Raw genomic sequence first — 119,151 nt, forward strand, 5'->3', positions numbered from 1 at the left:
TTGCTGGGAGAAATATCAACAACCTCAGATATGTGAATGATACCGCTCTAATGGCAGACAGCGAAGGGGAACTAAACAGCCTCTGATGAAGGTGAAAGAAGAGAGTGAAACAGCTGGCTTAAAACTCAAGATCAAAAAAGCTAAGTCATGGCATGTGATCCCATCATTGACATGGCTTATAGAAGGGGAAAAGGTGGAATCAGTGACAGATTTCCTCTTCTTGGGCTCTAAAATCACTGTGCATGGTGACTGCAGACATGAAATTACAAGACAGTTGCTTCTTGGCAGGAAAGTCATGGCAAACCTAGACAGTGTGTTAAAAGCAAAAACATCACTTTGCCAACAGAGGTCTGTATAGTCAAGGCTATGCTCTTTCCAGTAGTCATGTATGCATGTAAGAGCTGGACAGACAGTAAAGAAGGCAGAGTGCTATAGAACTGATGTTTTCAAACTGTGGTGCTGTAGAAGACTCTTGAGAGTCCCTTAGGCACCAAGGAGATCAAACCAGTCAACCTTAAAGGAAATCAACCCCATATACACTTTGGAAGGACTGATGCTGAAGCTGAAGCTCCAATACTTTGGCCACCTAATGTGAATAGCTGACTCATTGGAAAAGACCCTGATGCTGGGAAAGATTGAAGGCAGAAGAAAAAGAGGGTGACAGAGGATGAGATGGTTGGATGGCATCACCGATTCAAAGGGCATGAACTTGGGCAAATTCTAGGAGATGGTAAGGAACAGGGAAGGCGGGCATGGTGCAGTCTATGCAGTCAGTAAGAGTCAGACGTGACCTGACAACTGAATAACAACAAGAGTTTTATACGAGTTGTAGAATTTTTTTTTTTCTGTTTTGTGAAACACGCCTTGGAATTTTGAAAGAGACTGCATGTTTGGAGAAGGAAGTGGCACCCCAATCCAGTACTCTTGCCCGGAAAACCCCATGGACGGAGGAGCCTGGTAGGCTGCAATCCATGAGGTCGTGAACAGTCGGATACGACTGAGGGACTTCACTTTCACTTTTCACTTTCCTGCATTGGAGAAGGAAATGGCAACCCACTCCAGTGTTCTTGCCTGGAGAGTCCCAGGGACGGCAGAGCCTGGTGGGCTGCGGTCTATGGGGTCGTACAGAGTCAGACACGACTGAAGCGACTTAGCAGCAGTAGCATCAGCAGCACTGAATATGTAGATAGCTGTGGCTAGTATGGATGTATTAACAATATTAATTCTTCCAGTCAATAAATATGAAATATGTTCCATTTGTGTGTTTGAAACATTACCTTCATGAGTGTCTTGAATGGTTTCATACATATATCTTTCATCACCTTGCTTAAATTTGTCTCTAAGTATATTATTTTTTTGATGCAATGGTAAATGGGATAATTTGTATTTCTGTAACGTGTTTTGGTGTATGGATAGGTAACTGAGTTTTATATATTCAAATACTGTATACAAAATGCATGCTATTTTTTTACAGAATAGATAATTTTTCCCCCAAAAAACACAATTTTTTTATCTTGGAGCTTTTTAACTTTATGTTTCAAAACTGTGCAATCCCCAAGGTATATACCAGGAGAAATCCATAATTCCTTAGTCCTTGGCTTCGTATCAGCACCACAGAGCGTTCAGTATGGATGAGGCTTTGGGTTACCTTAGCCACGAGAGTCTCCTCATTGGGTGCCATGGTCTAATGCTTGTGTTCTCCCGAAGTCATATGTTGAAAACCTAATCCCCAAAGTGACGATTTTAGATGGTGGGACCATTTGAAAATAATTAGGTCATGAGTTCAGAACCCGCATGAGGGCAGAGCCCACATGAATGGGATTAGGGCCCTTGTGAAAGAGGCCTGAAATACTTGCTCATCCCTTCTATTTAGGGATATATCCAGGAAGAGGTCCTCACTCACTCAACCATGCTGGGATCCTGATCTTGAACTTCGAGCCTTCAGAACTGTGATAAATAACATGGTTTATAAACCACCCAACCTCTGGCATTTTGTAATAGCAGCCCACATGCACTAAAACACTGGACATAATTAACTGGGAAAAAATGTCAATCTTGTTTTCCCTTCCTAGATCATGAATGTGGAACAAGTAACATAGATAATCAATTCCAGTGGCACATGATAACATACTGCATAGAACTGTAAATTTCTTTCAAATTATAGTTCTTTGACATGCTCACATAGGAAGATATTTTCTTAGACGTAATTAAATTTTAAACCAATAAATTTTGGATTTTATAGAATCAGTTGAGGGTGTGAAGAGCAAAGATAGAGGTTTCCCAAAGTAAGAGCAATTTGGCTTGAAGAGGGCACCATTACAGGTACCCCAATCTACAGCCCGTTGTCCTAAACATGAAGCAACTGGCCCCTAAGGCCTGTCACAGAGCTCTCAACAGAATCCTCACATAACTGCTCTTTGACTTAGAAAACTTATCTTCACTTCTCTAGGCCTTGGTTTTCTCAACTAAACGAGGAAATTATTTTTATATTTCCAAAGAGTATGCAAATCTCTCTAGAATACATGATCCCAAACTGAGGTTTTATTCTTTTTCCTGAAAAGAAAATTATCGATTGTTCATGAGGCTTCCCTGTTTGGATCTCTTCTACTTTGCATTTTCTGCTCTATCTCACGGTGTATTTCTCTGGCTTAGCTTTAAGAACAATTCCTTGATAGAAATAATTACTTGATTGTTATGGAATACTACTTTTATCTTTGGTCTTTCAGTGAAAAGCAGAAGTTGTAGTTAAGCACACTAGTGAGAGAAATTGTTTCTAAATGTCAGTATGTCACCTTGAGGAAATTTTTTATACGTAGTTGCTGAGTCAGGTCCAACAATTTATGACTCCATGGTCTGATGACCCACCAGGCTCCTCAGTCCATGGGAATTCTCTAGGCAAGAATACTAGAGTGGTTTGACATGCCCTCTTCCAGGGATCTTCCTGACTAGGGATGGAATGCAGGTCTCCTGTACTGCAGGAGGACTCTTTACTGTCTGAGCCAACAGCTCCCGATAAAATGATTCTTGATGTATACAGAAGATGCGTGAATTGTCTACTTTTGTTTACTGCCACAGTGGTTTTATTCCCATTAATGTATCAGTCCTGTTTCTATTCACCTGAAAGCACTCTAGAATGCAAGTTCTTTCTAAAAGAAAAAAAAAAAAACACACACACACAGAAGGAACATTTACCTGGAATAGCAGTTAAGATTCTGTCCTATTCAGCCTTTTTGTCAGTGACTTGATTATCACATTATCTTAGGACATGAAACTGTGAGGGCTAGTGTAGGTGGAATAAAAAACCGAACAGGTTTTAGTTCACTGTAGGCTGTAGGAACAGCATCAAAAATTCATTGAAATTTTATTCTGCACGAATACAAGTGTTTCGTTGAACAAACACCTAATGAAGTCCTCTTGGATGCAAAGAATGGACAGTAGTAAGAGCACACATGTGGACTTTGTGAATTAGGACTTAAATTTTAATAGAAAATCAAAAATGAGGTGAATTTCAGAGTTAAATGTTGCGCCACAATTGGGATACCTGTCGAGAGGGAGAAGCACAGAATGCCATATTTCCACATAACAAGGAGACCTGAGCTGTGCCAGAGTCAGGAAACGCTGTTTGCAGGAAGTGGTTTTTACTGAGTTCTGAAAGATGTCGAGGAGGTAATCTTGTAAGAGAGAGAGAGGGTGTTCCAGGGAGAAGAAGGCATTTGTAAAGAGTTAGTCACATGTGAGAATATAGAGTGAGAAGATCAGACATGCCAGGATTGAACCTTCAGGGAATTCAATTTATGTGGTAAAACTTATGCTAACTGGACAGTGAATACAATGTGGAATATGATCAGCTGTGAAAGAGATAAGAATCAAGTTTTCAAGAGCATAGGAGATATTTCAATTTGCCGGGTAATTTGGTAAAGATTCACCTAAACCTAGGAAATCTGGTTTCTATTGCTACTTTTGCATCAAGTTTTATAAGTTTAGATAAGTGACATAATTATTCTTGGATTTACTTATATATCCTTAATATGAGAGGATTGCCTAGATAATTTCCAAATTCTGACTTTTCTGAATATCCAATGAATCCCTATTATTTGGAGTTAAAAAAAAAAAAAAAACCTTTACATACCAAGTGTAATGTCTGAAATACCTACATAATTATATAAAAAACATTTAAATTCTTGCTATTTTTCTTTTTTAAGTTTTTTAAAAATTTATTTTCCAAATAAAATGGCAAGTTATTTAAAGAATACCTTACAATTTAATAGGTATACATTATTAATGGATTCCTTATTGATTTAATTAACATATCTATTAATATCATCTCACATATTTACCTTTCAAGATCTTTTTGGTGAGGACTTTAAGTTTTACTGCTTTACATGTGTGCTAAGTGATTTTAGTCATGTCCAACTCTTTGTGACCCCATGGACTATATAGTCTGCCAGGCTCCTCTGTCCATGGGGATTCTCCAGGGAAGAAAGTTAATGTGGGTTCCCATGCCCTCTTCCAGGGGATCTTCCTAACCTAGGGATTCAACTCTTTATTCTTTATGTAATGTTCTTGTATTCCTTTGTCCTTAGATATTTTCTTTGCTCTAAAGTCTACTTTATCTAATATTAACAAATGTTTTATCCTTTTATATTCCAAATATCCATGTGATTATTGAGTTTCTTGGGCTTTCCTGGTGGCTCAGACAGTAAGGAATCCACTTGTCTTGTGAAAACCTGGATTCAACCCCTGGGTTGGGAAGATCCCCTGGAGGAGGACATGAGAATCCATATTCTTGCCTGGAGAATTCCATGGGCAGAGGAACCTGGTGGGCTACAGTCCATAGGGTCACAAAGAGTCAGGCACAACTTAACTTAACCACCGCCTGGGGATCCTTCACATTTGTTCCTTGGGAGGAACAGCCCTACTCAGGCTGCCTTCTGATCTAGGTTGGAGGTCAGGAATGCTGGGCCTGGCTTGTCTTCTTTTAGGTGCTCCTGTGTTACTCTTCCGTTTTTCAGGCCTTAAACTAGTTCACCTTCCTCTTGCCAAATATACAAAGTCCCCTTTAGTGGTCTCTTCTTTTTTCCAGAACAGAGGTGTAGGCATAAAGAGAACAAGCCCATCTTGTTTGAACCAGAAGCCCAAGGTGTGTTTTAGAACCTAGGGAAGAGATTTCATGGAGGGAAGTTGAGGAGGAAAGTGGAAAAGAGTCCACAGTAGGCTGGAGATGAAAGTTGTGGAGTCCCTTTCATTAGAAGTCATCAGAAGCTGAGAAAGTATTTTTCCTAGGTGATATGTATATTCAGCTCTTAGTGAGTACACCTTCTGTTTCTGCAAACTGTAACTCTGTATTTCTTCATTAATTTTCTTTACAAATGCATATATATGATGATATCCATATGACATTTTATTCATTCTTCTTGGCCATTGCTCCACTTTTATTATGACTTGAGATTTAAACCCTGAAAAAAGATATCTGTGGTAGAGTTTGGATTATTTTCCAGTAGATGAATTGATGGAATGACAAAAGAACTAAAGATGATTACTTATTTGAGCTCGCAAAATTATACATATGCATATGAAGAGAGTTACTTTACTAGCATGTGAGATGAGTGCAATTGTACGGTAGTTTGAGCATTCTTTGGCATTGCCTTTCTTTGGGATTTGAATGAAAACTGACTTTTCCAGTTCTGTGGCCACTGCTGAGTTTTCCAAATTTGCTGGCATATTGAGTGCAACACTTTCACAGTGTCATCATTCAGGATTTGAAATAGCTCAATTGGAATTCCATCACCTCCACTAGCTTTGTTAAGGTCATGGCATCTGGTCCCATCACTTCATGGGAAATAGTTGGGGAAACTGTGGAAACAGTGTCAGACTCTATTTTTGGGGCTCCAAAATCACTGCAGATGATGACAGCAGCCATGAAATTAAAAGACGCTTACTCCTTGGAAGAAAAGTTATGACTAACCTAGATAGCATATTGAAAACCAGAGACATTACTTTGTCACCAAAGTTCATCTAGTAAAGGTTATGGTTTTTCCTGTGGTCATGTATGGATGTGAGAGTTGGACTATGAAGAAGGCTGAGCGCCGAAGAATTGATGCTTTTGAAATGTGGTGTTGGAGAAGACTCCTGAGATTCCCTTGGACTGCAAGGAGATCCAACCCGTCCATTCTGAAGGAGATCAGCCCTGGTTGTTCTTTGGAAGGAATGATGCTAAAGCTGAAACTCCGGTACTTTGGCCACCTCATGTGAAGAGTTGACTCATTGGAAAAGACTCTGATGCTGGGAGGGATTGGGGGCAGGAGGAGAAGGAGATGACAGAGGAAGAGGTTGCTGGATGGCATCACCAACTCAATGGACGTGAGTTTGAGTGAACTCCGGGAGTTGGTGATGGACAAGGAGGCCTGGTGTGCACGATTCATGGGGTCACAAAGAGCTGGACATGACTGAGCCAATGATCTGAACTGAAGTGGTGAAGAGAGTTATTCATATATAATTGTATTCTTGTCCCCTTATGGTATTCTGGAACTTTGACTGAAACTATATGTAAAATAAATTACTTTATTATGATAGTTAAATAACTGGTCTAATTATATTTGCACATTCAGAATCCATTAGTCCAGTGGCCATAAAAATGAGTGTCCTCATCCTCTGGGGAAGAAAATGTTACTATTTCCATTTCTATTTATTTTTCTCTCAATGTCATTTAGTTTATATTTTGTGTATAGTTTTAAATGTCATAATACAGTAAAATAGCAATGCATATATGATACTTTTACATAATGTAATTAGGTTACTGATAGTGTGTTGAAAAATGGAAAATACTTTGGAGATTAGTTCTTCAGAAATCAGGAAACTATCAAAATTTGCTGCAGAAAATGTTACTTAAGTTGGTGGAGTTTGCCAAAAATTTTTCATGAAACCAACTCAACTGAAGAGGCAGAATGTTCAGAACATCCATGTTTGCATAAGTTTCCATAGAGCCTCAGAGACGGAAACATTTTTGAAGTTGGATAGAAGACCAAGAGTCCTGCCTGGACAGGGGAAAATGTGAATCTTGAATGCAAGAGAGCATGTTTGCTCCCCTCAGTGTGGTCTAAGTTGTTTTTCTTTGAATCACCTCCCTTTCTTCACCTTTATTTCCTAAACCCCATCCTCTGCTTTACTAGTTCTTTTTCCCTAGTACAGATCACCTGTTAACATACCACATAATGTTCTTGGATTCATGTTTATTGCAGATTATCTGTCTTCCTCCAGCTAGAACATCAGTTCCATGAGGATAAGTGTCTGCCTGCTTTGTTTCTTGATGTAAACAAAACACCTATAAGACTTTCTGACTCAGGGAGCAATTAAGTTAATGATCAATTGGTTAAATGACCAATAGCAAAGTACTGGGCCGACCTATAGGTTTCAAAATTTTGGGATTTTCATTAGCTATTGTAAATAAGCTGTTCTGCAGTTAATGTTACAAGGTTAAGACACATTTTTGTATCTATTATCAGCGTAAACATAAACTACATTTGAAGAAATTGTTTTAAACCCAACATGATAGCCAAAATGCACATTTGAAAACAGTTATGCTAGTTTACGTGTTTTTTTAATCCAAAATATAATTATATTCCTTTTCAAAATCTTTCCCTTACAAAGGTGTGTGTTCACATATGTTTAAATATATAAATAAAATTCCATCTAGTCAAAGTTATGGTTTTCCCAATAGTCAGTATGGATATGAGAGCTGGACCATAAGGAAACTGAAACCCCAGGAACTGATACTTTTGAACTGCGGTATTGGAGAAGACTCTTGAGGGTCCCTTGGACTGCAACGAGATCAAACTGGTCCATACTAAAGGAAATCAGCCTTGAATATTCATTGAAAAGACTGATAGTGAAGCTGAAGCTCCAATACTTCGGCCACCTGATGCAAAGAATTGACTCATTGGAAAAGACCCTGATGCTGGGAAAGATTAATGGCAGGAGGAGAAGGAGAAGGCAGAGGATGAGATGGTTGGATGGCATCGCCGACTCAATGGACATGAGTTTGAGCAAGCTCCAGGAGATGGTGGAGGACAGAGGAGCCTGATGTGCTACAGTCGGTGGGGTCTCAAACAATTGGATATGACTGAGTGACTGAAGTTAATTGAAGGTATGATGTGTTATGTACATAACATAATGATTATATGATTATTATACATAAGTCACATTGACAAATATCCTATTTTAGTTTCAGGTATCATTATACATAAATAATATTGAGGTATAATGTTATTTTGGTTTCAGGTATACAACATAATTATTTGATATATATTGCAAAATGATCACCACATTAAGTCTGGTGAACATCCCTCATTAGAAAGAGTTACAATTTTCTCCTTGTGATGAAAACTTTTACAATCTCTTGGCAGTGTGCAAATAGGCCATAAGTATATTCCCTTTTTGACTTAGTGCAGTTAAATGAGACAAGTGGCTTTGAGTCTTAGAATCAAAGAATCGAGTTGAATCAAACTTCTCAGTGCCAACTCAGAGAGAGCTTTCTTGAAAAAATCCATCCCTCGTTAGGCCCACCTGGCTGCCATCACACATGGTATGGTGTGCAGGCATAGATCAGTGTCTAAGGCTATGGTATCTTTTTCACGTGTCCATGCATGTCTTTCTCGACATGATTCAGTGCTTCAACCATCTCCTGTCTTCACTATCCAAACAGGTTATAATTATGGCAGAAGACGTCTAAGTAGCTAGACTCGCAGTTGCTGCCCACTGGGCATTTTGGAAAGAGGCTGGGAAGGAGTCCTTCCAATATTAGCGTTTTACTTTCAGGGGATTAGAAAGCTTTTCAGTTTGAAGAGTCAATCAATGCAAATATGTCTCAGGAGTGAACATTGTTTAATTATTTATTTGATTGGTGATTAGATGACCGTCTGCTGACAGTAAGGCAAAGAAGGGTGAGTAAACAAGGGAGAATTCAGGAAAAAGGATGAGAACTTCTTGGAGAAAGTGGACACATGATTAAGGAGACCATGACCTCTTGGTTTAGGTTTTAGGTTTTGTCTAGGCTGGCTCTGTAAAGGTATTGGTTGTTTCCATTTGATTTCCATTCATCCTCTATGCTTTACAATGTATGTCTTACTTAAGTGTTGAAAGTGACTAGTTACTTACTGCTTGTTATCACTGGGTAGCCCCGCTTTGGTTCTGGTATTCCATAGCGTCTAGCAGAGATACCTTAGAGTACCTATTTCTATCATTTGCTGCAGAACCTTAACATTTTTTGGTGATTTCTGCTACTAAGATGATGAAATACAAGAACCTAGAGCTCAGGTGCTTTTGGATAAAACCTTAATTTATCTCCCCCCTTCTCTCTGACTTTTCAGTACTTTATTGACTCAGCTAGTCCCATATTGTTCAATGTTTTTTTTTTTCTTTGATTTTCTTTTTTTTAAATTATCATTTATTTTACTTTACAATACTGTATTTGTTATGTCTGCCTCATTCCTTGCATGTGGTCAAGGTCTATTTCATTTCCTGTATCCCTCACATGCTTTGCTTCTCTTCACTTGGCAGAGCCTTCTTTGATTTTCAGTGTCATAATGTTCCCAGCTCTTTCTGGTCTCTTTCTTTTCCTCTACCAGCCCCAACAGCCACGACTCCTCAATCTACATTAGAGTTTCTCTTTTCTAATTCTGAACATTCTGCTCTCTTGGACTGAATATTCTTGGCTTTCTGTTGCATTGAAGAATAAAGAAAAACTCTATTTTGCCAAAATGATTCTCCCTAATGCATAAAAATCCATACAAGTATTTCTCCATTCTAACCCTACAATAATATATACAGTATATCATGGGGGCATAATCATGAGAGGTACAACATGAATGGTAAAAAATGAACATATCTCGTGTTTTTGTCAGACTTGATTTTCCACTGATACCTTATAATGCTATCTGTATTAATATCTCAGTTTCCTTGATCTGGGATGTCAGAGATCCTTACTTCATAGGATGATCCTAAATGAATTGATAGATATACTTTTTTCCTATTTTTGCACATCAAGGTCTGATCAACGTTTCAAAACTCCATCATAAAGTATCCCATTTGCATCACTCTTATGACACACTCAGATGGCTCCTAGCTGTACTTCAATCCACCGTAGCCCCGTGGTGGCATCACATCTTATTCTTCTTCACGCTACCATGCAATATAGCAGTTGGTGTGTTTATATCACCCTCTCCTTCTCTACAACTTGTGGGCCTGCCTCTGGAAAATAGAGATTTTTAAAATCTCAGTTTAAATCTTCATTGTAGCCACGACATTTGATTTACTAATCTATAATGTCAGTGAACTTCAAAGGTTCTTCATTTGTTTGTTTCCTTTCGGGAACCGTTGTTACTAGTCTTGATATAATAGGGCCATTTCTTTAAATGTAATCTTACATGGAAATCTGTAAAAGAGGGTAAAATCAACACTTTCTGGATGGCAATGGAGTGATTGTTAAATGCTGTCCAAGTATCCCCGCTTTGGCTTTTTCTGACTGACTCTATAGTATATCCATGGCTCTGTTCAATATTGTCTGAAATCTACAGTATTCACTTTTTATGTCATAGTCAAGCAAGGAGAGAGCTCTCAATGTCACCACCTCTGTTGTTGATCTAAAGTCCTAAATTTGTGCTTGAAGAGACAATACATGAAGATGTGTGTGGTCTACTGGTGTGTGTATGTTTCCTCCAATTGCATTGTCCCCCTTATAGCCAGACATTCCCTCTAATAAATGCCATCCTCTCTTCTGGAAATATCTGAACGAAAAAAAGTTAGGCAAGTAACAAAATAGAATTAGATGTTTTGGGCAGAAAATTACTTAGAAGTGCTTATAGGTTTTTTTCATGGAAAGGGAATATGAGATGTTTGCTCTTAGGATATTAAAAAAAGCATAGATATTTGAGTCCTTAAAAATAAAGCATTCTAACAGCATTTTGTCCTTCACTACCCACATCCTAGACTCACTTTCCCTTTGCTGTTTTTCCTTCCTTCTGTCTTTCTCTTCCTTCTCTTATATCCATCTGCCTTTCGCTTCTACCTTTTGATTTCCCATTTTCTTTATCAGGAATTACTACTAAAGCCCTAAAGATGCTGTAAAACCATCCCAGCCACATCACTGACTTCTTAGGAGAGCCAGTCAAGAGATTGGCCCTCATCCCAGGTTGTTTGGAAGCTGTTAAACAAGCTGAGCATACCTAATAGAGTCACATTGCTCGAGTCTCAGTAGAGACTCAGTCTATTTGGAGGATTTTATAATTCTGGGACCTACTAGGGCATGTTTGTAAGGCCAAATAATTAATGACAAGGATAGTTAATCTAAAAGGAAGAGAGAATGGTATCTCACTTCTCAGATAATGTGGTTTTCAATCCAGCTTTCTGATCTACTCAGTTCTTATGTGACCACTTGGACAATTGTCCCAAATCTACAGTGATGGACAGATGCACACCAGCATTTCTGCCATTCAATCATTCAGAGTTTGTATGATACATGGGTTTCCTGTGGGTGAGCTAGTAGGCAGCTTGGTGTGGGCTGCTTAATATTCTCCAGATGGTACTTGCAGAGTGAGGGGAACAGAGAGGCTCTGGTGCCTACTGCAGGTGGGGAGCTTTGGGTTCCAGAACATTTCCCCTGATTAAAAAGGAAACTATGAATTTGGGGATCCCCAACTTGTGAATGTCCTGGAAAATCACCAGGATAACCACTCAAGAGAAACACTTGTCAGTAAGGACGAATTTCAGATCAGTCCATCTGGACCAAGAGAAGGTTACTACAGCACCATGTGAGTCAGTGATGTCAGAACTTTCCCATCTCGTTACCATCTACCCTGTTCCATCGTGGCCTGAGGAATGAAGATCCAGAGAGGGAGACAGAAGGAACTTTGCAGAAATAGACACATCTGCATTTCCTCATAGGTCCCCTGGGCCTCAGCAGGGGAGAGGGAAACATTGAATAGGCTGAATATGAGATGGAGCTGACACTTGACTGACCTGGACTTGGGAAACCCAGAGTGATAGAATGTGTGGAATGGCTGCAAGGTGATGCAGGAGATGAGGATGCAGTGGAGTGTGGGTGACGACAGCCCCTGGAGGGGGATGAGCCAGATCACCTTTGTATCTGCTATGGTCTCAGCCTTTGTGTCCCCCAGAAATTTCATATGATGAAATACTGATTCCCATGGAAATGGCATCCATAGGTGGGGCCTTTGTGAGGTGATGGAGCTATGAGGATGGAGCCTCCTCAATGAGTTGATTGTTTTTATATACAAGAGACACACAGAGCTCCCGAGCCCTCCCCCCGTGTGAGGATACAGGAAGAAGTGTGTGACCAGAAAGACTCTGCATGACCACGCTGTGGAAATCCATTTCCATTCTTTTTAAGCCTGTGTTATAGCAACCCAGAAGGACTAAGACAGCATCCTAAAAATGTTTAGACAGTTCAGTAAACCTCATGCTATTTACACAAAAGTGCAAAGCACTTATCTTGTCTGGTGTAACACTGTGATAGTTGGCTGACAGTTTGCGGCTGGCTTTCATAAAGAATCCTGAGAATTCAGTCTTCTTGGTAGCATGACCAGAACCATGAAGAATTGTCTAATTCGTTGCTCTAATAACTTGACCCAGAATAATTGGCTGTGATTCTTACATAATCTCTTAATGGTTTTCTTAGTAATGCCAGGTTCCGCTATTTGTGACTAATTGTAATAGGCGCTTCATTCTCTCAATTGTAGGGGTGGATTTTCTTTTGATTTACTTTTAAAGGAAGATAAGAAATGTTAAGAAATTGCCCTCTTAGATTTTGACATCTCTAAAGAGTTTGTATTTATTTTTTTAAGAGGAGACCCATGACAGAGCATGCATTAAAAAGCTATAAATTTCAAAATAGCTTGCTATGGGATAGATCATCACGACCACCTCAGAGCTGGATGGGATGGATGAGGATTTAGCACATTTTGCGGGCTCGGCACCCCAGGAACTTGATGTACATGTCAACTTTATGTAAATCCCTGTGCAGGCAGTAGAACAGGTTATACAATTCAGAATGACGCCTATCTTCATCGCTGGACGTCAGGGATGGGAGTCCTGACCAGGTACTGGAAGCATTGTGCATCATATTCAGGACTGGAAGAACAATCTAAATACCCAAATGATAATGACTTCTTATGCATTTTATTAGTATCTGCTTATCTTTTTCTCTTCTAATTATCAAATAAAGATTTGGGGAAGACATCTGAATATAAAACTCTCTATATATGGATTTTGGAGCCAGCTTATGAGAAAACTATTAGAAATCTGAAAAGTAGATACTTAATTCCAGTTTAGTTTTAAATTTCTCTATTTTTCCTTTCCACTCACATCCATTGATTTGAGGAGAACAGAGAAAGAAGACAAGTGGAACTTCAATAGCATATGTCCTGGGTTACTTTAAAGAAAAATGCTGATCTTGGAAATTCAGTTCTCTAGTGCTATTACTCTTGAAAATATTTCAACCACCTGTGCCCAGAAAGAGGCAAGATTTTGGTGGAATTGTGTGCAATGCAGGGAAGGCTGCACATGTCAAAAATTGCAGTGAAATTCTGATTCCTTTACAGTAGAATCTATCACTATGAGTAACTAGGCTCCTGTTTTATGTAGTACCAGTCTAGCATATAGAAGTCATGAATCTTTTTCTTACAAAATGAGATATTTCCAAACTCCTTACGCATTACAGAGGTCACCTCTTCCATTCATGAACAAAGCAAGAAAGCCCTCTGCAGGATGCTCACCTTGCTGAAGTGACTCTCTATTAAGGCTTGAAGTTTCTCTGACATGCTCTCAATCTTCATGGTGGTTGATAGGAAATCCTCTAACAATTCTTTCATACTCTTCAGCTCTGTGACTAGATGATACAGAGGATTATTCCAGGAGTACAGTAGCACGAGTGTCCACTTAGTAATGTTTTCATTCTAAGCAACCATAAGAAACAGTTTCGTTAAAATAATCATAATTCAGTGGTTTTGGTAACATGTGATCTTTGCTCAGAGCAGCTAACCTAAACAACTTTTGGTTATTCCTATGTGCATGCAAAGATTTTTGAAGGCAGTAAATGTTGCAAAAGTATAAAAAATTAGCTGTTCGTTCACAGTTTGCTGAAATATAAAAATCTAGGTTATTTTAGAAACTAATTCTTCTGATGAGTTCTATATAACATGAAGATTTTTCAATTTCCTCTGAAATTCTACCACCACTCAGTGAGTTCTTCTGTGTTTGTATATTTGCGTGAGAGAATCTAAGTATTTATGGCAAGTCAGTACGTGCCTGCAGTGCCTGACCCAGGAAAGAGGGATTCCACCTGTGCCCATGTCATTGTCACCCAGTGATTCATTTGTATTAATGAATCAGATGAGTCCTTCGTATTGATGTTTGATCGGTAATTGTTTTATGATATTACAACAAAGAGACAAGGAAGAAGACATGGCATTCCTAAACAGACTTCTCTCCTCAGCTGATCCCGACACCAGCCCCCTGCTGACATCAGAAGAGTCTGTTTTGTTGACATGTTTCCGGGCAGAAAATGGCACAGCATTGTCTTTAGTAATAGCATCAGTGGGATTCACAATGGAGGGTTTTCCCCCTAGTTCACTACTACTAGCAGAATTCAGCATGAAAATCCTGGGGCTGAAGAACGCTAGTTAATATGCTTGATTTCTTTACAGCCATGAACTGTCTTACTGGTAAAGAACAGAAAACTGAATATGATTAAATATAGTAATGCACATAAAGTGCTTAGTAAAATGTGAGGCCAGGTAGTAACTCTCAATAAACTTTAAATTTAAGCTTATTGAACAATCCCTCCTCTTCTTCCTCTTTGTCCTTTTTCCTTTACTTTTTCACCCTCATTATTAATGAGCTTAACAGAGGAAAAGAATGCTGGTATCGTTAAGAGGGTTGTAGAGAGAGAAGATTGAATTATAAGGGGGGATGCATGTGAAAATATTTTAAATAATGTTAGGAGGAACGATAATTCAGGAAATCAGAAAGGAGAGATTATAACTGTGAAAATTTGGAGCTGCAATAAATGATTGAGTCTTGATATGTAAACTGTGTTGTCCTCAGAACAGAGGCAATTTTTGCTGCCATGAGAAGCAAGTTCGGTTCAGTTGCTCAGTCGTGTCCGACTCTTTGCGAGCCGATGAATTGCAGCACGCAAGGCCTCCCTGTCCATCACCGTCTCCCGGAGTTCACTCAGACTCACGTCCATCGAGTCCGTGATGCCATCCAGCCATCTCATCCTCTGTCGTCCCCTTCTCTTCCTGCTTCCAATCCCTCCCAGCATCAGAGTCTTTTCCGATGAGTCAAATCTTCATATGATGAGGTGGCCAAAGTACTGGAGTTTCAGCTTTAGCATCATTCCTTCCAAAGAAATCCCAGGGTTGATCTCCTTCAGAATGGACTGGTTGGATCTCCTTGTAGTCCAAGGGAGTCTCAAGAGTCTTCTCCAACACCACAGTTCAAAAACATCAATTCTTTGCTGCTCAGCCTTTTTCACAGTCCAACTCTCACATCCATACCTGACTACTAGAAAAACCATAGCCTTGACTAGATGGACCTTAGTTGGCAAAGTAATGTCTCTGCTTTTGAATATATTATCTAGGTTGGTCATAACTTTTCTTCCAAGGAGTAAGCCTCTTTTAATTTCATGGCTGCAATCACCATCTGCAGTGATGTTTTATAGACCATTGTGGGGGAGACGTACAAATTAAGGATAAAAGGTGACAGAGGAGTCATTGAGAATGACAAATGAAGGAGGTGTCAGAGAAGTACAAGCAGAATCAGGAGAGCCTTGAAAGGCAGATGCAAGGGCTTGGGTGGTGCAGTATAGGATTCCGAAGTAGGAGTCATTAGTAACAGGGAGTACTCAAAACTGGCGTGTGTTTCTTTCATATTCATGAATTTTGCAATCTTATATTTTACACATGGAAGTTCCCATTCATTTCCTGTTTCCATCCAGAATAATAGCTGCAGTCCTGTGTCTAACGCATTGGTTGAACTAAAGTTGTCTGCATGGACAATTTATAGATCTGTTATCTATCTTGCTACTACAAATCTTTAGTCATTCCTTGATTTTGCTCATGCTTAATGAACTGCTTAATATAATTTCTCTTCAATTGCTTATGGTTCCTCCACCGTTTTCTGCATGTACAGTTACCATAACCTCTAATGATCTGACGTCTGGTAATCTACATACTGTCTCATCTGAAACGGTGAAAAACCCAGGTGAAAGACTCACGTTTTCCTGGTTGACTTTATCTCTTTCTTCCGGAAAATGGAAGGAATTGGTGTGGCAGGTGTTGGTGACATTGATATAGTACAGTTTGCCCTGGGCATATTTTTCATCCTGAAAATGATCAGGCAATTAGTTAGTGTTGTTGGGCATTCAGTAGATGAACCCATTAACAGAACATTAACATCTTTGATAGATGTGAATTTTTTTAACGGGGGGGGGGGTCATCACAAAATTTGAAAGTCATGCTTGTCTACTTTTCTATACATTGTCTCTATAAAAATGATTTTACATATAACTTTTCTAAGTTTAACCTTTTCCATTCTCTGTTTTATAATTGTCTTCTTCTTTTTTTTTTTTTTTTTTTACTATTTGAACCAAATATTGTACATATGTAGCAATATTTGGTGCTTCCTAGGGGACAGCAGTGGTAAAGAATATTCCTGCCAATGCAAGAGATATAACAAGACTCAGGTTTGATCCCTAGGTGAGGAGCATCACTGACAAGAGGGTACAGCAGCGTACTCCAGGATTCTTGCCTGGCCAGCCCTATGGACAGAGGAGCCTGTTGGGCTACAGTTAGTAGGATTGCAAGGATTGGACACAACTGAAGTGACTTAGAATGCATGCATGCACCTATATTTAACCATTTAAATTCTTGTTTACCTGGAAGAGTTGGAAAAAAAAAATGGGCAGTGAAATGGAGGATGAAAAAAAATCTAGTGAGTAAAAAGAACTACGTGAATTGAATAGAAACCTTTAGCACCGCCTTTTATTAGCTGTCTGCTCTACTGTGTGCTCCTTGACTGACCTAAAAGAATTAACATACAACTTTCAAATAAATTCCTCAGAAAACAAATAATTGTTTCCAATTGTAAACACCCCCTCTATAGTAGCTGGGAACCTATTCACTGCAAATCTTAAAACAATAATTTGTAGCTTTAAAAAACTACAAGTATTCATTTTTGTGACTGGGATTCAGCTTTGTTTAACTTGTTCCATCCACCTAGTTCACTGCAGAGCTGCTGCTGCTGCTATTAAGTCACTTCAATCGTGTCCAACTCTGTACAACCCCATAGACGGCAGCCAACAAGCTCCCCCGTCCCTGGCATTCTCCAGGCAAGAGCACTGGAGTGGGTTTCCATTTCTTTCTCCAATGCCTGAAAGAGAAAAGTGGAAATGAAGTTCCTCAGTCATGTCCGACTCTTAGCGACTCCATATACCGCACCTACCAGGCTCCTCAATACATGGGATTTTCCAGGCAAGAGTATTGGAGTTGGTTGCCATTGCCTTCTCACTGCAGAGCAGTTCTCATTTATTGACTATTACTCTGAGCCTGGAGAAGAAAGCCCACGGAGACCTTGAAGGACCAGAAAATCGATATGCTTCCTTTCCCCAGTCCCACCTAAAAGTGCTTTGTGTCAGGTAGTATTGTGGACTGAATGTGTGTTCTTCAGATTCCTGTGTTAGAGACCTAACTGCCAAAATACTGTGTTTCAAAAAGGATTCTGACTTTTTGGGATCCCATGGTCTATAGCCCACCAGATTCGTCTGTCCATGGGATTTATCAGGCAAGAATACTGGAGTGGCTTGCCATTCCCTTCTCCAGGGAATCTTCCAGACCCAGGGATAGAACCCAAGTCTCTCACATTGCAGGAAGATTCTTTACCATCTGAGCCACCAGTGAAGCCCATTAAGGTTACATGAGCTCTTAGGGTGGAACACTCATCCAATAGGTTTAGTGTCTTCATGAAGCGAAACACCAGAGAATTCTCTCTGTGTATCTGTGTCTTTTTCTCTATCTCTCTTCCCCACCTCCCACCCTGTGTGGGGACTCATGGAGAAGCCAGCCTGGGAAGAAAGAGTCCTTACCAGAACCTCACCTTGCTGGCACCCTGATCTTGGACTTCTAGCCCCCAGACTGTGAGGAAATAAATTTCTGTAGTTTATTCCTCAGAGTCTATTGTATTCTTTTATGGCATTCCTAGCTGACAAATGCAAAATCATTTATTTTGCTTATTTAAAAAAGAAAATGAACGAAGGGAAACTGAAAAATTTATTGCACTTCTTAGGAAACTGAGATTTCACAAAACTGATCCTTTCTTCAATTTCCACATCTTATGAACTGACAGCTTCTTTGGCTGAGAGTGTGTGCTTTTGCAGCCCTCTTGTTTAAAGGATAGTATAGCCCCATCACTTAGGTGAAGTTTCCTTCTGGGAACCTGGAGGGCTACAGCCCAAGGGATAGCAAGAGTTGGACACGATTTAGCCACTAAAGCACCACTATCATAGTACTTACAAACTTGTTGATCATTACTAAGGAAAAGTTATGGAAGTCGTGGGACAGCTGGACAGCATCGATAAACAAGTCTGTAAGGGATCTCAGGGAGATGGCAAACACGTCAGGGCCGCAGGACGGGCATGGGTTGCCTTGGCACAGGAGCAGATTTGCCATGACCAGAAGCAGCAGAAGGCAGGACCCTGTTTAAATAAAACCATGAGCCATTCTGAGATGATCTAGATACTCAGGTGACTAGATTATCAAATCCATGACTAGGTTATCCAATCCATCCTGTGGAAGGAAGCCATGTCTTTCCCTGTTGCTGTGAGCAGGACTTGTTGCTGTAGAAGCTGGGGTGGGATAGAAGGAGCGCCTTCTGTGTAAATTTACATGGATGATGATATTTGCACAGATAGATAGTTGGAGAAGTAGGTTACTCCCTGTATTTTTGAATTGCTCCCAGAGGTACTTCTGTGCTCTGCAAACATTTGGAACTAAATCTGAGCCAGAGTGTTTGGGCTATTCTTTTAAGACAGTTTAATGTTGGGACTCTCCAGACTCTGAGCAGTGAGGCCCTCTAGGAGTTTGAAATTTTTTTACTCTACATTGACTAATACTTGAATTTTAGACACTGAAATGACAAGAAAAGTACAGTTTATCTGTGTGGTATACCATCACATTGGGGTAAGAGTAAACATGTGACTGATTGATGACTATTATTGAGTACAGAGAGAATACTAAGAGAAAAAGGATACTGTACCTTGGATCTGCTCACTCACCTTTGTAACCCCATGCATGTCTTTGATACTTTCCCAAAAGCTTTAAAACATCTTAAAATTTGTGTTTCACAGGAACCCTGTGAGATAGCCTTAATCTTCACTATGATCATCAAGTTATGCTAATGAAGATGTGATGAATTAGAGAGGGCAAGTAGTTTTCCCCAGGTCCCATTATTAGCAGATGCAGGTGACTGGGCACCAATACACTCATCTGTTTACTTCCTGATGTCACATCACACATGCTTGTGGGCTCTCAGTCAGCATGTGTGTAACCAGGACCACATCAGGAGCTGTGATGACTCTCCTTAAAGAGGAAAATATTTTGTCTTTGACTGTGAAACAGCAGTGACCCTAGAACATTGGTTTATCCACTTGTTCTGCTCTGTCTATAAAACACTCACTGTTACAGTCTCTGACAATTATCAGTGTGGGGGCCTGGTTCTGCTCGCTAGCCTTTCTTCTAGGCACCTTGACAGCTCTTCTACTTTTATGCATCTTTAATCCTCTCATTACTTTTGTTTCTTTGAGTAAACAGCAAATAAATCTCCAAATGGTAATACAAGAATATTACCCGGTCAGCACCCAAGACAATGTCATTGGCTTTGCAAACAAGGCCTGCAACTTCCTGACTTTGACTTTTTAGGGACAAAATTTACCTGACTGGTCGGGAGTATATCCTGACAACCCACGGAGCTTAGGTTTAGAACCGTCTCCAAGCATCTCCTCTTTGACATTAGAACTAGACCTTCATGCTTCCGTGATGTATTGTAATATTTCAGAAATTATTCATGGCCCTACCTTTGGCCAACAGAAGCATAAAATCATAGACTCTTGCATGCATGATTTTAATATTACTTTTCATGTCTGTCCTTTGTAAGTAAGCAGAATTTAAGACTGAAGTGAGCAACAATTTAGTTTCTACATGAGAACTGATAATATAGAGATTTTATCCTCCTGAGTAAGATCTGAACATCATTCTTTTTCCAATTTACAGGAAGAGTGGTAATTTAATTAAGGATAAGATATCAGCATTTATAAGGTTTTCTCTGCCTTTAGTTATTTTAAAGGGGAATGGTATCTAAGAATAAAATGGTTATTTAAAATTAGGTGATGAATTCTGGTTTCCTCGGTGTGTATGCCCAGCAGTGGGATTGAAAGAGACACATGTACCCCAATGTTCATCGCAGCACTGTTTTTTAATAGCCAGGACATGGAAACAACCTAGATGTCCATCAGCAGATGAATGGATAAGAAACCTGTGGTACCTATACACAATGGAGTATAACTCAGCCATTAAAAAGAATACATTTGAATCAGTTCTGATGAGATGGATGAAACTGGAGCTGATTATACAGAGTGAAGTAAGCCAGAAAGAAAAACACCAATATAGTATACTAACACATATATATGGAATTTCGAAAGATGGCAGTGATGACCCTGTATCTGTGTCAAAAAAGACACAGATGTGTATAGTGGACTTTTGGACTCAGTGGGAGAGGGAGAGGGTGGGATGATTTGGGAGAATGGCATTGAAACATGTATACTATCATGTAAGAATCGAATCACCAGTCTATGTCCGATGCAGGATACAGCAAGCTTGGGGCTGGTGCATGGGGATGACCCAGAGGGATGTTGTGGGGAGGGAAGTGGGAGGGGCATTCATGTTTGGGATCGCATGTACACCCATGGTGGATTCATGTCAATGCATGGCAAAACAAATATAGTATTATAAAGTAAAAATAAAAAGTTAAAAAAAAAAGAATAAATGTAAAAAAAAAATAATAATAGGTTTTAAAATTTAAAAATTAAAATTTAAAAAAAAAGCAAAGGAAAAAAAAAAGGAAAACTCCACAGAATTGCAAAAGTCCAACGTAGAGGCAGATGTTTATAACAACAATAAAAAATGCGACTGAGGGGGAAAAAAAGCTCAAAAATTTAATTAGATTTCATAATAGCAATAAAATAGACAACTAACAGGAGGGGTGGGGAATCCAAACGAATCTCCAGAAGAAGTCAAAACATAAGAATAATAAATGCTTTGAATCAAAAAAAAAAAACTAGGTGATGAAAATAAAAGAAGTGGTTCTCAAAAAGAAGACATATAAATTGGGAAAATCTGGGACTATCTCTCTCATCAACTAAAGAGCTTATTATGACAGGCAAGGACGATAATTGCTTATATAACATAAACATATTTGTGTGCATGTTTTTCTGTGCATGTATACATGTGCTATGCATAAATATATGCTTAATTCCTTCATGAAACTTTGGACCTTATAAATTCAATTTTATAAGAGGCAGTAAATATAGCAGAATACCCTAATTTCTAATGTAATTGATAATTTATTGGTAAATGACTAACTATATGACTTTTTTGGTTAAATTTTTTTAAATATTTTATCTCAAATATTTATTTTCTAATTTAAATTTATTTATTTTAATTGGAGGCTAATTACTTTACAATATTGTATTGGTTCTGCCACACATCACTATGAATCTGCCATGGGTGCACACAGATACCCCATCCTGAACTCCCCTCCCACCTCCCTCCCCATAACATCCCTCCGGGTCATCCCAGTGCACCAGCTTAAGGATCCTGTATCGAACCTGGACTGGTGATTTGTTTCTTATATGATATTATACATGTTTCCATGACATTCCCCGAATTCTTATTCATGCGTTTGCCTTGGTAGCACATATATTTAAAAATTGGAATAATACTGAGAAGATTAGCATGGCCCCTGCCCAAGGATGACACACAAATTTGTGAAGCCTTCCATATTTTTCTGTAACAGCTTCGAGGGTTGAGATGGAGAGGAAAGTGGCAAAGAAGTTCAAGACCAAGGGACATAGGTATACCTATGGCTGATTCATGCTGAAGTTTGGCACAAGTCTTTATATTTTGGTTTTCTAATTTGATTCTCTTATTCTTTTGATCAGACTACCAAGTCCCTTTACGATTTATTTTTCAGACCTTTTTGTGCTTTGATTTTTCTGATGCTCATTAGTGTATTTGCTTCCATGTCTAACTCTCTGAGTATTTTCAGCATCTACATAAACCCTACCCTGTTCTCTTACTGTCTGGATTTTGGTGTATAGCATCAGCACATTTCTATGAACTTCATTTTCCTTCTGGTGCAGTTTCTGATACACAGTTTAAGCTGGTTGGCTCACATCTTGCTTGCTCGTGTTGTCTCCAAAAATTAGAGAACTCTGCTTTTTCTAGGCAGTACTTGCCCTTATTTTGTTACTGTTCATAATTTTCTGTGATTTCACTTCCTGCCTCATAGCTTTGTCTTTCTCAATCTACTGTAACGTGAGTACTATGTACCTCTATATTGGTATTACTATTTTATTTTTATTTATTTATTTTTTTATTTTTTTATTTTAGTTTTTTATTTTTTAAATTTTAAAATCTTTAATTCTTACATGCATTCCCAAACATGAACCCCCCTCCCACCTCCCTCCCCATAACATCTTTCTGGGTCATCCCCATGCACCAGCCCCAAGCATGCTGCATCCTGCATCAGACATAGACTGGCGATTCAATTCACATGATAGTATACATGTTAGAATGTCATTCTCCCAAATCATCCCACCCTCTCCCTCTCCCTCTGAGTCCAAAAGTCCGTTATACATATCTGTGTCTCTTTCCCTGTCTTGCATACAGGGTCGTCATTGCCATCTTCCTAAATTCCATATATATGTGTTAGTATACTGTATTGGTGTTTTTCTTTCTGGCTTACTTCACTCTGTATAATCGGCTCCAGTTTCATCCATCTCATCAGAACTGATTCAAATGAATTCTTTTTAACTGCTGAGTAATACTCCATTGTGTATATGTACCACAGCTTTCTTATCCATTCATCTGCTGATGGACATCTAGGTTGTTTCCATGTCCTGGCTATTATAAACAGTGCTGCGATGAACATTGGGGTACATGTGTCTCTTTCAATTCTGGTTTCCTCGGTGTGTATGCCCAGCAGTGGGATTGCTGGGTCATAAGGTAGTTCTATTTGCAATTTTTTAAGGAATCTCCACACTGTTCTCCATAGTGGCTGTACTAGTTTGCATTCCCACCAACAGTGTAGGAGGGTTCCCTTTTCTCCACACCCCCTCCAGCATTTATTGCTTGCAGATTTTTGGATCGCAGCCATTCTGACTGGTGTGAAGTGGTACCTCATTGTGGTTTTGATTTGCATTTCTCTAATAATGAGTGATGTTGAGCATCTTTTCATGTGTTTGTTAGAAAATAGAAAATAGAAAGCCCAGAGATAAATCCACACACATATGGACACCTTATCTTTGACAAAGGAGGCAAGAATATACAATGGAGTAAAGACAACCTCTTTAACAAGTGGTGCTGGGAAAACTGGTCAACCACTTGTAAAAGAATGAAACTAGATCACTTTCTAACACCGTACACAAAAATAAACTCAAAATGGATTAAAGATCTAAATGTAAGATCAGAAACTATAAAACTCCTAGAGGAGAACATAGGCAAAACACTCTCAGACATAAATCACAGCAGGATCCTCTGTGATCCACCTCCCAGAATTCTGGAAATAAAAGCAAAAATAAACAAATGGGATCTAATTAAAATTAAAAGCTTCTGCACAACAAAGGAAAATATAAGCAAGGTGAAAAGACAGCCTTCTGAATGGGAGAAAATAATAGCAAATGAAGCAACTGACAAACAACTAATCTCAAAAATATACAAGCAACTTATGCAGCTCAATTCCAGAAAAATAAACGACCCAATCAAAAAATGGGCCAAAGAACTAAATAGACATTTCTCCAAAGAAGACATACGGATGGCTAACAAACACATGAAAAGGTATTACTATTTTAAATAAATATCCACTAGTATAGCAGAGAATTAAAGGGAATAAAATTGTAATAGTATTAGCAATAATACATTCCCCCCAAATATAAACTGATAATGCTCCCAGTTTTAACTGACTTTCTATCCATGTATTACTGAGGTCCCCTACTCATTTTCCCGTACAAGATTAAGTATGTAATTATTAGTTTGTTATAGTTAATAAGGCTATTCTGAGCACATATAGCTCACTGTGGAGTGATAGCTATTGAATGAAGGATGTATACTATGAACTCCAATCACCAAACAGGTGATTGGAGATGAAGAAAGCAATGCCAGGAAGACACAGGCTTCTGTTCTGGAAGGAAAAACTTACAGTGTCTCTCATCTATAGTGTGCTCTTCAGATTTTTCAAAACACTTGCTCTTTCTCTGTTCCTTTAATAATTTTGGTTGTTTGATTTCTTTCAATTAGGATTTGCATGAGTTTCTTATATATACTTGGATATGAAGCCCTTACCAAATATGTGATTTGCAAATATATTTTTTTTCATTCCATAGGTTGTCATTTCATTTTATGGATGGCTTCTTTTACTATGCAGAAGGTTTTGAGTTTGATGTGGTCTCACTAGTTTATTTTTGTAGTTCTTGCCTTTGCTTTTGATGACTGAGTTGTTTGAGATGCTTGTATTTTGGTAAGTAATCCTTTATCAGTTGTTTTATTTGCTATTATCTTCTTCAATTCTTACCAAAGGCACAGACTGGCTGAATGAATACAAAAACAAGACCCATATATATGCTGTCTACAATAGATCCACTTCAGTCCTAGAGACACATACAGACCGAAAGTGAGAGGATGGAAAAAGATATTCCATGCAAATGGAAATTGAAAGTTTGCCAGATTGGCAGTTCTAGTATCAGCAAAAATAGACCTCAAAATTAAAACTATTATAAGAGATTAAGAAGGACACTGCCAAATGATCAAGGGAGCAGTCCAAGAAAAAGGCATAACAATATTAACTATTTATGGACCCTACATAAGAGCACCTCAATACATAAGGTAAACACTAACTGACAAAAAAGGAGAAATTGACAGTAACACAATAATAGTAGGGCATGTTAACACCACATCTATACCAATGGACAGATCAACAAAACAGAAAATTAATAAAGACATATAAGCCCAGAAGGAAATATTAGAGCAAACAGACCTAATTGATATCTTTACACATTCCATCCAAATGTAGAAGAATACATTATTTTCTCAAGTACACACAGAACATTCTACTCATCTTGGGTCACAAATCAAACCTCAGTACATTTAAGGAAATTGAAATTATATCAAGAATTTTCTCTGACCACAACACTATGATACTGCTACTGCTGCTAAGTTGCTTCAGTCGTGTTCGACTCTCTGTGGCCCCACAGGTGGCAGCCCACCAGGCTCCTCTGTCCCTGGGATTCTCCAGGCAAGGACACTGGAGTGGGTTGCGACTGCCTTCTCCAATGCATGAAAGTGAAAGTGAAAGTGAAGTTGCTCAGTTGTGTCCGACTCTTGGCAACCCCATGGACTGCAGCCTACCAGGCTCCTACATCCAAGGGATTTTCCAGGCAAGAGTACTATCATACTAGATATCGATTATAGGGAAAAAAAAAAACAAACTATAAAGAACACAAACACATGTAGATTAAAAAACACATTTCTAAATAATGAACAGATTACTATAGAAATAAGGGAAATCAAAACAGTCCTAGAAACAAAGAACAATGAAAACATGATGATCTAAAACCTAGAGGATGCAACAAAAGCAGTTCTAAGAGGGAAGTTTATAGAAATGCAAATCCTACCTCAAGAAACACATTGAATAGGCAACCTAACTTTACATATCTTTAACTCTTTTAAAATTTGTCTTATCAATGTCTTAAAGGTTTTGCATCAAATCTTTCAACACCTTCCTAAGTTTGTTTCTAAGTGTTTTATCTTTTTGTGATGCAATAGTAAATGGAATTGTTTTTTTTACTCCACTTTCTGATAGTTTGTTGTTGATATACAGCTAGGCAACTGAGTTTCACATATTGGAATATAGTAAACATAATGTATGCTACATTTTTAAAGAATAGACATTTTCCCACAAATAAGCCATATAGACGATCAATAGGTATATGAAAAGATGCTCAGTATCACTAATAATCAAAGGAAATGCAGATCAAAAGCACAAGAGATATCATGTCTTACTTGTTTGAATGTCTAGTACTAAAAATGTAAGAAATGACAAATGTTATTGAGGATGAGGAGAAAAAGGAGTGCTTATGCACTTTTGGTAGGTATGTATACTGGTGCAACTCCCATGGAAACACACTGTAGAGGTTATTCAAGAAATTTAAAAGAGAACGTTTATGTGATCCATTATCCCACTTCTGGATATATAGTCAAAGGAAATGAAATCATTGTCTCAAAGAGAGACCTATATTCCCATGTTCATTGCAGCATTATTCACAGTAGCCTTGGTACAGAAACAACCTGAGTATCTATCAACATCAAGGGGAATGGATTAAAACAATGTGACGTGACATATATAGGTAAATATTATTTAGCCATTAGAAAAAGAAAGAAATCCTTCCATTTGTGGCAACATGAATGAAAACGGAGGGTATTATGCTAAGTAAACTAACTCAAAGAAAGACAAATGCCATATGATCTGAACTATAAAGAGTTCAAAAAAAAAAAAAAAAAAGGAAGTCAGAGTAGAAAAATGATTGCCAAAGCCTGGAAGGTAGGACAAATAGGGAGAGATTTTTAGAGATTACATATTTTCCTGTATAAAAAATTAATAAGGTGAGGATCTAAGTTTGAGCTTCATGATCTAATCATGAGATTGAACAAGCTCTGGAAGTCGGGGATGTACAGGGAAGCCTGGCGTGCTGAAATCCTGGTGTCACACAGAGTGGGACACGACTGAATGACTGACTGAACTGAAGAGAGTGGAACTTAACCTGTGTTCTCCTCAAAAAGCAAAAGTTAAACTTGTGGTGATGGCATTGTTACCTAATAGAAGGGAAACTCATTTCTAATATGTGCACAAATGAGGGTGGACAAGATGCAGGAGTGGTGGGTGGAAGTGGGGTTCACCTCTCTCCACGGTGCGTCAGGAACGTCTAGAGATGCAGCAGTTCCCACAGAGACCAGGTGAGCACGGGAGGGACTCCCTGAGCACTGAGAAGGAATATCCGGATCCATACAGAGCTCGGTAGGACAAAGGAAAGAAGGGACAAGGAGGAAGGGGAAAGAAGGAGGAGACCAAGGCGACCAGCCTGCACCAGGGGGTGAGGGAGCTGAAGCTCAGGGGAGAGATCCCCACGTCCATGGCCGTCCACTGGGACGGGGGAGACATTTGAAGCAGTTGGGGAGTGAAGTCACTAATCTGGGACAGTCTGAACGGAGTGAGAACCGCATAGACAAGCCATGCTGCAGCCTTTCATACCTCGGACAGGGTTGTAAGTCCACTGGTATCTCCGGAAGCTGGGAGCTGGAGCCATGGGGATTGCAGAATAATCCCAGGGTCAGGACTCCTGTTGACCGTGGGGAGTCAGCCTGATGGGATGGGATGGGGGAAATCTGCTGCATGGGATGCTTCTTAAGGAAAGCCAGGGGGCCATAAAAGTAGGGTTCAACTGCCTGTGGAGTAGCTGTCTCTTTTTCCATGCTGGTACCTGCAGGTTGAGCAATCGAGAAAGTCTTCAGTGAGGGCGGACCTTGAGTGCCTGATGCACTCAGCAATGGAGAATTTTGAACGTCTATAAACCCAACCCTACCCTATTCTCTGTCTACATTTTGGGTTTTAGCATCATAATGTTTTTATGAACTTAAATTTCTTCTGGTAGAGTTTCTGGTTTACAAAGTAAGCTAATTCCTCACATCTGGCTCGATTTTTGTGTTTCAAGAAACTTTGAGAACTTTCCTTCCTCTCAAGGCAATACTGCCCTTTACCTTACTACCATTGCTGACTTCCCATACTTTCACTTCTTGCCTAACATATTCTATGTCTTTCGCTATTCACTATAACCTAGTAGGCAATGGCAACCCACTGTTCCTGAAAAATCCCATGGGTTCAGGAGCCTGATAGGCTGTAGTCCATGCGGTCCCTGAGGGTCAGACACAACTGAGCGACTTGACTTTCACTTTCCACTGTCATGCATTGGAGAAGGAAATGGCAACCCACTCCAGTGTTCTTGCCTGGAGAATCCCAGGGACAGAGGAGCCTGGTGGGCTGCCATCCATGCAGTTGCACAGAGATGGACACGACTGAAGTGATGCAGCAGTAGCAGCAGCAGTAGCAGTCCCTGTGTTGATATTAATATTTATAATAAATTATTAATGGATGCAGTAGAGAACCAAAAGGACTATAGTTGCAACAGTAGTAATAAATTACTCCCAAGTTATAATCCATTAATTCTCCCATTTAAAATCATTTCTATCTATATGTTATTGAGGTCTCTTAACTCATTTTCCTTACTAGGTAGCTCAATTTTGAAATGAAATATACAAAACAATGGCATGGTAAACTCTGGAAATGATCTTCCTTTGATTATGCCTCATTAGTAAATATGCAAATATTAGGATATTTTTTCCCTCAATGGGGATATTCTTAGTACGTATTATAGCTCACTGTGGGGTGATTGCTATTGACTGAAGAACGTACACATTGAACTGTAATTGTCAAACAAGTGAGTGGAGATGAAGAAAGTAATGCCAGGAAGGCACAGGCTTTTATTGTTCTAGGAGGAAAACCTTGCTGTGTCTCTCATCTACAGTCTAATATTGAGATTTATTGAGACTCTTACTTTTCTTACACTCCATTAAAATTTGAATTATTTGGTTTTTTTTGCCCTTGAGTTGTATGTCTCATGTATTTTTGGATATTAAGCCCTTATCAAATATATGATTTGGAAATGTCTTCTGTCAATCTGTAAATTGCTGTGTGATTTTCTTGATGTTCCTTTCTTTGGAGTTTGATTGGATTTTACTTGTTTGTTTTGGCAATTGTTGCCTTTGCTTTTGGTGTGAAATCCAAAGCCTCCTTGCAAAGACTGATGGCAAGAAGAATACCTCAATGTCTTCTTCTAGTCTTATGTTCAACTTTTTAATCCCTTTTTAGTTGATTTTTGTGTAGGCTAAAGACAGGGGTACAGTTTCATTTTTTCATAGGACTCTCCAGTTTTCCCAGGGCCATTTTGAAAAGTTTGTCCTTTCCCCACTGGATATTCTTGGCTCCTTTTTCACAAGCTAACCAACAATATATCGATGTACATTTCTTTCTGGCTACGTTACTGTACTATATTGATCTATGTGTCTGTTTTCGAGCCAGAAGCAAATCATTCTGTTTTGATTACTATAGCTTTCTAATATATTTGAAATCAGCAACCATGGTCTCAAACTTTGTTCTTCTTTCTCAAGACCACTTTGACTCTTTGGTATTTGGAGACTTAATAAAGCAGAATAGACCAAGAAGAGATGGGAAAAGTACACAGAAGAACTATACAAAGAACTATACAAAGAAATCTTAATGACCCAGATAATCACAATGGTGTAGTTTCTAACTCTGAGGCAGATATCTAGAATGTGAAGTCAAGTGGGTCTTAAGAAGGACTGCTGCCCATAAAGCTAGTAGAGGTGATAGAATGCCAGCTAAGCTATTTAAAAACCTCAAAGATGATGCTATTGAAGTGTTCCACTCAATGTGTCAGAAAATTTGGAAAAGGCAGCAGTGGCCAGAGGACAGGCCTCATCCCAATTATGAAGAAGGGCAGTACTAAAGAATGTTCAAGAAACAGAACAGTTGCAGTCATTTCCCATGCTAGTAAGGTTATGCTCAAAATCCTCCAGGCTAGGCTTCAGCATTATGTAAACCTCGAACTTCCAGGTGTTCAACCTGGGTTTAGAAAAAGCAGATGAACCAGAGATCAAATTGGCAACATTTGCTGGAACACAGAGAAGGTAAGGCAATTCCAGAAAAGCATCTGTTTCATTGACCTCAGCAAAATGTGTGGATCACAACAAAGTGGACAATTCTTAAGGAGATGGGAATACCAGACAAACATTACCCATCTTATGAGAAACATGTATGCAGTTCAAAAATCTCAGCACGCCAGGCCTCTCTGTCCATCACCAACTCCTGGAGTCACTCAGACTAATATCCATCAAGTCGGTGATGCCATCCAGCCATCTCATCCTCTGTCGTCCCCTTCTCCTCCTGAACCCAATCCCTCACAGCATCAGGGTCTTTTCCAATGAGTCAACTCTTCTTATGTGGTAGCCAAAGTATTGGAGTTTCAGCATTAGCATCAGTTCTTCCAAAGAACACCCAGGACTGATCTCCTTTAGAATAGACTCACTGGATCTCCTTGCAGTCCCAGGGACTCTCAAGAGTCTTCCCCAGCACCACAGTTCAAAAGCATCAATTCTTCTGCACTCAGCTTTCTTCACAGGTCAACTCTCACATCCATACATGACCACTGCAAAAATGATAGCCTTGACTAGACAGACTTTTGTTGGCAAAGTAATGTCTCTGCTTTTTAATATGACATCTAGCTTGGTCATAACTTTCCTTCTAAGGAGTAACAGCCAAAAAAGATGTGCTTTTCATTATAGGGGACTGGAATGCAAAAGTAGGAAATCAAGAAACACCTGGAGTAACAGGCAAATTTGACCTTGAAATGCAGAATGAAGCAGGACAAAGACTAATAGACTTTTACCAAGAAAATGCACTGGTCATAACAAACATCCTCTTCCAACAGCACAAGAAAGACTCTACACATGGACATCACTGGATGGTCAACACTGAAATCAGATTGATTATATTCTTTGCAGCCAAAGATGGAGAAGCTCTATACAGTCAACAAAAACAAGACCAGGAGCTGACTGTGGCTCAGATCATGAACTCCATATTGCCAGATTCAGACTCAAATTGAAGAAAGTAGGGAATACTGCTAGACCATTCAGGTATGACCTAAATCAAACCCCTTATGATTATACCATGGAAGTAAGAAGTAGATTGAAGGCCTAGACCTGATAGATAGAGTGCCTGATGGAATGAGGTTCGTGACATTGTACAGGAGACAGGGATCAAGACCATCCCCATGGAAAAGAAATGCAAAACAGCAAAATGGCTGTCTGGGGAGGCTGTGAAAAGAAGAGAGCCGAAAAGCAAAGGAGAAAAGGAAAGATAAAAGCATCTGAATGCAGAGTTCCAAAGAATAGCAAGAAGAGATAAGAAAGCCTTCTTCAGCAATCAAGGCAAAGAAATAGAGGAAAAGCACAGAATGGGAAAAACTAGAGATCTCTTCAAGAAAATTAGAGATACCAAGGGAACATTTCATGCAAAGATGGACTTGATAAAGGACAGAAATGGTATGGACCTAACAGAAGCAGAAGATATTAAGAAGTGGCAAGAATACATGGAAGAACTGTACAAAAAATATCTTCACGACCCAGATAATCATGATGGTGTGATCACTCATCTAGAGCCAGATATCTTGGAAAGTGAAGTCAGGTGGGCCTTGGAAAGCATCACTACGAACAAAGCTAGTGGAGGTGATGGAATTCCAGTTGAGCTGTTTCAAAACCTGAAAGATGATGCTGTGAAAGTGCTGCACTGACTATGCCAGCAAATATGGAAAACTCAGCAGTGGCCACAGGACTGGAAAAGGTCAGTTTTCATTCCAACCCCAAAGAAAGGCAATGCCAAAGAATGCTCAAACTATTGCACAATTGCATTCATCTCACATGCTAGTAAAGTAATGCTGAAAATTCTCCAAGCGGGGCTTCACCAATATGTGAACCATGAACTCCCTGATTTCCCAGCTGGTTTTAGAAAAGGCACAGGAATCAGAGATCAAATTGCCAACATCCTCTGGATCATGGAAAAAGCCAGAGAGTTCCAGAAAAACATCTATTTCTGCTTTATTGACTATGCCAAAGCCTTTGACTGTGTGGATCACAATAAACTGTGGAAAATTCAGAAAGAGACGGGAATACCAGACCACCTGACCTGCCTCTTGAGAAATCTGTATGCAGGTCAGGAAGCAACAGTTAGAACTGCACATGGAACAGCACACTGGTTCCAAATAGGAAAAGGAGTACGTCAAGGCTGTATATTGTCACCCTGCTTATATAACTTATATGCAGATTACATCATGAGAAATGCTGGACTGGAAAAAACACAAGCTGGAATCAAGATTGCTGGGAGAAATATCAATAACCTCAGATATGCAGATAATACCACCCTTATGGCAGAAGTGAAGAGGAGCTAAACAGCCTCTTGATGAAAGTGAAAGAGGAGAGCAAAAAAGTTGGATTAAAGCTCAACATTCAAAACACTCTCCAACATAAGTCACAGCAGGATCCTCTATGATCCATCTCCCAGAATTCTGGAAATAAAAGCAAAAATAAACAAATGGGATCTAATTAAAATTAAAAGCTTCTGCACAACAAAGGAAAATATAAGCATGGTGAAAAGACAGCCTTCTGAATGGGAGAAAATAATAGCAAACGAAGCAACTGACAAACAACTAATCTCAAAAATATACAAACAACTTATGCAACTCAATTCCAGAAAAATAAACGACCCAATCAAAAAATGGGCCAAAGAACTAAATAGACATTTCTCCAAAGAAGACATATGGATGGCTAACAGACACATGAAAAGATGCTCAACATCACTCATTATTAGAGAAATGCAAATCAAAACCACAATGAGATACCATGTCACACCAGTTACAATGGCTGCGATCCAAAAATCTGCAAGCAATAAATGCTGGAGAGGGTGTGGAGAAAAGGGAACCCTCCTACACTGTTGGGGGGAATGCAAACTAGTACAACCACTATGGAAAACAGTCTGGAGATTCCTTAAAAAATTGCAAATAGAACTGCCATAAGACCCAGCAATCCCACTGCTGGGCATACACACCGAGGACACCAGAATTGAAAGAGACACATGTACCCCAATGTTCATCGCAGCACTGTTTATAATAGCCAGGACATGGAAACAACCTAGATGTCCATCAGCAGATGAATGGATAAGGAACCTGTGGTACATATACACAATGGAGTATAACTCAGCTGTTAAAAAGAATACATTTGAATCAGTTCTGATGAGATGGATGAAACTGGAGCCAATTATACAGAGTGAAGTAAGCCAGAAAGAAAAACACCAATACAGTATACTAACACATATATATAGAATTTAGAAAGATGGCAATGACGACCCTGTATGCAAGACAGCAAAAAAGACACAGATGTGTATAGTGGACTTTTGGACTCAGAGGGAGAGGGAGAGGGTGGGATGATTTGGGAGAATGGCATTGAAACATGTATACTATCATAAGAATCGAATCACCAGTCTATGTCCAATGCAGGATACAGCATGCTTGGGGCTGGTGCATGGGGATGACCCAGAGGGATGTTGTGGGGAGGGAGTTAGGAGGGGGGTTCATGTTTGGGATCGCATGTACACCCATGGTGGATTCATGCCAATGTATGGCAAAACCAATAAAGTATTGTAAAGTAAAATAAAGTAAAAATAAAAATTATTAAAAATTAAAAATATAAAAAATTAAAAAAATTAAAAAAATAAAACAACATTCAGAAAACAAAAATCATGGCATCTGGTCCCATCACTTCATGGGAAATAGATGGGGAAACAGTAGAAACTATGTCAGACTTTAATTTTTTGGGCTCCAAAATCACTGCAGATGGTGACTGCAGCCATGAAATTAAAAGATGCTTACTCCTTGGAAGAAAAGTTATGACCAACCTAGATAGTACATTCAAAAGCAGAGACATTACTTTGCTGACTAAGGTCCATCTAGTCAAGGCTATGGTTTTTCCTGTGGTCATGTATGGATGTGAGAGTTGGACTGTGAAGAAGGCTGAGCGGCAAGGAATTGATGCTTTTGAACTGTGTTGTTGGAGAAGACTCGAGAGTCCCTTGGACTGCAAGGAGATCCAACCAGTCCATTCTGAAGGAGATCAACCCTGGGATTTCTTTGGAAGGAATGATGCTAAAGCTGAAACTCCAGTACTTTGGCCACCTCATGCGAAGAGTTGACTCATTGGAAAAGACTCTGATGCTGGGAAGGATTGAGGGCAGGAGGAGAAGGGGACAACCGAGGATGAGATGGCTAGATGGCATCATGGACTCGATTGACATGAGTCTGAGTGAACTCCGGGAGTTGGTGATGGACAGGGAGGCCTGACGAGCTGCGATTCATGGGGTTGCAAAGAGTCGGACATGACTGAGCAGCTGAACTGAACTGAACTGAAGGAGTAAGCATCTTTTAATTTCCTGGCTGCAATCACCATCTGCAGTGATTTTGGAGGCACTCCAAAATAAAGTCTGCCACTCTTTCCGCTATTTTTCCTTCTATTTGCCAAGAAGTGATGGGACCGGATGCCATGATCTTAGTTTTCTGAATGTTGAGCTTTAAACCAACTTTTTCACTCTCCTCTTTCACTTTCATCAGGAGGCTCTTTAGTTCTTCTTCACTTTCTGCCATACAGGTGGTGTCATCTGCATAAATGTGGTTATCGATATTACTCCCGGCAATCTTGATTCCAGCTTGTGCTTCATCCAGCCCAGCATTTCTCATGATGTACTCTACATATAAATTAATAAGCAGGGTGACAATATACAACTGTGATGTACTCCTTTTCCTATTTGGAACCCATATGTGCTCCATGAGAAAAGAATCTAAATAAGAGTGTTTATACGTATATGTATAACCTTTTCACTGTTCAACAATAACTGACATTTATAGCATTGTAATTCAATTATACTGCACTAAAAATAGAAAAAATGAATTAAAATAAATCAAAGATCAGGAATAAACCATATCCATATGTATAACAGCTTTCAGTGAACTCTTGGAATCCTAGCTGATTATGTAACTCCAAAATGGTCTTGGGAGATCCCCAAACTTGTAAATGCTCTCTGAAGTGAATAAAATCTTGAGGTCTTTCCACATTGAAATTTTTATCTGTCAAAGGCCCTTTTCTTCAGATGCATAGGCGTGATGTTTCCATGTTGGTCAACAGGTACTTTGTCTAAGAACTTACTAATTAACTCATATTTCAAATAGGAACCTGTATTAGAGGGGCGGGGGGATTGCTCAATGACTGATAACCAAGGAAGACCCTGGAAACACCCTTATATTGTTGTGAAATCCATCAAGGAGTTTGCCATCTCAGACCCTCCACCTGGGTGGACTGGTCGTGATTCAGCTTCCTTAGTCCTTGGCTTCCTATCAGCACCACAGAGCATTCAGTATGGATGAGGCATTGAGTTACGTTAGACAAGTCAGTCTCCTCATTGGGTGCCATGGTCTAAATGCTTGTGGTCTCCCAAAACTCATATGTTGAAAACCTAATCCCCACAGTAACGATTTTAGGAAGTGGGACCATTGGACAATGATTAGGTCATGAGGCAGAGCCCACATGAATGGGATTAGGGCTCTTGTGAAAGAGGCCTGAAATACTTGCTCATCCCTTTATTTAGGGATTTGTCCTGACAGAGGCCCTCACTCACGCAACCATGCTGACACCCTGATCTTGGACTTCTACCCTCCAGAACTGTGACAAATAACATGGTTTATAAACCCCCCAGCCTCTGGCATTCTGTAACAGCAGCCTGCGTGGACTAAAACACGGACTGTGATTAAATGGGGAAAAAAGTGTCAATCTTGTTTTCCCTTCCAAGGTCATAAATGTGGAACAGGTAGCATAGATATTCAATTTCTGAGGCACATGGTGACATATTCCATAGAATTATACATTTTCTTTCAAATTGTACTTCTTTGACATGCTGACCTGAGAACATATTTTCTTAGAGGTAATTAACATTTAAACCAATAGATTGTGGATTTTATGCAATCAGTTGAGGGTGTTAAGAGCAAAGACTGATGTTTCCCAAAGTAAAAGCAATTCAGTCTGAAGACAGCACTATTACTGGTATCCCAATCACCGGCCCGTCAGCCTAAAGATGAATTAACTGGACCCTAAGGCCCGTCACTGGGCTCTCATCAGAGTCCTAACTTAAATGCTCTTTACTTGGAAACATCTTTAATTCTCGAGGACTTGGTTTTCTCAACTAGAAAAGGAAAATTAGGGTAGGAAATCCTCTACATTTCCAAAGAGTATGCAAATCTCTGTATAGAACATGATTCCAAACTGAGGTTTTATTCTTTTTCCCAAAAAGAAAATTACCACTTGGTTTTGGAGCTTCCCTGTTTGGATCTCTTATATTTCTCATTATCTGCTCTATTCCACAGTGTATTTCTCTAGCTTAGCTTTCAGAAAATACCTTGATAGAAATAATTACTTGACTGTTAAGGAATATTACTTTTATCTTTGATCTTCCACTGAAAAGCAGGAGTTGTAGTTAAGCACACTAGTGAGAGAAACTGTTTCTAAATGTCAGGATGTCAACGAAGGAAGTTTGCTGTGCATAGTTGCTCAGTTGTGTTCCACACTTTACAACCCCCTGGAATGACGACCCCTTGGACTGCAGCGCGCCAGGCTCCTCTGTCCATGGGGATTCTCTCAGCAAGAATACTGGAGTGGTTTGACATGCCCTCGTCCAGGGACCCTCCTGACCAGGAATGGAACCCAGGTCTCCTGTATGCAGGGGGATTCTTTGCTGTCTGATCTTCCAGCTCCTAAAAAATGGGTCTTGACTATACAGAAGATGCCTGATTTGTCTGCCTTTGTCTCCTGCAACAGTGGTGTTTTTTTGTTTTTTTGTTTTTTCCAGCTAACATATCAATCCCGTTTCTATTTACCTGAATGCTATCTGCAAGTTCTCTAAAAGAAAAAAATCTACACAAAAGGAACTTATATCTGGAATAGCAGTTAAGGTTTTGTTCAGTTGTCATTTTGTCCAAAATACCAGTGGCTGGGTATTTGCTTTTAATTATAATATTTACCTCAGAAAGAACAAATGGCTGGCAATTTCTGCCATGATTGATACGCAATAAATAGTAACTTTTGGGCTGTTGGCGTAACTCTGTAGACCCAAGGGAACTGAATTAAAGGAGTGGGAATTGGTGTTTTTCATATAATTAACTATAATATAGATCAGAATGTGGTCAGTGAGATAAAAATTGTGAGAATAAAATTAGGAAGCCATAAGGAGGAAGATGGTACTTTCATCCGGGAAAAGTAGGTAACAAATCATCAACGAGGTGAATTACTTTGACCTTCCGAGGGAGACTAGGTGTTTTTGTATAATGTAAAAATATTTGATTTGTAGGCTCGCCTTAAAGTATTTTTATCTGTCATGATCAGAGAGCACAGCTAAGAAACTGAACTCCTCTAGTGAAGTTGAGAATCCTATGGCAAATCGTAGATTCAAGCAACAGATTCAGAGCACTATCTCTAGTTCTGTCCAATTCAGCCTTTTAGTCCGTGACTGAATTATCACATTATCTTAGCACAGACTGCAAATCTAGTGGTTTCTATCTAATAAGGTGAAACTTAAAAACAATGCATCCACAGTTTTGTGAAAGTAAAAGTCACAAGTCATGTCCAAATCTTTGTGGCCCCATGGACTATACAGTCCATGGAATTCTCCAGGCCATAAAACTGGAGTGGGTAGCCTTTTCCTTCTCTAAGGACTCGTCCCAACCCAGGGATCAAACCCAGACCTCCCACATTGCAGGCAGATATTTCATCAGCTGAGCCACAAGGGAAGGCCCCACAGTTCTAGTTCTGTAATTATGTCCAAATAACCAGGATATAAGGGTTTGGGTGGGGAGAGAAGTCCTCCATGGTTTTAGTTCACTGTGTGCTGTGAGAGCAGCATCAATAATTCATTGGAATTTTACTCTGCATGAATGAAAGTGTTTCATTGAATGAACACATAAGGAAGGCCTGCTGGATGCAAAGAATGGACAGCAGTGAAGAGCACACATGTGGACTTTGGGAATTAGGACTTAAATTTTAATAGAAAAACAGAAAGAGGTAAATTTCAAAGTTAAATGTTGCACCACAATTGGGATACATGTCAAGAGGGAAAAGCACAGAATGCCCTATGTCTACATAACAAGGAGACCTGAGCTGTGTCAGAGTCAGGAACGGCTGCTTTGGGGAAGTGGTTTTTACTGAGATCTGAAAGATGTTGGGGAAGTCATGAGGTAAAACAGAGAGGGTCTTCCAGGGAGAAGGAATGGCATTTATGAACAGTTAGCCATATATGAGAATATAGAGTGAGAAGATCAGACATGCCACGATAGAACCTTCAAGGAATTCAATTTACCTGGTAAAACTTATGCTAACTGGACAGTGAATACAAGGTGGAATATGATCAGATCTGTGAAAGAGATAAGAATCAAGTTTTGCAGCGCATAGGAGATATTTCCATTTGCCTGATAATTCGGTAAAGATTCACTTAAACCCAGGAATCCTGGTTTCTATTGCTACTTTTGCATCGAGTTTTATAAGTTTTGATAAGTGACTTAATCATGCTTGGATTTCCTTATATATCCTTAATATGAGAGGATTTTCTAGATAATTTCCAAGGTTTCTTCCTTTTCTGCATATCCAGTGAATCCCATTGGTTATTATCGGGAATAAAAAAAACCTTTTACAGTCTAAGAGCAATGACTTAAATATCTATAATATGATATAAAAAGTATTGAAATTCTTGTTTTTTTTTCTTTTTTCAGTTTTTTAAAATATGATTTCCAGATAAAATGGCAAGATATTTAAAGTATACCCTATAATTTAAATAGGTATAAATTATTAATGGATTTCCTCATTGATTTAATTAACATATCTATTAATATCACCACACATATTTACCGTTCAAGATCTTTTTGGTGAGAACCTTGAAGTTTAACTCTCTTACGTGTGTGCTAACTGACTTCAATCATGTCCAGCTCTTTGCGACCCCATGGACTATATAGCCTGCCAGGCTCCTCTGTCCATGGGGATTCTCCAGGAAAGAATACTAGAGTGGGTAGCCATGCCCTCCTCCAGGGGATCTCCCTGACCCAGAGATTCAACCCATGTCTCTTATGCATCCTGCACTGGCAGGAGGGGTCTTTACCACTAACACCACCTGGGAAGCCCCACAAATGTCAATAACACATTACAAACCATAGTCATCACACATTAGATCCTGAGACTTTATTCATCAGCTTACAGCTTAAAGTTTGTACACTTTGACCAAAGTCATTCTTAAATCACTGATTTCTCAGCACTTATTTTTACATGACCTGTGATATGTTCTTGTATTTATGGTTTTGGAGTCAGGAGAAAAGATGTCCCCTTCCTTTTGTAAGCAGTTTAGCATTAGATCTTTGAGGGACCATCTTTATCTAGCAGCTCCATAGCCACCCCTATCATTGTCAGAAATCAAGAGGATTTACACAGGTAAGCAAAATAAAGAAAAGTGGCTCCCCTGGTGGTTCAGATGGTAGAGAATCTGTCTGCAATGTGGGAGACCTGGGTTGCACCCCTGGGGCAGGGAAGATCCATGCAGAAGGGAATGGTTACCCACTCTAGCACTTTTGTCTCAAGAAGCCTTTGGACAGAGAAGCCTTATAGGCTACAGTCCATGGGGATCACAAAATGTCAGACATGCCTGGGCGACTAACATACAAGGAACATTAAGGATTTGGAAGCCGTATCAGAACTAAGGATAGCTTAAAAGGAAAAGCAAAACTCTTTGAGACAGGCAAGAACATGGATGCACGAACACTTATAGGCCAACAGAGCAAAGGAAGAGAATGGATATTGCAGTCTCTAAGAGTCTTGTACATAGCTGCAGCTAAAAGCGAGGGCATCTGACCAGAGCTCTGGGCTTCAGTGGAGAAACTTCGCCACTTCCCAGCAAGAAAGGAGTCAGAGGAAAGAATCAATCCACTGATCTCTTTCTCCACTGACTCTCCAATCTCTTTTGTCCACCCCTGGCCAAACTCAATTAGAAGTCAGATGCAAGGAGTGCTAGAGGGATAAAGCCTTATTTTTTCAGCCTCCAAAGTTTCATAACATAATAGAAAATGATCAACAGGGTTCCTGAGGGGCATATAAAGAATATCAAACACATCCACCATTTCTATATAGTAGCTATGTTTTCTTTATCTTATGATTCTAGTTGTGGTTAATTTTGCTAGACATTTAGGTTGCCTGGGTAGGATTAACTTTAATGGGAGAAGTCAGTTTCTGATTTGACCTAGACTTGAGTATTTGTCACTGTATTTCTGGTATCAAAATATTATTACTGGGACCCTGACTGATTGTATCCTTGATTCACTTAAACCCTTTGAAGAGATAGGTAGTGTGACCAGACTTCAGAAGGGACCAGAAACTATCAAGAGATGTTTTTATGCATTGTTGAATCCATTTGGTTGATTTGTATGTGTGAGAGTGAAAACTTTTAATTCCAAATTTGTGAGAGAAGTTAGTCTGAAATTTCCTTTTTGAATTGCCTTTGTCTGATTTTGATATAGATCAATATTGGCCCCATCTCATTAGTTTGGAATGGTTTCCTACTCTTGCATTTTCTTGAAGAGATTATATCAAATTGATCTTAACTTTTAAAATATTTATTAGATATCTCTGGTCAAACTATCTTGGATTGATGATTTCTTTTTCAAAAGTTTTATGTCACAGTTTCAATCTCATTAAAGTTTATAGGAGTATTCAGATGATGTATCTATTTTTGCTTCATGTATTTTGAGGTTATGTTGTTTGGTGTATACATATTTAGGAGCACTATGAATTCCTGCTGAATTGAATCGTTTTCACATATGTAAAGTCCTTGTATTACTTTGTAGATATTTTCTTTGCTCTAAAGTCTACTTTATCTATTATTAACATCTGTTTTTATCCTTTTATTTTCCAAATATCCATGTGATTATTGAGTTTCTTGGGCTTTCCTGATGCCTCAGACAGTAAGGAATCCACTTGCCTTTGAAGACCTGGATCAATCCCTGAGTTGGGAAGATCCTCTGGAGGAGGACCTGGGAATCTGTATTCTTGCCTGGAGAATTCCATGGACAGAAGAACCTGGTGGGTACAGTCCATAGGGTCCTTAAGAGTCAGGCACAGCCTAGCAGCAAACCCAGCACTTCGTGTTCCTTCACATTTGTTCCTTGGGAGGAACAGCCCTACTCAGGCTGCCTTCTGATCTAGATTGGAGTCCAGGAATGCTGGGTCTGGCTTGTCTTTTCTCAGGTGCTACTGTGTTGCCCTTCCATTCTTCAGGCCCTAAAGAAGCTCACCTTCTTCTTGCCAAATATACAAAGTCTCCTTTAGTGTTCTCTTCTTATTTCCAGAACAAACAAAGGAGTGGGCACGGAGATAAATGTCATCTTGTCTGAACCAGAAGCCCAAGGTGTGTTTGTAACATAGGGAAGAGATTTCATGGAGGGAAATTGAGGAGGAAAATGGAAGGGAGTCCACAGCAGGCTGGAGATGAAAGTCGTGGAGTCTCCTTCTTTAGAAGTCATCAGAATCTGAGAAAGTATATTTTCTAGGTTATATATATATTCAGCTCTGAGTGAGTACACTTTCTGTTTCAGCTAACTGTAAGCCTTCTGTATATTTTCATTAATTTTCTTTACAAATGCATATATATAATGATATCCATATGACATTTTATTTATTCTTCTAGGCCATTTCATTTCAGTTCAGTTCAGTCTCTCAGTCATGTCCTACTCTTTGTGAGCCCATGAACTGCAGCACACCAGGCCTCCCTGTGAATCACCGCCTCTCACAGTCCACCCAAACCCATGTCCATTGATTTGGTGATGTCTTTAACCATCTCATCCTCTGTCATCCCCTTCTCTTGCCCTCAATCTTTCCCAGCATCAGGGTCTTTTCAAATGAGTCAGCTCTTCACATCAGGTGGCCAAAGTATTGAAGTTTCAGCTTCAACATCAGTCCTTCCAATGAACACCTAGGACTGATCTTTAGGATGAACTTGTTGGATCTCCTTGCAGTCCAAGGGACTCTCAAGGGGTCTTGTCCAACACCACAGTTCAAAAGCATGAATTCTTCGGCACTCAGGTTTCCTCACAGGCTAACTCTCACATCCACACATGACTCCTGAAAAAAACATAGCCTTGGCTAGATGCACCTTCGTTGGCCAAGTAATGTCTCTGCTTTTTAATATACTGTCTACATTGGTCATAACTTTCCTTCCAAGAGTAAGTGTCTTTTAATTCCATGGCTACAATCACCATCTGCATGTTTTGGAGCCCTCCAAAATAAAGTCAGCTACTGTTTCCATTGTTTCCCCATCTATTTGCCATGAAGTGATGGGACTGGATGCCATGATCTTAGTTTTCTGAATGTTGAGCTTTAAGCCAATTTTTTCACTAGGCCATTATTTTCAACGGCATTGCTCTGCTTTCATTATGATCTGAGATTTAAACCCTGTAAGAAATAAATCTATTGTACAGTTTGGATTATTTCCCAGTAGATAAATTAATGGAATATCAAAAGGACTAAAAATGAGTACTGAATTGAGCTCACAAAATCTTATATATGCATATGAAGAGAGTTATTCACATATAATTGTATTCTTGGCCCCTTGTTGTATTGTGAGAACTTTGATTGAAGCTATATATAAAAGAAATTACTTTATTATGATAGATAAGCAACTGATATAATTATGTGTGTACATTCAGAATCCATTAGTCCAGTGGCCATAAAGATGAGTGTCCTCATCCGTTGAAGAAGAAAATGTTACCATTTCCGTTTATTTTTATCTCACTGTCATTTAATTTATATTTTGTTTATATATTTTAAATGTCATAATATATTAGAATAGCAATGCATATATAAGATTTTTACATAATATAATTAGGTCACTGACAGTGTGTTGAAAAATGGAAAATAATGTGGAGATTAGTTCTCCAGGAAACAAAATATAAAAATTTCCTACATAAAACGTTACTTAATTTTGTGGAGTTTACCAACAATTTTTTATGAAATCAGTTCAACTGAAGAGAGTCAGAATGTTCAGAACATCCATGTTTGCATGAGTTTGCATAGGGCCTCAGAGAAAGAAACATTTTTGAAATTGGCTAGACCAAGAGACCTGCCTGGAGGGGGGGAAAACTTGAATCTTGAATGCAAGAGAGCATGTTTGCTCCCCTCAGTGTGGTCTAAGTTGTTTTTCTTTAAATCACATCCCTTCTTCACCTTTATTCCCCAATCCCTGTCCTCTCCTTTACTAGTTCTTTTCCCGTATTAGAGGTCACCCCTTAACATACAATGCAATAAACATTCATGTTTATTGCAAAGTATCTGTCTTCCCCCAGCTAGAAGATCAGTTTCATGAGGACAAGTGTCTGCCTGCTTTGTTTAGTGATGTAAAGTAAGCACCTATAAGAGTTTCTGAGTCAAGGAGGAATTAAGTCAATGATCAGTTGGTTAAATGACCAATAGCAGAGTACTGGGCAACTCTATAGGTTTCAAAATTTTGTGATTTTCATTAGCTATTGTAAATAAGCTGTTCTACAGTTAATGTTACAAGGTTAAAACACATTTTGGTTTCTTTTACCAGCATAAAGATAAACTACATTTGAAGAAAACGTTTAAGACCCAACATGATAGCCAAAATGCACATTTGAAAAATCAAATTATACTAGATTATTTGTTTTCTTTATCGAAAATATAATTATATTCCTTTTCAAAAACTTTTCCTTACATAGGTGTGTGTATACATATGTTTATATATGTAAATAAAATTCGATCTAGTCAAAGCTATTGTTTTTCCAGCAGTTATGTATGGATGTGAGAGCTGGGCCATAAGGAAACTGAAGCCCAAGGAACTGTTGCTTTTGAACTGCGTTGTTGGAGAAGACTCTGGAGAGTCCCTTGGACTGCAAGGAGAACAAACAGGTCAATAATAAAGGAAATCAGCCCGGAATATTCATTGAAAAGACTGATACTGAAGCTGAAGCTCCAATACTTTGGCCACCTGATGCAAAGAACTGAATCATTGGAAAAGACCCTGATGCTGGGAAAGATTGAAGGCAGGAGAAGGAGATGGCAAAGGATGAGATGGTTGGATGGCATCATCGATTTGATGGGCATGAGTTTGAGCAAGCTCAGGAGATGGTGGAGGACACAGGAGCCTGATGTGTTGTAGTCCATGAGGTCTCAAAGAGTGGATATGACTGAGTGACTGAACTTAACTGGAGGTATGCATCATGTATATAACATAATGATTATATGATCATCATACATAGATCACATTGACAAATATGCTATTTCAGTTTCAGGTGTCATTTTACATAGATAATATGATGCATGATCTTAGTTTTCTAAATGTTGAGCTTTAAGCCAATGTTTTTACCCTCCTCTTTCATGTTCATCAAGAGGCTCTTAGTTCCTCTTGAACCAGAATCGGGGAGGCTAGAAAGGCAGATGAAATGGCTCGAGTGGTGCAGTAGAGGACTTCCACGCAGGAGTCACTAGTAACAGGGAGTACTCAAAACTGGGTGTGTTTCTTACATATTCATGAATTTTGCATCTTTTATTTTACACATGGATGTTCCCATTCATTTCCTGTTTTTGTACAGTATAATAGCTGCAATCCTGTGTCTAATGCATTGATTGAACTAAACTTGTCTCCATGGACAATTTATAGATCTGTTATTTATGTTGCTTCAAAGATCTTTAGTCATCCCTTAATTTTGCTCATGCTTCATCAACTGCATAGTATAATTTCTCTGCAATTGCTTACAGGCCTCCACCTTTGCCTGCATGTACAGTTACCATTACCTCTATAATCTGAAGCCTGGTAACCTACATACTGTCTCGCTTGAGCTGGTAAAAAACCCAGGTAAAAGTCTCACATGCATGCGTTGGAGGTGTTCTTTCTCTTCAGGGGTATGGAGGGAATTGATATATCAGTTGTTAGAGGCATTGATACAGTATAGTTTTCCTGGCATCCTGCTCATCCTAAAAGTGATCAGACAATTAGCTACAGTTGTTCAGCATTCAGTAGATGAACCCATTAATAGAACATTAACAAGTTGATAGATGTATAATTTTTTTATTGGGAGGGAATCACAATATTTGAAAGTCATTCCTTTCCTATCTTTTCTATACATGGTCCTATAAAATTGATTTAACATCTAACTTTTCTAAGTTTAATGTTTTCCCTTCTCTGTTATATTATTATAGGGGTTTTTAAAATTATTCTTTAGTGTTTGAACCAAATATAGGACATATGTACCAATATTTGGTGCTTCTCAGGTGATGGTAGTGGTAAAGAACATTCCTGCCAATGCAGGACATATACGAAGACTCAGGTTTGATCCCTAGGTGAGGAGCATCACTGGCAAGAGGGTACAGCAGCATACTCCAGTATTCTTGCCTGGCCAATCCACTGGACACAGGAGCCTGTTGGGCTACAGTCAGTAGGGTTGCAAAGAGGTGGACACAAATGCAGTGACTTAGAATGCATGCATGCACCTATATTTAACCATTTGATCTCTTGTTTACTGTGGGTTAGAGCCAATATATTCCCTTATAAGGTGTTATACAGTTATGACTTTCGCTTATCACTGAATCCGGACACCATAAAGCTTAGCGTTCGTCCCAGGTAGGCAATGTTGTTTATGGTGGGAAAATGGTATGACAGAAAAATTTGACATAGAGTTATAGGAAATACTAAGCAATGGACTGAGAATAATAGGAGTAGAAAAATCTAGCTAACACACTGATAGAGAAAAACTCATCTTTAGCAAAAGTTATGAACATTTCAAGAGATTACTTGGAAGATAGGGGAAAAATGGGTAGTCAAAAATGGAGGATGAAACAAATACTAGTGAGTAAAAAGAACAAAGTGAGTGGAATAGAAACCTTTAGCACCACTTTTTATTAGCTGTCTGCTCTACTGCGTGCTCCTTGATTGACCTAAAAGAATTAACATACAACTTCCAAACACCTTCATCAGAAAGAGAATAATTGTTTCCAATTGTAAACTCCCATTCTACTGTAGCTCTAAAGCTATTCACTGCAAATCTTAAAACAATAACTTTTAGCATAAAAAAACCTGCCAGTATTTGTATCTGTGACCAGGATTCAGCTTTGTTTAACATAGTTCATCCACCCAGTTCACTGCAGAGCAGTTCTCACTTATTGCCTATTTATACTGAGCCTGGAGAAGAAAGCCCAGAGCAACACTGAACGACTAGAAAATCAACATGCTTCGCTTTCCCCAGTTCAGTTCAGTTCAGTTCAGTCACTCAGTCATGTCCTACACTTTGCGACCCCATGAATCACAGCACGCCAGGCCTCCCTGTTCATCACCAACACCCGGAGTTTACTCAAACTCACATCCATCGAGTCGGTGATGCCATCCAGCCATCTCATCCTCTGTCATCCCCATGTCCTCCTGCCCCCAGTGCCTCCCAGCATCAGAGTCTTTTCCAAATGAGGTGGCCTAAGTTTTGGAGTTTCAGCTTTAGTATCATTCCTTCCAAAGAACCCCCAGGACTGATCTCCTTTAGAATGGACTGGTTGGATCTCCTTGCAGTTCAAGGGACTCTCAAGAGTCTTCTCCAACACCACAGTTCAAAACCATCAATTCTTCAGTGCTCAGCTTTCTTCACAGTCCAACTCTCACATCCATACATAACTACTGGAAATACCATAGCCTTGACTAGAAGGAACTTGTCGGTAAAGTAATGTCTTTGCTTTTCCATATGCTATCTAGGTTAGTCAAAGCTTTCCTTTCAAGGAATAAGCATCTTCTAATTTCATGGCTGCAGTCACCATCTGCAGTGATTGTGGAGCCCCCAAAAATAAAGTCTGACACTGTTTGCACTGTTTCTGCATCTATTTCCCATGAAGTGATGAGACCAGATGCCATGATCTTAGTTTTTGGAATGTTAAGCTTTAAGCAACTTTTTCCCTCTCCTCTTTTACTTTAGTGCTTTATGTCAGGTAGTATTATGGACTGAATGTGTTTTCTTCAAATTCGTATGTTAAGCCTTAACTGCCAAAGTACTGTGGTTTTTTTTTTTTTTAATTCAAAATTTTTTTTATTTATGTATATATTTTTGTTGTTGTTGTTTTTTATTTTTAAAATTTTAAAATCTTTAATTCTTACATGCGTTCTCAAACATGAACCCCCCTCCCACCTCCCTCCCCATAACATCTCTCTGGGTCATCCCCATGCACCAGCCCCAAGCATGCTGCATCCTGCATCAGACATAGACTGGTGATTCAATTCTTACATGATAGTATACATGTTACAATGTCATTCTCCGAAATCATCCCACCCTCTCCCTCTCCCTCTGAGTCCAAAAGTCCGTTATACACAAAAGTACTGTGTTTTGAAAAGGGTTCAATTTTTTGGGACCTCATGTTCCTTAGCCCACCAGACTCCTCTGTCCATGGGATTTCTCAGGCAAGAATACTGGAGTGGCTTGCCGTTCCCTTCTCCAGGGAACCTTCCAGACCCAGGGATTGAACCCTGGTCTCTCAACTGTGGGCAGATTCTTTACCATCTGAGCCACCAGTGAAGCCCATTAAGGTGAAATGAGCTCTTAGGGTGGAACACTCATCCAATAGGTTTAGTGTCTTCAGGAAGGAAAACACCAGAGAATTCTCTCTGTGTCTCTGTGTCTTTTCCTCTATCTCTTTTCCCAACCCCCCACCCTGTGTGAGGACACAGGGAGAAGCCAGCCTGGGAAGAAAGAATTCTTACCAGAACCTCACCTTGCTGGCACCCTGATCTGAGACTTTTAGCCCCCAGAATTGTGAGGAAATAAATTTCTATTGATTATTCCACTGAGTCTATTTTATTCTTCACTGGCATTCTTGGCTGACAAATACAAACTCATTTATTTTGGAAATTTACCAAAAAAAATGAGGAGGAAATTGAAACAGTTATTGCACTTCTTAGGAATCTTTGTGATTTCGCAAAATGGATCCTTTCTTCGATTTCCACATCTTATGAGCTCACGGCTTCTTTGACCTAGAGACTGTGTTATTTGAAGTTTGGCTGATGCCGCCTTCTTGTTGAAAGCACAGTATAGCTCAGTAACAAAGGCAAAGGTTCCATCTGGGAGCCTAGTGGAATACACAGTCCATGGGGTTACAGTAGTCAGACATGACTTAGGAACTAAAACACCACCACCAAAGTACTTAGAAACTGAGGGAACATTATGCAGGAAAGGCCAAAAATATCATGGATGAGCCTGGTGGCATTGAGAAACAGATCTCTAAGGGATGTAAGGGGGATGGCAAACATGTTAGGAAAGCCGGATGGGCATGTGTTGCCCTGGTACAGGAGCAGATTTGACATGACCAGCAGCAGCAGCAGGCAGGACCCTGTTTAAATAAAAACATGAGCCATTCTGAGATGATCTAGTTACATGAGGTTATCAAATCCATCCTGCGGAGGCAAGCCTTTTCTTTCCCTGTTGCGCTGAGGAGTTGGTGCTGTAGTAGCTCGTGTGGGGAAGAAGGAGCGCCTTCTGTGTAAATTTAGATGGATGATGATATTTGCACAGAATGTGGAGAAGTAGATTACTCTCTGCATTTTCTCTATTTCTCCCAGAACTACTTCTGTGCTCTGTAAAGATTTGGAACTAAATTCTGAGCCAGAGTGTTTAGGCCTTTTTTTTTTTTTTTTTAAGACAATATAGTGCCGGGACTCTGCAGACTCTGACAGGGAGGCCCTCAAGGAGTTTGTAATTTTTTCACTCTACATTGACTAATGCTTGAATTTTAGACACTGAAATGACAAGAAAAGTCCAGTTGATCTGTGTGGTATACCATCACGCTGGGGTAAGAGTAAACATATGACTGACTGATCACTCCTGTTGAGTACAAAGAGAATACTAAGAGAAAAAGGATACTGTACCTTGGATCTGCTCACTCACATTAATAACCCCATGCATGTCTTTTATACTTTCCCCAAAGCTTCAGAACCTCTTAAAATTTGTGTTTCACAGGAACCCTATGAGATAGCCTTAATCTTCTCTATGATCATCAAGTTATGTCAATGAAGATACAATGACTTGGAGAGGGCAAGTAATTTTCCCTAGGTCCCATTATTAGCCAATGCAGATGACTGGGCACCATAACACTCATCTGTTCACTTCCTGATGTCATATCACACATGTCAGTGGGCCTTCGGTCTGCATGTGTGTAACCAGGACCACAGCGGAAGCTGTGATGACTGTGCTGAAAGAGAAAAATATTTTGTATTTGACTGCAAAATTGCAGTGACCCTAGAGCATTGGTTTTATCCACTTGTTCTGTTCTGTCTATAATACTCACTGTTAAAGTCTTTGACAACTATCAGTATGGGGGCTTGGTTTTGCTGACTATCCTTTTTCTAGGCACTTTGAGAGCTCTTCTACTTTAATGAATCTTTAATCTTCTTGTTACATTTGTTTCTTCAAGAAAATAGCAAATAAATCTCCAAATGATAATATAAGAATATTACCTGGTCAGCACCAATACAACATCATTGGATCAGCTCCAATACTACATCATTGGATCTGTGAACAAGGCCTCTCTTTTCCTGACTTTGACTTTTTAGGGACCAAATTTACCTGTCTGGTCCAGAGTACATCCTGAAAACCCATGGAGCTTAGTTTTTGAATCATCTCCAAACATCTCCTCTTTGATATTAGAACTATACCTTCATGCTTCCATGATGTATTATAATATTTCAGAAATTATTCCTGGCCCTACTTTGGCCAACAGAAGCATAAAATCATTGACTTTTGCAAGCATGATTTTAATATTACTTTTCGTGTCCATTCTTTGTAGGTAACAGAATTTAAGACTGAAGTGAGCAAGAATTGAGTTTGGACAAGAGAACTTACAAAATAGAGATTTCATCCTCCTGAATGAGACCTGAACATGAGTCTTCTTCCAATTTACCAGAAGAGCAGTAATGTAATTAAGGATAACGTATCAGCATTTAATACTGATTTACTATAGCATTTGCATTTTCTCTGCTCTTAGTTAGTTTAAAGGGGCGTGGTATCTAAGAATAAAATGGTTATTTAAAATTAGATGATGGAAATAGTCTTTCTAACACCATACACAAAAATAAACTCACAATGGATTAAAGATCTAAACATAAGACCAGAAATGATAAAACTCCTAGAGGAGAACATAGGCAAAACACTCTCCGACATACATCACAGCAGGATCCTCTATGACCCACCTCCCAGAATATTGGAAACAAAAGCAAAAATAAACAAATGGGAGCTAATCAAATTAAAAGCTTCTGCACAACAAAGGAAACTATAAGCAAGGTGAAAAGACAGCCTTCAGAATGGGTGAAAATAATCACAAATGAAGTAACTGACAAAGAATTAATCTCAAAAATATACAAGCATCTCCTGGAGCTCAATTCCAGAAAAATAAACCACCCAATCAAAAAATGGGCCAAAGATCTAAACTGACATTTCTCCAAAGAAGACATACAGATGGCTAACAAACACATGAAAAGATGATCAACGTTACTCATTATGAGAGAAATGCAAATCAAAACCACAATTAAGTACCATTTCACGCCAGTCAGAATGGCTGCTATCCAAATGTCTACAGGCAGTAAATGTTGGAGAGCCTGTGGAGAAAAGGGAACCCTCTTACACCGCTGGTGGGAATGAAAACTAGTATAGCCACTATGGAGAACAGTGTGGAGACTCCTTAAAAAACTGGAAATAGAACTGTCATATGACCCTACAATCCCACAGCTAGGCATACACACCAAGGAAACCAGACTTGAAAGAGACACTTTTACCCCAATGTAAAAGTGTTGCAGCACTGTTTATCACAGCCAGGACATGGAAGCAACCTAGATGTCCATCAGCAGACGAACAGATAAGAAAGCTGTGGTACATATACTCAATGGAGTATTACTCAGCCATTAAAAAGAATACAGTTGAATCAGTTCTAATGAGGTGGATGAAACTGGAGCCTATTATACAGAGTGAAGTATGCCAAAAAGAAAAACACCAATACAGTATATTAATGCATATATATGGAATTTAGAAAGATGTTAACTATAACCCTGTATGGGAGACAGCAAAAGAGACACAGATGTATAGAACAGCCTTTTGGACTCTGTGGGAGAGGGTGAGGGTGTGATGATTTGGGAGAATGGCATTGAAACATATATAATATCATATGAGAAATGGATTGACAGTCCAGGTTCGATTTATGAAACAGGACGCTTGGGGCTGGTGCACTGGGATGACCTAGAGGGACGGGATGGGGAGGGAGGTGGGAGAGGGGTTCAGGATGGGGAGCACGTGTACACCCGTGATGGATTCATGTTGATGTATGGCAAAACCAATATAGTATTGTAAAGGAATTAGCCTCTAATTAAAATAAATAAATATATATTACAAAAATAAAAAATAGATAAATTGATACAGCCAAAAAAAAAAAAAAAAGGATGCAGGAAGGAAATGGTGACTCTATTAAGTGGTAAATATTAATAAATAGATACATATAAACAACGAAAACGAAGATGTGGTACATATGTACAGCAAAATATTACTCAGTCATTGAAAAGAATGAAATAATGCCATTTGCAGCAGCATAGATTGTTCCATATGTTAGGTTCATAGATGGACCTAGAGAGTCATGCTGAGTAGATTAAGTCAAACAGAGAAGGAGAAATATCATACAATATTCCTTACAGGTGGTATCTAAAAAGAAATGATACAAATGAAATTACTTACAAAGCAGAAGGAGGCTTACAGACTGAAAAAACGAACTTATGATTGCTGGGGGGAAGGGAGTTCAGTTCAGTTCAGTTCAGTTGCTCAGCTGTGTCCAACTCTTTGTGACCCCATGAATTGCAGCATGCCAGGCCTCCCTGTCCATCACCAACTCCTGGAGTTCACTCAAACTCACGTCCATCAAGTCGATGATGCCATCCAGCCATTAGAAGAGAACTGTTATGTGATCCCTTATCCCACTTCTAGATATATAGTCAAAGGAAATGAAATCATTGTGTCAAGAGAGATCTGTATTCCCATGTTCATTGCAGCATTATTCACAGTAGACTTGGTATAGGCACAACCTGAGTATCTTTCAACAGGTGAATGGATTAAAACAATGTCATTGACATATATAGGTAAATATTATTTAGCCATTAGAAAAAGAAAGAATCTTCACATTTGTGGCAACATGGATGAAACTGGAGGACATCATGCTAAGTGGACTAAGTCAAAGTCAAATACCATATGATCTCAATTATAAGGAATCTCCAAAAAAGAAAAAAAGATGGAACTCATAGTAGAAAATGATTGCCAAAGACTGGAGGGTAAGGGAAATAGGGAGAGAATTCTAAAGGTTACACATTTCATATATAAAAAATTAATAAGATCTGAAGATCTAAATTTGAGCTTCATGATCTAATCATGAGATCTAATCATGAGTTTGAGCAAGCTCTGGGAGTTGGTTATGGATAGGGAAACGTGTTGCTGCAGTCCACAGGGTCACAAAGAGTCGGAAATGAATGAGCAACAGAACTGAACTGAGAATCTGATGTAGAGAATGGTTACCTTAACTAATAAGATTGTGTTGTATTTTTGAAATTGTCTGAGAGACTGGACATCATCACGCGGCATCACCAACTAGATGGACATGAGTTTGACTAAGCTCTGGGAGTCTGGGATGTACAGGGAAGCTTGGCATACTGCAGTCCATGCAGTCTTTAATAGTCGGCCATGAATGGATGACTGACTCAACTAAAGAGAGTGGAACTTACCTGTGTTCTCTTCAAAAAGCAAAAGTTCAACATGTGTGGTAATGACAGTGTTACTTAATAGAAAGGGAAACTCGTTCCTAATACATGCACAAATGTGGGTGGACAAGATGACAGAGCAGTGGGTGGAAGTGGGGTTCACCTCTCTCCACGGATATTCAGGAATATATAGAGATGCAGCAGTTCCCACAGAAGACCAGGTGAGCACTGGAGGGACTCCCTGAGAACTGAGAAGGAATATCTGGATCCATACAGAACTCAGTAGGAGAAAGGAAAGAACAGATAAGGAGGAAGGGGAAAGGAGGAGGAGAGCAAGGGGACCAGCCTGCACCTGGGGATGAGGAAGCTGAAGCGCAGGGGAGAGATCCCCGCATCCATGGCCATCCACAGTGACCGGGGATGCATTTGAAGCAGTTGGGGAGTGAACTCACTAATCTGTGACAGTCTGAATGGAGTGAGAACCACGTAGACAAGCCATGCTGCAGCCTTTCATACCTCGGACAGGGTTGTAAGTCCACTGGTGTCCATGGAAGCTGGGAGCTGGAGCCATGGGGATTGTGGAATGATCCCATGGTGAGGACCTCTGTTGACCGTGGGGAGTCAGCCTGATGGGATGGGATGGAGGAAATCTGCTCCATGAAATGCTTCTTAAGGAAAGCCAGGAGGCCATTAAAGGGGGTTCAACTGCCTGTGGAGTAGAGCTATCTCTTTCTCTATGCTGGTACCTGTAGGGTGAGCAATAGAGAAAGCCTTCAGTGAGGGTGGTCCTTGAGTGCCTGATGCACTAAGCAATGGAGAATTCTGAATGTCTATATACCTGACCCTATCCTATTCTCTGTCTAAATTTTGGATTTTAGCATTGTAATATTTTTTATGAACTTAAATTTCTTCTGGTAGTTTCTGGTTTACAAATTAAGCTAATTCCTCACATCTGAGTCCTTCTTGGTGTTTCAGGAAACTTTCAGAACCTTCCTTCCTCTCAAGGCCATACTGACCTTTACTTTACTGCCAATGTTGACTTCCCATACTTAGACTTCTTGCCTAATATATCCTTTCTTTCTCTACTCACTGTAAATTTACCAGTAGATGTCCCTATTGGTATTAGTACTTACGATAAATTATTAGGCTGATGCTATAGAGAATCTAAAGGAATAGAGTTACAGCAATAATAAGAACTTACCTCAAGTTATAATCCATTCAGTTCAGTTCAGTCACTCAGTTGTGTCCGACTATTTGCGACCTCATGAATCGCAGCAGGCCAGGCCTCCTATCCATCACCATCTCCCGGAGTTCATTCAGACTCATGTTCATTGAGTCCGTGATGCCATCCAGCCATCTCATCCTCGGTCGTCCGCTTCTCCTCCTGCCCCCAATCCTTCCCAGCATCAGAGTCTTTTCCAATGAGTCAACTCTTCACATGAGGTGACCAAAGTACTGGAGCTTCAGCTTTAGCATCATTCCTTCCTAAGAAATCCCAGGGCTGATCTCCTTCAGAATGGACTGGTTGGATCTCCTTGCAGTCCAAGGGACTCTCAAGAGTTTTCTCCAACACCACAGTTCAAAAGCATCAATTCTTCGGTGCTCAGCCTTCTTCACAGTCCACTCTCACATCCATCTATGACCACAGGAAAAACCATAACCTTGACTAGACAGACCTTAGTCGGCAAAGTAATGTCTCTGCTTTTGATGCTCCCATTTAAAACTAATTTTCTATCTATATATTATTGAGGTCTCCTAACTCATTTTCCTTACTAGGTGGCTCAATTTTGAAATGAAATATAGAAAACAATGGAATGGTAAACTCTGGAAATTACTTTCCTTTTGATATGCATCATTAGTAAGGATGCAAATATTAGTTTTTTTTTTCCCCAGTGGGGCTAATCTTAGTACACATTATAGCTCACTGTGGGGTGATTGCTATTGATTGAAGAATGTACACATTGCCCTGTAATTGTCAAACAAGTGAGTGGAGATGAAGAAAGTAATGCCAGGAAGGCACAGGCTTTTGTTGTTCTAGAAGGAAAACCTTGCTGAGTCTCTCATCTACAGTCTAAACTTCAGATTTATTGAAACTCTTACTTTAATTATGCTCCATTAAATTTTTTGATTGTTTGGGTTTTTTGCCCTTGAGTTGTATGTCTCATGTATTTTTGGATGTTAAGCCCATATCAAATGTATGATTTGGAAATATCTTCTGTCAATCTGTAAGTTGCCATTTGATTTTGCTGATGTTCCTTTGTTTGGAGTTTGATGTGGTCCCACTGGTTTGTTTTTGCAGTTGTTGCCTTTGCTTTTGGTGTGAAACCAAAAACAATTGTAAAGCCTGATGGCAAGAAGACTATCTCAATGTCTTCTTCTAAGAGTTTAATCGCTTAAAGTCTTATGTTCAAAACTTTATTCCTTTTTTATTTTATTTTTGTGCATGGCAAAGACAGGGGCACAGTTCCATTTTTTCATAGGACTCTCCAGTTTCCCCAGTGCCATTTCTGACAAACTTGTCCTTTCCCCACTGGACAGTCTTAGCTTCTTTTTCATAAGCTAACCGACATTATATGGGTGTTCATTTTTTTCTGGCTTTGCCGATCAGCTCTGTGTATCTATGTGTTTATTTTTGCGCCAGAAGCAAATCATTCTGTCTTGTTTACTATAGCTTTCTAATACAATCTGAAATCAGCAACCCTAGTCTCGAAATTTGTTCTTTTTTCCAAAGATCACTTTTATCTTTGGTGTTTTGTGATTTAATACAGCAGAATAGACGAAGAAGAGATGGGAAAAGTACACAGAAGAACTATACCAAAAAATATCTTAATTACCCAGATAATCACAGGTGTACACTCTAAGTGTAGTTTCTCACTTAGAGCCAGAAACTCTGGAATGTGAACTCCAGTGGGCTTAAAAAGCATGCTGCCAACCAAGCAAGTGGACGTGATAGAATTCCAGCAAAGCTATGAAAATCTTGAAAGACGATGCTATATAAGTGCTCCACTCAATATGTCAGAAAATTTCGAAAAGCCAGCAGTGACAAGACGACCGGAAAAGGTCAATGCTCATCCCAGTTCCCAAGAAGGACAGTATTAAAGAATGTTCAAGCCACTGAACCGATGCAGTCATCTCCAGTTCTAGTAAGGTTATGATCAAAATCTTCCTGGCTAGGCTCCAGCATTATGCAAACCTAGAACTTCCAGATGTTCATCCTGGCTTTAGAAAAGGCAGAAGAACCAGAGATCAAATTGGCAGCATCTGGTGGAACATAAGGGAAAGCAAGGGAATTCCAGAAAAACACCTGCTTCATTGATCTCGCCAAACTGTGTGGATGAAACTGGAGCCTATTATACAGAGTGAAGTAAGCCAGAAAGAAAAACACCAATACAGTATACTAACAACAAAGTGGAAAATTCTTAAGGAGATGGGCATAACAGACCAACGTTACTTGTCTTCTGAGAAACTGTATGCAGTTCAAAAAGCAACAAGTTAGAACCAGACAAAGAACAATAAACTGGTTCAAAATTGGTGAAGGAGTCTGTCAAGGCTGAATATTGTCACCCTGCTGACTTAACTTATACGCAGAGCATGTCATGCAAAATGCTGGACTGGATGAGTCCTAAAGGCTGGAAGCAAGATTGCTGGGAGAAATATCAACAACCTCAGATATGTGAATGATACCGCTCTAATGGCAGACAGCGAAGGGGAACTAAACAGCCTCCGATGAGGGTGAAAGAAGAGAGTGAAACAGCTGGCTTAAAACTCAATATCAAAAAAGCTAAGATCATGGCATGTGATCCCATCATTAACATGGCAAATAGAAGGGGAAAAGGTGGAATCAGTGACAGATTTCCTCTTCTTGGGCTCTAAAATCACTGTGCATGGTGACTGCAGACATGAAATTACAAGACAATTGCTTCTTGGCAGGAAAGTCATGACAAACCTAGACAGTGTGTTAAAAGCAAAAACATCACTTTGCCAACAGAGGTCTGTATAGTGAAGGCTATGCTCTTTCCAGTAGTCATGTACGCATGTAAGAGCTGAACAGACAGTAAAGAAGGCAGAGTGCTGAAGAACTGATGTTTTCAAACTGTGGTGCTGTAGAAGACTCTTGAGAGTCCCTTAGGCACCAAGGAGATCAAACCAGTCAACCTTAAAGGAAATCAACCCCATATACACTTTGGAAGGACTGATGCTGAAGCTGAAGCTCCAATACATTGGCCACCTAATGTGAATAGCTGACTCATTGGAAAAGACCCTGATGCTGGGAAAGATTGAAGGCAGGAGAAAAAGAGGGTGACAGAGGAGGAGATGGTTGGATGGCATCACCGATTCAAAGGGCATGAACTTGGGCAAATTCTAGGAGATGGTAAGGAACAGGGAAGGCGGGCATGGTGCAGTCTATGCAGTCAGTAAGAGTCAGACGTGACCTGACAACTGAACAACAACAAGAGTTTTATACGAGTTGTAGAATTTTTTTTTTTCTGTTTTGTGAAACATGCCTTGGAATTTTGAAAGAGACTGCATGTTTGGAGAAGGAAGTGGCACCCCAATCCAGTACTCTTGCCCGGAAAACCCCATGGACGGAGGAGCCTGGTAGGCTGCAATCCATGAGGTCGCGAAGAGTCGGACATGACTGAGCGACTTCACTTTCACTTTTCACTTTCCTGCATTGGAGAAGGAAATGGCAACCCACTCCAGTGTTCTTGCCTGGAGAGTCCCAGGAACGGCAGAGCCTGGTGGGCTGCCGTCTATGGGGTCGTACAGAGTCAGACACGACTGAAGTGACTTAGCAGCAGTAGCATCAGCAGCACTGAATATGTAGATAGCTGTGGCTAGTATGGATGTATTAACAATATTAATTCTTCCAGTCAATAAATATGAAATATGTTCCATTTGTGTGTTTGAAACATTACCTTCATGAGTGTCTTGAATGTTTTCATACATAGATCTTTCATCGCCTTGCTTAAATTTGTTTCTAAGCATATTATTTTTTTGATGCAATGGTAAATGGGATTATTTGTATTTCTATATCATGTTTTGGTGTATGGATAGGTAACTGAGTTTTATATATTCAAATACTGTATACAAAATGCATGCTGTTTTTTTACAGAATAGACAATTTTTCCCCCAAATAAGACAATTTTTTATCTGGGAGCTTTTTAACTTTATCTTTCAAAACTGTGCAATCCCCAAGGTATATACCAGGAGAAATCTATAATTCCTTAGTCCTGGGCTTCATATCAGCACCACAGAACATTCAGTATGCATGAGGCTTTGGGTTACCTTAGCCAAGAGACTCTCCTCGTTGGGTGCCATGGTCTAATGCTTGTGTTCTCCCAAATTCATATGTTGAAAACCTAATCCCCAAAGTGATGATTTTAGATGGTGGGACCATTTGAAAATAATTAGGTCATGAGTTCAGAACCCGCATGAGGGCAGAGCCCACATGAATGGGATTAGGGCCCTTGTGAAAGAGGCCTGAAATACTTGCTCATCCCTTCTATATTTAGGGATATGTCCAGAAGAGGTCCTCACTCACTCAACCATGCTGGGATCCTGATCTTGAACTTCGAGCCTTCAGAACTGTGATAAATAACATGGTTTATAAACCACCCAGCCTCTGGCATTTTATAATAGCAGCCCACATGCACTAAAACTCTGGACATGATTAAGTGGGAAAAAAAAAAAAGTCAATATTGTTTTCCCTTCCTAGATCATGAATGTGGAACAAGTAACATAGATAATCAATTCCAGTGGCACATGATAACATACTGCATAGAACTGTAAATTTCTTTCAAATTATAGTTCTTTGACATGCTCACATAGGAAGATATTGTCTTAGACGTAATTAAATTTTAAACCAATAAATTTTGGATTTTATAGAATCAGTTGAGGGTGTTAAGAGCAAAGATAGAGTTTTCCCAAAGTAAAAGCAATTCAGCGTGAAGACGGCACCATTATAGGTACCCCAATCTACAGCCCGTCATCCTAAACATGAAGCAACTGGCCCCTAAGGCCTGTCACAGAGCTCTCAACAGAATCCTCACATAACTGCTCTTTGACTTAGAAAACTTATCTTCACTTCTCTAGGCCTTAGTTTTCTCAACTAAACAAGGAAATTATTTTTATATTTCCAAAGAGTATGCAAATCTCTCTAGAAAACATGATCCCAAACTGAGGTTTTATTCTTTTTCCTGAAAAGAAAATTATCGATTGTTCATGAGGCTTCCCTGTTTGGATCACTTCTACTTCACATTATCTGCTCTATCTCACAGTGTATTTCTCTGGCTTAGCTTTAAGAACAATTCCTTGATAGAAATAATTACTTGATTGTTATGGAATACTACTTTTATCTTTGGTCTTTCAGTGAAAAGCAGAAGTTGTAGTTAAGCACACTAGTGAGAGAAATTGTTTCTAAATGTCAGTATGTCACCTTGAGGAATTTTTTTATACGTAGTTGCTGAGTCAGGTCCAACAATTTACGACTCCATGGTCTGACGACCCACCAGGCTCCTCAGTCCATGGGAATTCTCTAGGCAAGAATACTAGAGCGGTTTGACATGCCCTCTTCCAGGGATCTTCCTGACTAGGGATGGAATGCAGGCCTCCTGTACTGCAGGAGGACTCTTCACTGTCTGAGCCAACAGCTCCCGATAAAATGATACTTGATGTATACAGAAGATATGTGATTGTCTATTTTTGTTTACTGCCACAGTGGTTTTATTCCCATTAACGTATCAGTTCTGTTCTATTCAACTGAACACACTCTAGAATGCAAGTTCTTTCTGAAAAAAAAAAAAAAACACACAGAAGGAACCTTTATCTGGAATAACAGTTAAGATTCTTTCCTATTCAGCCTTTTTGTCAGTGACTTGATTATCACATTATCTTAGGACATGAAACTGTGAGGGCTAGTGTAGGTGGAATAAAAGACCGAACAGGTTTTAGTTCACTGTATGTTGTAGGAACAGCATCAAAAATTCATTGAAATTTTATTCTGCACGAATACAAGTGTTTCGTTGAACAAACACCTAATGAAGTCCTCTTGGATGCGAAGAATGGACAGTAGTAAGAACACACATGTGGACTTTGTGAATTAGGACTTAAATTTTAACAGAAAATCAAAAATGAGGTGAATTTCAAAGTTAAATGTTGCGCCACAATTGGGATACCTGTGGAGAGGGAGAAGCACAGAATGCCATATTTCCACATAACAAGGAGACCTGAGCTGTGCCAGAGTCAGGAAACGCTGTTTGCAGGAAGTGGTTTTTACTGAGTTCTGAAAGATGTCGAGGAGGTAATCTTGTAAGAGAGAGAGGGTGTTCCAGGGAGAAGAAGGCATTTGTAAAGAGTTAGCCACATGTGAGAATATAGAGTGAGAAGATCGGACATGCCAGGATTGAACCTTCAGGGAATTCAATTTACGTGGTAAAACTTATGCTAACTGGACAGTGAATACAATGTGGAATATGATCAGCTGTGAAAGAGGTAAGAATCAAGTTTTTCAGAGCATAGGAGATATTTCAATTTGCCAGGTAATTCGGTAAAGAGTCACTTAAACCTAGGAAACCTGGTTTCTATTGCTACATTTGCATCACGTTTTATAAGTTTAGATAAGTGACATAATCATTCTTGGATTTGCTTATATATCTTTATTATGGGAGGATTGCCTAGGTTTCTGACTTTTCTGAATATCCAATGAATCCCTACTATTTGGAATAAAAATAAAAAAACCCTTTACATACCAAGTGTAATGTCTGAAATACCTACATAATTATATAAAAAGCATTGAAATCTTCCTATTTTTCTTTTTTCAGTTTTTAAAAAATATATTTTCCAGATAAAATGGCAAGATACTTAAAGAATACCTGACAGTTTAATAGGTATACATTGTCAATGGATTCTTCATTGATTTAATCAACATATCTATTAATATCACCTTACATATTTACCTTTCAAGATCTTTTTGGTGAGGACTTTTAAGTTTTACTGCCTTACAAGTGTGGTAGGTGATTTCAGTCATGTCCAACTCTTTGTGACCCCATGGACTATATAGTCTGCCAGGCTCCTCTGTCCATGGGGAGTCTCCAGGGAAGAATGTTAAGGTGGGTTGCCATGCCCTCCTGCAGGGGATCTTCCTGACCCAGGGATTCAACTCTTTATTCTTTATGTAACGTCCTTGTATTCCTTTGTCTTTGGAAATTTTCTTTGCCCTGTAGTCTACTTTATCGAATTTTAACATATGGTTTTATCCTTTTATTTTCCAAATATCCATGCCATAATTGAGTTTCTTGGGCTTTCCTGGTGGCTCAGACAGTAAGGAATCCACTTGTCTTGTGAAAACCTGGATTCAACCTCTGGGTTGGGAAGATCCCCTGGAGGAATACATGAGATCCATATTCTTCCCTGGAGAATTCCATGGACAGAGGAGCTTAGTGGGCGACAGTCCATGGGGTCACAAAGAGTCAGGAACAGCCTGGCAACTAAAGCACCACCTGGTGTTCCTTCACATTTGTTCCTTGGGAGGAACAGCCCTAGTCAGGCTGCCTTCTGATCTAGGTTGGAGGTCAGGAATGCTGGGCCTGGCTTGTCTTCTCTTAGGTGCTGCTGTGTTGCTCTTCCATTCTTCAGGCCCTAATCTAGTTAACCTTCCTCTTGCCAACTATACAAGGTCTCCTTTAGTGGTCTCTTCTTATTTCCAGAACAAACAAAGGGGTGGGCACAAAGAGATCAAGCCCATCTTGTTTGAACCAGAAGCCCAAGGTGTGTTTTAGAACCTAGGGAAGAGATTTCATGGAGGGAAGTTGAGGAGGAAAGTGAAAGGAGTCCACAGTAGGCTGGAGATGAAAGTCGTGGAGTCCCTTTCTTTAGAAGTCATCAGAAGTTGAGAAAGTATTGTTCCTAGGTGATATGTATATTCAGCTCTGAGTGAGTACACTTTCTGTTTCTGCAAACTGTAAGGCTTCTGTATTTTTTCATTAATTTCCTTTACAAATGCATATAAATGATGATATCCATATGACTTTTTATTCATTCTTCTAGGCTATTGCTCTGCATTTATTATAACTTGAGATTTAAAACCTGAAAAAAAGATTTCTGTTGTAGAGTTTGTATTATTTACCAGTAGATGAATTGATGGAAAACAAAAGAACTAAAATGATTACTTAATTCAGCTCACAAAATTTTACATATGCATATGAAGAGAGTTACTTTACTAGCCTGTGAGATGAGCGTAATTGTGCAGTATTTTCAGCATTCTTTGGCATTGCCTTTCTTTGGGATTTGAATGAAAACTGATTTTTCCAGTCCTGTGGCCACTGTTGAGTTTTCCAAATTTGCTGGCATATTGAGTGCAGCACTTTCACAGTATCATCTTTCAGGATTTGAAACAGCTCAATTGGAATTCCATCACCTCCACTAGCTTTGTTAAGATCATGGTATCTGGTCCCATTACTTCATGGGAAATAGATGGGGAAACTGTGGAAATAGTGTCAGACTTTATTTTGGGGGGCTCCAAAATCACTGCAGATGGTGACTGCAGCCATGAGATTAAAGGACACTTACTCCTTGGAAGAAAAGTTATGACCAACTTAGATAGCATATTGAAAACCAGAGACATTACTTTGCCAACAAAGGCCCATCCAGTCAAGGCTATAGTTTTTCCTGTGGTCATGTATGGATGTGAGGATTGGACTGTGAAAAAATTTGAGCACCGAAGAATTGATGCTTTTGAAATGAGGTGCTGGAAAAGACTCCTGAGAGTCCCTTGGACTGCAAGGAGATCCAACCAGTCCATTCTAAAGGAGATCAACCCTGGGTTTTCTTTGGAAGGTCTGATGCTAAAGCTGATCTCCAGGCCTTTGGCCACCTACTTTGAAGAGTTGACTCATTGGAAAAGACTCTGACTCTGGGAGGGATTGGGGGCAGGAGGAGAAGGGGACGACATAGGATGAGATGGCTGGATGGCATCACCGACTCGATGGATGTGAGTTTGAGTGAACCCCAGGAGTTGGTGATGGACAAAGAGGCCTGGCGTGCTGCAATTCATGGGGTCGCAAAGAATCGGACACGACTGAGTGACTGAACTGAACTGAACTGATGAAGAGAGTTATTCACATATAATTGTATTCTTGGCCACTTGTGGTATTCTGAGAACTTTGATTCAAACTGTATATAAAAGAAATCACTTTATTATGATAGTTAAATAACTGGTATAATTATGTGTGTATATTCAGAATCCATTAGTCCAGCGGCCATAAAAATGAGTGTCCTCATGCCCTGGGGAAGAAAATGTTACTATTTCCATTTCTATTTATTTTTGTCTCAATGTAATTTAGTTTATATTTGTGTATATTTTTTAAAATGTCATAATATATTAGAATAGCAAGGCATATATGATTCTTTTACATAATATAATTAGGTCACTGACGATGTGTTGAAAAATGGAAAACACTTTGGAGATTAGTTCTTCAGGAATCAGAAAACTATCAAAATTTGCTGCATAAAATGTTACTTAATTTGGGGAATTTACCAAAAATTTTTTTATAAAACCAGTTCAACTGAAGAGAGGCAGAATATTCAGAACATGCATATTTGGCGTGTGTTTGCATAGAGACTCAGACACGGAAACATTTTTGAAGTTGCATAGAAGATCAAGAGACCTGACTGGGTAGGGAAAACTTGAATCTTGAAGGCAAGAGAGCATTTGCTCCCCTCAGTGTGGTCTAAGTTGTTTTTCTTTGAATCACTTCCCTTTCTTCACTTTTATTCCCTAAACCCCATCCTCTGCTTTACTAGTTCTTTTCCAATAGTACAGATCACCTGTTAACATACAATATAATGTACTTGGATTCACGTTTCTTGCAGATTATCTGTCTTCCCCCAGCTAGAATATCAGTTCCATGAGGATAAGTGTCTGCCTGCTTAGTTTAGTGATGTAAACTAAGCACCTATAAGAGTTCCTGAGTCAGGGAGGAATTAAGTCAATGATCAATTGGTTAAACGACCAACAGAAGAGTACTGGGCAGGCCTATAGGTTTCGAAATTTTGTGATTTTCATTAGCTATTGTAAATAAGCTGTTCTGCAGTTAATGTTTCGAGGTTAAGACTCGTTTCTGTATCTACTATTAGCATAAACACAAACTACATTTGAAGAAAAGGTTTAGACCCAACATGATAGCCAAAATGCACATTTGAAAAAACAAATTATACTAGTTTATTTGTTTTCTTTATCTAATATATAATTATATCCTTTTCAAAAACTTTTCCTTACATATGTGTATTCATATATGTTTTTATATATATATATATATATATATATATATATATATATATATATATATATAAATTCCATCTAGTCAAAGCTATGGTTTTCCCAATAGTCAGTATGGATGTGAGAGCTGGACCAAAAGGAAACTGAGACCCAAGGAACTGATACTATTGAACTGCAGTGTTGAAGAAGACTCTGGAGAGTCCCTTGGACTGCAAGGAGATCAGACTAGTCCATACTAAAGAAAACCAGCAGTGAATATATATTGAGAGGACTGATAGTGAAGCTGAAGTTCTAATGCTTGGCCACGTGATGCAAAGAATTGACTCATTGGAAAAGATCCTGATGCTGGGAAAGATTGATGGCAGGAGGAGAAGGAGAAGGCAGAGGATGAGATGGTTGGATAGCATCACCGACTCAATGGACATGAGTTTGAGTAAGCTCCAGGAGATGGTGGAGGACAGGGGAGCCTGATATGCTACCGTCGGTGGGGTCTCAAACAATTGGATATGACTGAGTGACTGAAGTCAATTGAAGGTATGATGTGTTATGTACATAACATAATGATTATATGATCATTATACATAAGTCGCATTGACAAATATGCTATTTCAGTTTCAGGTATCATTATACGTAGATAATATTGAGATATACTGTTATTTTGGTTTCAGGTGTACAACATAATTATTTGATATATATGGCAAAATGATCACCACAATAAGTCTGGTGAACATCCCTCATTAGAAAGAGTTACAATTTTCTCCTTGTGATGAAAACTTTTACAATCTCTTGGCAGTGTGCAAATAGGCCATAAGTATATTCCCTTTTTGACTTAGTGCAGTTAAATAAGACAAGTGGCTTTGAGTCTTAGAATCAAAGAATCGAGTTGAATCAAACTTCTCAGTGCCAACTCAGAGAGAGCTTTCTTGAAACAATCCATCCCTCGTTAGGCCCACCTGGCTGCCATCACACATGGTATGGTGTGCAGGCATAGATCGGTGTTTAAGGCTATGGTATCTTTTCCACGTGTCCATGCATGTCTTTCTCGACATCATTCAGTGCTTCATCCGTCTCCTGTCTTCACTATCCAAAGAGGGTATAATTATGGCAGAAGACGTCTAAGTAGCTAGACTCACAGTTGCTGCCCACTGGGCAATTTGGAAAGAGGCTGGGAAGGAGTCCTTCCAGTATTAGCATTTTACTTTCAGGGGATTAGAAAGCTATGCAGTTTGAAGAGTCAATCAATGCAAATATGTCTCAGCAGTGAACACTGTTTAATTATTTATTTGATTAGTGATTAGATGACTGACTGCTGAGAGTAAGGCAAAGAAGGGTGAGTATATAAGGGAGAATTCAGGAAAAAGGATGAGAACCTCTTGGAGAAAGTGGACACATGATTAAGGAGACCATGACCTCTATTTGGTTTAGGTTTTAGGTTTTGTCTAGGCTGGCTCTGTAAAGGTATGGGTTGTTTCCATTTGATTTCCATTCATCCTCTATGATTTACAATGTATGTCTTATTTAAGTGTTGAGAGTGACTAGTGACTTACTACTTGTTATCACTGGGTAGTCCTACTTTGCTTCTGGTATTCCATACCGTCTAGCAGAGATACCTTACAGTACTCATTTCTATCATTTGCTGCAGACCCTTACCATTTTTTGGTGATTTCTGCTACTAAGATGATGAAATACAAGAACCTAGAGCTCAGGTGTTTTGGATAAAACCTTAATTTATCTCCCCCCTTCTCTCTGACTTTTCAGTCATTTCTTGAATCAGCTAGTCGCATATTATTCCATGCCTTTTTTGACTCTTATGTCTGCCTCATTCCTTGCATGTGGTCAAGGTCTATTTCATTTCCTGTATCTCTCACATGCTTTGCTTCTTTTCACTTGGCAGAGCCCTCTTTGATTTTCAGTGTCATAATATTCCCAGCTCTTTCTCATCCCTTTCTTTTTCTCTATCAGCCCCAACAACCACAACTCCTCAATCCACATTAAAGTTTCTCTTTTCTAATTCTGGACATTCTGCTCTCTTGGACTGAATATTCTTGGCTTTCTGTTGCATTGAAGAATAAAGAAAAACTCTATTTCTATTTGATAGAATCATCTATCAAATGACTCTCCCTAATGCATAAAAATCCATACAAGTATTTCTCCGTTCTAACCCTACAATAATATATACAGTATATCATGGGGGCATAATCACGAGAGATACGACATGAATGGTAAATAATGAACATATCTCGTGTTTTTGTCAGACTTGATTTTCCACTGATACCTAATAATGCTATCTGTATTAATATCTCAGTTTCCTTGATCTTGGATGTCAGAGATCCTTACTTCATAGGATGATCCTAAATGAATTGACAGATGTACTGTTTTTCTCTTTTTGCACATCAAGGTCCCATCAACATTTCAAAACTCCATCATAAAGCCATCCCATTTGCATCACTCCTATGACACACTCAGATGGCTCCTAGCTGTACTTCAATCCACTGTAGCCCCATGGTGGCATCACATCTTATTCTTCTTCACGCTACCATGCAATATAGCAGTTGGTGTGTTTATATCACCCTCTCCTTCTCTACAACTTGCAGGCCTGCTTCTGGAAAATAGAGATTTTTTTTAAACCTCAGTTTAAATCCTCATTGTATCCATGACATGTGATTTGCAAATCTGTAACATCAGTGAACTTCAAAGGTTCTTCATTTGTTTGTTTCCTTTCAGGAACCACTCTTACTAGTCTTGATATAATAGGGCCATTTCTTTAAATGTAATCTTACATGGAAATCTGTTAAAGAGGGGAAAATCAACACTTTCTGGATGGCAAGGGACTGATTGTTAAATGTTGTCCAAGTATCCCCGCTTTGGCTATTTCTAACTTACTCTACAGTATAACCATGGCTCTGTTCAATATTGTCTGAAATCTACAGTGTTACTTTTTTGGTCACAGTCAACCAAGGAGAGAGCTCTCAACATCACCACCTCTGTTGTTGATCTAAAGTCCTAATTTGTGCTTGAAGAGACAATACATGAAATTGCGTGTGGTCTATTGGTGTGTGTATGTTTCCTCCAATTACATTGTCCCCCTTATGCCAATTTTCCCCTCTAATAAATGCCATCCTCTCTGCTGGAAATATCTGAATGAAAGAAAGTTAAGCAAGTAACAAAACAGAATTAGATGTTTTGGGCAGTAATGACTTAAAAAGTGTTTACAGGGTTTTTTCATGGAAAGAGAATATGAGAGGTTTGCTATTAGAATGTTAAAAGCATATATATTTGGGTCCTTAAAAATAAAGTGTTCTAACAGCATTTCATCCTTCACTACCCACATCATAGACTCACTTTCCCTTTGCTGTTTTTCCTTCCTTCTGTGTTTCTCTTCCTTCTCCCTTACTCATCCCTCTTTCACTTCTACCTTTTGATTTCCCATTTTCTTTGTCAGGAATTGCTACTAAAGCCCCCAAGATGCTGTAAAACCAACCCAGCCACATCACTGACTTCTTAGGAGAGCCAGTCAAGAGATTGGCCTTCATCCCAGGTTGTTTGGAGGCTGTTAAACAAGCTGAGTATCCCTAATCGAGTCACATTGCTCCAATCTCAGTAGAGGCTCAGTCTATTTGGAGGATTTTATAATTGAGTGACCTACTAGGGCATGTTTGTAAGGCCAAATAGTTAATGACAAGGATAGTTAATCTAAAAGGAAGAGAGAATGGAATCTCACTTCTCGTATAATTTGGTTTTCAATCCAGCTTTCTGATCTACTCAGTTCCTAGGTGACCACTTGTACAATTGTCCAGAATCCACAGTGATGGACTGATGCACACCAGTATTTCTGACATTCAATCATTCAGAGTGTATATGATACATGGGTTTCCTGTGGGTGAGCTAGTAGGCAGCTCACTGTGAGCTGCTTAATATTCTCCAGATGGTGCTTGCAGAGTGAGGGGAACAGAGAGGCTCTGGTGACTACTGCAGGTGGGGAGTTGTGGGTTCCAGAACATTTCCCCTGATTAAAAAGGAAACTAAGACATTGGGGATCCCTAACTTGTGAATGTCCTGGAAAATCACCAGGATAAGCCCTCAAGAAAACCACTTGTTAGTCAGGGGGAATTTCAGATCAGTCTGTCTGGACCAAGAGAAGGCTACAACAGCACCAATTAGTCAGTGATATCAGAACTTTCCCAGCTTGTTACAATCTACACTGTTCCAACATGGCCAAGGAATGAAGATCCAGAGAGGGAGAGAGAAGGAACCTTGCAGAAATGGACACATGTACATTTCCTGGTAGGTCCCCTGGGCCTCAGCAGGGGAGAGGGAAACACTGAATAGGCTGAATATGAGGTGGAGCTGACACTTGACTGATCTGGACTTGTGAAAGCCAGAGTGATGGAATATGTGGAATGGCTGCAAGGTGATGCAGGAGATGAGGATGCAGTGGAGTGTGGGTGACGACAGCCCCTGGAGGAGGATGAGCAGGATCACCTTTGTATCTGCTATGGTCTCAGCCTTTGTGTCCCCCAGAAATTTCATATGATGAAACCCTGATTCTCATGGTTATGGTAACCCTAAGTGGGGCCTTTGTGAGGTAATGGAGTTATAAGGATGGAGCCTCCTCAGTGAGTTGAGTGCTTTTATATATAAGAGACGCTCAGAGCTCCTGAGGCCCCCCGCCCCCGCCACCCCCCACTGTGTGAGGATACAGTAAGAAGTGTGTGACCAGAAAGGACCCTGCATGACCACGCTGTGGAAATCCATTTCCATTGTTTTTAAGCCTGTGATATTTTGTTATAACAACCCAGAAGGACTAAGACAGCACCCTAACAATGTTTAGACAGTTCAGTAAACCTTATGCTATTTACACAAAAGTGCAAAGCACTTATCTTGTCTGGTGTAACACTGTGACAGTTGGCTGACAGTTTGTGGCTGGCTTTCATAAGGAATCCTGAGAATTCAGTCTTCTTGGTAGCATGACCAGAACCATGAAGAATTGTCTAATTCTTTGATTCTAATAACTTGACCCAGAATAATTGACTGTGACTTTTACATAATCTCTTAATGGTCTTCTTTGTAATGCCAGGATCTGCTATTTGGGACTACTTGTAATAGGCGCTTCATTCTCTCAGTTGTAGGGGTGGATTTTCTTTTGATTTACTCTTAAAGGAAGATAAGAAATGTTAAGAAATTGCCCTCTTAGATTTTGACATCTCTGCAGAGTCTGTGTTTATTTTTTTAACAAGAGACCCATTTCACAGAGCATGCATTAAAAAGCTGTAAATTTCAAAGAAGCTTGCTATGGGATAGATCATTATGACCACCTCAGAGCTGGATGGGATGGCTGTGGATTTAGCACGTTTTGAGGGCTCGGCACGCCAGGATCTTGAAGTACATGTCAATTTTACGTGAATCCCTGCGCAGGCAGTGGAACAGGTTATAAAATTCAGAATGACGGCATTCTTCATTGCTGGACTTCACGTATGGGATATCTGACCAGACAATGGGATCATCGCGAATCATCATCAGGGCTGGAGCAATAATCTAAATACCCAAATGATAATGACTTCTTATGCATTTTACTAGTATTTGCTTATCTTTTGTTCTTCTAATTATCAAATAAAGATTTCGGGAAGACATATCAATATAAAACTCTCTATATATGGATTTTGGAGCCAGCTTATGAGAAAACTATTAGAAATCTGAAAAGTAGATACTAACTCCAGTTTAGTTTTAAATTTCTCTTTTCTTCCTTCCCCCTCTCATCCTTTGATTTGAGGAGAACAGAGGAAGAAGAAAACTGGGACTTCAATAGCATATGTCCTGGGTTACTTTAAAGAAAAATGCTGATCTTGGAAATTCAGTTCTCTAGTGCTATTACTCTTGAAAATATTTCAACCACCTGTGCCCAGGAAGAAGCAAGCTTTTGGTGGAATTGTGTGCAATGCAGGGAAGGCTGCACATGTCAAAAATTGCAGTGAAATTCTGATTCCTTCACAGTAGAGTATATCACTATGAATGACTAGGCTCCTGCTTTATGTAGTAGCAGTCTAGCATATAGAAGTCATGAATCTTTTTCTTATAAAATGAGATATTTCCAAACTCCTTATGCATTACAGAGGTCACCTCTTCCATTCATGAACAAAGCAAGAAAGCCCTCTGCAGGATGCTCACCTTCTTGAAATGACTCTCTAAGAATTTTTGAAGTCTCTCTGACATGTCCTCAATGTCCTCCGTGTTTGATATGAAAGTCTCTGGCAATTCTTTCGTCCTCTGCAGCTCCGTGACTAGATGATACAGAGGATCATTCCAGGAGTACAGTAGCACGAGTGCCCACTTAGTAATGATTTCATTCTAAGCAACCATAAGAAACAGTCTCATTAAAATAATCATAATTCAGTGGTTTGGTAACATGAGATCGTTGCTCAGAGCAGCTAACCTAAACAACTTTTGGTTATTCCTATGTGCATGCAAAGATTTTTGAAGGCAGTAAATGTTGCAAAAGTATAAAAAATTAGCTGTTCGTTCACAGTTTGCTGAAATATAAAAATCTAGGTTATTTTAGAAACTAATTCTTCTGATGAGTTCTATATAACATGAAGATTTTTCAATTTCCTCTGAAATTCTACCACCACTCAGTGAGTTCTTCTGTGTTTGTATATTTGCGTGAGAGAATCTAAGTATTTATGGCAAGTCAGTACGTGCCTGCAGTGCCTGACCCAGGAAAGAGGGATTCCACCTGTGCCCACGTCATTGTCACCCAGTGATTCATTTGTATTACAGAATCAGATGAGTCCTTCGTATTGATGTTTGATCGGTAATTGTTTTATGATATTACAACAAAGAGACAAGGAAGAAGACATGGCATTCCTAAACAGGCTTCTCTCCTCAACTGATCCCAACACCAGCTCCCTGCTGACTCAGAGGAGTCTGTTTTGTTGACATGTTTCCGGGCAGAAAATGGCACAGCATTGTCTTTAGTAACAGCATCAGTGGGATTCACAATGGAGGGTTTTCCCCCCTAGTTCAGTACTACTTGCAGAATTGAGCCTGAAAATCCCGGGGCCTGAAGATCTCTAGTTAATATGCTTGATTTCTTTACAGCCATGAACTGTCTTACTGGTAAAGAACAGAAAACTGAATAGGATTAAATATAGTAATGCACATAAAGTGCTTAGTAAAATGTGAGCCATGTAGTAACTCTCAATAAACTTTAAATTTAAGCTTATTGAACAATCCCCCCTCTTCTTCCTCTTTGTCTTTTTTCCTTTACTTGTTCACCCTCATTATTAGTGAGCTTGACAGAGGAAAACAATGCTGGTATCATTAAGAAGGTTGTAGAGAGAGAAGATAGTATTTTAAGGGGGGATGCATGTGAAAATATTTTAAATTACGTTAGGGGGAATGATAATGTGGAAATCAGAAAGGAGAGATTATAACTGTGAAAATTTGGAGCTGCAATAAATGATTGAGGTTTGATATGTAAACCGTGTGGTCCTCAGATCAGAGGCAATTTTTGCGGCCATGAGAAGCAAAGCAATGTTTTATAGGCCATTGTGGGGGAGACGTACAAATTAAGAATAAAAGGTAACAGAGGAGTCATTGAGGAAAATGACAAATGAAGTAGGTGTCAGAGAAGTACAAGCAGAATGAGGAGAGCCTTGAAAGGCAGATGCGAGGGCTCGGGTGGTGCAGTATAGGATTGCGAAGTAGGAGTCACTAGTAACGGGGAGGACTCAAACTGGGGTGTGTTTCTTTATATTCATGAATTTTGCAATCTTATATTTTACACATGGAAGTTCCCATTCATTTCCTGTTTCCATCCAGAATAATAGCTGCAATCTTGTGTCTAATGCATTGGTTGAAATAAAGTTGTCTGCATGGACAATTTATAGATCTGTTATCTATCTTGCTACTACAAATCTCTAGTCATCCCTTGATTTTGCTCATGCTTCATGAACTGCATAATATAATTTCTCTTCAATTGCTTATGGTTCCTCCACCTTTTTCTGCATGTACAGTTACCATAACGTCTAATGATCTGACGTCTGGTAATCTACATAGTGTCTCATCTGAAACGGTGAAAAACCCAGGTGAAAGACTCACGCTCAGCTGGTGGGCTTTATCTCTTGATTCGGGAAAATCGAAGGCATTGGTTTGGCAGCTGTTGGCGGCATTGACATGGTACAGTTTGCCCTGGGCATATGTTTCATTCTGAAAGTGATCAGGCAATTAGTTAGTGTTGTTGGGCATTCATTAGATGAACCCATTAACAGAACATTAGCATCTTTGATAGACGTGAATTTTTTTTGGTGGTGGGTCATCACAAAATTTGAAAGTCATTCTTTTTCTCCTTTTCTATACATTGTCTCTATAAAAATGATTTTAGATACAACTTTTCTAAATTTAACCTTTTCCCTTCTCTGTTTTATTATCTTTTTTTTTTCTTTTTACTATTTGAACCAAATCTAGTATGTATGTACCAATATTTGGTGCTTCCCAGGGGACGGTAGTGGTAAAGAACATTCCTGCCAATGCAGGAGGTATAAGAAGACTCAGGTTTGATCCCCAGCCCAGCAGGCTCCCCCGTCCCTGACATTCTCCAGGCAAGAACACTAGAGTGGGTTGCTATTTCCTTCTCAAATGCATGAAAGTGAAAAGTGAAAATGAAGTCGCTCAGTCGTGTCCGACTCTTAGGGACCACATATACTGCAGCCTACCAGGATCCTCAATCCATGGGATTTTCCAGGCAAGAGTACTGGAGTGGGTTGCCATTGCCTTCTCACTGCAGAGCAGTTCTCATTTATTGGCTATTACTCTGAGCCTGGAGAAGAAAGCCCACGGAGACTTTGAAGGACCAGAAAATCAATATGCTTCCTTTCCCCAGATCTGTCTAAAAGTGCTTTGTGTCAAGTAGTATTGTGGACTGAACGTGTATTCTTCAAAGTCATCTATTAGAGCCCTAACTGCCGAAATACTGTGTTTTGAAAAGGATTCTGACTTTTTGGGATCCCATGGTCTATAACCCACCAGATTCCTCTGTCCATGGGATTTGTCAGGCAAGAATACTGGAGTGGCTTGCCATTCCCTTCTCCAGGGAATTTTCCAGACCCAGGGATAGAACCCAAGTCTGTCACATTGCAGGAAGATTCTTTACCATCTGAGCCACCAGTGAAGCCTGTTAATGGTAAATGAGCTCTTAGGGTGGAACACTCATCCAATAGGTTTAGTGTCTTCATGAAGCGAAACACCAGAGAATTCTCTCTGTGTCTCTGTGTCTTTTCATCTATCTCTCTTCCCTACCCCGCACCCTTTGTGAGGACTCACGGAGAAGCCAGCCTGGGAAGAAAGAGTCCTTACCAGAACCTCACCTTGCTGGCACCCTGATCTTGGACTTCTAGCCCCTGGACTGTGAGGAAATAAATTTCTGTTGTTTATTTCTCAGAGTCTATTGTATTCTTTTATGGCATTCCTACCTGACAAATACAAAATCATTTATTTTGCTTATTTAAAAAAGAAAATGAATGAAAGGAAATTAAACAATTTATTGCACTTCTTACGAAACTTTGAGATTTCACAAAACTGATCCTTTCGTCCATTTCCACATCTTACGAACTGACGGCTTCTTTGACCGAGAGAGTATGCTTCTGCAGCCTTCTTGTTTAAAGGATAATCTAGCCCCATTACTTAGGGGAAGTTTCCTTCTGGGAGCCTGGCAGGCTACAGTCCACGGGGTTGCAAGAGTCGAACACTAATGAGCAACTAAACTACCACCAACATAGTACTTACAAACTCCTGGAACATTATTGTGGAACGGTTATGGAGGTCATGGGACAGCCAGGCAACTTTGATAAACAAGTCTGTACGGGATCTCAGGGAGGTGGCAAACACATCAGGACCGCAGGACGGGCATGGGTTGCCTTGGCACAGGAGCAGATTTGACATGATCAGCAGCAGCAGAAGGCAGGACCCTGTTTAAATAAAACCATGAGCCATTCTGAAATGATCTAGTCACCTAAGGTTATCCAATTCATCCTGTGGAAGAAAGCCTTCTCTTTCCCTGTTGCTGTGAGCGGGACTTGTTGCTGTAGAAGCTGGGGTGGGAAAGGAGCGCCTCTGTGTAAATTTAGATGGATGATCGTATTTGCACAGATAGACAGTTGAATAAGTAGGTTACTCCCTGTATTTTTGAATTGCTCCCAGAAGTACTTCTGTGCTCTGCAAACATTTGGAACTAAATCTGAGCCAGAGTGTTTGGGTCATTCTTTTAAGACAGTTTAATGTTGGGACTCTCCAGACTCTAGCAGCGAGGCCCTCTAGGAGTTTGAAATTTTTTTACTCTACATTGACTAATGCTTGAATTTTAGACACTGAAATGACAAGAAAAGTCCAGTTTATCTGTGGTATACCATCACACTGGGGTAAGCATAAACACGAGACTGATTGATCACTATTATTGAGTACAGAGAGAATACTAACAGTAAAAGGATACTGTACCTTGGATCTGCTCACTCACCTTTGTAACCCCATGCATGTCTTTGATACTTTCCCAAAAGCTTTAAAACATCTTAAAATTTGTGTTTCACAGGAACCCTGTGAGATAACCTTAATCTTCACTATGATCATCAAGTTATGTTAATGAAGATGTGATGACTTGGAGAGGGCAAGTAGTTTTCCCCAGGTCCCATTATTAGCAGATGCTGGTGAGTGGGCACCAATATTACTCATCTGTTCACTTCCTGATGTCACATCACACATGCCAGTGGCCCTCGGTCTGCATGTGTGTAACCAGGACCACAGCAGGAGCTGTGATGACTCTCCTTAAAGAGAAAAATAGTTTGTCTTTGACTGCGAAACAGCAGTGGTCTGAGAACACTGGTTTTATCCACTTGTTCTGCTCTGTCTATAAAACACTCACCGCTACAGTCTCTGACAGTCATCAGTGTGGGGGCCTGGTTCTCCTGGCTAGCCTTTCTTCTAGGCGCCTTGACAGCTCTTCTACCTTTATGCATCTTTAATCCTCTCGTTACATTTGTTTCTTTGAGAAAATAGCAAATAAATCTCCAAATGGTAATACAAGAATATTACCCTGTCAACACCCAAGACAACGTCATTGGCTCTGAAAACAAGGCCTGTCTCTTCCTGACGTTGACTATTTAGGGACAAAATTTACCTGTCTGGTCGGGAGTACATCCTGACAACCCACGGAGATTAGGTTTTGAACCACCTCTAAGCATCTCTTCTTTGACAGCAGAACTAGACCTTCATGCTTCTGTGATGTATTGTAATATTTCAGAAATTATTCCTGGCCCTACCTTTGGCCAGCAGAAGTATAAAATCATAGACTCTTGCTAGCATGATTTTAATATTCCTTTTCCTGTCTGTCCTTTGTAAGTAAGCAGAATTTAAGACTGAAGTGAGCAAGAACTGAGTTTGGACAAGAGAACTGATAAAATAGAGATTTTATCCTCCTGAATGAGATCTGAACATCATTCTTTTCCCAATTTACCAGAAGAGTGATAAATTAATGAAGGATAAGATATCAGCATTTACTAGGTTTTCTCTGCTTTTAGTTATTTTAAAGGGGCATGGTAACTAAGAATAAAATGCTTATTTAAAATTAGATGATGAAAATAAAAGAAGTGGTTCTCAAAAAGGAGACTTACAAGTTGGAGAAATTTGGGACTATCTCTCTCATCAATTAAAAGCTTATTGTGACAGGCAAGGAGAATAATAGCTTATATAACATAAACGTATTTGTGTGCAGGTATCCATGTGCTATGCATAAATATATGCTTAATTCCTTCATGAAACTTTGGACCTTATAAATGAGATTTTATAAGAGGCAGTAAATATAGCAGAATACCCTAATTCCTAATGTAATTGATCATGTATTGGTAGATGACTAACTATATTATTTTTTATGTTAAATTGTTTTTTTAATATTTTATCTCAAATATTTATTTTTAAATTAATTTTTTTTAATTAGAGGCTAATTACTTTACAATATTGTATTGGTTCTGCCACATATCACCATGAATCTGCTGCGGGTGTACACATATTCCCCATCCTGAACCTCCCTCCCACCTCCCTCCCCATACCATCCCTCCGGGTCATCCCAGTGCACCAGCCTAAGGATCCCGTATCGAACCTGGACTGGCGATTCATTTCTTATGTGATATTACACATGTTTTCATGACATTCTGCCCATTCTTATTCATGTGTTTGCCTTGATAGCACATATATTTAAAAATTGGAATAATACTGAGAAGATTATCATGGCCCCTGCCCAAGGATGACACACAAATTTGTGAAGCCTTCCATGTTTTTCTGTAACAGCTTCAAGGGTTGGGATGGGAAGGAAGGTGGCAAGGAGGTTCAAGAGCAGGGCACATAGGCATACCTATAGCTGATTCATGCTGATGTTTGGCTGAAAGCAGTACAGTATTGTAAAGCAAGTCCCTTTCAATTAAACATCAATAAATTCAATTATAAAAACTGTTATTAGGGATCATATAACAGGTTCACATATCCATTGTGTGACTAAAGAGGATCTGACTGGAAACTGATGGTGTCAATTATCATTGGTTAGTGATTCATTAACGTTATAGTTGAATGAGAAAAGTAAACTAACAAACACTACTGTCATGATTCCGTGCCATAGCAAGCTATAATCCTTGTCTGTGTTCGCTTTTAGGTGGTATAGTGCCCAAACTTTGAAACTGAGCCTGTTCCCAGAAGCGCAGTCATGAGTCCTGCCCAGGGTTTTTGTTCCAGATGCTGGAGGCTTCTGTTTACTGCTCACTAAGGCCGAAATTTTTTCTCTTGAGCGTTCTCACGTGTACAAGTCTTTATATTTTGGTTTTCTCATTTGATTCTCTTATTCTTTTGATCAGACTAACAAGTCCCTTTACGATTTATTTTTCAGACCCTTTTCTGCTTTGATCTTTCTGACACTCATTCATGTACTTGCTTCCATGTCTACCTCTCTGAGTAATTTTCAGCATCTACATAAACCCTACCCTATTCTCTTACTGTCTGGATTTTGGCGTTTAGCATCAGCATATTTTTATGAACATCATTTTCCTTCTGGTGCGGTTTCTGATACACAGTTTAAGCTGGTTGGCTCACATCTTGCTTGTTTGTGTTGTCTCCAAAAAATTAGAGAACTCTGCTTTTTCTAGTCAGTACTTCCCCTTGTTTTGATATTGTTGATAATTTTCTGTGACTTCACATCCTGCCTCAAAAGCTTTGTCTTTCTCAATCTACTGTAACTTGAGACTATGTGCCTCTCTTTTGGTATTACTATTTTAAGTAAATAGAGAATTAAAGGGAATAAAATTGTAATAGTATTAGTAATAATACATTCCCCCCAAATATAATCCAGTAATGCTCCCAGTTTTAATTGACTTCCTATCCATGTATTATTGAGGTCCCATACTCATTTTTCTGTACTAGGTGTTTCAATTTTGAAATAGAATATAGAAAACAATGGGGTAGAAAATCCTGAAAATCACCTTGGATTTTAGATGCCTCAAGATTAAGTATGTAATTATTAGTTTGCTGTAGTTAATAAGGCTATTCTGAGCACATATAGCTCAGTGTAGGGTGATAGCTATTGAATGAAGGATGTATACTGTGAACTCCAATCACCAAACAGGTGATTGGAGATAAAGAAAGCAATGCCAGGAAGACACAGGCTTCTGTTCTGGAAGGAAAAACTTACAGTGTCTCTCATCTACAGTCTACTCTTCAGATTTTTCAAAACACTTACTCTTCCTCTGCTTATTTAATAATTGGGTTGTTTGATTTCTTTCAAAACTGAGTTGCATGAGTCTCTTATATATACTTGGATATGAAGCCCTTACCAAATATGTGATTTGCAAATATATTTTTTTTCATTCCATAGGTTGTCATTTCATTTTATGGATGGCTTCTTTTACTATGCAGAAAGTTCTGAGTTTGATGTGGTCTCACTAGTTTATTTTTGCATTTTTTGCCTTTGCTTTTGATGACTGAGTTGTTTGAGATGCTTGTATTTTGGAAAGCAATCCTTTATCAGTTGTCTTTTTTGCTATTATCTTCTTCAATTCTCACCAAAAGACTGGCTGAATGGATACAAAAACAAGAACCATATATATGCTGTCCACAAGACATCCACTTCAGTCCTAGAGACACATACAGACTGAAAGTGAGAGGATGGAAAAAGATGTTTCATGCAAATGGAAATCAAAAGATTGCCGGATTGGCAATTCTCGTATCAGAAAAAATACACCTTAAAAACAAAACTATTATAAGAGATTAAGAAGGACACTGCCAAATGATCATGGGATCAGTCCAATAAAAAGGCACAACAATTTTAATTATTTTTTGTACACTACATAAGAGCACCTCAATACATAAGGTAAATACTAACTGACAAAAAGGAGAAATTAACAGTAACACAATAATAGTAGGGCATGTTAACACCACACCTATGCCAATGGACAGATCAATAAAACAGAAAATTAAGAAAGAAAAATAAGCCCAAAAGGAAATATTAGAGCAAACAGACCTAATTGATATCTTTAGCACATTCCATTCAAATGCAGAAGAATACACTCTTTTCTCAAGTGCACACGGAACATTCTCCTCATCTTGGGTCACAAATCAAACCTCAGTACATTTAAGGAAATTGAAATTATATCAAATTTTTCTCTGACCACAACACTATGATACTGCTGCTGCTGCTAACTCACTTCAGTCTTGTCCGACTTTGTGCAGCCCATAAGCGGCAGCCCACCAGGCTCCTCTGTCCCTGGGATTCTCCAGGCAAGAACACTGGAGTGGGTTGCCATTTCCTTCTCCAATGCATGAAAGTGAAAACTGAAAGTGAAGTCGCTCAATTGTGTCCAACTCTTGGGAACCCCATGGACTGCAGCCTACCAGGCTCCTACATCCAAGGGATTTTCCAGGCAAGAGTACTATCATACTAGATATCGATTATAGGAAAAAAAACGATAAAGAACACAAACACATGTTGATTAAACAACACATTTCTAAAAAATGAACAGATTACTATAGAAATAAGGGAAATCAAAACATTCCTAGAAACAAAGAACAATGAAAACATGATGATCTAAAACCTAGAGGATGCAACAAAAGCAATTCTAAGAGGGAAGTTTATAGTAATACAAATCCTACCTCAGGAAACACATTGAATTGAAAACCTAGCTTTACATATTTTTAACTCTTTTAAAATTTCTCTTATCAATGTCTTAAAGGTTTCACATAAAATCTTTCAACACCTTCCTAAGTTTATTTCTAAGTGTTTTATCTTTCTGTGATGAAATAGTAAATGGAATTGTTTCCTTTATTCCACTTTCTGATAGTTTGTTGTTGATATAGAGCTAGGCAACTCAGTTTCATATATTGGAATATAGTAAACATGATGTATGCTACATCTTTAAAGGATAGACATTTTCCCACAAATAAGCCATATAGACAATCAAAAGGTATATTACAAGATGCTCAGCATCACTAATAATCAAAGGAAATGCAGATCAAAACACAAGAGATATCACCATTTACCTGTCTGAATGTCTAGTACCAAAAATGGAAGAAATGACAAATGTTATTGAGGATGAAGAGAAAAAGGAGTGCTTATGCACTGTTGAGAGGTATGTATACTGGTGAAACTCCCATGGAAACACACTGTGGAGGTTATTCAAGAAATTTAAAAGAGAACGTTTATGTGATCCATTACCCCACTTCTGGATATGTAGTCAAAGGAAATGAAATCATTGTCTCAAAGAGAGATCTGTATTCCCATGTTCATTGCAGCATTATTTACAGTACCTTGGTATAGGCACAACCTGAGTATCTTTCAACAGGTGACTGGATTAAAACAATGTGACGTGACATATATAGGTAAATATTATTTAGCCATTAGATTAGAAAGAAATCCTTCCATTTGTGGCTACATGGATGAAACTGGAGGGCATTACACTAAGTAAACTAAGTCAGAGAAAGACAAATGGCATATGATCTCAACTATAAGGAGTTTCAAAAAAAAAAAAAAAAGAAAAAAAGGAAGCCAGAGTAGAAAAATGATTGCCAAAGCCTGGAAGGTAGGACAAATAGAGAGAGATTTTTAAAGGTTACATATTTTCCTGTATAAAAAATTAATAAGGTGAGGATCTAAGTTTGAGCTTCATGATCTAATCATGAGATTGAACAAGCTCTGGGAGTCGGGGATGTACAGGGAAGCCTGGCATGCTGCTGTCCCTGGGGTCACACAGAGAGGGACACGACTGAATGTCCTACTGACCTGAAGAGAGTGGAACTTACCTGTGTTCTCCTCATAAAGCAAAAGTTAAACATCTGTGGTGCTGGCATTGCTACTTAATAGAAAGGGAAACTCATTTCTACTACGTGCACAAATGGGGTGGACAAGATGATGGAGGGGTAGGTGGAAATGGGGTACACCTCTCTCCACGGATGCATCAAGAACGTCTAAAGATGCAGCAGTTGTTACAGAAGACCAAGTGAATACTGGCAGGACTCCCTGATTACTGAGAAGGAATATCCGGATCCATATAGAACTTCTCAAGGCAATGGAAAGAATGAACAATGAGGAGGGGGAAAGAAGGAGGAGAGCAAGTGGAACCAGCCTGCACCCGGGGATGACGGAGCTGAAGTGCAGGGGAGAGATCCCCGCATCCATGGCCGTCCACTGGGACGCGGGAGATATTTGAAGCAGTTGGGGAGTGAACTCACTAATCTGGGACAGTCTGAATGGAGTGAGAACCACATAGACAAGCCATGCTGCAGCCTTTCATACCTCGGACAGGGTTGTAAGTCCACAGGTGTCCATGGAAGCTGGGAGCTGGAGCCATGGGGATTGCAGAATGATTCCAGGGGGTGAGGACTCCTGTTGACTGAGGAGAGTCAGCCTGATGGCATGGGATGGAGGAAATCTGCTGCATGGGATGCTTCTTAAGGAAAGCCATGAGGCCATAAAAGTAGGGTTCTACTGCCTGTGGATTAGTGCTCTTTATCCATGCTGGTACCTGTAGGTTGAGCAATAAAGACTTCAGAGAGGGTGGTCCTTCAGAGCCTGATGCACTAAACATTGGAGAATTTTGAATGTCTATATACACAACCCTACCCTATGCTCTGTTTACATTTTGGGTTTTAGCATCGTAATGTTTTTATGAACTTAAATTTCTTCTGGTAGAGTTTCTGCTTTACAAATTAGGCTAATTTCTCACATCTGGCTCAATCTTTGTCTTTCAAGAAACTTTGAGAACCTTCCTTCCTCTCAAGGCAATACTGCCTTTCACTAGCATTTCTGGCTTCCCATACTTTCACTTCTTGCCTAATATATTCTATGTCTTTCTCTATTCACTATTACTTTAGTAGGCAATGGAAATCCAGTCTTACCTGGAAAATCCCATGGGTGCAGGAGCCTGGTAGGCTACAGTCCATGAGGTCCCTGAGGGTCAGACACAACTGAGCGACTTCACTTTCACTTTTCACTTTCATGCATTGGAGAAGGAAATGGCAACCCACTCCAGTGTTCTTGCCTGGAGAATCCCAGGGACAGAGGAGCCTGGTGGGCTGCCTTCTATGGGGTCGCACAGAGGCGGACACGACTGAATCGACTTAGCAGCAGCAGCAGCAGCAGCAGCAGCATCAGTCCCTGTGTTGATAGTAATATTTATAATAAATTATTAATGGATGCAGTAGAGAACCAAAAGGACTACAGTTACAACAGTAGTAATAAATTACTCCCAAATTATAACCATTAATTCTCCCATTTAAAATGATTTTCTGTCTATATGTTATTGAGGTCTCTTAACTCATTTTCCTTACTAGGTAGCTCAATTTTGAAATGAAATATAGAAAACAATGGCATGGTAAACTCTGGAAATTACCTTCCTTTGGATATGCCTCATTAATAAATATGCAAATATTAGGATATTTTTTCCCCAATGGGGCTGTTCTTAGTATGTATTATCGCTCACTGTGGGGTGTTTGCTATTGACTGAAGAACGTACACATTGAACTGTAATTGTCAAACAAGTGAGTGGAGATGAAGAAAGTAATGCCAGGAAGGCACAGGCTTTTACTGTTCTACAAGGAAAACCTTGCTGTGTCTCTCATCTACAGTCTAATATTCAGATTTATTGAGACTCTTACTTTTCTTACACTCCATTAAAATTTTGAATTATTTGGGGTTTTTTGCCCTTGAGTTGTATGTCTCATGTATTTTTGGATATTAAGCCTTTATCAAATATATGATTTGGAAATATCTTCTGTCAATCTGTAAATTGCCATTTGATTTTCTTGATGTTCCTTTCTTTGGAGTTTGATTGGATTTTACTTGTTTGTTTTGGCAGTTGTTGCCTTTGCTTTTGGTGTGAAACCCAAAACCTCATTGCAAAGACTGATAGCAAGAAGATTACCTCGATGTCTTCTTCTAGGGGTTTAATCACTTCAAGTCTTATGTTCAACTTTTTAATCCCTTTTTAGTTGATTTTTTGTATGGTAAAAGATAGGGGTACAGTTTCATTTTTTCGTAGGACTCTCCTGTTTTCCCAGGGCCATTTTGAAAAGTTTGTCCTTTCCCCACTGGATAGTCTTGGCTCCTTTTTCATTAGCTAACCAACAATATACGGGTGTGCATCTCTTTCTGGCTTCATTGTTGCACTCTATTGATCTATGTGTCTGTTTTGAGCCAGAAGCAAATCGTTCTGTTTTGATTACTATAGCTTTCTAATATATTTGAAATCAGCAACCATGGTCTCAAACTTTGTTCTTCTTTCTCAAGATCTCAAGTCTTCTCCAACACCACAGTTCAAAAGCATCAATTCTTTGGCACTTAGCTTTCTTCACAGGCCAACTCTCACATCCATACATGATCACTGCAAAAACCATAGCCTTGACTAGACCGACCTTTGTTGGCAAAGTAATGTTTGTGTTTCTTTAATATGCTGTCTATCTTGGTCATAACTTTCCTTCCAAGGAGTAAGCATCTTTTAATTTCATGACTGCAGTCACCATCTGCAGTGATTTTGGAGCCCCTCCAAAATAAAGTCTGTCACTGTTTCCACTATTTCTCCTTCTATTTGCCATGAAGTGATGGGACCAGATGCCACGATCTTAGTTTTCTGAAGGTTGAGCTTTAAAACAATTTTTTCACTCTCCTCTTTCACTTTCATCAAGAGGCTCTTTAGTTCGCCTTCACTTTCTGCCATAATGGTGGTGTCATCTGCATATATGTGGTTATTGATATTTCTCCTGGCAATCTTGATTCCAGCTGGTCTTCATCCCACCCAGCATTTCTCATAATGTGCTCTACATCTAAGTTAAATAAGCAGGGTGACAATATACAACCGTGATGTACTCCTTTTCCTATTTGGAACTCTTTTGTGCTCCATGAGAAAAGAATCTAAATAAGAGTGTTAATACGTATATGTATACCTTTTTCACTGTTCAACAAAAACTGACATTTATAGCATTGCAATTCAATTATACTGCAGTAAAAATAAAAAATGAATTAACATAAATCAAAGATCTGGAAAAAACCATATCCATATGTATAAGAGCTTTCAGTGAACTCTTGGACTCCCAGCTGAATATGGAACCCCAAAATGGTCTTGGGAGATCCCCAAACTTGTAATTGCTATCTGAAGTGAGTAAAGTCTTGAGGACTTTCCACACTGAAATTTGTATCTGTCAAAGGCCCTTATCTTCATATGCATAGGTGTGATATTTCCATGTTGGTCAACAGGTACTTTGTCTAAGAACTCAGTAATTAACTCATATTTCAAATAGGAACATGTATTATGGGGGCGGGGGCATTGCTCAATAACTGATATCCAAGGAAGAACCTGAAAACACTCTTATATTGTTGTGAAATCCATCCAGGAGTTTGCCATCTCAGACCCTCCACCTGGGACGGCTGGTTGTGATTCAGCTTCCTTAGTCCTCGGCTTCCTATCAGCACCACAGAGCATTCAGTACGGATGAAGCATTGGGTTACCTTAGACATGTCAGTCTCCTCATTGGGTGCCATGGTCTAAATGCTTGTGGTCTCCCAAAACTCATATGTTGAAAACCTAATTCTCATAGTAACGATTTTAGGAAGTGGGACCATTGGAAAATGATTGGGTCATGAGGCAGAGCCCACATGAATGGGATTAGGGCTCTTGTGAAAGAGGCCTGAAATACTTGCTTATTCCTTCTATTTAGGGATATGTCCTGAAAGGGGCCCTCACTCACGCAACCATGCTGGCACCCTGATCTTGGACCTCTAGCCTCCAGAACTGTGACAAATAACATGGTTTATAAACCCCCCAGCCTCTGGCATTCTGTAACAGCAGCCTGCGTGCACTAAAACACTGACTGTGATTAAATGGGGAAAAAAGTGTCAATCTTGTTTTCCCTTCCAAAGGCATAAATGTGGAACAGGTAGCATAGATATTCAATTTCGGAGGCACATGGTGACATATTCCATAGAATGGTACATTTTCTTTCAAATTGTACTTCTTTGACATGCTGACCTGAGAACATATTTTCTTAGAGGTAATTAACATTTAAATCAATAGATTGTGGATTTTATGTAATCAGTTGAGGGTGTTAAGAGCAAAGATAGAGGTTTCCCCCCAAAAAACCCAATTCAGCCTGAAGACTGGTACCCTAATCACCAGCCCATCAGCCTAAAGATGAATCAACTGGACGCTAAGGCCCATCACGGGGCTCTCATTAGAATCCTAACTTAAATGCTCTTTGACTTGGAAAACTTATCTTTAATTCTCTAGGGCTTGGTTTTCTCAACTGGAAAAGGAAAATTAAAGTAGGAAATCCTTTACATTTTCAAAGAATATGTAAATCTCTGTATAAAACATGATTCCAAACTGAGGTTTTATTCTTTTTCCCGAAAAGAAAATTACCGCTTGGTTGTGCAGCTTCCCTGTTTGGATCTCTTACACTTCTCATTATCTGCTCTATCCCGCAGTGTATTTCTCTAGCTTAGAATTCAGAAAATACCTTGATAGAAATAATTACTTGACTGTTATGGAATATTACTTTTACCTTTGATTTTCTTTTTTTTTTTAATTAATTTATTTATTTATTTTTAATTTTTTTATTTTTTAATTTTAAAATCTCTAATTCTTACATGTGTTCCCAAACATGAAACCCCCTCCCACCTCCCTCCCCATGACATCTCTGTGGGTCATCCCCATGCACCAGCCCCAAGCATGCTGTATCCTGCATCGGACATAGACTGGCGATTCAATTCTTACATGATAGTATACATGTTACAATGCCATTCTCCCAAATCATCCCACCCTCTCCCTCTCCCTCTGAGTCCAAAAGTCCGTTATACACAGCTGTGTCTTTTTTCCTGTCTTGCATACAGGGTCGTCATTGCCATCTTTCTAAATTCCATGTATATGTGTTTGTATACTGTATTGGTGTTTTTCTTTCTGGCTTACTTCACTCTGTATAATCGGCTCCGATTTCATCCATCTCATCAGAACTGATTCAAATGAATTCTTTTTAACGGCTGAGTAATACTCCATTATGTATATGTACCACAGCTTTCTTACCCATTCATCTGCTGATGGATATCTAAGTTGTTTCCATGTCCTGGCTATTATAAACAGTGCTGCGATGAACATTGGGGTACATGTGTCTCTTTCCATTCTGGTTTCCTCGGTGTGTATGCCCAGCAGTGGGATTGCTGGGTCATAAGGTAGTTCTATTTGCAATTTTTTAAGGAATCTCCACACTGTTCTCCATAGTGGCTGTACTAGTTTGCATTCCCACCAACAGTGTAGGGGGGTTCCCTTTTCTCCACACCCTCTCCAGCATTTATTCCTTGCAGATTTTTGGATCGCAGCCATTCTGACTGGTGTGAAGTGGTACCTCATTGTGGTTTTGATTTGCATTTCTCTGATAATGAGTGATGTTGAGCATCTTTTCATGTGTTTGTTAGCCATCCGTATGTCTTCTCTGGAGAAATGTCTATTTAGTTCTTTGGCCCATTTTTTGATTGGGTCATTTATTTTTCTGGAATTGAGCTGCATAAGTTGCTTGTATATTTTTGAGATTAGTTGTTTGTCAGTTGCTTCATTTGTTATTATTTTCTCCCATTCTGAAGGCTGTCTTTTCACCTTGCTTATATTTTCCTTTGTTGTGCAGAAGCTTTTAATTTTAATTAGATCCCATTTGTTTATTTTTGCTTTTATTTCCAGAATTCTGGGAGGGGGGTCATAGAGGATCCTGCTGTGATTTATGTCGGAGAGTGTTTTGCCTATGTTCTCCTCTAGGAGTTTTATAGTTTCTGGTCTTACATTTAGATCTTTAATCCATTTTGAGTTTATTTTTGTGTGCGGTGTTAGAAAGTGATCTAGTGTCATTCTTTTACAAGTGGTTGACCAGTTTTCCCAGCACCACTTGTTAAAGAGATTGTCTTTACTCCATTGTATATTCTTGCCTCCTTTGTCAAAGATAAGGTGTCCATATGTGTGCGGATTTATCTCTGGGCTTTCTATTTTGTTCCATTGATCTATATGTCTCTTTGTGCCAGTACCATACTGTTTTGATGACTGTAGCTTTGTAGTAGAGCCTGAAGTCAGGCAAGATGATTCCTCCAGTTCCATTCTTCTCTCTCAAGATTGCTTTGGCAATTCGAGGTTTTTCCACTGAAAAGCAAGAGTTGTAGTTAAGGACGCTAGTGAGCGATACTATTTCTAAATGTCAGGATGTCAAGGTAGGAAGTTTGCTGTGTGTAGTTGCTCAGTCATGTCCAACACTTTACAACCCCTTGGACTGACGATCCCTTGGACTGCAGCCCGCCAGGCTCCTCTGTCCATGGGGATTCTCTCAGCAAGAATACTGGAGTGGTTTGACATGCCCTCTTCCATGGATCTTCCTGACCAGGGATGGAACCCAGGTCTCCTGTATGCAGGGGGACTCTTTACTGTCTGACCTGCTGGCTCCTAATAAATGGCTCTTGACTATAGAGAAGATGCATGATTCACCTGCCTTTGTCTCCTGCAACAGTGTTTTTTTTTTTTTCCAGCTAACATATCAGTCCCGTTTCTATTTACCTGAATGCTATCTAGAATGCAAGTTCTCTAAAAGAAAAAAATCAACACAAAAGGCACTTATATCTGGAATAGCAGTTAAGGTTTTGTCCAGTTGTCATTTTGTCCAAAATACCAGTGGCTGGGTATTTGCTTTTAATTATAATATTTACCTCAGAGAGAACAAATGGCTGGCCAGTTTCTGCCATGTTTGATATGCAATAAATAGTAACTTCAGGGCAGTTGTCGTAACTCTGTAGACCCAATGGAACTGAATTAAAGGAGTGGGATTGGTGTTTTTCATATAATTAACTATAATATAGATCAGAATGTGGTCAGTGAGATAAAAATTATGAGAATGAATTTAGGAAGCAATAAGGAGGAAGATGGTACTTTCATCTGGGAAAAGTAGGTAACAATCATCAAGGAGGGAAATTTCTTTTGTACCTTCCAAGAGAGACTAGGTGTTTTTGTCCAATGTAAGAATATTTGATTTGTAGGCTTGCTTTAAAGTATTTTTATCTGTTATCATCAGAGAGCTCAGCTAAGAAATTGAACTCCTCTAGTGAAGTTGAGAATCCTATGGCAAATCGTAAATTCAAGCAACAGATTCAGAGCACTATCTCTAATTGTGTCCTCTTCAGCCTTTTAGTCCGTAACTGGATTAAAACATTATCTTATGACATGAACTGCCAGGGCTAGTGTATATGGAATAACAGACTGCAAATCTAGTGGTTTCTATCTAATAAGGTGGTGATTAAAAACATTGCATCCACAGTTTTGTGAAAGTAAAAGTCGCTCAGTCATGTCTAAATCTTTGTGGCCCCATGGACTCTAGAGTCCACGGAATTCTCCAGGCCAGAAAACTAGAGTGGGCAGCCTTTCCCGTCTCCAGGGCCGTGTCCCAACCCAGGGATCAAACCCAGACCTCTCACATTGCAGGCAGATATTTCACCAGCTGAGCCACAAGGGAAGGCCCCACAGTTCTAGTTCTGTAATTATGCCCAAATAACCAGGATATAAGGGTTTGGGTGGGGAGAGAAGTCCTCCATGGTTTTAGTTCACTGTATGCTGTGAGAGCAGCATCAATAATTCATTGGAATTTTACTCTGCATGAATGAAAGTGTTTCATTGAATGAACACATAAGGAAGGCCTGCTGGATGCAAAGAATGGACAGCAGTGAAGAGCACACATGTGGACTTTGGGAATTAGGACTTAAATTTTAATAGAAAAACAGAAAGAGGTAAATTTCAAAGTTAAATGTTCCACCACAGTTGGGACACGTAAGCACAGAATGCCATATGTCCACATAACAAGGAGAAGGGAAATGTGTCAGAGTCAGGAACGGCTGCTTTGGGGAAGTGGTTTCTACTGAGACCTGAAAGATGCTGGGGAAGTCATGAGGTAAAAGAGAGAGGGTCTTCCAGGGAAAAGGAATGGCATTTATAAAGAGTTAGCCATATGTGAGAATATAGAGTGAGAAGAAGAGCCATCCAGGATTGAATCTTCAGGGAATTCGATTTACTTTGAAAACTTATGCAAACTGGACAGTGAATACAAGGTGGAATATGATCCGATCTGTGAAAGAGAGAAGAATCAAGTTTGGCAGCGCATAGGAGATATTTCCATTGGCCAGGTATTTCGGTAAAGATTCACTTAAACCTAGGAAACCTGCTTTCTATTGCTACATTTGCATCGAGTTTTATAAGTTTTGATAAGTGACTTAATCATTCTTGGATATCCTTATATATCCTTAATATGAGAGGATTTTCTAGATAATTTCCAAGGTTTCTTCCTTTTCTAAATGTCAGGTGAATCCCATTGGTTATTATCTGGAATAAATAACCTTTTTACATACTAAGAGTAATGGCTGAAATATCTATAATATGATATAAAAAGTATTGAAATTCTTGTTTTTTCTTCTTTTTTCAGTTTCATAAATTGTGATTTCTAGATAAAATGGCAAGATATTTAAAGTATACATTATAATTTAAATAGGTATAAATGATTAATGGATTTCCTCATTGATTAAATTAACATATCTATTAATAACACCACACATATTTACCTTTCAATATGTTTTTGGTGAGATCCTTCAAGTTTAACTCTCTTACATGTATGCTAACTGACTTCAGTCATGTCCAACTCTTTGTGACCCCATGGACTATATAGCCTGCCAGGCTCCTCTGTCCATGGGGATTCTCCAGGGAAGAATACTAGAGTGGATTGCCATGCCTTCCTCCAGGGGATCTTCCTGATTCAACCCATGTCTCATGCATCCTGCACTGGCAGGAAGGGTCTTTACCACTAACACCACCTGGGAAGCCCCACAAATGTCAATAACACATTACAAACCATAGTCATCAGGTTACACATTAGATCCTGAGACCTTATTCATCATCTTATAGCTTAAAGTTTGTACACTTTGACCAAAGTCATTCTTAAATCATTGATTTCTCAGCACTTATTTTTACATGACCTGTGACCTGTTCTTGTATTTATGATTTTGGAGTAAGGAGAAAAGATGTCCCCCTCCTCCCTCCTGTCATAAGCAGTTTAGCATTAGATCTTTGAGGGACCATCTTTATCTAGCAGCTCCATAGCCACCCCTATCATTGTCAGAAATTAAGATGATCTACACAGGTAAGGAAAATAAAAGGTGGATTTCCTGGTGGCTCAGATGGTAGATAGTCTGCCTGCAATGTGGGAGACCTGGGTTACACCCCTGGGGCAGGGAAGATCCATGCAGAAGGGGATGGTTACCCACTCTAGCATTGTTGTCTAAAGAAACCTTTGGACAGAGAAGCCTTGTAGGCTACAGTCCCTGGGGATCACAAAACATCAGACATGCCTGAGCGACTAACATACAAGGAAATTTAAGGATTTGGAAGCCGTATCAGAACTAAGGATAGCTTAAAAGGAAAAGCAAAACTCTTTGAGACAGGCAAGAACATGGATGCACGAACACTTATCGGCCAACAAGGCAAAGGAAGAGAATGGATATTGCAGTCTCCAAGAGCCTTGTACATAGCTGCAGCTAAAAGCGAGGGCCTCTGACCAGAGCTTTGGGCTTCAGTGGAGAACCTTGGCCACTTCCCAGCAAGAAAGGAGCCAGAGGAAAGAATCAATCCACTGATCTCATTCTCCACTGACTCTCCAATCTCTTTTGTCCACCCCTGGCCAAACTCAATTAGAAGTCAGATGCAAAGAGTGCTAGAGGGATAAAGTCTGGTCTTTTCAGCCTCCAAATGTTCATAACATAATAGAAAATAATCAACAGGGTTCCTGAGGGGCACATAAAGAATATCAAACACACCCACCATTTCTATATAGTAGCTATGTTTTCTTTATCTTATGATTCCAGTTGTGGTTAATTTTGCTAGACATTTAGGTTGCCTGGGTAGGATTAACTTTAATGGGAGAGGTCAGTTTCTGATTTGACCTAGACTTGAGCATTTGTCACTGTATTTTTGGTATCAAAATATTATTACTGGGACCCTAACTGACTGTATCTTTATTCACTTAGACACTTTGAAGAGATAGGTAATGTGACCAGACTTCAGAAGGGACCAGAAACTATCAAGAGATGTGTTTATGCATGGTTGACTTCCTTTTGTTGATTTGTATGTGTGAGAGTGAAAACATTGAACTGCAAATTTGTGAGAGACGTTAGTCTGAAATTTCTTTTTGTACTGACTTTGCCTGATTTTGATATAGATCAATATTGGCCCCATCTCATTAGTTGGGAATGGTTTCCTACTCTTTCATTTTCTTGAAGAGATTATATCAAATTGGTCTTAACTTTTTAAATATTTATTAGAATTCTCTGGTCAAACTATCTTGGATTGATTATTTCTTTTTCAAAAGTTTTATGTCACAGTTTCAATCTCATTAAAGTTTATACGAGTATTCAGATGATGTATCCTTTTTTGCTTCATGTATATTGAGGTTATGTTGTTTGGTGTATACGTATTTAGGATTATTATGGATTCCTGCTGATTGACTCTTTTTCACTTATGTAAAGTCCTTGTATTCCTTTGTTCTTAGATATTTTCTTTGCTCTAAAGTCTACTTTATCAAATATTAACATCAGTTGGTATCCTTCTATTTCCAAATATCCATGTGATTATTGAGTTTCTTGGGCTTTCCTGATGCCTCAGACAGCAAGGAATCCACTTGCTTTGTGAAGACCCGGATCAATCCCTGAGTTGGGAAGATCCTCTGGAGGAGGACATGGGAATCTGCATTCTTGCCTGGAGAATTCCATGGACAGAGGAACTTGGTGGGTTACAGTCCGCAGGGTCCTTAAGAGTCAAGCACAGCCTAGCAACTAAACCACCACCTGGGGTTCCTTCACATTTGTTCCTTGGGAGGAACAGCCCTACTCAGGCTGCCTTCTGATCTAGGTTGGAGGTCAGGAATGCTGGGCCTGGCTTGTCTTCTCTTAGGTGCTACTGTGTTGCTCTTCCATTCTTCAGGCCCTAAACTAGTTCACCTTCCTCTTGCCAAATATACAAGGTCCCTTTAGAGGTCTCTTCTTATTTCCAGAACAAACAAAGGAGTGGGCACAGAGATAAATGTCTTCTTGTCTGAAGCAGAAGCCCAAGGTGTGTTTTAGAACGTAGGGAGGAGATTTCATGGAGGGAAGTTGAGGAGGAAAGTGGAAGGGAGTTCACAGCAGGCTGGAGATGAAAGTTGTGGAGTCCCCCTCTTAGAAGTCATCAGAAGCTGAGAAAGTATATTTTCTAGGTTATATATATATATTCATCTCTGAGGGAGTAAACTTTCTGTTTCAGCTAACTGTAAGCCTTCTGTATGTTTTCATTAATTTCCTTTACAAATGCATATATATATATACACATACATATATATATATATAATGATTTCCATATGACATTTTATTTATTCTTCTAGGCCATTTCATTTCAGTTCAGTTCAGTCTCTCAGTTATATCCTGCTCTTTGTAACCCCGTGAACTGCACTAAACCAGGCCTCCCTGTCCATCACCAACACTCGGAGTCCACCCAAACCCATGTCCATGGATTCGGTGATGTCTTTAACCATCTCATCCTCTGTCATCCCCTTTTCCTGCCCTCAATCATTCCCAGCATCAGGGTCTTTTCAAATGAGTCAACTCTTCACATCAGGTGGCCAAAGTATTGAAGTTTCAGCTTCAACATCAGTCTTTCCAATGAACACCTAGGACTGATCTCCTTTAGGATGGACTGGCTGGATCTCCTTGCAGTCCAAGGGTCTCTCAAGGGTCTTGTCCAACAGCACAGTTCAAAAGCATCAATTCTTTGGCGCTTAGCTTTCTTTACAGTTCAACTCTCACATCCACACATGACTAGTGAAAAATCCATAGCCTTGGCTAGACACACCTTCGTTGGCCAAGTAATGTCTCTGCTTTTTAATATACTGTGTACACTGGTCATAATTTTCCTTCCAAGAGTAAGTGTCTTTTAATTCTGTGGCTGCAATCACCATCTGCAGTGATTTTGGAACCCCCCAAGTAAAGTCATCCACTGTTTCCACTGTTTCTCCGTCTATTTGCCAAGAAGTGATGGGACCAGATGCCATGATCTTAGTTTTCTGAATGTTGAGCTTTAAGCCAACTTTTTCACAAGGCCATTTTTTTTCAAGAGTGTTGCTCTGCTTTTATTATGATTTGAGATTTAAACCTTGTAAAAAAGAAATCTATTGTACAGTTTGGATTATTCCCAGTAGATGAACTGATGGAATATCAAAAGAACTAAAAATGATTACTGAATTGAACTCACAAAATCTTATCTATGCTTACAAAGAGAGTTATTCACATGTAACTGTATTATTGGCCCCTGTGGTATTCTGAGAATTTTGATTGAAGCTATATATAAAAGAAATTACTTTATTATGATACATAAACCACTGATATAATTATGTGTGTACATTCAGAATCCATTAGTCCAGTGGCCATAAAGATGAGTGTCCTCATCCCCTGCAGAAGAAACTGTTATCAAATCCATTTATTTTTATCTCACTGTCATTTAATTTATATTTTGTTTATATATTTTAAATGTCATAATATATTTTAATAGCAATGCATATATAATATTTATACATAATAAAATTACATCACTGACAGTGTGTTGAATGATGGAAAATAATGTGGAGATTAGTTCTTCAGGAAACAGAATTACAAAGTTTGCTACATAAAAAGTTACTTAATTTGGGGGAGTTTACCAACAATTTTTTTTTGAAACCAATTCAACTGAAGAGAGGCAGAATGTTCAGAACATCCATGTTTGCTTGAGATTGCATACAGCCTCAGAGACAGAAACATTTTTGAAGTTGTGTAGAAGACCAAGAGACCTGCCTGGACAGGGGAGAACTTGAATCTTGAATGCAAGAGAGCATGTTTGCTCCCCTCAGTGTGGTCTAAGTTGTTTTTCTTTAAATCACACCCCTTTCTTCACCTTTATTCCCCAATCCCTGTCCTCTCCTTTACTAGTTCTTTTCCTGAAGTAGAGATCACCTGGTAACATACAATGCAATAAACATTCATGTTTATTGCAAAGTATCTGTCTTCCCCCAGCTAGAAGATCAGTTCCATGAGGACAAGTGTCTGCCTGCTTTGTTTAGTGATGTAAATTAAGTACCTATAAGAGTTTTTGAGTCAAGGAGGAATTAAGCCAATGATCAGTTGGTTAAGTGACCAATAGCAGAGTACGGGGCAGGCCTATAGGTTTCAAAGTTTAGGAATTTTCATTAGCTATTGTAAATACGCTGTTCTGCAATTAATGTTACAAGGTTAAGACATACTTCTGTTTCTTTTACCAGCATAAAGATAAACTATATTTGAAGAAAAGGGTTAGACACAGCATGATAACCAAAATGCACATTTGAAAAAAAAATTATACTAGTTTGTTTTATCTAAAATATAATTATATTCCTTTTCAAAAACTTTTCTTTACGTAGGTGTGTGTACATATATGTTTATATATATAAATAAAATTCCGTCTAGTCAAAGCTATAGTTTTTCCAGTAGTTATGTATGGATGTGAGAGCTGGGCCATAAGGAAACTGAAGCCCAAGGAACTGTTGCTTTTGAACTGCGTTGTTGGAGAAGACTCTTGAGAGTCCCTTGGACTGCAAGGAGAACAAACAGGTCAATAATAAAGGAAATCAGCCCGGAATATTCATTGAAAAGACTGATACTGAAGCTGAAGCTCCAATACTTTGGCCACCTGATGCAAAGAACTGACTCACTGGAAAAGACCCTGATGCTGGGAAAGATTGAAGGCAGGAGGAGAAGGAGATGGCAAAAGATGAGATGGTTGGATGGCATCATCGATTTGATGGGCATGAGATTGAGCAAGCTCAGGAGATGGTGGAGGACACAGGAGCCTGATGTGTTGTAGTCCATGAGGTCTCAAAGAGTGGATATGACTGAGTGACTGAACTTAACTGGAGGTATGCATATGTGCCATGTATATAACATAATGATTATATGATCATCATAGATAGGTCACATTGATAAATATGCTATTTCAGTTTCAGGTGTCATTATACATAGATAATAGGATGCCATGATCTTAGTTTTCTGAATGTTGAGCTTTAAGCCAACGTTTTTACCCTCCTCTTTCACGTTCATCAAGAGGCTCTTAGTTCCTCTAGAAGCAGAATCGGGGAGGCTTGAAAGGCAGACGAAATGGCTCGAGTGGTGCAGTAGAGGACTTCCACGCAGGAGTCACTAGTAACAGGGAGTACTCAAAACTGGGTGTGTTTCTTACATATTCATGAATTTTGCATCTTTTATTTTACACATGGATGTTCCCATTCATTTCCTGTTTTTGTACAGTATAATAGCTGCAATCCTGTGTCTAATGCATTGATTGAACTAAACTTGTCTCCATGGACAATTTATAGATCTGTTATTTATGTTGCTTCAAAGATCTTTAGTCATCCCTTAATTTTGTTCATGCTTCATCAACTGCATAGTATAATTTCTCTGCAATTGCTTACAGGCCTCCACCTTTGCCTGCATGTACAGTTACCATTACCTCTAATAATCTGAAGCCTGGTAACCTACATACTGTCTCATTTGAGCTGGTAAAAAACCCAGGTAAAAGTCTCACATGCATGCGTTGGAAGTGTTCTTTATCTTCAGGGGTATGGAGGGAATTGATATATCAGTTGTTAGAGGCATTGATATAGTATAGTTTTCCTGGGCATCCTGCTCATCCTAAAAGTGATCAGACAATTAGTTATAGTTGTTCAGCATTCAGTACATGAACCCATTAATAGAACATTAACAAGTTGATAGAGGTATAATTTTTTTATTGGGAGGGAATCACAATATTTGAAAGTCATTCCTTTCCTATCTTTTCTATACATGGTCCTATAAAATTGATTTAACATCTAACTTTTCTAAGTTTAATGTTTTCCCTTCTCTGTTATATTATTATAGGGTTTTTTTAAAATTATTCTTTAGTGTTTGAACCAAAAATAGGACATATGTACCAATATTTGGTGCTTCTCAGGTGATGGTAGTGGTAAAGAACATTCCTGCCAATACAGGACATATACGAAGACTCAGGTTTGATCCCTAGGTGAGGAGCATCACTGGCAAGAGGGTACAGCAGCATACCCCAGTATTCTTGCCTGGCCAATCCACTGGACACAGGAGCCTGTTAGGCTACAGTCAGTAGGGTTGCAAAGAGTTGGACACAAATGAAGTGACTTAGAATGCATGCATGCACCTATATTTAACCATTTGATCTCTTGTTTACTGTGGGTTAGAGCCAATATATTCCCTTATAAGGTGTTATACAGTTATGACTTTCGCTTATCACTGAATCCGGACACCATAAAGCTTAGCGTTCGTCCCAGGTAGGCAATGTTGTTTATGGTGGGAAAATGGTATGACAGAAAAATTTGACATAGAGTTATAGGAAATACTAAGCAATGGACTGAGAATAATAGGAGTAGAAAAATCTAGCTAACACTCTGATAGAGAAAAACTCGTCTTTAGCAAAAGTTATGAACATTTCAAGAGATTACTTGGAAGATATGGGAAAAAATGGGTAGTCAAAAATGGAGGATGAAACAAATACTAGTGAGTAAAAAGAACAAAGTGAGTGGAATAGAAACCTTTAGCACCACTTTTTATTAGCTGTCTGCTCTACTGCGTGCTCCTTGATTGACCTAAAAGAATTAACATACAACTTCCAAATACCTTCATCAGAAAGAGAATAATTGTTTCCAATTGTAAACTCCCATTCTACTGTAGCTCTAAAGCTATTCACTGCAAATCTTAAAACAATAACTTTTAGCATAAAAAAAAAAAAAAAACCTGCCAGTATTTGTATCTGTGACCAGGATTCAGCTTTGTTTAACATAGTTCATCCACCCAGTTCACTGCAGAGCAGTTCTCACTTATTGCCTATTTATACTGAGCCTGGAGAAGAAAGCCCAGAGCAACACTGAACGACCAGAAAATCAACATGCTTCGCTTTCCCCAGTTCAGTTCAGTTCAGTTCAGTCACTCAGTCATATCCTACACTTTGCGACCCCATGAATCACAGCACGCCAGGCCTCCCTGTCCATCACCAACACCCAGAGTTTACTCACACTCACATCCATCGAGTTGGTGATGCCATCCAGCCATCTCATCCTCTGTCATCCCCATGTCCTCCTGCCCCCAATGCCTCCCAGCGTCAGAGTCTTTTCCAATGAGTCAAGTCTTCACATGAGGTGGCCTAAGTTTTGGAGTTTCAGCTTTAGTATCATTCCTTCCAAAGAACCCCCAGGACTGATCTCCTTTAGAATGGACTGGTTGGATCTCCTTGCAGTTCAAGGGACTCTCAAGAGTCTTCTCCAACACCACAGTTCAAAACCATCAATTCTTCAGTGCTCAGCTTTCTTCACAGTCCAACTCTCACATCCATACATAACTACTGGAAATACCATAGCCTTGACTAGAAGGAACTTGTCGGTAAAGTAATGTCTTTGCTTTTCCATATGCTATCTAGGTTAGTCAAAGCTTTCCTTTCAAGGAATAAGCATCTTTTAATTTCATGGCTACAGTCACCATCTGCAGTGATTGTGGAGCCCCCCAAAATAAAGTCTGACACTGTTTGCACTGTTTCTGCATCTATTTCCCATGAAGTGATGAGACCAGATGCCATGATCTTAGTTTTTGGAATGTTAAGCTTTAAGCAACTTTTTCCCTCTCCTCTTTTACTTTAGTGCTTTATGTCAGGTAGTATTATGGACTGAATGTGTTTTCTTCAAATTCGAATGTTAAGCCTTAACTGCCAAAGTACTGTGTTTTGAAAAGGGTTCAATTTTTTGGGACCTCATGTTCTTTAGCCCACCAGACTCCTCTGTCCATGGGATTTCTCAGGCAAGAATACTGGAGTGGCTTGCTGTTCCCTTCTCCAGGGAACCTTCCAGACTCAGGGATTGAACCCCGGTCTCTCAACTGTGGGCAGATTCTTTATCATCTGAGCCACCAGAGAAGCCTATTAAGGTTAAATGAGCTCTTAGGGTGGAACACTCATCCAATAGGTTTAGTGTCTTCAGGAAGGGAAACACCAGAGAATTCTCTCTGTGTCTCTGTGTCTTTTCCTCTATCTCTTTTCCCAACCCCCCACCCTGTGTGAGGACACAGGGAGAAGCCAGCCTGGGAAGAAAGAATTCTTACCAGAACCTCACCTTGCTGGCACCCTGATCTGAGACTTTTAACCCCCAGAATTGTGAGGAAATAAATTTCTATTGATTATTCCACTGAGTCTATTGTATTCTTCACTGGCATTCTTGGCTGACAAATACAAACTCATTTATTTTGGAAAGTTACCAAAAAAAATGAGGAGGAAATTGAAACAGTTATTGCACTTCTTAGGAATCTTTGTGATTTCGCAAAATGGATCCTTTCTTTGATTTCCACATCTTATGAGCTGGCGGCTTCTTTGACCTAGAGACTGTGTTATTTGAAGTTTGGCTGATGCCGCCTTCTTGTTGATAGCACAGTATTGCTCAGTAACAAAGGCAAAGGTTCCATCTGGGAGCCTAGTGGGATACACAGTCCATGGGGTTACAGTAGTCAGACATGACTTAGGAACTAAAACACCACCACCAAAGTACTTACAAACTCAGGGAACATTATCCAGGAAAGGCCAAAAATATCATGGATGAGCCTGGTGGCATTGAGAAACAGATCTCTAAGGGATGTAAGGGGGATGGCAAACATGTTAGGAAAGCAGGATGGGCATGCGTTGCCCTGGTACAGGAGCAGATTTGACATGACCAGCAGCAGCAGCAGGCAGGACCCTGTTTAAATAAAAACATGAGCCATTCTGAGATGATCTAGTTACTTGAGGTTATCAAATCCATCCTGCGGAGGCAAGCCTTTTCTTTCCCTGTTGCGCTGAGGAGTTGGTGCTATACTAGCTCGGGTGGGGAAGAAGGAGTGACTTCTGTGTAAATTTAGATGGATGATGATATTTGCACAGAATGTGGAGAAGTAGATTACTCTCTGCATTTTCTCTATTTCTCCCAGAACTACTTTTGTGCTCTGTAAAGATTTGGAACTAAATTCTGAGCCAGAGTGTTTAGGCCTTTTGTTTTGTTTTGTTTTGTTTTAAGACAATTTAGTGCTGGGACTCTGCAGACTCTGGCAGCGAGGCCCTCAAGGAGTTTGTAATTTTTTCACTCTACATTGACTAATGCTTGAATTTTAGACACTGAAATGACAAGAAAAGTCCAGTTGATCTGTGTGGTATACCATCACGCTGGGGTAAGAGTAAACATATGACTGACTGATCACTCCTGTTGAGTACAAAGAGAATACTAAGAGAAAAAGGATACTGTACCTTGGATCTGCTCACTCACATTAACAACCCCATGCATGTCTTTTATACTTTCCCCAAAGCTTCAGAACCTCTTAAAATTTGTGTTTCACAGGAACCCTGTGAGATAGCCTTAATCATCACTATGATCATCAAGTTATGTCAATGAAGATGCAATGACTTGGAGAGGGCAAGTAATTTTCCCTAGGTCCCATTATTAGCCAATGCAGATGACTGGGCACCATAACACTCATCTGTTCACTTCCTGATGTCATATCACACATGTCAGTGGGCCTTCGGTCTGCATGTGTGTAACCAGGACCACAGCGGAAGCTGTGATGACTGTGCTGAAAGAGAAAAATATTTTGTCTTTGACTGCAAAATTGCAGTGACCCTAGAGCATTGGTTTTATCCACTTGTTCTGTTCTGTCTATAATACTCACTGTTAAAGTCTTTGACAACTATCAGTATGGGGGCTTGGTTTTGCTGACTATCCTTTTTCTAGGCACTTTGAGAGCTCTTCTACTTTAATGAATCTTTAATCTTCTTGTTACATTTGTTTCTTCAAGAAAATAGCAAATAAATCTCCAAATGATAATATAAGAATATTACCTGGTCAGCACCAATACAACATCATTGGATCAGCTCCAATACTACATCATTGGATCTGTGAACAAGGCCTCTCTTTTCCTGACTTTGACTTTTTAGGGACCAAATTTACCTGTCTGGTCCAGAGTACATCCTGAAAACCCATGGAGCTTAGTTTTTGAATCATCTCCAAACATCTCCTCTTTGATATTAGAACTATACCTTCATGCTTCCATGATGTATTATAATATTTCAGAAATTATTCCTGGCCCTACTTTGGCCAACAGAAGCATAAAATCATTGACTTTTGCAAGCATGATATTAATATTACTTTTCGTGTCCGTTCTTTGTAGGTAACAGAATTTAAGACTGAAGTGAGCAAGAATTGAGTTTGGACAAGAGAACTTACAAAATAGAGATTTCATCCTCCTGAATGAGACCTGAACACGAGTCTTCTTCCAATTTACCAGAAGAGCAGTAATGTAATTAAGGATAACGTATCAGCATTTAATACTGATTTACTATAGCATTTGCATTTTCTCTGCTCTTAGTTAGTTTAAAGGGGCGTGGTATCTAAGAATAAAATGGTTATTTAAAATTAGATGATGGAAATAGTCTTTCTAACACCATACACAAAAATAAACTCACAATGGATTAAAGATCTAAACATAAGACCAGAAATGATAAAACTCCTAGAGGAGAACATAGGCAAAACACTCTCCGACATACATCACAGCAGGATCCTCTATGACCCACCTCCCAGAATATTGGAAACAAAAGCAAAAATAAACAAATGGGAGCTAATCAAAATTAAAAGCTTCTGCACAACAAAGGAAACTATAAGCAAGGTGAAAAGACAGCCTTCAGAATGGGTGAAAATAATCACAAATGAAGTAACTGACAAAGAATTAATCTCAAAAATATACAAGCATCTCCTGGAGCTCAATTCCAGAAAAATAAACCACCCAATCAAAAAATGGGCCAAAGATCTAAACTGACATTTCTCCAAAGAAGACATACAGATGGCTAACAAACACATGAAAAGATGATCAACGTTACTCATTATGAGAGAAATGCAAATCAAAACCACAATTAAGTACCATTTCACGCCAGTCAGAATGGCTGCTATCCAAATGTCTACAGGCAGTAAATGTTGGAGAGCCTGTGGAGAAAAGGGAACCCTCTTACACCGCTGGTGGGAATGAAAACTAGTATAGCCACCATGAAGAACAGTGTGGAGACTCCTTAAAAAACTGGAAATAGAACTGTCATATGACCCCACAATCCCACTGCTGGGCATACACACCAAGGAAACCAGACTTGCAAGACACACTTTTACCCCAATGTAAAAGTGTTGCAGCACTGTTTATCACAGCCAGGACATGGAAGCACCCTAGATGTCCATCAGCAGATGAACGGATAAGAAAGCTGTGGTACATATACACAATGGAGTATTACTCAACCATTAAAAAGAGTACAGTTGAATCAGCTCTAATGAGGTGGATGAAACTGGAGCCTATTATACAGAGTGAAGTATGCCAAAAAGAAAAACACCAATACAGTATACTAATGCATATATATGGAATTTAGAAAGATGTTAGCTATAACCCTGTATGGGAGACAGCAAAAGAGACACAGATGTATAGAACAGCCTTTTGGACTCTGTGGGAGAGGGTGAGGGTGTGATGATTTGGGAGAATGGCATTGAAACATATATAATATCATATGAGAAATGGATTGCTAGTCCAGGTTGGATGCATGATACAGGAGGCTTGGGGCTGGTGCACTGGGATGACATAGAGGGATGGGATGGGGAGGGAGGTGGGAGAGGGGTTCAGGATGGGGAGCATGTGTATACCCATGATGGATTCATGTTGATGTATGGCAACTCAATACAGTATTGTAAAGGAATTAGCCTCTAATTAAAATAAATATATATATATTACAAAAATAAAAAATAGATAAATTGATACAGCCAAAAAAAAAAGGATGCAGGAAGGAAATGGTGACTCTATTAAGTGGTAAATATTAATAAATAGACACATATAAACAACAAAAAAAGAAGATGTGGTACATATATACAGCAAAATATTACTCAGTCATTGAAAAGAATGAAATAATGCCATTTGCAGCAACATAGATTGTTCCATATGCTAGGTCCATAGATGGACCTAGAGAGTCATGCTGAGTAGATTAAGTCAAACAGAGAAGGAGAAATATCATACAATATTCCTTACAGGTGGTATCTAAAAAGAAATGATACAAATGAAATTACTTACAAAGCAGAAGGAGGCTCACAGACTGAAAAAACGAACTTATGGTTGCTGGGGGGAAGGGAGATCAGTTCAGTTCAGCTCAGTTGCTCAGTTGTGTCCAACTCTTTGTGACCCCATGAATTGCAGCATGCCAGGCCTCCCTGTCCATCACCAACTCCTGGAGTTCTCTCAAACTCACGTCCATCAAGTCGGTGATGCCATCCAGCCATTAGAAGAGAACTGTTATGTGATCCCTTATCCCACTCTAGATATATAGTCAAAGGAAATGAAATCATTGTGCCAAAGAGAGATCTGTACTCCCATGTTCATTGCAGCGTTATTCACAGTAGACTTGGTATAGGCACAACCTGAGTATCTTTCAACAGGTGAATGGATTAAAACAATGTCATTGACATATATAGGTAAATATTATTTAGCCATTAGAAAAAGAAAGAATCTTCACATTTGTGGCAACATGGATGAAACTGGAGGACATCATGCTAAGTGGACTAAGTCAAAGACAAATACCATATGATCTCAATTATAAGGAATCTCCAAAAAAGAAAAAAAAGATGGAACTCATAGTAGAAAATGATTGCCAAAGACTGGAGGGTAGGGGAAATAGGGAGAGAATTCTAAAGGTTACACATTTCATATATTAAAAAATTAATAAGATCTGAAGATCTAAATTTGAGCTTCATGATCTAATCATGAGATCTAATCATGAGTTTGAGCAAGCTCTGGGAGTTGGTTATGGATAGGGAAACGTGTTGCTGCAGTCCACAGGGTCACAAAGAGTCGGAAATGAATGAGCAACAGAACTGAACTGAGAATCTGACGTAGAGAATGGTTACCTTAACTAATAAGATTGTGTTGTATTTTTGAAATTGTCTGAGAGACTGGACATCATCACGTGGCATCACCAACTTGATGGACATGAGTTTGACTAAGCTCTGGGAATCTGGGATGTACAGGGAAGCTTGGCATACTGCAGTCCATGCAGTCTTTAATAGTTGGCCATGAATGGATGACTGACTCAGCTGAAGAGAGTGGAACTTACCTGTGTTCTCTTCAAAAAGCAAAAGTTCAACATGTGTGGTGATGACAGTGTTACTTAATAGAAAGGGAAACTCGTTCCTAATACATGCACAAATGTGGGTGGACAAGATGACAGAGCAGCGGGTGGAAGTGGGGTTTACCTCTCTCCACGGATATTCAGGAATGTCTAGAGATGCAGCAGTTCCCACAGAAGACCAGGTGAGCACTGGAGGGACTCGCTGAGAACTGAGAAGGAATATCCGGATCCATACAGAACTCGGTAGGATAAAGGAAAGAACAGACAAGGAGGAAGGGGAAAGGAGGAGGAGAGCAAGGGGACCAGCCTGCACCTGGAGGTGAGAAAGCTGAAGCGCAGGGGAGAGATCCCTGCATCCATGGCCATCCACAGTGACCGGGGATGCATTTGAAGTAGTTGGGGAGTGAACTCACTAATCTGTGACAGTCTGAATGGAGTGAGAACCACGTAGACAAGCCATGCTGCAGCCTTTCATACCTCGGACAGGGTTGTAAGTCCACTGGTGTCCATGGAAGCTGGGAGCTGGAGCCATGGGGATTGTGGAATGATCCCATGGTGAGGACCTCTGTTGACCGTGGGGAGTCAGCCTGATGGGATGGGATGGAGGAAATCTGCTCCATGAAATGCTTCTTAAGGAAAGCCAGGAGGCCATTAAAGGGGGTTCAACTGCCTGTGGAGTAGAGCTATCTCTTTCTCTATGCTGGTACCTGTAGGGTGAGCAATAGAGAAAGCCTTCAGTGAGGGTGGTCCTTGAGTGCCTGATGCACTAAGCAATGGAGAATTCTGAATGTCTATATACCCGACCCTATCCTATTCTCTGTCTAAATTTTGGATTTTAGCATTGTAATATTTTTATGAACTTAAATTTCTTCTGGTAGTTTCTGGTTTGCAAATTAAGCTAATTCCTCACATCTGAGTCCTTCTTGGTGTTTCAGGAAACTTTCAGAACCTTCCTTCCTCTCAAGGCCATACTGACCTTTACTTTACTGCCAATGTTGACTTCCCATACTTAGACTTCTTGCCTAATATATCCTTTCTTTCTCTACTCACTGTAAATTTACCAGTAGATGTCCCTATTGGTATTAGTACTTACGATAAATTATTAGGCTGATGCTATAGAGAATCTAAAGGAATAGAGTAACAGCAATAATAAGAACTTACCTCAGGTTATTATCCATTCAGTTCACCTCATGAATCACAGCACGCCAGGCCTCCCTATCCATCACCATCTCCCGGAGTTCACTCAGACTCATGTTCATTGAGTCCGTGATGCCATCCAGCCATCTCATCCTCGGTCGTCCCCTTCTCCTCCTGCCCCCAATCCTTCCCAGCATCAGAGTCAACTCTTCACATGAGGTGGCCAAAGTACTGGAGCTTCAGCTTTAGCATCATTCGTTCCAAAGAAATCCCAGGGCTGATCTCCTTCAGAATGGACTGGTTGGATCTCCTTGCAGTCCAAGGGACTCTCAAGAGTCTTCTCCAACACCACAGTTCAAAAGCATCAATTCTTCGGTGCTCAGCCTTCTTCACAGTCCACTCTCACATCCATCTATGACCACAGGAAAAACCATAACCTTGACTAGACAGACCTTAGTCGGCAAAGTAATGTCTCTGCTTTAGATGCTCCCATTTAAAACTAATTTTCTATCTATATATTATTGAGGTCTCCTAACTCATTTTCCTTACTAGGTGGCTCAATTTTGAAATGAAATATAGAAAACAATGGAATGGTAAACTCTGGAAATTACTTTCCTTTTGATATGCATCATTAGTAAGGATGCAAATATTAGTTTTTTTTCCCCAGTGGGGCTAATCTTAGTACACATTATAGCTCACTGTGGGGTGATTGCTATTGATTGAAGAATGTACACATTGCCCTGTAATTGTCAAACAAGTGAGTGGAGATGAAGAAAGTAATGCCAGGAAGGCACAGGCTTTTGTTGTTCTAGAAGGAAAACCTTGCTGAGTCTCTCATCTACAGTCTAAACTTCAGATTTATTGAAACTCTTACTTTAATTATGCTCCATTAAATTTTTTGATTGTTTGGGTTTTTTGCCCTTGAGTTGTATGTCTCATGTATTTTTGGATGTTAAGCCCATATCAAATGTATGATTTGGAAATATCTTCTGTCAATCTGTAAGTTGCCATTTGATTTTGCTGATTTTCCTTTGTTTGGAGTTTGATGTGGTCCCACTGGTTTGTTTTTGCAGTTGTTGCCTTTGCTTTTGGTGTGAAACCAAAAAACAATTGTAAAGCCTGATGGCAAGAAGACTATCTCAATGGCTTCTTCTAAGAGTTTAATCGCTTAAAGTCTTATGTTCAAAACTTTATTCCGTTTTTATTTTATTTTTGTGCATGGAAAAGACAGGGGCACAGTTCCATTTTTTCATAGGACTCTCCAGTTTCCCCAGTGCCATTTTTGACAAACTTGTCCTTTCCCCACGGGACAGTCTTAGCTTCTTTTTCATAAGCTAACCGACATTATATGGGTGTTCATTTTTTTCTGGCTTTGCCGATCAGCTCTGTGTATCTATGTGTTTATTTTTGCACCAGAAGCAAATCATTCTGTCTTGATTACTTTAGCTTTCTAATACAATCTGAAATCAGCAACCCTAGTCTTGAAATTTGTTCTTTTTTTCCCAAGATCACTTTTATCTTTGGTGTTTTGTGATTTAATACAGCAGAATAGACGAAGAAGAGATGGGAAAAGTACACAGAAGAACTATACCAAAAAATATCTTAATGACCCAGATAATCACAATGGTGTAGTTTCTCACTTAGAGCCAGAAACTCTGGAATGTGAACTCCAGTGGGCTTAAAAAGCATGCTGCCAACCAAGCAAGTGGACGTGATAGAATTCCAGCAAATCTATGAAAATCTTGAAAGACGATGCTATATAAGTGCTCCACTCAGTATGTCAGAAAATTTCGAAAAGCCAGCAGTGACAAGACAACCGGAAAAGGTCAATGCTCATCCCAGTTCCCAAGAAGGACAGTATTAAAGAATGTTCAAGCCACTGAACCGATGCAGTCATCTCCAGTTCTAGTAAGGTTATGATCAAAATCTTCCTGGCTAGGCTCCAGCATTATGCAAACCTAGAACTTCCAGATGTTCATCCTGGCTTTAGAAAAGGCAAAGGAACCAGAGATCAAATTGGCAGCATCTGGTGGAACATAAGGGAAAGCAAGGGAATGCCAGAAAAACACCTGCTTCATTGATCTCGCCAAACTGTGTGGATGAAACTGGAGCCTATTATACAGAGTGAAGTAAGCCAGAAAGAAAAACACCAATACAGTACACTAACAACAAAGTGGAAAATTCTTAAGGAGACGGGCATACCAGACCAACGTTACTTGTCTTCTGAGAAACCTGTATGCAGTTCAAAAAGCAACAAGTTAGAACCAGACAAAGAACAATAAACTGGTTCAAAATTGGTGAAGGAGTTTGTCAAGGCTGAATATTGTCACCCTGCTGACTTAACTTATACGCAGAGCATGTCATGCAAAATGTTGCACTGGATGAGTCCTAAAGGCTGGAAGCAAGATTGCTGGGAGAAATATCAACAACCTCAGATATTGATTCCGCTCTAATGGCAGACAGCGAAGGGGAACTAAACAGCCTCCGATGAAGGTGAAAGAGGAGAGTGAAACAGCTGGCTTAAAACTCAAGATCAAAAAAGCTAAGATCATGGCATGTGATCCCGTCATTGACATGGCAAATAGAAGGGGAAAAGGTGGAATCAGTGACAGATTTCCTCTTCTTGGGCTCTAAAATCACTGTGCATGGTGACTGCAGACATGAAATTACAAGACAATTGCTTCTTGGCAGGAAAGTCATGACAAACCTAGACAGTGTGTTAAAAGCAAAAACATCACTTTGCCAACAGAGGTCTGTATAGTGAAGGCTATGCTCTTTCCAGTAGTCATGTACGCATGTAAGAGCTGGACAGACAGTAAAGAAGGCAGAGTGCTGAAGAACTGATGTTTTCAAACTGTGGTGCTGTAGAAGACTCTTGAGAGCCCCTTAGGCACCAAGGAGATCAAACCAGTCAACCTTAAAAGAAATCAACCCCATATACACTTTGGAAGGACTGATGCTGAAGCTGAAGCTCCAATACATTGGCCACCTAATGTGAATAGCTGACTCATTGGAAAAGACCCTGATGCTGGGAAAGATTGAAGGCAGAAGAAAAAGAGGGTGACAGAGGATGAGATGGTTGGATGGCATCACTGATTCAAAGGGCATGAACTTGGGCAAATTCTAGGAGATGGTAAGGAACAGGGAAGGCGGGCATGGTGCAGTCTATGCAGTCAGTAAGAGTCAGACGTGACCTGACAACTGAACAACAACAAGAGTTTTATACGAGTTGTAGAATTTTTTTTTTCTGTTTTGTGAAACACGCCTTGGAATTTTGAAAGAGACTGCATGTTTGGAGAAGGAAGTGGCACCCCAATCCAGTACTCTTGCCCGGAAAACCCCATGGACGGAGGAGCCTGGTAGGCTGCAATCCATGAGGTCACGAAGAGTTGGACATGACTGAGCGACTTCACTTTCACTTTTCACTTTCCTGCATTGGAGAAGGAAATGGCAACCCACTCCAGTGTTCTTGCCTGGAGAGTCCCAGGGAAGGCAGAGCCTGGTGGGCTGCCGTCTATGGGGTCGTACAGAGTCAGACACGACTAAAGCGACTTAGCAGCAGTAGCAGCAGCAGCAGCAGTGAATATGTAGATAGCTGTGGCTAGTATGGATGTATTAACAATATTAATTCTTCCAGTCAATAAATATGAAATATGTTCCATTTGTGTGTTTGAAACATTACCTTCATGAGTGTCTTGAATGTTTTCATACATAGATCTTTCATCACCTTGCTTAAATTTGTTTCTAAGCATATTATTTTTTTGATGCAATGGTAAATGGGATTATTTGTATTTCTATATCATGTTTTGGTGTATGGATTGGTAACTGAGTTTTATATATTCAAATACTGTATACAAAATGCATGCTGTTTTTTTACAGAATAGACAATTTTTCCCCCAAATAAGACAATTTTTTATCTGGGAGCTTTTTAACTTTATCTTTCAAAACTGTGCAATCCCCAAGGTATATACCAGGAGAAATCTATAATTCCTTAGTCCTGGGCTTCATATCAGCACCACAGAGCATTCAGTATGCATGAGGCTTTGGGTTACCTTAGCCAAGAGACTCTCCTCGTTGGGTGCCATGGTCTAATGCTTGTGTTCTCCCAAATTCATATGTTGAAAACCTAATCCCCAAAGTGATGATTTTAGATGGTGGGACCATTTGAAAATAATTAGGTCATGAGTTCAGAACCCGCATGAGGGCAGAGCCCACATGAATGGGTTTAGGGCCCTTGTGAAAGAGGCCTGAAATACTTGCTCATCCCTTCTATTTAGGGATATATCCAGAAGAGGTCCTCACTCACTCAACCATGCTGGGATCCTGATCTTGAACTTCGAGCCTTCAGAACTGTGATAAATAACATGGTTTATAAACCACCCAGCCTCTGACATTTTATAATTGCAGCCCGCATGCACTAAAACTCTGAACATGATTAAGTGGGGGAAAAAAAAAAGTCAATCTTGTTTTCCCTTCCTAGATCATGAATGTGGAACAAGTAACATAGATAATCAATTCCAGTGGCACATGATAACATACTGCATAGAACTGTAAATTTCTTTCAAATTATAGTTCTTTGACATGCTCACATAGGAAGATATTTTCTTAGACGTAATTAAATTTTAAACCAAAAATTTTGGATTTTATAGAATCAGTCGAGGGTGTGAAGAGCAAAGATAGAGGTTTCCCAAAGTAAGAGCAATTTGGCTTGAAGAGGGCACCATTACAGGTACCCCAATCTACAGCCCGTTGTCCTAAACATGAAGCAACTGGCCCCTAAGGCCTGTCACAGAGCTCTCAACAGAATCCTCACATAACTGCTCTTTGACTTAGAAAACTTATCTTCACTTCTCTAGGCCTTGGTTTTCACAACTAAACAAGGAAATTATTTTTATATTTCCAAAGAGTATGCAAATCTCTCTAGAAAACATGATCCCAAACTGAGGTTTTATTCTTTTTCCTGAAAAGAAAATTATCGATTGTTCATGAGGCTTCCCTGTTTGGATCTCTTCTACTTTGCATTTTCTGCTCTATCTCACGGTGTATTTCTCTGGCTTAGCTTTAAGAACAATTCCTTGATAGAAATAATTACTTGATTGTTATGGAATACTACTTTTATCTTTGGTCTTTCAGTGAAAAGCAGAAGTTGTAGTTAAGCACACTAGTGAGAGAAATTGTTTCTAAATGTCAGTATGTCACCTTGAGGAAATTTTTTATACGTAGTTGCTGAGTCAGGTCCAACAATTTATGACTCCATGGTCTGACGACCCACCAGGTTCCTCAGTCCATGGGAATTCTCTAGGCAAGAATACTAGAGTGGTTTGACATGCCCTCTTCCAGGGATCTTCCTGACTAGGGATGGAATGCAGGTCTCCTGTACTGCAGGAGGACTCTTTACTGTCTGAGCCAACAGCTCCCGATAAAATGATTCTTGATGTATACAGAAGATGCGTGAATTGTCTACTTTTGTTTACTGCCACAGTGGTTTTATTCCTGTTAACATCTCAGTCCTGTTTCTATTCACCTGAACACACTCTGGAATGCAAGTTCTTTCTGAAAGAAAAAAAAAAAGAAAACAAAAACACAGAAGGAAACTTTATCTGGAATAGCAGTTAACATTTTGTCCTATTCAGCCTGTTTGTCAGTGACTTGATTATTACATTATCTTAGGACATAAAACTGTGAGGGCTAGTGTAGGTGGAATAAAAGACCGAACAGGTTTTAGTTCACTGTAGGCTGTAGGAACAGCATCAAAAATTCATTGAAATTTTATTCTGCACGAATAAAAGTGTTTTCATTGAACAAACACTTAATGAAGTCCTCTTGGATGTAAAGAATGGACAGTAGTAAGAGCACACATGTGGACTTTGTGAATTAGGACTTAAATTTTAATAGAAAAACAGAAATGATGTGAATTTCAGAGTTAAATGTTGCGCCACAATTGGGATACCTGTCAAGAGGGAGAAGCACAGAATGCCATATTTCCACATAACAAGGAGACCTGAGCTGTGCCAGAGTCAGGAAACGCTGTTTGCAGGAAGTGGTTTTTACTGAGTTCTGAAAGATGTCGAGGAGGTAATCTTGTAAGAGAGAGAGGGTGTTCCAGGGAGAAGAAGGCATTTGTAAAGAGCTTTAGCCATATGTGAGAATATAGAGTGAGAAGATCAGAAATGCCAGGATTGAACCTTCAGGGAATTCAATTTACGTGGTAAAACTTATGCTAACTGGACAGTGAATACAATGTGGAATATGATCAGCTGTGAAAGAGGTAAGAATCAAGTTTTTCAGAGCATAGGAGATATTTCAATTTGCCAGGTAATTCGGTAAAGAGTCACCTAAACCTAGGAAACAGGGTTTCTATTGCTACATTTGCATCACGTTTTATAAGTTTAGATAAGTGACATAATCATTCTTGGATTTACTTACATATCTTTATTATGGGAGGATTGCCTAGGTTTCTGACTTTTCTGAATATCCAATGAATCCCTACTATTTGGAATAAAAATAAAAAACCCTTTACATACCAAGTGTAATGTCTGAAATACCTACATAATTATATAAAAAGCATTGAAATCTTCCTATTTTTCTTTTTTCAGTTTTTAAAAAATATATTTTCCAGATAAAATGGCAAGATACTTAAAGAATACCTGACAGTTTAATAGGTATACATTGTCAATGGATTCTTCATTGATTTAATCAACATATCTATTAATATTACCTCACATACTTACCTTTCAAGATCTTTTTGATGAGGACTTTTAAGTTTTACTGCCTTACAAGTGTGGTAGGTGATTTCAGTCATGTCCAGCTCTTTGTGACCCCATGGACTATATAGTCTGCCAGGCTCCTCTGTCCATGGGGAATCTCCAGGGAAGAATGTTAAGGTGGGTTGCCATGCCCTCCTGCAGGGGATCTTCCTGACCCAGGGATTCAACTCTTTATTCTTTATGTAACGTCCTTGTATTCCTTTGTCTTTGGAAATTTTCTTTGCCCTATAGTCTACTTTATCGAATTTTAACATATGGTTTTATCCTTTTATTTTCCAAATATCCATGCCATTATTGAGTTTCTTGGGCTTTCCTGGTGGCTCACACAGTAAGGGATCCACTTGTCTTGTGAAAACCTGGATTCAACCCCTGGGTTGGGAAGATCCCCTGGAGGAATACATGAGATCCATATTCTTCCCTGGAGAATTCCATGGACAGAGGAGCTTGGTGGGCGACAGTCCATGGGGTCACAAAGAGTCAGGAACAGCCTGGCAACTAAAGCACCACCTGGTGTTCCTTCACATTTGTTCCTTGGGAGGAACAGCCCTAGTCAGGCTGCCTTCTGATCTAGGTTGGAGGTCAGGAATGCTGGGCCTGGCTTGTCTTCTCTTAGGTGCTGCTGTGTTGCTCTTCCATTCTTCAGGCCCTAATCTAGTTAACCTTCCTCTTGCCAACTATACAAGGTCTCCTTTAGTGGTCTCTTCTTATTTCCAGAAAAAACAAAGGGGTGGGCACAAAGAGATCAAGCCCATCTTGTTTGAACCAGAAGCCCAAGGTGTGTTTTAGAACCTAGGGAAGAGATTTCATGGAGGGAAGTTGAGGAGGAAAGTGAAAGGAGTCCACAGTAGGCTGGAGATGAAAGTCGTGGAGTCCCTTTCTTTAGAAGTCATCAGAAGCTGAGAAAGTATTGTTCCTAGGTGATATGTATATTCAGCTCTGAGTGAGTACACTTTCTGTTTCTGCAAACTGTAAGGCTTCTGTATTTTTTCATTAATTTCCTTTACAAATGCATATAAATGATGATATCCATATGACTTTTTATTCATTCTTCTAGGCCATTGCTCCGCATTTATTATAACTTGAGATTTAAACCCTGAAAAAAAAGATTTCTGTTGTAGAGTTTGGATTATTTACCAGTAGATGAATTGATGGAAAACAAAAGAACTAAAATGATTACTTAATTCAGCTCACAAAATTTTACATATGCATATGAAGAGAGTTACTTTACTTGCCTGTGAGATGAGTGTAATTGTACAGTATTTTGAGCATTCTTTAGCATTGCCTTTCTTTGGGATTTGAATGAAAACTGACTTTTCCTGTCCTGTGACCACTGTTGAGTTTTCCAAATTTGCTGGCATATTGAGTGCAGCACTTTCACAGTATCATCTTTCAGGATTTGAAATAGCTCAATTGGAATTCCATCACCTCCACTAGCTTTGTTAAGATCATGGTATCTGGTCCCATTACTTCATGGGAAATAGATGGGGAAACTGTGGAAATAGTGTCAGACTTTATTTTGGGGGGCTCCAAAATCACTGCAGATGGTGACTGCAGCCATGAGATTAAAGGACACTTACTCCTTGGAAGAAAAGTTATGACCAACTTAGATAGCATATTGAAAACCAGAGACATTACTTTGCCAACAAAGGCCCATCCAGTCAAGGCTATAGTTTTTCCTGTGGTCATGTATGGATGTGAGGGTTGGACTGTGAAAAAAGCTGAGCACCGAAGAATTGATGCTTTTGAAATGAGGTGCTGGAAAAGACTCCTGAGAGTCCCTTGGACTGCAAGGAGATCCAACCAGTCCATTCTAAAGGAGATCAACCCTGGGTTTTCTTTGGAAGGTCTGATGCTAAAGCTGAACTCCAGGCCTTTGGCCACCTACTTTGAAGAGTTGACTCATTGGAAAAGACTCTGACTCTGGGAGGGGTTGGGTGCAGGAGGAGAAGGGGACGACATAGGATGAGATGGCTGGATGGCATCACCGACTCGATGGATGTGAGTTTGAGTGAACCCCAGGAGTTGGTGATAGACAGGGAGGCCTGGCCTGCTGCAATTCATGGGGTCGCAAAGAATCGGACACGACTGAGTGACTGAACTGAACTGAACTGATGAAGAGAGTTATTCACATATAATTGTATTCTTGGCCACTTGTGGTATTCTGAGAACTTTGATTTAAACTGTATATAAAAGAAATTACTTTATTATGATAGTTAAATAACTGGTATAATTATGTGTGTATATTCAGAATCCATTAGTCCAGTGGCCATAAAAATGAGTGTCCTCATGCCCTGGGGAAGAAAATGTTACTATTTCCATTTCTATTTATTTTTGTCTCAATTTAATTTAGTTTATATTTGTGTATATTTTTTAAAATGTCATAATATATTAGAATAGCAAGGCATATATGATTCTTTTACATAATATAATTAGGTCACTGACGATGTGTTGAAAAATGGAAAACACTTTGGAGATTAGTTCTTCAGGAATCAGAAAACTATCAAAATTTGCTGCATAAAATGTTACTTAATTTGGGGAATTTACCAAAAATTTTTTTTTTATGAAACCAGTTCAACTGAAGAGAGGCAGAATATTCAGAACATGCATATTTGGCGTGAGTTTGCATAGAGACTCAGACATGGAAACATTTTTGAAGTTGCATAGACTATCAAGAGACCTGACTGGATAGGGAAAACTTGAATCTTGAAGGCAAGAGAGCATTTGCTCCCCTCAGTGTGGTCTAAGTTGTTTTTCTTTGAATCACTTCCCTTTCTTCACTTTTATTCCCTAAACCCCATCCTCTGCTTTACTAGTTCTTTTCCCCTAGTACAGATCACCTGTTAACATACCATATAATGTACTTGGATTCATGTTTCTTGCAGATTATCTATAGTCTTCCCCCAGCTAGAATATCAGTTCCATGAGGATAAGTGTCTGCCTGCTTAGTTTAGTGATGTAAACTAAGCACCTATAAGAGTTTCTGAGTCAGGGAGGAATTAAGTCAATGATCAATTGGTTAAATGACCAACAGAAGAGTACTGGGCAGGCCTATAGGTTTCGAAATTTTGTGATTTTCATTAGCTATTGTAAATAAGCTGTTCTGCAGTTAATGTTTCAAGGTTAAGACACGTTTCTGTATCTACTATTAGCATAAACATAAACTACATTTGAAGAACATGATAGCCAAAATGCACATTTGAAAAAACAAATTATACTAGTTTATTAGTTTTCTTTATCTAATATGTAATTATATCCTTTTCAAAAACTTTTCCTCACATATGTGTGTATTCATATATGTTTAAATATATAAATAAAATTCCATCTAGTCAAAGCTATGGTTTTCCCAATAGTCAGTATGGATGTGAGTGCTGGACCAAAAGGAAACTGAGACCCAAGGAACTGATACTTTTGAACTGCGGTGTTGGAGAAGACTCTGGAGAGTCCCTTGGACTGCAAGGAGATCAGACTAGTCCATACTAAAGAAAACCAGCCCTGAATATACATTGAGAGGACTGATACTGAAGCTGAAGCTCTAATATTTGGCCACGTGATGCAAAGAATTGACTCATTGGAAAAGATCCTGATGCTGGGAAAGATTAATGGCAGGAGGAGAAGGAGAAGGCAAAGGATGAGATGGTTGGATGGCATCATCGACTGGATGGACATGAGTTTGAGCAAGCTCCAGGAGAGGGTGGAGGACAGGGGAGCCTGATATGCTACAGTCGGTGGGGTCTCAAACAATTGGATATGACTGAGTGACTGAAGTCAATTGAAGGTATGATGTGTTATGTACATAACATAATGATTATATGATCATTATACATAAGTCACATTGACAAATATGCTATTTCAGTTTCAGGTATCATTATACGTAGATAATATTGAGATATACTGTTATTTTGGTTTCAGGTGTACAACATAATTATTTGATATATATGGCAAAATGATCACCACAATAAGTCTGGTGAACATCCCTCATTAGAAAGAGTTACAATTTTCTCCTTGTGCTGAAAACTTTACAATCTCTTGGCAGTGTGCAAATAGGCCATAAGTATATTCCCTTTTTGACTTAGTGCAGTTAAATGAGACAAGTGGCTTTGAGTCTTAGAATCAAAGAATCATGTTGAAACAGTTGAGATGAATCAAACTTCTCAGTGCCAACTCAGAGAGAGCTTTCTTAAAAATCCATCCCTCGTTAGGCCCACCTGGCTGCCATCACACATGGTATGGTGTGCAGGCATAGATCAGTGTTTAAGGCTATGGTATCTTTTCCACGTGTCCATGTATGTCTTTCTCGACATCATTCAGTGCTTCATCCGTCTCTTGTCTTCACTATCCAAAGAGGGTATAATTATGGCAGAAGACGTCTAAGTAGCTAGACTCACAGTTGCTGCCCACTGGGCAATTTGGAAAGAGGCTGGGAAGGAGTCCTTCCAGTATTAGCGTTTTACTTTCAGGGGATTAGAAAGCTTTTCATTTTGAAGAGTCAATCAATGCAAATATGTCTCAGGAGTGAACACTGTTTAATTATTTATTTGATTAGTGATTAGATGACTGTCTGCTGAGAGTAAGGCAAAGAAGGGTGAGTATATAAGGGAGAATTTAGTAAAAAGGAATGAGAACCTCTTGGAGAAAGTGGGCACATGATTAAGGAGACCATGACCTCTATTTGGTTTAGGTTTTAGGTTTTGTCTAGGCTGGCTCTGTAAAGGTATGGGTTGTTTCCATTTGATTTCCATTCATCCTCTATGCTTTACAATGTATGTCCTATTTAAGTGTTGAGATGACTAGTGACTTACTACTTGTTATCACTGGGTAGTCCTACTTTGCTTCTGGTATTCCATACCGTCTAGCAGAGATACCTTACAGTACTCATTTCTATCATTTGCTGCAGACCCTTAACATTTTTTGGTGATTTCTGCTACTAAGATGATGAAATACAGGAACCTAGAGCTCAGGTGCTTTTGGATAAAACGTTAATTTATCTCCCCCCTTCTCTCTGACTTTTCAGTCATTTTTTGACTCAGCTAGTCGCATATTATTCCATGCCTTTTTTGACTCTTATGTCTGCCTCATTCCTTGCATGTGGTCAAGGTCTATTTCATTTCCTGTATCTCTCACATGCTTTGCTTCTTTTCACTTGGCAGAGCCCTCTTTGATTTTCAGTGTCATAATATTCCCAGCTCTTTCTCATCCCTTTCTTTTTCTCTATCAGCCCCAACAACCACAACTCCTCAATCCATATTAAAGTTTCTCTTTTCTAATTCTGGACATTCTGCTCTCTTGGACTGAATATTCTTGGCTTTCTGTTGCATTGAAGAATAAAGAAAAACTCTACTTCTATTTGATAGAATCATCTATCAAATGATTCTCCCTAATGCATAAAAATCCATACAAGTATTTCTCCGTTCTAACCCTACAATAATATATATAGTATATCATGGGAGCATAATCACGAGAGATACAACATGAATGGTAAATAATGAACATATCTCGTGTTTTTGTCAGACTTGATTTTCCACTGATACCTAATAATGCTATCTATATTAATATCTCAGTTTCCTTGATCTTGGCTGTCAGAGATCCTTACTTCATAGGATGATCCTAAATGAATTGACAGATGTACAGTTTTTCTATTTTTGCACATCAAGGTCCCATCAACATTTCAAAACTCCATCATAAAGCCATCCCATTTGCATCACTCCTATGACACACTCAGATGGCTCCTAGCTGTACTTCAATCCACTGTAGCCCCATGGTGGCATCACATCTTATTCTTCTTCACGCTACCATGCAATATAGCAGTTGGTGTGTTTATATCACCCTCTCCTTCTCTACAACTTGCAGGCCTGCTTCTGGAAAATAGAGATTTTTTTTTAAACCTCAGTTTAAATCCTCATTGTATCCATGACATGTGATTTGCTAATCTATAACATCAGTGAACTTCAAAGGTTCTTCATTTGTTTGTTTCCTTTCAGGAACCACTCTTACTAGTCTTGATATAATAGGGCCATTTCTTTAAATGTAGTCTTACATGGAAATCTGTAAAAGAGGGGGAAATCAACACTTTCTGGATGGCAAGGGACTGATTGTTAAATGTTGTCCAAGTATCCCCGCTTTGGCTATTTCTGACTTACTCTACAGTATAACCATGGCTCTGTTCAATATTGTCTGAAATCTACAGTGTTACTTTTTTGGTCACAGTCAACCTAGGAGAGAGCTCTCAACATCACCACCTCTGTTGTTGATCTAAAGTCCTAATTTGTGCTTGAAGAGACAATACATGAAATTGCGTGTGGTCTATTGGTGTGTGTATGTTTCCTCCAATTACATTGTCCCCCTTATGCCAATTTTCCCCTCTAATAAATGCCATCCTCTCTGCTGGAAATATCTGAATGAAAGAAAGTTAAGCAAGTAACAAAACAGAATTAGATGTTTTGGGCAGTAATGACTTAAAAAGTGTTTACAGGGTTTTTTCATGGAAAGAGAATATGAGAGGTTTGCTATTAGAATGTTAAAAGCATATATATTTGGGTCCTTAAAAATAAAGTGTTCTAACAGCATTTCATCCTTCACTACCCACATCATAGACTCACTTTCCCTTTGCTGTTTTTCCTTCCTTCTGTGTTTCTCTTCCTTCTCCCTTACTCATCCCTCTTTCACTTCTACCTTTTGATTTCCCATTTTCTTTGTCAGGAATTGCTACTAAAGCCCCCAAGATGCTGTAAAACCAACCCAGCCACATCACTGACTTCTTAGGAGAGCCAGTCAAGAGATTGGCCTTCATCCCAGGTTGTTTGGAGGCTGTTAAACAAGCTGAGTATCCCTAATCAAGTCTCAAGCTCCAGTCTCAGTAGAGAGTCTATTTGGAGGATTTTATAATTGAGTGACCTACTAGGGCATGTTTGTAAGGCCAAATAGTTAATGAAAAGGATAGTTAATCTAAAAGGAAGAGAGAATGTAATCTCACTTCTCATGTAATGTGGTTTTCAATCCAGCTTTCTGATCTACTCAGTTCCTATGTGACCACTTGTACAATTGTCCAGAATCCACAGTGATGGACTGATGCACACCAGTATTTCTGACATTCAATCATTCAGAGTGTTTATGATACATGGGTGTCCTGTGGGTGAGCTAGTAGGCAGCTCACTGTGAGCTGCTTTATATTCTCCAGATGGTGCTTGCAGAGTGAGGGGAACAGAGAGGCTCTGGTGACTACTGCAGGTGGGGAGTTGTGGGTTCCAGAACATTTCCCCTGATTAAAAAGGAAACTATGAATTTGGGGAACCCTAACTTGTGAATGTCCTGGAAAATCACCAGGATAAGCCCTCAAGAAAAACACTTGTTAGTCAGGGGGAATTTCAGATTAGTCCGTCTGGACCAAGAGAAGGCTACAACAGCACCAATTAGTCAGTGATGTCAGAACTTTCCCATCTTGTTACAATCTACACTGTTCCAACATGGCCAAGGAATGAAGATCCAGAGAGGGAGAGAGAAGGAACCTTGCAGAAATGGACACATGTACATTTCCTGGTAGGTCCCCTGGGCCTCAGCAGGGGAGAGGGAAACACTGAATAGGCTGAATATGAGGTGGAGCTGACACTTGACTGACCTGGACTTGTGAAAGCCAGAGTGATGGAATGTGTGGAATGGCTGCAAGGTGATGCAGGAGATGAGGATGCATAGGAGTGTGGGTGATGACAGCCCCTGAAGGAGGATGAGCCAGATCACGTTTGTATCTGCTATGGTCTCAGCCTTTGTGTCCCCCAGAAATTTCATATGATGAAACCCTGATTCCCATGCCTATGGTATCCATAGGTGGGGCCTTTGTGAGATGACGGAATTATAAGGATGGAGCCTCCTCAGTGAGTTGAGTGCTTTTATATATAAGAGACACTCAGAGCTCCCGAGGCCCCCGCCCCACCGCCCCACCGCCCCCCCCTTCCCTCCCCTCACCATGTGAGGATACAGTAAGAAGTGTGTGACCAGAAAGGACCCTGCATGACCACGCTGTGGAAATCCATTTCCATTGTTTTTAAGCCTGTGATATTTTGTTATAACAACCCAGAAGGACTAAGACAGCACCCTAACAATGTTTAGACAGTTCAGTAAACCTTATGCTATTTACACAAAAGTGCAAAGCACTTATCTTGTCTGGTGTAACACTGTGATAGTTGGCTGACAGTTTGTGGCTGGCTTTCATAAGGAATCCTGAGAATTCAGTCTTCTT

General features: G+C 39.4%; 2 protein-coding genes and 2 non-coding genes across 5 annotated transcripts; 2 read left to right on the top strand and 2 right to left on the bottom strand.

Moving 5' to 3' along the window:
* Window positions 1–12,964: 12,964 nt before the first annotated feature.
* Window positions 12,965–53,488, bottom strand: LOC138425093 (placental prolactin-related protein 1-like). 2 transcript variants are annotated; one of them, XM_069562713.2, is made up of 5 exons: window positions 53,434–53,488; window positions 18,585–18,766; window positions 16,292–16,399; window positions 13,788–13,967; window positions 12,965–13,156 (listed from the first exon to the last, which is right to left on the bottom strand). In XM_069562713.2, exons 1-5 carry the CDS (start codon window positions 53,486–53,488, stop codon window positions 12,965–12,967), a joined length of 717 nt encoding a protein of 238 aa, XP_069418814.2. The 2 variants fall into 2 exon arrangements, with proteins under 2 accessions (XP_069418814.2, XP_070145514.1); XM_070289413.1 differs by lacking the exon at window positions 53,434–53,488 and adding an exon at window positions 27,649–27,703.
* Window positions 22,021–22,131, top strand: LOC138426109 (U6 spliceosomal RNA). The gene has a single exon (XR_011251533.1). It is a non-coding gene; the product is annotated as a U6 spliceosomal RNA (small nuclear RNA).
* Window positions 53,489–69,538: 16,050 nt separating the features above from the next.
* On the bottom strand, window positions 69,539–81,063 carry LOC138425083 (chorionic somatomammotropin hormone 2-like). Its single transcript, XM_070289412.1, has 5 exons — window positions 81,009–81,063; window positions 73,976–74,157; window positions 72,293–72,400; window positions 70,361–70,540; window positions 69,539–69,730 (listed from the first exon to the last, which is right to left on the bottom strand). The coding sequence occupies exons 1-5, from the start codon at window positions 81,061–81,063 to the stop codon at window positions 69,539–69,541; spliced, it is 717 nt and encodes a 238-aa protein (XP_070145513.1).
* On the top strand, window positions 76,406–76,516 carry LOC138426113 (U6 spliceosomal RNA). The gene has a single exon (XR_011251537.1). It is a non-coding gene; the product is annotated as a U6 spliceosomal RNA (small nuclear RNA).
* Window positions 81,064–119,151: the final 38,088 nt, after the last annotated feature.

This window comes from Ovis canadensis, chromosome 20, assembly GCF_042477335.2.
Source record: "Ovis canadensis isolate MfBH-ARS-UI-01 breed Bighorn chromosome 20, ARS-UI_OviCan_v2, whole genome shotgun sequence".
Taxonomy (NCBI): Eukaryota; Metazoa; Chordata; class Mammalia; order Artiodactyla; family Bovidae; genus Ovis; species Ovis canadensis.

Coding starts and splice junctions, on each gene's coding strand:
- LOC138425093 (XM_069562713.2), bottom strand. CDS start 53,488: ATGGCTCCAGCTCCCAGCTTCCATGGACACCAGTGGACTTACAACCCT. Junction 18,767..53,433: donor GACTTACAACCCTGTCCGAG/GTATGAAAGGCT, acceptor TTATTTAAACAG/GGTCCTGCCTTCTGCTGCTT. Junction 16,400..18,584: donor TAGTAATGATCAACAAGTTT/GTAAGTACTATG, acceptor GATCATTTTCAG/GATGAAAAATATGCCCAGGG.
- LOC138425083 (XM_070289412.1), bottom strand. CDS start 81,063: ATGGCTCCAGCTCCCAGCTTCCATGGACACCTGTGGACTTACAACCCT. Junction 74,158..81,008: donor GACTTACAACCCTGTCCGAG/GTATGAAAGGCT, acceptor TTATTTAAACAG/GGTCCTGCCTTCTGCTGCTG. Junction 69,731..70,360: donor TAGAGAGTCATTTCAAGAAG/GTGAGCATCCTG, acceptor TTGGGTATTTAG/ATTATTGCTCCAGCCCTGAT.